Below are 144,179 nucleotides of genomic sequence, written 5' to 3'. Positions count from 1 at the left end.
ATCCTATTAATAATTGGTTGATTGAAAATAAATTATTACATCTTCTAGTGGAATGTAAATTCATTGTATCTTTCTTTTTTTCTAATAAGGCTGCGTCTTCTAGTGAAATGTAATTTTATTGTATGAAAAATGAAACGTATGGGCTTAAGATTCCATCTTTCAATTATAACAACAATCAGTTTTGAGCAAGAAGCAAGTGATTTGGGTAGTAAAAGAGTTGTTATTTCTTAAGGACGTTTGGTTCGCGGAAAATATTATTACCAAGTAATAACTTATTACAACAATAATATTTTTGGGTTAAAATGGTAGAAATGTCATTACCTCCAAATTCTTAGGTAATGAACAATTCTACCACTTAGGATATAAATACCCTTAAAATGATAATTTCTTTTCACATGAATCATTATCAATTCTTATTCTTCGTTCTTTACTCAAAATTATAAACTTAATAATAATAATATAAAAGAGTCCAATTTAATAAAATATTAATAAATTTGAGTAGTTAAAGTTATTTCATATTTTCAATATTTAATATATTAATTATTTTATAATTTTATGAGGTAAAAATATTATTATTGTGAAAATGTAATTATTTAAAATAATATTTAATTTTGAGTATTAAAAAATTAGGTGTTATAAATTAAAAAATAATATATTTGTCCACTCAAGATCACAATATTATTTTTCATATTATATTATATTTTATATAAATAAATATGATACTTATGAAAATTAATTTAAAATTATAAGTTTGATATACTAATTATATTAATTATATGCTAATTTTTTTCCTTTAAACTTAGATAGTGTAATAATTAAAATACTTTTATGAGTTTTCATTCAAATATTTATAATTTAATATTATAGTTTTACTTGTTAAAAAAATATATATGACAACTATAATTTGGTAAAATGTGCATCAAAGTAATATTATATTCCTCCAACCAAAACTATAATCTTACATTCATGTTAAGCATACCAAACAGGGTAATGTTCCATTCCGGTAATCTTATTCTCAAAGGTAATCTTGCATTTCGTGAACCAAACGTACCCTTAATTTCAAATGTTTAAGAGTTATCTTTGTAACACCCTAAACCCGAATAAGACTAAAGTGCCACATTGGATTGTCGAGGCAACTCCCGGTTTTCAAAACATGTTCATTTTCTTTGAAAACATACTCAATGGTATTATACAACATACAAAACAATTATTAAAACATTTTATAAACCAGAGCTCCGTGACACATACTTTAAATAAAATAATACACCTCAAGTTTACAATTCCCAATACACAAGTAAAGGTCCTATGAATACACATGCCCACTACAAGTAACCAACCATTACTATGTGAGGAAACACTGGAAATCCTGTTGCGACGGTACTTCTCGAACATCTCAAGCTAATACCCTACGAATGGAAAACATTTAAATGCTAAACTTACAAAGCCCAGTAGTATAATCGCTAATCTAGAGCAACATTAAAAGTTTCATAAACTTAATCATGCTAAAGACATGGTATGAAGCAGTAGGTACATGCATGATCCTAATCAAGTGCTACCTATTTAAGGTTCGACAGTTTTACCTCTTGAGTGTAAGTCTCATGCTTCCCTTAGTCTCTGTTAAGGGCCTCACCATGAGTAAACGTATACCAGTTCTCTAACCTCAGTATCATCTTACAATGCATCATTATGCAACACACAATGATAGTACTCAATATCACAAAGACGCGAAGTATCATTACACAACAATAAGTAAGCATCATGGTGTAGCTCGGGGTCACAAAGCATCATGGAACTCATCACACAACATCAGTATATCTCAAGTACCTCATATGAGATCTGAGTCACACAACATCAACACCTCCAAAATACCTTAGACTAGGTCTGGGTTACACATCATCGAAATTTTCCTTGGCTAGTCTACTCCTCTTGAGTACATGGGACAATATGGGTCACATAATATCATATCAACATCCAACTAGCAATTAAAGTGCTTTCACACTGACTTAGATATATTCGGATATTCTATGCACACAGAGAGATCATTTTAGTGCTAAAGTAATTCGGGTGTCCTCATCGTTTCCTGAGCAGCACACAAAGACATAAATCTTATGGAATCTTACCTCATAAGGCTTTTATGGTTTCCATACAATTAATATTATTATCTCATTATTATTATTATTATTATTATTATTATTATTATTATTATATTATTATTATTATTATTATTATTATTATTATTATTAAACTCTCCTATAGGGCTAGAGTCTCAATACCCACGTCAACCAAGAACATACAAGGGTAATCGAAGTAGCTTGGTTACTCACTATTGAACTTATCAAAGTTGATGGGGTTATTCTCTCAATAGTTTCGTTCTCTCATCTAGAGCAAGGGTTCGTTATTGTTGTCAATTATTAAGCTATTATATTATGGTCATTCGTTATTTAAGGGTGTTTTAGTTATTCTCTGCATCTAGAGAAGTTTTTACATGTTTCGTGATTCTACGATGATTATTGTATTTGATGTTCGTTGTTTGTAGCACTAGCTAGCTCGATACCTGTCTTGGGTTCACTACTGGTAGTGACTCTTTGATCTCTCTTATCATACTTTCTTTCAATACAACTTGAATTGAAGGTATGACTTATTCATCCTTGGTTCACTAACATTCTCAAAGACCACGCTTTCTATTGTTACTGAATCTAACTTACTTATCGTGTTGCTTGTCGGTACATCCCCTACAATGTTCTTTGTACTTAACCATTTGAATACATGTTCGAATAAAGATATTTCAATGTATTACGCTTAGAATGGTTACATCGATTGTAACTGACCCCTACAAGTGTTCCTAGGTACGTTTAGTTATTTATATCCCACACGGACAAAGTTCTACCATTAAGGATCATCCTTGGCACTTATGAGCCTTAAATCGATCAAATCTAACCATCTAAAGTGAGTAGTATCGATATTCTACTTAAAATATTAATACTCTAGAGTCAATTATTGATACCCCTATGAATATCTGTACCAAAAATGCATTTTGTTTATGAAAATTTGGCCTAATATCGATACTGCCACCCTGAGTATCGATACTATAGGGAAAATATTGATACTCTCCCTAGAAGTATCGATACTCCCAATTGGAAACCCTTAATTTATGTCCTAATTCATATAGTATCGATATTTTTTATCCATTATCGATACTCAAACCCAAAAATGTCATGTTTAGGTTCGAGAAACAACCAAAATTCATCCGAAATAACTTGGTTTGGCTCTTAATCATGTGCTAAAGCTTTAAAAAGTTATATAGGGTTTTGAGGTAGCATAAAAACACCTTATCCACAACTAAAATGTTAGTTAATCAAGAAATTATGCACAAACCTTAAAATGCTCAACTACACAAATCTTAGCAATTTATTCATACTTATAAAAGCCTTAATACTCCAAAGGATTAGAAATACACTAACTTGGTGATGGAAACCTGAAATGAAGCTCACTGCTTAGCCAAACTCTTTTTCCCTTAAGATTTGGATAAAATCCCCCACCTTTTTCTTTAGTTGGAAAGAACCCAAGACTTGAATCACTAAAACGATGTTGTTGGGGGAAATATGAACAAAATTAAAGTATGAAAGAGGCTCAAGAACTTACCTTTGTGATAAGAAACTTAGAGAGGAAAATAGAGATAAAAAGACAGGGAAAATAAGAATAAAAAATGAAGAGAAGAAGATGAAAATGGGTTATAAAAAGGTAAAATTACACAATTGGTCATTTCTTATATTCTCACTATTTAATAATCTTCTTTGTATGGTTAATTGATCCCTTCTCTAACCCAATTAAGTCCAACTCGACCCAACGACTTAAATTATAAAATCCACGAGGTTTGTATGCCATTCGGGTAAGGCCAAAACTACTAGCCAATAATTTGGGGTGTTACAACTCTCCCTCATTATAAGAAATTTCATCCTTAAAATTTAATTGGATCGATTAACGAAATACACTTGGTCACACACTTAGAAACCTTGAATCACCCAAACTCATATTAACTTGATCCTTATAGAATAAGTCTCTGCTACATAACTTGCAACTCGAAAACTTACAAACTAATCTATAACCTCTTTTTCTCATAGGGTGCTACTTGTATTGGTCCTTACGAGAAAACCATCGAGAAGCACAAAACCATCGAGTCTTACTCTGGTTGTCCTAACACTGAATACTTAGAATGTTTCGCAAGAAGAACACTACTCCATGGTTCAACTGTTACCGCTAAACCCTTCACTAACTAATTTTACTCAATCGAGTTAACTTACTGTATAATTCGATAATCTCTTTTACTTGTTAAACATAGGTAACTCGTCATGCTTCATACCGAGGTCTTACGACACTTATCAATACGATCTTGATACTGACTACTGAAGATATGATAATAAGTCCTGGATTTTTACATATCGATTATGCTTCTATTGCGCAACTCTGATTTAATACTCATCCACGCTACCTAACTATTTCTCATTTACCTTATAGTACACATATGCCTACTCATCGGATTGTGCATCTAAGGTACTCACAACTGAAAATCAGTCATCTACTTAATGGAACAAACAATATCTAGCTCTCTTTGAGATCATGTCTTTCAAAATAAAGGTCTTTCAAAATCGTATTCCGATGTAAGGGTTCTGAGACTCTAAGTATTATACTAACCATCACTTACCACCATTGAGCTATCTGATAACGACTAATGCTAGTCAAACAATGCTTAAGTACTTGATCTCTTTTAGTCCTAAGTACTAAAATCCATTGTGTTACATAAAGATGCATTCTGGAATGTGTTGTATATAGCTCACACTTATATACCAATATAAAGACATCACTGATGAGGCTTAGCTGATCACTTGTGAATGTATATGCAAAGGCAAGCTAATATGTGCAAATATACACAATCGATGCAAGTAAATAGTAGTGAGTGAGTATCATATCCACATGGTTAGATTAGAAATATCTTTTCACCACAACTAGAACTAATGCCACAAATTAATCCTACTAAGTATTAAAGCTAAGAGCTAATATTAAGGAGCTAAGAATAATGATTCAATGATTTCAGACAAGTGTGGTCGAGACAAATAAAATATGCAGATAGATAAAACAAAACAAAACAAGTATTGGATTAAATATAATGCAAACAACCTCACATATTCAGACTTGTCACAGAGCACTGATGCTAAACCATTATCTCCGCAATAATTATTTTAACCCCATAATGAATTATTATGACTCGCTAAACTGCCTGACAGGATTACTAGGTATTCTTAGACGGTTTCTATGGCAATACCTCTCGGCGTTAACTATAGACGTTGTCTTAACCTATTCTAGCCTTTATCCCTTTTAGTCGTTTGAAACTCACTCCTTATCTCTAAGGTAGACAAGTTAGAACTTCACCATCCCGGATTCATTCCTTTTCTCACGTTGATCTCTCTTAATTCTCTCGAATTCAAGAATCACTTTCTAGACAAAAGACTATCTCTCGATGCTCTTACAATGCCCAGACATGTTTTACCGAAACCCCAAACGATCTCTCAATACTCTTACAGTGTTAAGGAAAAATATTTAAACTATGAGCAAAACAGTCATAAGCAAACATAATTCATCATTCATAAATATAAAATATTGTTCAGGTAAAATAAAGTTTAACACCAAGTAAAGAATTCATGGTGTTATCACAGATCATCCAAGATTAAACTGTTTAATACAACCCAAATAAAATAAGAGTTTAAGAACAAAGGAAGAACAACTCCCAAAACCAGGGGCTCTGTCGCGACAATCCTGATCAGCACCATGCCTGCCTTGGTGATCACCCTCTCTCAATACCTGATCACCTCTCTTCTATCATCTGGCTATAGATGACACCATGGAAGACTGGGGGGTAGACGGAGGGAAAGCACTGCAGCTTCTTGCTCACGTCTAAGGTAAAGCTCTTCTTTCTTATTCCTTGCCCCTTTCTTTTTGTTCCTACGGCTGGTAATTATAAAGAGAACCTCCTAGGGCTTTGCATGCTTTTGGAGTTTCCTTAATTAGGCGTTATAAATTTCCCAGACTTAAAAAGGGAAGGTAGCTGGTGGTTTTCAGGATATTCAAGGATTGATTGCACGTGAAGCAGGTCATCCAGCTGGCATGTGACATATGCGGTTTCGCCATATTTGCTTCAGACTTCTTCAGATAAATCTTGCCTCGGTGAGATAAATCTTCTCCTCACGCTCTCATCTGCTCCGTTGGCCTTTGCAACTTTTCATTGTCACGACTGAAATGTTCTTCCTCTGTATAATTCCTACACAAACATAACTCAAACAACCCCTTCTTCTCAGCAGCATCAGTTAAGCCAAATAAATCTTGCCTAGACAAAACTTATCTACCACAACCTATATGTAACTAATTGCAACTAAAAATGCAGTGCATACTTTGTTTAGACGAGCAATAACTTAATTGAAAATACTAGAATTTAAGTCTTTTTATGGAGTTATCACACCCCCAAACTTAAGCTATTACTTGTCATCAAGCAATGTATAATAGCTAGAAAAAAATCAAAATTGTAATGGAAAAGCAGTATCAAGAACATCATCAGGTTTGAGATTTCAGCCCTCAGCAAAAATATGTGGCCTCAACATGTTCGACAGTCATATTAGTCAAGTCCCTTTCTAGTCAGGATCCTTTGTTATTGTGTGTGCGTGATTGTAACCAATCTATGCATAGAGGTAATTAGAAAACTTAAAGTAAGCACTTCTAGGTTGTCAAGGCAACAAATTATTCATCAGGCTTAGTTTATACTCCTAGTTATTTATCAACTTTTATTCTCTTTATTCATACTTTTTTATATAGGGGAGTCAGGTCATCACAACTACCGTTCCACACTCTAGGTGAAAGAGAGCATACCTTCCACCCCCAAGCTAATCGGGCAGAGTCATCCTGTGACTACTTTCATTCACTCATATGCCTTGGCTACTCTTAATTTCTTTTGGAGTTTTTATTATTCATGCCTTTAAACAAAAGAGTGTCCCTTTGTATTTTTTCAAGTTTTCAAAATTTTAAAAACTAGAGAGTTTTTACCTTACCCTTAGAATATTTTTGAAGTCTCGGCAATTTAAAAGTTCTTTCCTAAAAATTTTACAGATTACCTAGAGCAAAGACAACCTACAATCGTGTTTATAAGTTTCAAATGATCAAGCCTAGGGTTGGTTCTCTTCTTTAGACAGTCTTTACAATAATTCTGGCCTAGGCAATAAAATTTTGCATTCATCATTGGGCATCCCTAATTCATTCCTAACAATAATCCTAACCTGTTTATGTCATGACAACCAAAATTTTCAACCAATTAACATCAATTACTATTTAACAAAGTATGGCAGAATGGACAATACCTCCCCCAAACTTGAGGGATGCATTATCCTCAATGCATGAAAACTACACTAAATGATGTTATATCTAAATGAGAAAAAACAAAAACTATAAAAACTTACTGTGGTGGTGTGGCTTGACTGGACGCCCTCGTGCGGCGGCGTTTGGGAGGGGAAGGGCTCTCGAATCCCGAGTCTACTACTTCTGGCTGAGAAGGAGACGGTTGAAGTATACGCCTCGTCGTTCTCTTGTATCACTTCTTACTGGTCGAAGCTCGGGCTAGAGTGGATGGCTCGGTCGCTAGAGCCGGTTGTGCTGGAACTGGTGGTGGACTAGGAGTTGCTGTTGGGGCTGGTAGTGTTGATCGAACTGGGGATGGAATAGGATCCTGCTCAGGCTACTTCGGTGCTGGCGTGAAATCTTTATCAGTGAAGAAGTGGGGTGGAGTATCACTGCTGGTTTCGCTGGTGGAGAAGGATGAGGAACTAAGGAACTCCTCGGTGTCGTCGTGGCTTTCTTCTGGTACGGGTGGGACATGGGTTGCCAATGGTGGCACATAAGATGTCGAGGTATGGAATGTGCTGCCCCCACATGTAGTTGAGGATGACACTGGGGAAGGTTGACAGTCTGATCATTTTGGTCGGGAGCAACTCCTTGATGAAGGCGTTGAGTTGCATTTCCCTTACCTTGGTATATTCAAAGTAAATTTTCATGTGGTCCTCCAGGCGCCCGATCTTTTCACACGTCTCACGCGTATGTGTGACCACAGCGGCCATTCTAGCCGTGGCAACCGATTTTGCTCCTCACTCCATACCCTCCTTTGGGTTGTCATCATTGAAACTCATCAACTCGGGGACCTTTTTCTTGTAATACTCTCATTGGGTTTGATGAAATCTTCGAATGGTTCCTCAGGAACCTTTTTCTTTCTGCACAACGTGGTTATAAGGTTTGGGAACAGTAGGTTACCACGGTTCTTCTTGGCACAGTCATGGATATGCTCAAAGATGATTTCAACCACATCAATCGTCCTACCGTATATGATCGAGTGCAACAGCATCAGGCTCTTAACGAGGACAGTGGTGTTGTGGGACATTGGCATCAGCTTGCCTTTAAGAAAATGGTTCCACAGTTTCACGTGTGGTTTGAGGGCTCGGCGATCTACTCACTTTCTTGTGGGGGTATTCCCTTCGAACTTGGCCCACCCAAAACATAAATCCTGTAGAACTCCACTGTACATTTCTTGATTTGCCTCGGCCATAAATCTCTTATGCTGGTCATCCACTTTCCCCAACTTAAAGTATTTGTTATGTGTAGAAGGGAAAAGCGAATGAGTTTTCCTCGAACATATACAGTGTGGTTGGAGGTGTCCGCGAGGTGGGTATAGAACTCCCTCACCATTGCTGGTGCTACGACGTTAGAATTACGAGTAAACTTCTCCCCAGCTATGCTTCTTTATGACGTCCATCACCTTAGGGCCAAACTGCTATTCTCCATCGGCTGGAAAAATGAATCCATCTTCCAAATAGACTTGGCGTTGCTGAATAGTTTTGAAGCATGCCTCTGCTTCGGCTGTTTGGAAACGTTCGAAACTCTGTCTAGGGGCTAGGGCCGGTCTCAATCTCACCATTTTTCTTGGCTGATTTTAGTGGTTGCGATTGAGAGGTATTTTGAGAGAAAGAAAAGAAATTTTTTTGTTTGTAAAGAAAGAAGGAAACATGATGAAGAAGAATAAGAGTAGGTAGTTTTTCTTGGAAAGTGATGGGTGGTTTCGGGGTATTTTGGTTTTTTCACGGTAGGGAAAATATTTTTCATTAAATGAGAAATATTTGATAAGACATAAAGGGGAAGAAAATATTTCTTTCCCTCTTTATTCTGCCGCCAAAAACACGTACCATAGGGCTTTTTTTTCTTTATGCTTGCTTCAACTGCCCATGCTGCCACGTGTTCCTTGCTCGACTACAATATGAAAGAAGAAAATAATAAATTAAAACAGATTAAAGCATAAAATAACTTAACCTATTTATGTAGAGAATTCAGATTTTCGTTGCCTAGGCAACTAATATTTGCTCAATTAAGAAAAACAAACTCTTCGGCATCATGTGGCAACGATGTCGGTTTGTCGCGCATGACTGGGGCTCCTTTGTACTCATTGAGTCTCTACCCATTCACTTTGAAGATGTAACCATCGTTTTAGTTCTGAATTTCAATTACTCCATTGTCATGGACTTGGTATACGATGAATGGTCCTGACCATCATGATTTTAGCTTCCCTGGGAATAACTTAATGCGTGAATTGTAGAGCAGTACTTGTTGTCCAAAATAAAATTGCCTCGACAATATTTTCTATCATGCCATCGTTTTGTTTTCTCCTTGTAAATGAAAGCATTCTCGTATGCATGTGCTCTAAATTCATCAATCTTGTTCAGTTCCAATAGTCTTTTTTCTCTAGCAAGCTGAACATCCATGTTTATCTTTTTGATGGCCCAATAAGCTTTGTGTTCGAGTTCAACCGGTAGATGACATTCTTTTCATAGACTAGCTTGAACGGGGACATTCCTAGCGGTGTCTTGAATGCTGTACGATAAGCCCATAGTGCTTCATCTAGCTTCGGCGACCAATCTTTTTGACTTGGGTTGACCACTTTTTCAAGGATATGTTGGATTTCTCGGTTAGATAATTCAGCTTTTCCATTCGTCTAAGGGTGATATGCCATAGCAATTCTATGTCATACTCCATATCTTTTCAGTGCCTTGGCAATCAATTTATTATCAAAATATGTCCCTTCATCGCTAATGAGAGCTCGTGGTGTTCCAAAGCGGGTGAATATATTTTTGTGCAAAAACTTCAACACCGTCTTGGAATCATTCTTAGGTGTTGCAATGGCTTCAACACATTTTGATACATAATCCACTGCCAAGAGAATGTACATATCTCTGAATGATGTTGAAAAAGGTCTCATGAAATCTATTCCTCATACGTCAAAAAGTTCGATCTCCAAAATGTTTTTTCATGGCATTTCATGCCGTTTCGAGATGTTTCATGTACGTTGATATCTATCACATGACTTATAGAATTCATGCGTGTCTTTGAACAGGGTTGGCCAATAAAATCCCGACTGAAGCATTTTGCTGCTGTTCTCATCCCACCAAAATGCCCTCAATATGGTGACGAGTGGCATTGGAGTAGGATATCTTGCTGCTCTTCTTCTGGAAAGCACCTTCGGATTATTTGGTCTCCTTACTGCTTGAATAAAAATGGTTCGTCCCAGTAGTAATGTCGCACATCATGTCAAAATTTCCGTTTGCCCTGGCTAGATAAATCAAGAGGAAAAATGCCACTAACAAGAAAATTAACGATGTCAGAATACCACAGTGCAGCCATGAAAAAATAATATTTTTTCATCAGGGAAATCCTGTTTAATATCTGTGATGTCAGGACAATCAGGTTTGTTATCTAGCCTAGACAAATGGTCCGCCACTTGATTTTCTATACCTTTTCTATCATTGATCTCTAAATCAAATTCTTGCAGTAATAATATCCACCGAATTAGTCTAGGCTTTGCATCTTTTTTATTAATTAGTTATTTAATAGCTGAGTGATCTGTGTGCACAATTACCTTAGTGCCTATTAGATATGGCCTAAACTTATCGAATGCAAATACTACTGCTAAGAGTTCCTTTTCAGTGGTGGTATAGTTCACTTGAGCATCATTAAGTGTTCGGCTTGCATAGTAGATAACATGAAAAATTTTACTTTTTCGTTGCCCTAGCACTGCTTCGACTGTATAGTCACTAGCGTCGCACATAAGCTCAAATGGTTCGTTCCAGTCTGGTGGGATAACTATTGGCGCTGCTAAAAGCTTTTTCTTTAAATCTGTGAAGGCATTCAAATAATCATTAGTAAACTCAAATGGATGATTTTGTTGAAGCAAAAGATATAAGGGTTTAGAGATTTGGGAAAAGTCTTTTATGAATCGCCTATAGAATTCTGCATGTCCAAGGAAACTGCGTACACCTCACACATTAGTAGGTGGGGGAAGATTTGAAATTGCATCCACCTTGGCTTTATCGACTTCGATGCCATGGCATGAAATTTTGTGTCTCATCACTATTCCTTCAGTTACCATAAAATGGCATTTTCCCCAATTCAGTACTAGGTTGGCTTCTTCACAACGTTTCAACACCTTGGATAAATTACCGAGGCATCGGTCAAAGTCATCACCCAAAACGGAGAATTCACCCATAAATAATTCCATGCACTCTTTCACCATATCTGAAAAGATTGCCATCATGCATCGTTGGAATGTAGCTGGAGCGTTACACAGTCCAAACGACATTCGCCTAAATGCATAGGTACCATACGGGCATGTGAACTTTGTTTTCTCTTGGTCTTCGGGTGCTATGGCAATTTGGTTATACCCCAAGTATCTATCGAGGAAGCAATAAAATGCCTTTCCCGCTAATCTATCCAACATTTGATCGGTGAAAGGGAGGGGAAATGATCCTTCTTTGTGGCTTTGTTGAGCTTCCTATAATCCATGCATATGCGCCAGCCCGTGACTGTTCTCGTGGTGAGTAACTCATCATGCTCGCTTTTAACAACGGTTACACCACCTTTCTTTGGCACGCATTGGACTGGGCTAACCCATGAACTATCGGATATAGGATAAATCACTCCCGCATCTAGCCATTTTATTATTTCCTTCATGACTACCTTCTTTATGATCGGGTTGAGCCGTCTTTGGGGTTCCACCGAGGTATTGTGGCTATCTTCAAGATTGATTTTTTGTATGCATATGGTTGGACTGATTCCTTTCAAGTCTGCCATCGTCCATCCTATAGCTTTTCTGTGCTATGACAAATTATTCAACAAACTCTTCTCCTGTTCGGAGGTTAGGTTGGCAGAGATTATCACTAGTAAAGTTTTATTAACTCCTAGATAAGCATATTTCAAATGTGATGGTAAAGTCTTAAGCTCCAATTTATGTGCATGTTGTGAAGATGACTCTTGAGATTTAACTTCATCATAATCTAAAGGTTCGAATTCCATACCTGACCTATGAAGAAATCTCAATTGGTCCTTTGTCTTTCCTTCGCATCGTGCCTTGGTATCGCTTTCAAGGTATTCAGTGTGCAGATTTTTGTTGTCGTTGCCATGATTGTCAGGACCGTCTTTTGAAATAATTTCATCAGGGCCAAAGTTTTCTGTTTCATGTATTTCGGTTGTAGGTTCATGGTACAAATTGATGTACTCATCGAGCCTTAGAGATTCACCTCATCCCAGGATTGCCTTTTCTTCAATCTTATTAATGCATTGGCATTCCTCTGGATCATCTGCGTATGTCATAGAGTTGAATACATTGATCGTGACACTTTCCTCGCCAACTCTCATGGTGAATTCTCCCTTTTCACAATCTATTAGGATTCTGTCTGTTGCTAAGAATGGACGTCCCAGAATGATTGGTGCATTTTCATCAGCTTCACAATCCAGAATTTAAAAATCCACTGGAAATACGAATTTACCTACCTTTACTATGATGTCTTCAATTCTGCCCTCGGGTCGCACATAAGACCGATCAGCCAACTGTAGAATGACTGAGGTAGGATGGGCGTGATACCCATCTAGTTTCATGAATATCGATTTTGGTATCAAGTTTACACTTGATCCCAAGTCAATGAGAGCTCTTCCGATGAAATCATTACCAATGGAACATGGTATAACAAAGTTGCCAGGGTCTTTTTGCTTTGGTAAGAGTTTGTTCATTTCTGAACAGATTTCTGTTACCGTGCTGACATGTTCTACCTTCCTTTTCTTTGTTACATTTTCCTTCAGATACTTGGCATAGGAAGGCAATTGCTCAATAGCTTCGAGTAGGGGAACATTGATACACAACTGGTACACAGCTGGTCCAGAACATCAACGAATTTCTTGAACTGGATGTCATCATCATGTTTCTTCAACCATTGAGGGAACAGTGGTGCAGGGAAATCGCTGGCCTTGACCATGAATTTTTTGTTATCCGGTTGATTCTTTTCTGAGCCTTCACTTCTTTCCTTCTCTCTTGTTCAGCATTCTCAGATTCCTCATCCGTTTGTGTTACGCCATGGTGAGAATTGTTCAGCTGTTCTCCCCCAAACTTATCATCTTGATCAACTTATTTTCCACTCCTTAGCGTAAGTACATTGCATTGCTCCTTCCCATGATGCTTAGTGACTTCAGTATCACTAGGGAGATTTCCGTGTGGGCGAGAATGTAATGTCATGGCAATCTATCCCACTTGATTCTCCAATGCTCTGAGAGATGAACTATGGCTTTGCAAAAGTGTTGCTTGGCTTTGTAACAAATTTCCTTGATTTTTGATTGTTGCAGAATATTCGTACATCAAGGTTTTTGTAGACGCCATGAAATCTTTTGTCGAGGCCATGAATTCCTGCAAGGATAATTCCAAGAAGTTAGTATTGGAATGAGTGGAGGAAGAAGTTATACCTTTATTGTTCTGCTAGGGCTGCTGATGCTGATTCTGAATATGCTGATGGTCAGAATTATTTTGTTGTGGCCTGTAATTTGTGGCTTGATTGTTGCTATTCCCTTGATTATTCCATGAAAAATTTGGGTGTTGTCTCCAACCAGGGTTGTACGTGTTCGAATAGGGATTATTGTTGTTCCGATTGTAGTTTCCCACAAAATTAGTTGACTCATGGTTTTCAGGATATTCACTCTCATGATGGTTGCCTTGATAGAATAGGCACACATTATTAGTCCCCTTAACTTCTCTTACCTCATTAGGATGTTGCAAATTTTTCAACATATTGGTTATGGTATAAAGTTGGGTTGTTACCAAATCTTTTCTTTCTAATTCATATGCTCCAGAGATTTTTCTACCGGTTCCCAATCTTGCACTTGTAAATTGATAGTCATTATTTGTTATCCTATCGAGGATGTCAAAAGCTTCCTCTGGTTATTTGTCTAGTAGGGTGCCATTTGCTGAGGCATCTAACATCATTCGAGTTGGTGCGTTGACTCCATTGTAAAACATCATCACTTGCGTCCAATCATGAAAGCCATGATTAACACATTTGCGAAGTAAACTTTTATACCTATCCCAACATTCGTACATTGATTCATCATCGCCTTGGTGAAAACTTACAATGTCGTTCTGAAGCTGTGTATTCATATTGGTCGGATTATATCGAAGTAGGAAACTCTTGCATAAATCTGCCTATGACTCCATTAATCCGGAAGGAACTCCATTGAGCCAAGCTCTTGCTCTATCATGTAAGGAGTAAGGAAAAAGCTTCAGTTTGAGAACATCTTCATGTACTCCTTGTTGTCTAAATGAATCACATACTTCAAGGAAAGCACGTACATGTTGTCTAGCGTCTTCATTGGGTGTACCACCAAATTGGCCGATAGAGTTCAGCATATTAAACATCACCGGTTTGAGTTCAAAATGAGTGGCTTGTATCTCAGGTGCCACTATGCCAGGATTGAGATCATTGAGAATTGAGTTAAATGATCTCGTATCGCTCTTTGTCTTGCAACTTGATCTCCTAAATCTCCCATGTCGTTTTACATTTTATTCAATTGTTCTCTGGTTCTTTGGACAACCAATCTTTGTCTGAACAATTGCTCAACTTCAAGGTCGAATGGTTCCAAAGGCTTAGCAACAGATCTCAAGGTCATGCAATAATAAAAACCTATAAAAGAAAATAATAAACTACGTTAAACTAAATAATTATAAGTGACACAAAGAACTTGTTATGGACGGAAATTTTGTCAGTTGTCAATCCCCGACAACGGCGCCAAAAATTTGATCACTTGTGAATGTATATGCTAAGGCAAGCTAATCTGTGCAAGTATACACAATCGATGCAAGTAATATAGTAGTGAGTGAGTATCATCTCCACAGGGATTGTATTAGAAATATCTTTTCACCACAACTAGAACTAATGCTACAAATTAATCCTACTAATTATTAAAGCTAAGAACTAATATTAAGGAGCTAAGAATAATGATTCAATGATTTCATACAAGTGTGGTCGAGACAAAGAAAATATGCAGATAGATAAAACAAAACAAAACAAGTGTTGGATTAAATATAATGCAAACAACCTCACATATTCAGACGTGTCACAGAGTACTGATGCTATACCATTGTCTCAGCAACAATTATTTTAAGCCCAGAATAAATTATTATGACTCACTAAACTGCCCGACAGGATTACTAGGTATTCTTAGACAGTTGCTATGGCAATACCTCTCGGCGTTAACTATAGACGTTGTCTTAACCTACTCTAGCCTTTATCTCTTTTAGTCATTTAAAACTCACTCCTTATCTCTAGGGTAGACAAGTTAGAACTTCACCATCCCATATTCATTCCTTTGCTCACGTTGATCTCTCTTAATTCTCTCGAATTCAAGAATCACTTTCTAGACAAAAGGCTATCTCTCGATGCTCTTACAATGCCCAGACATGTTTTACCGAAACCCTAGGAGATCTCTCGATGCTCTTATAGTGTTAAGGAAAAATATTTAAACTATGAGCAAAACAGTCATAAGAAAACATAATTCATCATTCATAAACATAAAATATTATTCAGGCAAAACAAAGTTTAACACCAAGTAAAGCATTCATTGTGTTATCATAGATTAAACCATTTAATACAACCCCAAATAAAATAACAGTTTCAAAACAAAGGAATAACGACTCCCAAAACTGGGGGCTCTGTCGTGACAATCCTAATCAGCACCACGCCTGCCTTGGTGATCACCCTCTCTCAAGGCCTGATCACCGCTCTGCTATCATCTGGCTATGGAGGACACCAAGGAAGGTTGGGGGTAGACGTAGGGAAAACACTGCAGTTGCTTGCTCACGTCTAAGGTAAAGCTCTTCTTTTTTCTTTCTTGCCCCTTTCTTTTTACGGCTACGGCTGGTAATTATAAAGAGAATCTCCTAGGGCTTTGCATGCTTTTGGAGTTTCCTTAATTAGGCGTTATTAATTTTCCAAACTTAAAAAGGAAAGGCGACTGGCGGTTGTCAGGAAATTCAAGGCTTGCTTGCACGTGAAACAGGTAATCCAACTGGCATGTGACATAGGCGATTTCATCACATTTACTTCAGACTTCTTCAGATAAATCTTGCCTCGACGAGATAAATCTACTCCTCACGTTCTTATATGCTCCATTGGCCTTTGTAACTTTTCATTGTCACGACTAAAATGTTCTTCCTCTGTAGAATTATTGTACAAACACAACTCAAACAACCCCTTCTCCTTAGCAGCATCAATTAAGCCAAATAAATCTTGCCTACGCAAAACTTATCCACCACAACCTATATGCAACTAAAAATGCAGTGCATTCTTTTTTAGACGAGCAATAGCTTAAGTTAAAAGACTAGAATTTAAGTCTTTTTACAGAGTTATCATTAGCTCATATAGCTAAATTACTTATTGTTCATACACGAAATGATGGATGTTTGTTCCTCGAGACTCATAACTCACTACCTTATCTATAGTATCCTTAGAACTCGGTGTGAGACCCAATACTATGACATCATAACATACACCCCGTTAACTTACTCCTCGCAAGTTCTTGGGGCATCTGCTCCTAGTTTGCAACTGAAGTGCCTTTGCACTAGTTGAGATATATCCTGATATTTCTAGCAAATAATGTATATACTGGCTAGAGTGACATGGGTATTCTTAACACACTCGTAGAGATTCTCACTTCTAAGGCCGAACTTGGGATTTCAAAATCTCTACGAGTCACATGACCATCTACTGGTAAGAAAAAACATTCTTATAGTCTCATATCTACTTGACAACCCACATGAATAATTCCCTAAGAAACCTTCAAAGCTGGGGGATTTTATGACTCAACAATTTCTTTAAGTTTACCTTAAACTCAATAAAGAATAACCCCATAATCTCATATCTCTAGACCCACAATCTTGAGGTCAAAGCAACACTTGCGCTAATGACTTCACTTAGGTCAACTATTGGGTCTGACCAAAACCCTCAAAGAATAGCTAAGATAACCTTGTCTAATCCATTAAGGTCTACCAACTAGTCACTTGAATCATTGTTCTCGGGTTCTCTACACGAATATGTTTCCAACATAGTTCATTTGTCACCACGAAAGAATGAATGCACTTATGCCTACTGGAGCAACATGAAAGTATAGGATAGTTAAAAACATACCTGATATTTCATCCACAACATCAACGTCCTGACCTTGCCTCACTATGTTCCAACTAATTAGATCACGTAGAGTCAAATCAGGAGCAGGTCGATCTACTTTTTTACTCTCCGACACAAGCATTGAACAAGCACCTCTCTGAGTAGGTTCTCTACCACGTTGAGCTACTGAGATCGTTTCCCTTGATCAAACTAAAACATCGACATCTAAACTAGAGTAATCTCTTACTAAATACGCCAAAAATCCATATCTATAGTACTTCCTAAATATCTAAAACACTTTCCTCGATGATTTTTGTCACAATGCTCGCACTTTAAATAATCAAAGACTCTAATGGAGTTTTCAATACCCGACATGAACTACGAATATGATAGTCTCCTATTAGACCTTATACCTAAACTCTAAATTGATTAGAATGACCAAGCTGGCGCCACTCCACTATGTTAATATGAATCTTTTTCCCTCTTGGTCATCGACTGAAGCAAATCTCTGATACACAAGTCCTTAATTTTGGGGTACCTAACTCACCCATCAAGTCTTTCCTCATACTTTGCACCCTTTCCAGTACCTTAGTTCATCGTGTCAACTCAAAAAATACCTTAGGCGGGTCTACTACCAACTGCGTATGGATATCAATATGAAGTCTCTTGAAAAACCTCTTACACCTCAAGGACTCAATCGCAACCAACTCTGGAGTGTAATGACTCAACCAAGGAAAACGTCTCTCATACTCGCATATTGAGTGGTCTCTGACTATCTGAGAGAAATGTATCCTTAAACCACTTATATATGCCTCGATGGTATACTTGCCTCTAAACTCATTTAGGAACTAATCCCACGCATGCAGCCCTGGTTGTAAAGCAATCTCTACTGTCTCCCACCAATCGATAGCATTATCCTTGAGCAAAGCGGTGAAGCATTCTAACATACCATCTAGAGTAAGGTGAAGCTACCTCATCATCTTCATGGTATCCCTCAACCACTAATCGATAGAAATTAAATTATCATTATTTGATCCATAAAAGTCAACTGTATTGTACCTCTTCAGTCTCTCTATTAGGAACTTTATCGGCACTAACATACTATGAGTGATTGACTGTATAATTTGCACTCTAGGAATAACGTCCAATATATCCCTAGGAAATAAGGTTAAAACCTCTAAAGAATGTCATCTTAATGATTATCAGATTTATCAGAACCTTGCGATCCTTTATCCTAGGTAGGAACTCATTACTAAAATTTTAGGATGATAGACTCGACCCTCCATCCTACCAATGAACTTACGCTCAAAACTCAAAATCATTACTACTTTCGCAAACACGATTACAAAGAGGAGACATAACCAGGATTCCAGTCTTATAATAGTATCTTCAATACCTAGGGGCATGTATTCATTGACACCTTACTATAATTAACAACTAAGTCCTCGATTAACTCAATGAGATGCTCTGATATCACTAAATGTAACACCCTAAACCTGAATGGGACTAAAGTGCCACATTGGGTTGTCGATACAACCCCTAATTTTTAAAACTTATTCATTTTCTTTTAAAATATACTCAATGGTATTGTACAACATACAAAAAAGTTATTAAAACATTTTATAAATCAGATCTCTGTGATAGATAATTTAAATCAAATAATACAACTAAAGTTTACAATTCCCAATACACAAGTAAAGGTCATATGAATATATATGCCCACTATAAGTAACCAACCAGTACTCTATGAGGAAACATTGGAAATCTTGCTGCGACGGTACTCCTCAAACAGCTCAAGCTAACAACCTACGAACGAAAAACATCTGAATGCTAAGCTTACAAAGACCAGTAGCATAATTACTAATCTAGAATAACATTAAGAATTAAGTGCTACATACTTAAGGTTCGATAGTTTTACCTCTTAGTGTAAGTATCATGCTTCCCTTAGTCTCTATTAAGGGCCTCGCCATGAGAAAACGTATATTACGTCTCTAACCTCGGTATCATCATACAATGCATCCTCATGCAACATACAATGATAGTACCCGATATCACAAAGACGCCAAGTACCATCACATAACAACAAATAAGCATCATGATGTAGCTCGGGGTCACATAGCATCATAAAACTCACACCCTTATTTTCTTATTAGAGGTACCTTTGGTAAGACCTAGTTTATACAACATTTGTATCTCTCAAGTACCTCAGGTGAGGTCTGGGTCACATAACATTGGTATATTGCTTGGCTAGTTTAATCATCTTGAGTATATGGAATAGGTCTAGATCACACAACATCATATCGACATATAACTAGCTCTTAAAGTACTTTTTCATTGACTTGAATATATTTGGATATTCTATGTACACATGGCGATCATCCTACTACCAAAGTAACTCGGGTGTCCTTATCGTTTCCCGAGCGAGACACAAAGGCATAATTCTTATAGAATCTTACCTCATAAGGTTTTTATGGTTATCACACAATTAATACTATTATCTCATTATTATTATTATTAAACTCCCCTCTAGGGCTAGCGTCTCAACACCCATGTCAATCAAGACCACACAGGGGCAATCGAAGTAGCTTGGTTACTCACTATTGAACTTATGAAAGTTCGATGGGATTATCTTCTTACTAGATGTTATTTGTTTCGTTCGCTCATCTAAAACATTAGACAAGGGTTTATTAGTATATAATTTTTTTTCAATTATTAAGCTAATATATTCTGGTCGATCATTTCTTAGAGGCATTTTAGTTATTCTATGCCTTTAGAGAAGTCTATGTGTTTTGTGATTCTACAACGATTACTATATTTATTGTTCGTTGTCTGTAGTACTAGCTAGTACGATACCTGTCTTAGGTTCGTCACTTGGTAGTGACTTTGATCACTTCTATCGTACTTCCTTTTAATACCCCTTGAATTGAAGGTATGACTTACACTTCTTCGATTCAATAATGTTCTCGAAAACCACAATTTTTATCATTTTTGAATCTAACTTACTCATCGTACCATTTGTCGTTACATCCTTTGCAACGATATTCATACTTAACCATTTAAATAAGTGCTCGAATAAAGATACTTTCACGTATTACACTTAGTATGGTTACATCGGTTGTAACCTAATCGCATGTAAATATAGTAGTGAGAGAGTATAGTCTCCACAAGGATTGGAGGGGCTTTTAAAAGGTTGCTACAGCTAGGAATTGGTGTCAATAACTAATCATAAGTATCTAAGTCTAATGTTATAATAAACGAAAATATACAATGGCAAATGATATGAACAGATGGAAAAAGTTTGTCGAGGCAAGAAAAATGTGAAGTAAAGTAAACAGATAAATTTTTCATAACAAGAAAAATATTTAATAGTAAACAAACAAAAGTTGTTAAGGATAAATTGTCAAAGCTCTGGAAATAGACTAGCAACCTCACATAATCATACTTCTAATAGAGCACTTGGGTTAGATTTGCTACGGCGGGAAATTATTCTATGGCTAGGATGATCTGAGTATACTATGCCTATGTTACCCGACAGGATTTACTAAAGTGTTCCAAGAGTATCTCTAGCACAGAACCTGATAAACTACTACTACGATAATACTATTTAGCGTGAACTGTAACTATTGGTTTGTCAAACTGTTGTTGCAGTAATTTCCCTCAACGTAAACTGTAGTGCTAGCCTATCAACTCAAGCATTTATCCTTCTCAGTCGAATAAAAACATTTCCTTATCTCTAAGGCAGATTAGAACCTCATCATCCCAGATTAGTTCCATTATTCACGTAGCTCTAATAGATCTCTCTCGATATTAAGTATCAAGTCCTAGAAAAATGGATATCTTTCGAAAGCTCTTACAAAGACTAGGAATATTTTTCAAAGGCACCAGATAATCTTTCAAAGCTCTTACAGTGTCAGGGTAAAAAATTAAAATAGCAAACAAAACAAAACTTAAAAAAAACACATTTAATCATTCATTAACCATAAATAAAATATCATCCAAGCATTTACAACACCAAATAAAAAAGTTTATTGTGTCCCTAACATCATCCCAAAAATACTCATTAAGTACAAGCCCTTAAAATATAAGAAATGAAGAGCAAGTGGAAGAAAACTCCCAGAACATAGCTCTACCATGACATCAGACCACCACCAAGACTGCTCTAGCACGCTAGCCTCTCTCGAGGGCCTAGCCGCTACTCCGGTGAAGCTTGGCTATAAAGGTCACCAAGGACAAACGAGAGGGGGAACGGTGGAAAAGATGACGTCACGACCACCATTATCTAAGCTTTTTGGGTAGTTGGTAGAGAGTGTCTCAAATGGTGGGCATCATGTCCTATTTATAGTGGGGAATTTTTGGGGTTTAGTTCCCTTAAAATTCCCCAAATTGCCCTTGAATTCATGTTCAATTCGTGAAAACAAGACAACTAGCAGTGGTAACAAATTAGCAGCAAGGGCAGCGGTTCATGTGAGGTGCAATGGACAACTGGCTATGCAACGTCAATAATTTTGTCTCGTAATATGTCAGACTTGCAAGATAAAAATTGTTGCGACAAAAGTTATTCCTCACGATCATCGTCTTCAGTTTCTTTTACCTTGAAACATAGTTTGTCTCGGTAAATAAATTATTCCTCAGTCGTTTCTTGTCACTTAAATCATCACAGCCAACACACAACCCATCTTGTCGACACTCGTTTTCGTCCCGATGTTAATATTATTATTATTTTGGCCAAACCCAATTTGGACCCCAATTATAAAGGGTCATCCGACCCAAAATTTGAGCCCAACAGGACTCATTACACCAAAGTCATCTAGACCGAGCCCAGCTACCAAACCCAAAACCAAGGCCTGAGCAAAAGAAAACCCTAAGCTCTATTCTCTTCTTCTGGCACCGCATGATCACAGGCGTTGGATTTAGGAGAGATCCAAATACCTATATTAATCACCAGTTAGGGTTTTCTCTTTATGCCTCCAGCCGCCAGATGATATCTGTCAAATCAAAGGCATATCTAACGGTCCAGATCACACCAAGGGTCCCCTGCCACTATCTTGTTGCACCAATCATCTGCCACCGCCATTTTCACCAACCATACGCTAGTAGCTCCAACACGCCACTCAATTACCAGTCGTGTAAGGCAACTCTGTAACAAGCAACCATAACACACAAAACAATTTGTAAACATTTCATTTTATTAAAAAGATAGAAGAAAAAGTTGTAAAAGAACAGTTATAAGAACCAAAATGTGTTACTATAAAAAGGGTTCTCCTATTCATTTTCAGAAAGAAAAAAAGCAATAAAAGAACATAAATTTAAAGGTATATTTTGCTTGTGTGTTTTTTTTCTAGTTTCGAAACATACTAATAAAAAACAAAGCCTAAGTTTACAAAGCAGAAACAAACAAGCATAATTATGAAGCAAGATAGAGGGAAGAGGGTAGATCTGTGATTACCATAGGTAGGAGAGTAAAATCAAAGGGTCGTTTCGTCTTCACGGTGGCCGGAGTGTACGAAACTGAAAGGTCAAAGGACTTTTCAGGGCGTTTACGAAGCTTTTTAGAGTGTTTTAGCCCTACATCTATGTCTAGGAGGAGGGTATATCAGAGTGAAAGAAACATTTTTGGGTTGATTTAGGAGTTTTAACCGATGTATATGGCGGTCAGACAGCGACAAGATGGTGTTTGAGGGAGGCCGACAATGGGCCGACCGAGGGAAGATGAAAGAAATAAGAGAGATATTTTGAGTTTTTTTAAGAATCGATTTCAAATGGAAAAAAACAAAAAAAATAGTATTTAAAGGGTAAGTTTATGGTCAAATTTTGCGAAGCGTAGTTTTGCATGTTAGTCACCTGTAAGGATCGAATCTTCTATTTACCCATTTTTATGCATGTTGTACATTTTAAGGTTATTTGCTTTTTAGTCCCTCTATGTTTAGCGTGTTTTTACATTTTTGTCATGTATAATGACTGCTTAATTTTATTTTAAATGTTTCTGGACTAATTAGGTAATTTACCTATTTTTCTTTAAAAGAATGTTTAGGCAAAAAAAAGGAATAATTATGAAATAGTCCCTGTAATTTCAACATGTTTATATTTCGAATTGTAATCTATATTTTATTTAACTTAATTTGGCCATGCAATTTTATTTTATTTTAATTTAGTCCCCATGTTTTATTTATTTTTATCTTTGTAATTTTAGCACTTAATATTTAAAATGTTCATTTTAGTCACTTTTGCACTTTATTTTGTTTTAATGTTTGACATGATGATTTGATTGTTTATATTTTAGTCCTATTTTCATGTTATATTATTTTAATTTTTGCATGTTGCTTGTGGGTTATTTCATTTTATTCATTAATTAGTTTTGCATAATACCCTCATAAGCATTTCTTGACTCGAATCAAAATAATTTGACTAAGGATAATATTCGTTTATTTTAATATTGTCGTAAAGCGAATGTCTTAATGTATAAGAAAATTAATTTCGATAATTTTAAAATGAAAATCTATCTCATTTAGTGACACAAATTAAATAGAATCCATTTTAAAATTTGGGTATTTGCAAAAAGATTATGTTCTTTTAATTAAATTCACCGAGAAATGAATGTTAGATCGAATCAAAGGTTTCGTCTCAATGTATTTAAATAATTGAACATCTTTATTCTCATCAAATATTGGTAAAATAAATAAATAAATAATTATACTTGCTTGATGTATGCTTTTAATTTGTTTTATTTTTGCATGTGTTTTTCAATGGGATTTCAAAATAAATAACACTCAAATTAATATTGAAAATCATAATATCTTTTCATTTCGGTTAAAGTAATAAATGACTGCTTAAAGGTATGAGAGGTCATTTATTCTTGATTGTAAATAATTAGATATTGTGGATTTCTTTCGAATCAATATTGAATTTTAAGATGAAATAGTGATATATCTTCATTTCGATTGGAGTAATAAATGATTGATTTAAGGCATGAGATGTCATTTATTCTCGATTGGAAATAATTAGATATTACAGTTTTTCATTCTTAAAATAATTTTTTTTGTTTTTATTTTGAATTGATAATGAACTTTAGAATGTAATTATAATATTTCCTTATTTTGATTGGAATAATCGACTACTCTAATGTATAGAAGGTTGATTCTTCTCAATAGAAAATAATTGAATATTATTACGTTTCGTCCTGAAATTCATAAGAATATTACTTGTAGGGAATATTAAATTAAATTAAAACTGAATTCATAAATTTCATTGCAAAGACAATTAATTAATTGACTAGGTACCATTTTAGGGCGTTGTGGGGGTGGTAATCCTTCCCCACACGTAAACGACTCCCAAACTCAAAATTTAGTCACGCAGACCGCAAATTTTTTGTTTTAATTAAAATGAATGTTTTTTTAAAAAAAATGACAAATACATTTTGGGTCCTCAATCACACCCTAATCAATATTGGTGGCGACTCCTCGAACCATATTTTATTTTTAAAAGGTCACTAAATTATTCGAAGCGAGACTCCTTTTTAAAAACTGTTTTGACAGCTTGGCGACTCCATTGGGGACTTTTTTTAGAGAGTCAGGCCATTAGTTGACTAATTAATTATCTTTGTAATGAGAATTATGACTTTATTTTAATTTAACTTTTGATCCCTTGATTGGTTTAAATAAATTTTTCGCTTGTAATTTGATTAATCACTAAATAGTTGTACTAATTTATTTTTTTGTGTTTTCAGAGAAAATAATTGTTCAAGATTTTCAGTTTTCTGTTTGGTGTTGTTTGTTTTGTTTTCGCTTTTCCTCACACACTGCATATTTGCATTTGTATAACATGAGCTAAAACCCCGCTATGTCCTATTTAAGTAGGAGTGTGAAACTACTCCTTGTGATGGTTTTTACCTATATATGGACATAAGGAGGTGTGTCCCCTCGAATTCAACTCGATCCGAAAACTTGTAAAAGGCCAGGATTGAGGGTTCAGCATCCCAAGGGGGTACCGACAAGGAAAAATCTTATCCATTTCTTAAGAATCTCTTGAGGAGAGTACACAAGGAGAAGCCTTTTTGAGCCTTTTAATTTTTGTAGTGTAATTTTAATTCCCGAATAAATGTATGTGGACTAGATATCGTGCGGTTAGGTTTATTTTTTTCGAATAAGCATGCGAACTAGATGGCACGAGGTTAGGATTTTATATAAACAAAGCATGTGGGTAGAAATCATGTTTGGGTAGGATATGCTAAAGCATGATTGGGTAGCCAAAATGTAGGGTACGTTTTTATCAACAAATTATATTATGTCCAATTGATTCCTTTATGATTACTGAATAATTTTCTCTTGTCCTTTTATTTTATTTTTTTCTCATTTTTGCATTGCACTATTCATTATATGGTGTTGATCCGTGACCGATGCCCATATTGAAGACTAGTAATATGGAACGAAGGATTCAAAAAGAGGTAGAAGACAATGCAAATATTTTGAGATGGTCCGAGCAGTCCCAACTAATGAATAGAGACAGTTTACAACCTGGGTACATGTCAGATCTGATTGGGTACACACATCAATGTCCGTCAAAACGACTTGAGCGAGCTAAAAGAAATATGGGGAAAGTGGGAAGCATTCGATAAGTAGTTGTTTTATCAACTCTATGGTGACATCTTATATCTCTTAGATGTTCCGATCGATCAAAATTTGTTTAGGGATCTTGCACAATTCTGGATTCCCGCTTACAGTTGCTTTACTTTTGGCCAATGGGCATGAAACCTACCATAGAGGAGTACCATGCCTTGATTCATTTTTCGAAATTCCAATCAGACAAGGTGTACACCATGCTGCCAAATATTCTTTCCTTTAAGAAGAAACTGCTTTTAATGACCGGAATGAGTGAAGATTGGGTTGTAAGAGGCATCAAGAAGAAGTGTGGTAGTGAGTGCATTACCTGAACAGTTATAAGAGAAGTAATTGACAGTCATCCCTACAGGAGAAAGAAGATTGACCTGTTTGCTCTGGGTATTTATGGGCTAGTCATATTCTCGAAGGTTCTGGGGCACATTGATGTATCAGTGGTTGACTTGTTCGAGAGACTGGATAGACATGTGGATCCCATTCCAGCTATTTTGGCATAAACATTCTGTTCCTTGAATTCTTGTAGATGGGAAGGAGAAGAACGCTTCATAGGGTGCGCACTACTATTGCTAGTATGGATCCTTAATCACTTCAAGTATGTCGACATGGTACCGATCGAGTCTTCTTAGAAGGTTTTCACCATTGAAGGATTTCCTTTCTCGAGAGTGGCCTAGGGGTTTCACTGAAGATAAGTGGATGGTTATTTTCAAAGATATCTGAGACAGTGATATATTATGGCACGCTTCATGGAACGTTTCCTTAGACATACTGTATAGGTGTGGAGAAAGAGATTGGGTTGCATTTCCAGGCATATGGTGTTGTGTGGGGTATGTTCCACTACAAGTTTTCAGGCAATATGGGTCGTGACAGTTCATTCCGGCAACTTGGGTTTTTTCTGGGTTTGCGCATTCAAATAAGAGAATTACAAAATTAAAGTCAAAGGGGTTGTTGATGCGTGAAAGGATACTCGTACAGTAAACCTCTTCACCTTTGAGTTGAAGCTGTCACAGGAGTACGAGGAGTGGAGAAGCAATAGAGTGAATGATAATATCCCGATGGTCAATCCTAAAATACTCAACCCATGGAAGAACATCTTAGGTTGAGCATGATTTTGAGGCTGAAATACTCAACCCAGCATGATTTTGAGGCTTAAAGGAAACAGTGGAAAGAGACGTTACAGAGAGTGAAGGATGATGTGTACCCGAAAAGTTTAGAAATCGATATCCAAAATGGTCGAGCTGACCGGATTGAAAAGGTGGAAAAGTAACTCATATTGGATTTCGATGATATCTAGTTATCATACCAATGAATGGTCAAACCTAAAATGGCCACCAGCTCAAGTAGGTCTCCTGCTGAATAGAGACAGGAAGTGGAAAATGTAAAGAGATAACTTGGGGAAAACAGTAAAGAGCTTAAGCAGATTAGACATCAGGAGAATCTACTTCCAAGGGAAAAAGATGCGTTAAAACAACAACTGCAAGATAGTCGGGCCCAGAACGAGAAATTAAATGGTATAATCTTTAGTTTAGAGACAACCTTGAGGTGGTATCGAAGTCGAGAAGGCATTTCAAACCGTGCTGAAGTTGAAAACTTGAAGAAGTATGTGAATGAACTGAAGGTTATGGTTCAAGATTTTCAGAGAAGGGAAAATGAAATGTTGATAGTCCCCTATGAAGGAGTTATCCACTAGAACAATCGTTGAAAACAGGCTCAGTGGAGAGTTAAGAAAAGGGATGACCTCATCATCAGCTACCTGCAACATGCTCAAGGACTGGCTCAGTACTTGTTTGACCTATCACATGAAGTTGATGTTGTAAGCGAAGGAATGGAGCCTGAGACTGAAGAAGCTCAGAGGATTTTAGATTTACTGGGGCACATGCAGCAATAGGAGAGATAGCTCATATTTATATGTGATATGTTTAAGCCTTGTAACCAAACTTCGTTTATAATATAAAAAGTTATTCTAAGGAATCGTTCCAGAATCAACACCGTGCATTTTTGCATCTACATTACATTTACTTTTCGCATTACATTTTATTCATTAATAGTCATGTTTTTATATTCATTAATAAAATATAAATATTAATAAAAGGGTTGTATGGTAGAATACTGGAAACTTCTGAGTATCCATACCATACATGAAAAAGGCAATGGATGAGAGAATTGCCTAAATCGAGAAGACTCAGCTCGAAATACAGGAGAATTTTAGAAAAGCTCAAGAGGATATGTGTGGACAAATGTTGAAAGCTCCTAATGATATGATGAAAAAACTAGCAAGTACGTTGCAAGGAAAGAATGCAAGTAGTGAAGAGACTCTGATTGTCGGTGCTACTACCGAAGAACATGTATATCCCCTGGGATTCGAACCACAGGCTGATCGTGGAAAGGCTCCCACTGTTGGTTCTTCCAAAGAACCCTTATATCCTCCTAGCTTTACACCACCACATGTTAGAGCACAGCAGGCGAAAACAACTCAACGAGGAGGAATACACATAAACTTACCTGGTACCTCTGTAAAACCGTACCCTGTTGAAGATGTCACAGATTCTGATGAGGAGGGCAAGAAAGAGAAGACAAAGCAACTAGTGGAGAAATGGAAGCAACTGGAAAATAAAATCAGGGCAATGAAATAATACACTAGTATGTATGGGATCGATGCCAAAGCATTAAGTCTGGTTCCTAATTTAGTGTTGTTATCCAAGTTCAAAGTTTTGATTTTTGAAAAAATTGATGGCACGATATGTCCCTCTGCACAAATCACTATGTTCTGCAGAAAAATAACCGACTATGTGGGGGATGATCAACTGTTGATCCTCTTCTTTCAGGAGAGCCTGGCAGGTTCAGTCATTCGTTAGTACAATCAATTAAGGCAGACTCAGATTAAATCCTGGAATGATTTGGCTAAACCTTTCCTATAGTAGTATAAACACGTGAAGGATGTAAGGCCTAATTGGATCATGTTCCAGAGCATAAAGAAGAAATCTAATGAAAGCTTCAGACAATATACTCAGAGGTGGTGAGATGTGGCAGTGCAAGTTCCTCCTCCACTCGAAGAAGATGAAACCAACATGCTCTTTGTAAACACTAAGAGTTTCGTTCATTTTCTACCTCAAAGGAAGCCCATCCACGAGTTTTGCTGATTTGGTCACAATAGGAGAAATAATCGAAATGGAGAACAAGAGTGGGAGGCTTTACGTAGGATAATCTAGCAGGAAACCGTCAGTGAAAAGGAAGGATAATGAAGTTAGTAATGTAAGGAAGTATGACTCCAACAATATTATTGTGTCTCGACCTCAAGCCATAGGGTCATCCACACAGAACTCTGTCAGACAAGGGGCAAGAGAACTAAGACAAGAGAGGGTAATGCTTCAATTTGACCCGATCCCCATGACCTACAACGAATTATTTTAGATCTTATATGACAAGCATGTGGTGTCACCTTACCATACGTCACCGATGTAACCTTCCTACCCTAAATGGTAGAATGCTAATGCCCAATGCGAATATCACTCAGGGACATCATGACATTTAATAGATAATTGCATTTCCTTTAAAACGATTGTCCAAAGATTAAGGCAGAGGAACATCATCAACTTTGGTGACAGTGAGCAACCAAACATGGCTTAGAACCCACTGTCAAACCATGCAGGTGCAGGGGCCAATGCAATTGTCGAGGAAAGAGGAAAGATTATTATAACCAAGGTGAATGAGGTGAAGTCACCCATGCATTGGGTATGGGGGCGAATGATCAAGGCATACTTGTTGGCCTCTAACGTCAATAAGAGTAAGCGTGCATGCTAATATCAAAACTGTGAGGATCATAGCATAAAAAATTATTTTGAGTTTCGGGCTGGGGTACAAAGAATGATGAATGACATGGAGATATAATTTTACGAAGAAGATGTTAAAGAGGAAGAAGCAGAGATTTGTACCTCTGAGGGTTCTTCCAAGGGAGTTTACAACATCATCTATCCTCTAGTCATCACACCAAAAGCTCGTGTGGTAGAGAGAGTAACTCCTAATGTGGTTATCACCCCCTGTCCTCATTCCCTTTTAAGGACAATAAACAAGTCCCTTGGAGATACGAGTGACAGATGGATAACCTGGGTGTTTCAGAGGTCACCAAAGGAGAAGTGGATGAGGTAGGCCATTTCACCAGAAGTTTGAGATATTATTCTTCCAATCATATCAAAGAACCCAAGAAAAGAACTGACGCCGATAAATTGAAGAAGGTTGAATTGCTACTAAAGGATGATGAGACATTCATTAATGAGCTTGTGATGGAGAATGAGGCTGTGGAGTTTTTAAAATTTTTGAAACATAACGAGTATAACATTCATCGAATAACTACACAAGCAACCCACTCATATCTCAATCCTTACTCTAAAACATAACGAGCATAGCATTCATCCAACTGCACCAGAATGGAACTAAAGATGACTCTGGGAATGAGAGCCAAGGTTGGAAAAAAGATAAGGAGTCACCTACAGGGATTTTTTAATACATTTTTTCCCGCCATTAAAAGAGACCGTTTTGGCATAGGATATCACTCGACCTTGAAGGTGAAGGTGAAAAATATTCAGAAGAGCCAGGAAAGGATGAGAGCAATGCTAGTCAGGGAGGATATTAAGTAGGAGCCTATGATTTTTTTGTCATTGTGTGACATATTCATAACTGGATGCCATAAGTTTTGGGGAGGCCAGTCAGCTAAAGAGCCAGTTGTAAAGAGTTCCTTGAGAGAATTGGGCATCAATATATTATCGGATAATGAGGCTGAAGAAGGAAGCATTGTAGGCATCTATCCCGCGTTGCTAGGCTTCATGCAAAACAATTGGATTGTAGAGGAATTACCTGTAGTTTACGATACTTTTCAGAGTAATTCACGAAAAAACTTTCCCTATTGTCTAAAACCCGAGGTAATAGGTATCTTTTTTAAAGGGTTAATCTACTTGTTTTTAAATATTCGATGAAAGATGCATTCATGTTAATTTACAAAGTGGTAAATATTCTCCCATGCATATTTTTGCATTCTTAATTTATTATGTATATATTATTTCATTCTATTTTGATATGGGATGGATTCTCCTGTATGTGTATAAGTATATATATCCTCTCGTTCGTTATTCTTTCGGTACCTCTGGTATTAATAGTATGAATGTTGATAACTCTGACCCGGAGATAGATTTCTAGTTGCCCATATGCCATGGGAAATCGAGGGTTGTGATAATTATGAGGAATGTGACTTACCTTCTGAACGGAAATTGTAGAGATGAAAGATATACAAATTCTACCTCATTAAGAATCCATTGAAATTTTGAATATGGGATTAGATGAAGATACGAAAGAAGTAAATATTGGAACCACCCTATCTGTTGAGGGACGATTGAGGTTGATTGAACTGTTTCAAGAGTACAAAGACATGTTTACTTGGTCAATGAGGACATGTCAGTTTTAGATACTGAGTTGTAGGTACAAAAATTACCGATAAAGCCGGAATATAAACCAGTACAACAAAAGCTCAGAAGGATGAGACCCGAGATGCTACTGAAAATTAAAGAATAAGTAAAAAAGGAATTTGATGTTGGATTCCTTAAAGTAGCCAAGTATCCTGAGAGGGTGGAAAATATCATCCCAGTACCAAAGAAGGACAAGAAAGTTCATATGTACGTCGAATACAGAGATCTTAATAGGGTGAGCCCGAAAGATAATTTTTCTTTGCCACACATAGACACCCTAGTAGACAATATTACTGGAAACTCCCTATTTTCATTCATGGATGGGTTTTCAAGTTACAATCAAATAAAGATGTATATATAATATATGGAAAAGGCTACGTTTGTCACCATGTGGGGCACCTTTTCCTACAAGGTGATGTCGTTTGGGCTAAAAAAATGCAGGGGCAACCTACTAGAGAGCCATAGTAACACTGTTTCACGATATGATGCATAAAGAAATAGAAGTTTATGTTGACGATATGATTTTTAAGGACAAAAAGAAGGAGGAACACGTAGCGAATATGATGAAACTCTTCCAAAGATTGAGAAAATGCCAACTAAAACTCAATCCAAACAAGTGTACCTTCAGGGTAACTTCTGGGAAACCTTTGGGTTTGTAGTGAGCAAAAAAGGGATTGAAGTAAATCTGAACAAAGTCAAAGCTATTCAGGATTTACCACCCCCACAAACACAAAAAGAAGTTCGAGGATTCCTGGGGAGATTAAACTGCATTGCCCGGTTTATTTCACAATTAACTGAAAAGTGTGATCTCATTTTTCGCCTTCTCTGTAAGAATAACCCAGGGATCTAGAGTGATGATTGCCAAGAAGCTTTTGAAGCAATAAAGTGATATTTGTCAAATGCTCCAGTCTTAATACCACTAATCTCAGGCAAACCATTAATTATTTACTTGTTAATATTCGAGAATTCAATGGGGTGTGTATTAGGGTAGCATGACAAAACCGATAAAAAAAGAAATTTACTACCTTAGCAAAAAGTTCACTGATTGTGAGGCAAGATACTCACCGATTGAAAAGTTGTGATGTGTTTTAGTTTGGATCACTTGAAGGCTCATACATTATATGTTGTATCACACTACTTGGTTGATATCTAGACTTGACCCTCTTAAATATCTAATGGGTGTACCTAGTTTATCTTGAAGATTGGATCATTGGAAGATTTTATTGTCTAAGTTTGACATCTTGTATGTGAGCCAAAAGATAGTTAAAGGGAGTGCTATAGCAGATTTCATTGTAAGCAGGGCTTCTGAAGAGTATGAACCACTGAACTTTGATTTCCCAAATGAAGACTTAATGGCCATTTTAGCTGAAGAGGCAATTACTTCTACTGATGAACATTGGAGGATGAATTTTGATGGTGCTTCAAATGCCTTGGGACATGGGATTGGGGAAATTTTGGTCTCACCTAGTGGAGAATGCTATCCTTTCACCAGTCAGTTAAATTTTGATTGAATAAACAACATGGCTGAGGATGAAGCTTGTATTTTGGGCCTTAGAGCTTTCATTGAGCGTAAAGTAAAAACACTTAAAGTGTATGGAGATTCGACTATGGTAATTTATCAACTTAGAGGTGAATGGGAAACAAAAGATCCAAGTTCGTGGAATATTGTAAGTTGGTCATGGAGCTCATCAAAGAGTTTTAAGAAATGACATTCCATTACCTCCCCAGAGAAAAGACTCAAATGGAAGATGCTCTAGCCACTTTTGCAGCAACCTTTAAAGTAAATGAACATTCAAATATGATGTCCACTGAGATGCAAACTTATGAGTATCCAGTCGATTGCTATAACATAGAAGAGGAAGAGGATAGAAATCTATGGTATTATGATATCCTGTAATACATCAGATATCAAAGTTATCCTGAATGGAAAACTGAGAATAAAAAAGAAATATTCTAAGAATGGTTGTAGGGTTTGTGCTTAATGGCAAGATCTTGTACAAGAAAAGTCATTATCAGGTTTTGTTGAGGTGTGTAGATGCCCAAGAAGCCAAAACAATCATTGAAGAAGTGCATAAGGGAGTATGTGGTACTCATGATAATGAACATGTAATGGCTAGACAAATAATGGGATTTGGGTACTATTGGTCATCCTTGGAAACTGATTGTATCAATTATGCCAAAAAATGTCACAAGGGCCATATTTATGGAGACAACCTCCATACTCATCCTCATTCATTGCACATGATGACTGCTCCGTGGCCATTCTCTATGTGGGGAATGGATGTCATTGGGAAAATTTTTCCCAAAGCTTCAAATGGTCACCATTTCATCTTGGTGGCAATAGACAGTTTGCAATATAAGTGGTTTCCAATGCAAATGTCACTCCATCAATAGTTTGCAAGTTTTTAAAGAAAGAGATTATGTCAATATGGGTTACCCAAAAAAAACCATCACAACAATGGCTTGAATTTAAACAATAATATGATTGAATCAGTATGTAAGCGGTTCAATATAAAACATCATAATTCCACCACTTATCACCTAAAGATGAATAGGGCAGTAGAGGCTGCCAATAATAACATCAAGAGTCTCATAAAGAAAATGACTCAGACTTATAAAGATTGGCATGAGAAGTTACCATTTGCTCTGTTTGACTATCGAACTTCAGTAAGGATATCAACTGGGGCAACTACTTTTTCTTTAGCCTATGGGATAGAAGTTGTGTTACCCATCGAGGTAGAAATTTCATCACTTTGAGTGTTATCAGAGGTTAAATTAGATGAAGCAGAATGGGTACAAGCTAAGTATAACCAATGAATCTGATTGAGGATAAGAGATTTAAATCTATTTGTCATGGGCCAATGTACCATAAATGTATGATGAGGGCACATGATAAAAAGGTCTGCCCAAGATAGTTTCAGGAAGAAGATCTGGTGCTTAAAAAGATTCTCCCAATTCAGAAAGACTTCAGAGGTAATAGGATGCCAAATTGGGAGGGAACCTATGTTATGAAGAAGGCATATTCCGGAAGAGCTTTGATCTTCACCAAGATGGATGGACTAGAGTTACCTAACCTTGTGAATTCTAACGTTGTCAATAAATACTTCGCCTGAAAGAAGAAAAACAATTGAAAAACAATTGAAAAAATTAAAAAAAAACAGTAAAGAAAAAGAAAAAGAAAAGAGAATAAATAAAGGGGTTCAATATGAAAACCTGTAAATGGCGTCTTGAAGCCAAATGAGGTATCAAGCTAAAAACCCACAAAGGACGGCTTGAGAATTATTCAAATTCAGAATTCATGCATGGTGGAGGTTCTAAATTAGTTTTGAAGACTTGAACAGTGATATTAGATGGTGGTCATAGTTAGGACTAGAGGTTAAAAGGGCTTGGGAAACCATAAAAAAATGAAGAATACATGAGATTCAAATATTGGTTGACGGTATCCAACATTCGAGGAATTTGGTAGTACAGGGGGAATTTCACACCCTTGAGCATTATAACAATTCTCAAGATCCCTTTAACAGAAGCTAACTCGAGTCATTCTACGATGTGCATGTTCAAAAGCATTCGCACTATTGATATATGAGGATGCCTACTTTATTTTTCTTTCGATTTTCCAATTAAAAGTTTGCCATGTATTTACCCAAAAACTCTTTATTTATATAAATAAAAGAGGTTTTTTCTTGTTAAAACCTTGTTGCAAGCATCCTAATTTGAAAATAAAAACATGTAGATTAACTTGGGAAATATGATATCATTGTGTATTATCGTACAAAAAGTTTTGGAAAATGTAGGTATTTCTGAAGCTAAAGATGGCTTTAACATAAGGCTTACTTGATGATGGGCTACAAAAAATTAAAACCTTGGGCTGCACGTAAAGTCAACAGGCAGGGGTAATCCAAGATGTTTGTCACTAACCAAATAGTTGGTCATAGTCATGATCGACCAAAGAGTGTCTAATTAAAATTGTCAGCTGGGAGGAGTTGCTGTTGATTTTCAAGCCCAAGATTTGATTGAATTACAAGGCGGTTAACAAAAAAATAGTTCTCATTGGAAAAAATACCCTAAAATTGCATTATTGCACACAATTTAGGAATAAATAAGATCATGATATTCATAAAACGTATGTGATGACAAATACAATTGAGTACTTACAGGTCTTCCAAAAGGAAAAGTTAGATATATCAAGACCCAATATAAAAGTAATCAATCAGATTCCCATGTTTGGTGACAGCGAGAAAGCTCCTACAAGAGAAATCACTTTCTAAAGCTTCCCAAGACTTTATGGTATGATGTTTTCAAATTCTCAAACATATACTACCATATGGTAATGTTTAATTTCCAGATTTCATATTCTTGGAAAAAGATAAGTAAATCGAAATCGATTCAATCTTCCCTAAAGAATAGTGGAATGAATCAATGCTTCCATATCTTATTTTCCCTGAAGAAGCAACAGAATAGATCCCCTCTTTCCAGATTTGATCTTCCCTGAGCAGTAGTGGAACAAGTCTACCCGGTTCAATCTTCCCTGAAGAACAGTGGAATTAATCAACATCTCCATATCTGATTTTCCCTAAAGAAATAGTGGAACTGATCCCCTCTTTCCATATTTGATCTTCCCTGAGCAACAGTGGAACAAGACTGCCACGATTCAATCTTCCCTGAAGAATATTGAAATGAATCAACATTTCAAGATCTGATCTACCCTGAAGAAACAGCAGAGCATATCTCTTTTAGATTCCGTATTCAAAAATATCTTTTGAGATGTTCATTTCCATTATTGTTTAAAACAATATCATATCGCCAAGTACAGATTTGATCGGGCTAAATCTTATTGTCTCTTCGTGTTTGCCTTATGCTTGTTAACACAAGAATGGGCAAAGAGGGGCAGCTGTCGACACTCATTTTCATCCCGATATTATTATTATTATTATTATTATTATTATTATTTTGTGGGCCAAACCCAATTCGAGCCCTAATTACAAAGGGTAATCCGACCCAAACCCGAAGCCCAACAAGACTCGTTACACCCAAGTCATCCAGACCGGGCCCAGCTACCAGATCCAAAACCTAGGCCCGAGCAAAAGAAAACCCTAAGCTCTCTTCACTTCTCCTGGCACCGCATGATCACAACTGTTGGATCTGTGAGAGATCCAAAGACCCAGATTAATCACCAGTTAGGTTTTCTTCTTTGTGCCTCCATTCTCCACATGATATTCGTTAGATCAAGGGCAGATCTGATGGTCTAGATCACACCAAGGGTCCACTACCATCGCCTTGTTGCACCAATCATCTGGCGTCGCCATTTCCACCAACCACATGCCAGTAGCTCCAATACGTCACTCCATTGCCATTCGTACAAGACAACTATGTAACGAGCAACCACGACACACAAAACAAGTTGTAAACATTTCATTTTATTAAAAATAGAAAAGAAAAAACTATAAAAGAATGGTTATAAAAACCAAAATGTATTGTTGTAAAAATGGTTATCCTCTTCATTTTCATAAAGCAAAAAAGCAATAAAAGAATAGAAATTTAAAGGTATATTTTTCTTATTGTTTTATTTTTTAGTTTCAAAACACAGTAATAAAAAATGAAGTCTCAGTTTGCAAAGCAGAAACAAACAAGCATAGTTACGAAGCAAGACATAGGGAATAGAGTAGATCCATGATTACCTTAGGTAGGAAAGTCAAACTGGAGGGTCGTTTCGTATTCGCGGCAGCCGAAGTGTGCGAAACTGAAAGGTCAAGGGACTTTTCGGGGCGTTTAGGAAGCTTTTTAGGTGATTATAGCTAGATCAATGTCTATGAGGGTAGATCAGAGTGAGAGGAGCATTTTTGGGTCAGTTTAGGAGTTTCGACTACCGTATGTGGCGGTCAAAATGGCGGTCAGACGGTGTTGTAGGGCGGCCGACAATGTGTCGACCGAGAGAATATAAGAGAAACGAGAGAGATATTTTGGGTTATTTTAAGAATCATTATCAAATGAAAAAAAAATTAAAAAGTGGTATTTATAGGGTAAGTTTAGGGTCAAATCGCGCGTAGTTCCTCTCACCTTTAGCATGCTTTTTGCATGTTAGTCACCTGTAGGATTGAATCTACTATTTAACCATTTTTGTGCATGTAATACATTTTTAAGGTTATTAGCTTTTTAGTCCCTCTATGTTTAGCATGTTTTTACATGTTGGTCAAGTGTAGTGACTGTTTAATTTAATTTTAAATATTTCTGGACTGATTAGGTAATTTACCCAATTTTCTTTAAAAGCATGTTTTAGGCTAAAAAATGAATAATTATGAAATAGTCCATGTAATTTAGCATGTTTATATTTATAATTGTAATATGTTTTTTATTTAACTTAATTTTACCATGCAATTTTATTTTATTTTATTTTAGTTTGGTCCCATTTTTTATTTATATTTTATCTTTGTAATTTTAGCACTTAATATTAAATGTTCATTTCAGCACTTTTGCACTTTATTTTGTTTTAATTTTTAACATGATGATTTTATTGTTTATATTTTAGTCTTATTTTCATTTTATTTTAATTTTTGCATGTTGCACTTAATATTATAGTTTTGGTTCTTAAAATTTTTTGTGTTGTTATTTTGAATTAATAATGAACTTTAGAATGTAATTATAATATTTTCTTATTTCGATTGGAGTATGAATCGGTTGCTCTAAGGTATAGAAGGTCGATTTTTCTCAATAGGAAATAATTAAATATTATTGTGTTTCATCCTGAAATTCATAATAATATTACTTGTAGGGGATCTTAAATTAAATTAAACTTGAATTCGTAAATCTCATTGCAAAGACAACTAATTAATCGACTAGGTACCGATTTAGGGCGCTCTGGGCGTGTTAATCTTTCTCCACACATAACCGAACTCTCGAACTCAAATTTTGTTAACGCATACCGCAAATTTATTTTTTTAATTAAAATGAATGTTTTTTATTTTAAAAATGACAAATAGTTTTTGGGTGCCCGATCACACCCAAATCAAATATTTATGGTGACTCCTCGAACCACATTTTATTATTAAAAGGTCACTAAATTATTCGAAGTGAGACTCTTTTTCAAAAACTTTTTGGACATTCTCATCAGTATCATCAATTTAATTAAATAAACTTTGTCAAGGTAAAAGTTATCCATCATATGCAGAAATGTCCTAAATGCAACTATATGCAACTAAAATGCTATGTCAATGACCTAAATGGAGTTATCATACCCCAAACTTAAGTTATTGCTTGTCCGTAAGTAATGGATAATGAGCAATAGAAAAATGAAATGTTATGGCAAAGTCTAAATTAGGACAGTCAAGTGGTTTAAAATTTTAGCCCTCAGCAACAAGTTTGGCCTCAACATGATAGACTAACTGAGAAGTCAAGTACCTTTCCCTAGGCCAGGATCTTTTGTCAGTGTGTGTGTATGATTGCATCTAGTCCATGCTTAATGAATTTAGAAAGCTCCTAAGTAAGTTCTTTTGTTTTGCCAAGGCATAAAATTATTCATTAAGCATAATGTCACTCCTATTTATTCAACACTTAATTTCAGGGAATTTTTTTTTAACACTGCTACGAGGGGAGTCAGCCTATCACAGCTACAATCCCACACTCTAGGTGAAAGGGAGCATACCTTCTACCCCTGAGCTAGTCAGGTAGAGTCATCATGTGACTACTTTCATTCACTCATGTGCTAAGGCTACCATTTATTTAAGGGGTTTCTAGGTAATGTGGTCCCACAGAAGAGGGTCTCTCTACAGTTATGTCGAGGCATTTATTCAAACTCCCCACAATTAAAAACATTAACGAGTTTAACTTAGCATTTTCTAAATTCCTTAAGCATAGAAAACATACAATCATGTTCAAAGAGTCACAAAGAATCAAGTCCTAGGGTTGGTTCTATCCTCCTCAACAGTCATGTATAATAATTTCTAGCCATAACACTTTTTTTATCATTACCGAGAATCATCAACTTATTTCAAGTAACTAACCTGATCCTAACTAATGCCATAACAAAAAAAATCTACTAAAAATTATCAATGCAAATAAATAAGTATGAACAATACCTCCCCCAAACTTGAGGGATGTATTATCCTAAATGCATGAAGACTAAACTAAAGATGAATTCCAATGTAATGTACCTTGACTAACATCCATTTTGATGTTAGTGGGGTTGTTTTGCTCAGATTCCTCAGGTGGAAAAGTCCAAACGTGATTAGTTGTCCTCTTCAGGCGATGTTTGGCCAGAAGTATTACAATTTTTCGTGGCATTTGTGTAGATGGGTGGACATCATCAGCAATGTCATCATTTGTGCCAACACCAATTGAGTCTTCTTTCTAAGTGGGTGCAGCTACCATACCCTTGTCCACATGTTTGGAAGTCTATTCTTCTAAAAAACTAATATTAAAGGTAAATAAAGAAAAAATACACACAACAACAGAATAATAATAATAATTTTTGCCACGATAAAAAAATTAATGAGGGTTGAAGGGATGAAAACTCCAAAATATCCTGAATTAAAATGACAGTTCTGTCACGTTCGATTAAAGCACCAGTATAGACTGAAATGCCCAACATATATAACAGTTCCACCTTCAAAATATTTTTCCATGGCATTTTATGTCTTGCACATCTAAATTGTAGGACCTTTGTAGTAGTCATCTCTCCTTTAAAGTATTGTCCGCTTGAAGCTGAATCGGAGTGGAATAGGATCTCTTAGTTATACTTCTTTAACCTTTGAGGGAAAGGTGGTGGGGATCTGACTTTATCTGCTGCAAGTGGGGGTGAAACTTTTGTTGTGACAAAAACTTTTCCTCCATCAATAGAGAGACTGGTTGAACCCTCATATAACAAGTTCAGCTTGACTTTCGGATTCTTCTAGTATAATGCCGTAACGAAAAATAACTTGTTTCTTGATTGAGATGGGAACCACTCTGTGAGGCTTAGTGACCTTAGTATCACTAGGGAGGCTTCCTTGTGGGTGAGCATGTAATGTTGTGGCGATTTGGCCCACTTGATTCTCAAACGCTCTCAAAGATTAGTTGTGACTTTGCAATAAGTTTGCCTAACTTTACAATAGTGTGCTTTGGCTTTTAATTGTTGAAGAATGTCCGTGCAGCAAGGCCTTAGTTGAAGTCATGAAATCTTTTATCGAGGCCATAAATTCTTGCAGAGAAGCTTCAAGGGAGTTAGCATTTGAATAAGATGCTAAACCTTTGTAAATATTTTGCCATAATATTTTTTTCTAAAACCTGGGGGTTCAACCAAAATTTGTTACGATTGGAGCTATTGCCATTGTTGGCTCCTTGATTCACTGAATAAAAATTTGGATGTTGAAACTATACTTGATTGTAAGTGTTCGAATGGGTATTATTGTTGCATCTGTTGAAGTTGCCCATGTGGTTGGAAGACTCGTGGTTGTCAGTGCATTCGTTCATATTATGATTGCCATAGCATAAAATACATGCAGAACTTGTCACCTTGACTTCCTTCACTTTGTTATAACATTGAAGATTTTTCAACATATTAGTAATGTTTGATAGTTGGGCAGCCACTGAATCCTTTGTATCAAGTTCAAACACCCAGACAATTTACTTCTGATTCCAAGCCTGTATATGGGAATTGATAATCATTATTGGCTATCCTATCAAGGATATCAAAGGCTTCTTCGAGTGATTTTTCAAGTAGAGTACCATTCGTCGAGGCATCCATCATCATGCGAGTGGGTGCGTTGACAACATTGTAGAACATCACAACTTGAGCCCAGTCATGGAATCCATGATTGGTGCACTTGCGAAGCAAAATTTTGTATCAGTCCCAACACTCATACATAGACTCTTCATTGTCTAGGCGAAAAAATGATATGGCATTCCTAAGATGGTTGTTCATATTGGGTGGATAATGCCATAGCAAAAACTTTGGTACAAGTATACCCAGGACCTTATTGAGTCGAAATGTACTCCTTTAAGCCATACCCTGGCATGATCTTTCAAAGAATATGGAAAAAACTTTAATTTCAGCACATCTTCATGAACACCTTGTTATCGAAAGGAGTCACAGACCTCTAAAAATGCTCGAACATGTTGCCTTGAATTCTCATTAGGAGAACCACCAAACTATTCAATCAAGTCCAACATGTCGAAAATAATCGGTTTGACCCCGAAGTGGGCTGCATGAATCTCGGGAGCTACAATAGCAGGTTTTAGGTCGTCCAAGGTGGGAGCTAAGTGATCTCTAATAGTTCATGGTCTTGCAACATTCTTTGTATATTTATTTGTCGCTACACTTAATTCTTCAGGTTCTTTCATTTCATTTTGAACTTCATATATAGTTCTTTGAGCTCATTGAACACATCTTATATGACAGAAATTTTTTTCGATCTCAGGTTCAAAATGAGATAATGGTTCCTTGGACTTCTACAAGTTATGCAACAACACAACACCTGAAAATGGTAAACAAAAATAGCAAATAAATCTATAAATAAAAATAATAAAGAAACAAGATAATATTATAACATAACTTTTAAAAATACCAATTGTCAATCCCTGACAACGACGCCAAAAACTTGATCGTATAAATATTGTTGGCACCGTCGTGAACCCCACGGCACAGCGGAAACAAAACTCGACAGTCTCACCTGCGATCCAAGTATGTAAAACCGAAATCAAGATGAAGGATGCAAATACTTACAATGGGTTCCTTGAAAAACAGCAATGAGAAGTGGTGATCATGAACTGTTCGAATCGAGAGCCTCCACGAAAACACGTCTCGGCCTTTACTTAGTTCAACCGATTGAGAGCAAAGTTTTCTTTTTTCCCCAAAAATTATTTTTTTTGAGAAAACGGTTGAAGTATATTTATGTGTGTTAAAAAACGGCTGCTCGACCTAACTCAACCTTTTATATCCATTACCCTAACATCTTAGGGTTTTTAAAGTTATTTCGAATTAATAAATAAAATATTATTTAATTAATTCAATTAAATATACATTAAAGACTTATAATCTGAATTACAATCTTTAATGTTTATTTAAAACTTATTTAATTATTCCGAATTATATATATATACCAAATAAAAGAGTTGTAATCTAAATTACATTCTTTTAATGCTTACTAACTATATTTGGGATAATTAAAATCATATGTATATCAAATATACATATCTTAACTCTAGATATATTTTAGTAATATACAACAAATTGTACATTTTTGCTCATTTCAATCCTAGGGTGTGACCCTATAGGTTCTTGTAACGTTAGTAGTAATTATTAGAACAATTCTAATATTACATACAATGAGTGACATCTAGCAATATATCATTGTCACCTAAGTTACAAGAAATTATGATTCGACATATCATCTTCGTGATTAACTCTTTTATGTATTACATCCTTTTGTCATTTATATCTAGAATAGGCACAAGTCTTAGAATAGTCACACTTGTATAGCCCATCTATTGTTTCTTGATATCTAGAGTAGACTATAATTAACGAATAATTTATGATATCACATATCAACTTATTCGAGTATGGCCATGCATTTCTAGTCTCACTCAATCAAGTGGACTGTGATATATTTCCTATTATGTAGGAAGGACAAATCATATTTTAACCACATACACCCCACTACATATATCGAGATATATTCAATAACAGTTTTTATATTGCAACCATTTACGGAGCATGTTTAATTGTATCAAAACATACAACAATATATGTTGGGATGACATTGATCTCAAGTCTGAGGATCATACATATAGTCATTACCATGAGCAATGTTATGACCGTTACATAATAATCCAAGACATATGCTCATGATAGGTCAATCCAATACATTGTTCTCTAACAATATAATCATGTATCAATTTTGACATCTCTATGTCAATGACAACTCCTTGTCATCAATCAATAACACGTTAGTATTAAGCGTATTATTATTGTCCATGCTCATAATAATACTTGACTATGGATCTTTTAATAATGTTATTATATGGACTTTATTATCTTTTAGTTTATGTTAAACATAGACATATAACTAAAAATAATAGTGGCAATGCCTTTATTCAATAAAATCGGTAAATAAATGTATTATTACAATCATCATATTATTGGTCTTTGGGCATACTCTAACAATCTCCCACTAGCACTAAGACCAATCAATCACATATCTACTACCGAGTGACTCAGTGTGATGATCATGCCTCAATTGTGTAAGAGGCTTCGTCAAGGAATCAGCAATGTTGTCATCCGTGTGTATTCTGCATATTTCCACATCTCCTCGATCTATGATCTCTCGAATGAGATGAAAGCGCCTAAGAATATGTTTGGATCATTGATCCTTTGCTTGTGCAATGGCTCCATTATTGTCACAAAAGAGTTCTACAACATCTGATATGCTAGGAACAACCCCTAATTCCAATATAACTTCTTGATCCAAACAACCACTTTTACTGCTTCACTGGCTGCAATGTATTCAGCCTCTATTGTAAATTAGCTACTATGTCTTGCTTCAAACTTTTCCAGCTCACAGCATCTCCATTAATACAAAACACAAAACCCGATTGTGATCGTGAGTCATCCTTGTTAGTTTGGAAACTGGCATCAGTATAACCTTTTGTACTAAACTCTTCCTCCCCTCCATAGATAAGAAATTTATCCTTAGTTCTTCTCAAGTACTTAAGGATATTTTTAACCGTAACCCAATGATTTTCACCAGGGTTCACTTGATACCGACTCGTCATGCTTAAAGCATACGATACATATAGTTGAGTACATATCATGGCATACATGATAGAACAAATAGTCGAAGCATATGGAATCTTATTCATCCGTTCTCTTTCTTGTGAAGTTGAAGGATAACAATCCTCTAAATTTAAATCAAGTCCACTAGGCAAAGATAAAACATATTTCCCTATAGCTAATGCAGTAACTCTTGCTCCATTTCCCACTCGTAGGTCTACGTCTCCTTTAGCCAGATTCATTCTCTTTTGCAGTCCCTGTACAGAAGTACAAATATAAGAACCACAACCGGTATCTAATACCCAAGAAGTAGATGTTGACAAATTAAAATAAATAACATAAATACCTGAAACAAACATTCCATTTGCTTTTGCCTTCTTAACCTCTTTAAGGTAAACATGGCAGTTTCACTTCCAGTGGCCGGTCTTATCGCAATGGAAACATTTTCCTTCCTTGCTAACTCCCCCTTTGGGTTTCAATTCATTTTCCCTTTTGGTTTGACCTTAACATTGCCCTTATACTTTGCCACTACCTTTTTCTTTCCCTTTCCTTTGTCCTTGAGGACCATCAGAATGGGCTTAGGTCCAACCTTTTTCATGTTACTTTCAGCAGTTCGTAACATGCCAAGTAACTGTGGCAAAGTCTTGTTAATTTCATTCATGTTGCAATTAAGGACAAATTGGCTAAAACTATTTGGCAACGATTGCAGGATAACATCAGTAGCCAATTCATCTTTGAGAGGAAATCCCAGATTTTCCAGCATTTGGATGTAGCCCATCATCTTGATGACATGAGCTCCTACAGGAGTTCCCTCTGCCATTTTGCATTGAAATAGAGCTTTAGAGGTCTCATATCTCTCTTGATGTGCTTATTCTTCATATATTTCTTTGAGACTTTGAATCATCTCATATGCAACCATGTCCTCATGTTGCTTTGAAGTTCAAGAGTCATGGTGGCAAGCACTAGACATCCAACATCTAACATATCATCCATATGTTTCTTCAATTTGTCTTTGTCAGCTCTAGAAGCATTAGCTACCGGTTCATCATGAACAAGTTCCTCAATGCCATATTCCTTCTTTTCTGTTTGAGAACAATTCTCAAATTACAAAACCAGTCAAGGAAGTTTATGTCATTAAGTTTATCATTCTCAAGGAGTGATCGCAGTGATAAAGTGTTGTTTGCCATTAAATCTACAACAATGGAAATACTAAAGTAAGTAAATTTACCGAATTAAAATTTATAAATAGGATTTTATTTACAAATTACTCCCACTATTTTATTTAAAATTAAAAACCCTCTCTGTTTTAATTTTGAAAAAATTCAACGAAATTTTTCCAATTTTCTAAATCAGCTTTGGCTTTTCTTTTAGGATAGTGATTATTTAGGTAAGTAACATTTGACTAGTTACATCTCATCTAACTCCTCATTTTGGTGAACAACTTTTGTTCAAGGCATCTAATGACTTATCAAAATATTTAACCTCTAGGTTTCTAATCCTATTAGAATAACCTAGCTAAGTTATTACCAATATCTCAACCGGTGAATATCACTTGCTTATTCTTCACGTTTAACCAAGATAGATTTACGAGCCAATGCTTTGGGAAGGCCCACACAAAATCGATTGAAGCCTTAACGAGGGTAAATATTGGACGGTTAAGTTAACTTATTATAAAGAGGGATTTGTGTAATTATCTCATCATTGTTCATTTTAATATTAGGGCCCTTATTGATCTCATCAATATTTATTCTTATTTTATCATTTGATGCATTGTATACATAACAAATATAGCAATAAATAAGATGCAATGGTTATAGCCCAAAAACAATTACTAAGGTGGCCCATCACAAGCTAATGGGAGAACCAAAAAACCCTAAAGCCTAAGACTGTTCTCTATGTATCTTCTTGTTATTCTTCTGCTACTTGTGAATCTTCATAGGATTACAATTTTAAAAGAAACTCGTTTCACATACGAGGGAGTAAGATGAGAAGAGAAATACAACTGAGATATAAAAAAGCAAGGCTCGCAGACCGTATTTCAAATAAAACCTTTGTAAATTGACAAGGGGCTATAACTATGCATGTTAAACACCGTGCAGACCGTACCGCGACGGCCGGTGGGATTTTTTGAAAAACAGTACTTCTGTTTCTATAGAAAAACCTCACGATTTGATAACACTTATAAAAAAATTGGGATTTTGGGATTTTCAACCCGAAGGTTTTTCTGCATCGGAACAACCTTTGTTCCACTGCCAAACACAATCTGCTATCGCACTCACACGGATCATCATGTCAACAATTGATATATGGATTTCGTAAAATCCTTGCAGTAACAAATAGATTGAAAAACAGATTAATACAATTAACATATTAATCATCATGATTATCGATTCAACAATGATATCATGCATATTTGCTGAAAACGATAAACTAGAACATACATCTCATACATATCGCTTCAACCAAGAATTTAACCCGAATTCGGATCATACAAGTGGCTCTGATACCACTGTTGGGACTGTCGGCACACCCCACGACGCAGCGGAAACAAAACTCGACGGTCTCACCAGCGATCCAAGTACGTAAAACTAAAATCGGGAGGAAGGGATGCGCATACTTATAGTGGGTTCCTTGAAAAACAGTAAGGACATCAATGAGAAGTGGTAATCACTAACTGTTCGAATCGAAAACCTCCACGAAAACACGTCTCGGCCTCTACTTAGTTCACCCGATTGAGAGCAAATTTTTCTTTTTCCCCTAAAAACTATTTTTTGAGAAAACGGTTGAAGTATATTTGTGTGTGTTAAAAAACGACTACTAGCCCTAACACACCCTTTTATATCCATTACCCTAACATCTTAGGGTTTTTAAAGTTATTTCAAATTAATAAATAAAATATTATTTAATTAATTTAATTAAATATACATTAAAGACTTATAATCTGAATTACAATCTTTAATGTTTATTTAAAACTTATTTAATTATTCTGAATTATATATATACCAAATAAAAAAGTTGTAATCTAAATTACATTCTTTTAATGCTTACAAACTATATTCGGGATAATTAAAATCATATGTATATCAAATATACATATCTTAACTCTAGATATATTTTAGTAACATACAACAAATTGTACATTTTTGCTCATTTCAATACTAAGGTATGACCCTGTAGGTTCTTGTAACGTTAGTAGTAATTATTAGAACAATTCTAATATTACATACACTGAGTGACATCTAGCAATATATCATTGTCACCTAAGTTACAAGAAATTATGATTCAACATATCTTCTTCGTGATTAACTCTTTTATGTATTACATCCTTTTATCCTTTATATCTAGAATAGACACAAGTCTTAGAATATTCACACTTGTATAGCCCATCTATTGTTTCTTGATATCTAGAGTAGACTATAATTAAAGAATAATTTATGATATCACATATCAACTTATTCGAGCATGTCCATGCATTTCTAGTCTCACTCAATCAAGTGTCCTGTGATATATTTCCTATTATGTAGGAAGGACAAATACTGTTTTAACCATATATACCCCACTACATATATCGAGATATATTTAATAACAGTTTTTATATTGCAACCAGTTACGGAGCATGTTTAACTGTATCAAAACATACAACAATATATGTTGGGATAACATTGATCTCAAGTCTGAGAATCATACATATAGTTATCACCATGAGCAATGTTATGACCGTTACATAATAATCCAAGACATATGCTCATAATGGGTCAATCCAATACATTGTTCTCTAACAATATAATCATGTATCAATTCTGAGATCTCTATGTCAATGACAACTCCTTGTCATCAATCAATAACATGTTAGTTTAAGCGTATTATTATTGTCCATGCCCATAATAGTACTTTACTATGGATCTTTTAATAATGTTATTATATGGACTTTATTATCTTTCAATTTATATTAAACACAGACATATAACTAAAAATAATAGTGGCAATTCCTTTCAATAAAATCGGTAAATAAATATATTATTACAATCATCATATGATTGGTCCTTGGGCATACTCTAACAAATATATAGGGATACACAATCGATGCAATATAATAGTGAGTAAGTATCGTCTCCACAGGATTGGAGGGGCTTTTAAAACGTTTGTCGAGGCAAAAAAAGTGTGAAGTGGAGTAAGCTGATAAATTTGTCATGGATAGAAAAATATGCAATAGTAAACAAACAAAAGTTGTAAGGCTAAAATTGCCAAAACTGTGAAATAGACCAGCAACCTCACACAATCAGACTTTTAATAGAGCACATAGGTTGGATTTGCTATGGCGAGAAATTATTCTATGGCTAGGATGATCTAAGTACGCTATGATTATGTTGTCCGACATGATTTACTAAAGTATTCCAAGAGTATCTCTAGCATGGAACCTGATAAACTATTGCTATGACAATACTACTCAGCGTGAACTGCAGCCCTTGGTTTGTAAAACTATTGTTGTGGCAATGCCCCTCAGCGTAAACTGTAGTTCTAGCATCTCTACTCAAGAATTTATCCTTCTTAGTTGAATGAAACACTCTCCTTATCTCTAAGGTGGATTAAAACATCATCATCCCAGATTAGTTCCCTTGTTCACGTAAATCTAACCTAACTCTCTCGATATTAGGTATCAACTCCTAGAAAAACAACTATCTTTTGAAAGATCTTACAAAGATTGTGAATATTTTGCCAAGGTATCAGGCAATCTTTCAAAAGATCTTACAGTGTCAATGCAAAAGATTAAAACAGTGAACAAAACAACACTTAACAAAAACATATGTAATTATTCATTAACCATAAAATAAAATATCATCCAAGCATTTCCAACACCAAATAAAACATTTTATGTTGTGGCTAACATCATTCCAAAAATATTCATTAGATACAAGCCCTTAAAATATAAGAAATGAAGAGAAAGAGGAAGAAAAACTTCCAGAACATACCTATGTCGTGATATCAAACCACTACCAAGACTGCTCTAGCACGTTAGCCTCTCTAGAGGGCCTAGCCACTGCTCCGACAAAGCCTGGATATAGAGGGCACCAAAGACGAACGAGAGGGGGAAAGGTGGAAAAGAGGATGATACGACCGCCTTTATCCAACCATTTTGGGTAGGTGGTAAAGAGTGTCTCAAATGGTGGGCATCATGTCCTATTTATAGTGAAGAATTTTTAGGGTTTAGTGCTCTTGAAATTCCCCAAATTTCCCTTGAATTCATGTCCAATTCATGAAAATAAGACATCTAGTAGTGACCCCAAATTAACAACAGGGGGAGGGATTCATGTGAGGTGCATTGGACAATTGGCTATCGACATTAGCAATTTTGTCTCGTACTACGTCAGGCTTTCAAAATAAAAATTGTCGCGACAAAAGTTATTCCTCATGGTCATCATCTTCAGTTCCTTTGGCCCTAGTACAAATTTTCTCGGCAAATAAATTCTTCCTCAGTCATTTCCTATCACCTGCATCATCACAGCCAACACACAACCCTTCTCAGCAACAACATTAGTTTAATTAAATAAACTTTTTTAAGGCAAAAATTATCCACCACATGCAGAAATGTTCTAAATACGACTATAAGCAACTAAAATGCTATGTTAATAGCTTTTAGACAATCAACAACTTAAGTAAAAATATCTAAAATATAGTTTTTTTACGGAGTTATTATAACCTATCCCTTATAAGTGTTCCTAGGTATGTTTGATCATTTATGTCCCCTACAGACTAAGTTCTACCATTAAGATCATCCTTAGCTCTTACGAGCCTTAAATCGGTAAAATCTATCCATATAAAGTGAGTAGTATCAATACTCTACTTGTAGTATCGATACCCCTATGAGTATCGATACCAAAAATACATTTTGTTTCTGACTATTTGGCCAGTAACAATAATGCCACCTTGAGTATCGATACTGTGTGGATAGTATCGATACTCTCCCTAGAAGTATAGATACTCCTAGCTGGAAACCCCCAATTAATCCCCTATGGATATTATTTATCCAGTATCGATACTCAAACCTAGAAATGAATTGTTTAGGATCGAAAAACACCAAAAATTCATCCCAAATGACTTGGTTTGGTTCCTAATTACGTGTTAAAGCTTTAGAAAGTTATTTAGGGTCTTAAAGTAGTATAAAAACACATTTTTACAACTAAAACCTTATTTAATGAAGAAATCATGCACACACCCTAAAATGTTCAACTACACAAATCTTAGCAATTTCTCAATAGAGTCAATTTATTATGGTTGTTGCAACGAAAGGTAGATGTCGTTTTAGTAATCTCAATAGAGTCAATTTGAAGGGGGTTTAAGGTTTAGGTAGGAAAAGTTTGTTAAAATAATTTAGAGTTTAAGTAGAAGAATTTGGATTTAATGTGAAAAATAAAGAAATGGAAATCGAGTATTTACATCATAAATAGTGGGGTAGTTACATCTAGAGGCGATGTAAGCATCAACTATTCAATATGATTAATTGGATTGTTTTAAAATAAATGTCATATATTTTTACTTTAATTCTAATATTTATGAATGTCATGATCACATAAATAAAAAATAGGGTAAAGTATACAAATGGTCTCCCAACTATAGGATAATGCTATATTAAGTCTCTCAACTATTAAAAGTTACAAAATGGTCCTCTGACTATAGAGTATTGCTTTGTTTAATCTCTCAACTATTAAAAGTTATAAAATGGTCACCCGACTATTTATTATATTCATAACTCATCATTTCTGTTAAAAATGATGGTATTTTGAGCTGAACAGTAACATGCTAATTGTAATTTAATAAAATTTAATCCCAGAATCTCAAAAGACTATCATATCTCAGTCATCATGTTAGTGTAGAAAATTGTCAACTTTTTAACGAAAAAGGACGAGTTTGAAATATAATGAATAGTCGGGTGACCATTTTGTAACTTTTAATAGTCGATTGACTTAACAAAGTAACATTCTATAGTTGGAGGACCATTTTGTAACTTTTAATAGTTGGGAGACATAATAAAGCACTACCTTGTAATAGAGGGACTATTGTATACTTTATCCTAAACAATATAATATTCAAAAATTAATTTTTTAAGAAATAAAAAGGATTAATACAAAAATAAGTATTTAACTATACCCAAATTTGACTTTTGGTGCCTAAAGAAGTTTTTGTTAAAAAATGTGTCTAATATTTTTCCATTGCACTTTTATGTGTTTATCGTTAAAAAAATCATTAAGTGACACATGTCACGTTTATATTTTTTTGACTTTTTAATAATAAAATATTATTTAAAAAATATATATTTTTTAAAATATGAACGTGAAACGTGTCACTTAATGAGTTTTTTTAAAGGTAGACACCTAAAAGTATAACCTAAAAAATTTAGGCATCTATTTGAATAAAAATTTCCTTAGACACCAAAACAACAACAACAACAAAAACAAAACCCTATTCTCATATGCAATGGGATAAGGGAGAGATAGGGTAGTAGGCTGCTCCCAACATCAGGTTTAGAGCAACTTCCGTAAAAGACCTCCGGGTCCTTAGATATTATTGAACCACTTATTTTTATATTAAGCCAAATAAAAACAATAATAAATGGGGGAAAAGCATGCATTTGCATCTCCTAAAACAGCCCGGAAATCAAGATGTGAGCTGTCCATAAAGTTAACTATAATAACCGAAATACCAATCGGACACATCGCTTTATTCGATGTCATGTTCGTATGTAATTACGTAAATACGTGTACTTTGAAGGTATTATTTAATGCTTATTCTATTCATTTGCTTTAAAATAATCTTCAATTAATTAAAGCTTAATCTCAATTAATTAATTAGGAAGAGGATTGATAAACTATGGCATGAAGATTTTAACTCTCCTTGATCATTATCTTTTCTTTTAGGGAAAAATACATATTTAGTACTTAAATGATCAGTTTTGATATGTTTTAATATTTAAACTTTTATTTTTTTCAAAGTCATATATAAAATTTAGTTTTTGTTTTATTTCAGTACCTTTTTAAAATTTAACATTAAGCTTTTTAAAAATTGAAAGTTTAGGTAAAAATAGATCAAAACTTATAGTTTAGATACTAAACGTGTTAAGATTTTTATGGTGGGTACTAAAATGAAACAAAAACTAAATTTTAGGTATAATTTGAAAAAAATTAAAAATTTATATATAACATATCAAAACTGATAATTTAGATACTAAATACGTAATTTATTTTTCTTTTATTTGAATACTCATTCCGCTTGTTTACCACCTTCATGATTATGCAATCATGTAGGTTTGCCTATTGCCAAATAATAATAATCCATATTTATCTCTTTCGCACCCTCTTCGTTATCATATCTTCATCTATCAAAATTTAAAACCTTGGAAGCTCATCGAAGTCTTTATAATTTCATATCTTTCAATCATCTATAATGTTTTGATATAATGATTTATAGATCATCGTAATCTATCAATTAAATTTAATATTTGACAGTTAAATCTATTTAAAATGTTAATGAATTGATAATATATATTTAAGGGTGAGTTATTTATTTGGTCAATATATTATTTAGTTTTTATTTTGAACAACTATTATTTTTTTCAAAATTATACGTAATGTTATGTTTTGGTTTCGTTTGTTTTCACCCGTTAGCATTACCGTTAATTTAGAAAAAGTTAATTACGACATTGATGTGTCACCATAAGGTGATGCCACATCGATATTGAAAATGATAAAAAAAATGACACATCGACATCGTCATTAAATTTTTAACAACGGGTGATTAAAACAGAACCAAAACGTAATGTCATATATGATTTTGAAGAAAATAATAGTTGAGTGACCAAAACATAAACTAAGCAATAGGTGAATAACTAAATAAATAGCTTATCTCTATGCAGTATTGCACGAACCAAGTGACTTTGATGGTAAAGAAATCACTATTATATTTTGAGGTCATGAATTTGAGCATCAAAAATATCAAAAGTACATACATTTAATACCAAATAATTAAGAATTTTATTTAAAATATGTTACCTGTATTTACCCTAAATTAATAAATAAAAAAGAACTCATTACCAATAATAACTTTTTCCTCCAATAGTGGAAAATTTCACTCCGTATTTTTTTATATTACACAATTCATGTCAATTTAGGTTAAAATATCCTTAAAATAATATTTTCTATTCTTATAAACCCTTCTTTGTTTTTATTTCCATCATTCCCCATATTATCATTAAAAAGTCATAAAACTAAATTGCTTCGTAATAAAATATCTAAACTACACCCATCATTCAAAAAGATACGCAAACAAATAATAAATAATACAGATAATTTTTAATATTGTTTTTTATTTAAATGAAAAAAAGTTTGTTTCATTCAATTCTAAAAAAGATTTTAGAAGTTTTGTTATTTTGATGATATTTCTCGCTTTGGACTCTCATATTGATTTGGATATGTGTTTTGCATTCGTGGATAGTTTTCTAACGTCGTTTGACTCTGATTTGCGATTTGTCGGTTGTCTTCAGTAGCTTTATCCCTTTTGTGGTTCGTTTGTCGATGCAGTCAGATTTGTTCATATCTTTATTTTGTTCGAGCATTGGTTAGATTTTTTTAATCTTTTCCTTTTTTTGGTCATTGTGTGATCTATGTGGCTATTTTATGTGTCAATGGTTGCAGTAAAATGTCATAATTATAATTTAATTTATGTTTACGGTTATGCTTGTAAATCTTCATTGTAATTCTGGATATTTTATATTGTTAATAAAACTAGCTTTTTTATATAAAAAAGATTTTAGAAGTAAAAAATAATTCTAAAATATTTTAAGGAAAATATTAAAATTTGTATATTTAAAGTATGAACTTAGATTTTCTTATAAATTGAGTAATAAAATATATAAGTACAAGATTTATAATTATTTATTAGCATATTTGATTTAATAGTGAATATGATAATTAAGAAGTTTATAAATTTGAAATTCATTTTTATATTTTCAAATAAAAAATAATTATATATTTTTTTGGTTACTCTTCTAGTTCCAAGACTTTGCTTGATTAATTTGAATTGACCCGCATCACACACCTAGCTTTGATGGGTGAGTTTCTCAGCAGGGATTTTCTGCATACACAAGGACTCGAACTAGAGATATGCTTAAGTGATATCAAGTTTCATGAATATATTTAAATATATTATATTGTACAATGACATTAACAAATATTAAATTATTTATGTAAAATTTTAAAGAAAAATATATAAATTATAAAGAATAGAAAAATATGTTTTCTATGAATTTTATATAAATATTTTTATATTAATATTAAAAATTTTATTTGTTAAAAAATATAATAAAATTAATTTAATAAAATATATATTATGAAAATTTTATATTTCTAAGTAAATATTATAATTTTATATTCTGTCAAATAAACTAAATAAAATAAAATAATATTATTAAAAGTGTATTAAATAATATCATACTTTAAAAACTATACTATTAAAAATAATATTATATGTTGTTATTCTTTGAGGTCGGGTTTGTGCACCGCATATATAAGAGTATGAGTGTTCATTGTCAAATAATTAAGAATCTTTGAACAAATGCTATCTTGAATTCACCCAGATTTATTAAAAAGATTAGATTAAACTATGTATTTAGTACCTAAAGTATCGATTTTGGTCCGATTTAGTACATAAACTTTCAATTTTTCAAAATCATATATAATGTTTAGTTTTTATTTAATTTTAATACTCTATCATTAAAAACTAACGCATTTAGTACTTAAACTATCAGTTTTGATCCGTTTTAGTATCTAAACTTTTAATTTTTTTAAACTTCACTTTAAATTTTGAACAAGATACTAAAATAAAACAAAATTAAACGTTAAATATAGTTTTAAAAAAATTAAAAATTTAGATACTAAAATAGATTAAAATTAATAGACTAAATACTAAATGCGTGATTTATCCAATTAATAAAGAATAGTGCAAAGGACAAAATAATAGTAAAACATGAGAAGAAGGTTGAAATTAAAATAATGTAAAATGAAAGTGAAACAAAATCCAGTTGGATAGCTTAATGAAGTAATAACCAGATAAAAAAAAGGAAATGAAAAAAAGTGATAAATTATGCATTTGATATCTAAATTATCAGTTTTAATTCATTTTAGTTCTAAAATTTAATTGTTGTTTTATTTTAGTATCGATCATTTAAAACTTTAGTTTTTATTTTATTTTAGTATCAATTTAAAATTTAACGTTAAGTTTTGAAAATGTTAAAAGTTTAGGTATTAAAATGGACTAAAACGATAATTTAGATACTAAACACATTAAATTTTTAACAGTAAAATACTAAAATAAACTGAAAACTGGACATTAATATAATTTTAAAAAATTAATAATTTAAATACTACATACAAAGGCTGATAATTTAAATACAAATTGCGTAATTTATAAAAAAAAGGCATTGGCGTGAAAGCCAAGTCTTCATTTTTTTTATTATGAAAAGAGCGATAGTAAATGCATTTTGTTGGTTTTCTCATCAATCAAGAAAAAAAAAACAATAAAGAAAACAAAAAAAGTTGAAGGGGGAAAAAGATGAAGTAAATGCAGAATGGATGATTGGCACCCACTGATTTCCCCAAAGATATTTATTCCCTTTTGTTGTAAAAATTAGGGTTCTCCCTTTTCTGCGTATGACTTAAAAACACTTGTTTCTCTGGGGCAATTTGAGGAAGAAGATGATTATGAGTTGGAGGAGAGTTTTGAAGTCAGCTCAGGCTTTGGCAGCGCATACCCTGCTTTTCTGCTTCACGCTCCTCCTCCTCCTTAAGCTGGATCATGTCGTTTCTTACTCTTGGTGGTCAGTTCATCTCTCTCTCTCTCTTTACATTTTTGGGTTTCAGTTCGTTTTTGGTTGAATTCGCTTCTCAATTTCAACCTTTTTCTTTCTTTCCATTTTTAAATTTGAAAGAAATCAAGGTCCTCCCTACAAGTTACTACAGAAATTGTTTCATTGTTATTGTTTGTGAATTTTTGGGTCTATGTGGACTAATTGAAGTTTAAATGATTTTTTTACCAACGCTTTCTGTTGCTGAAGAAAAGCTCATCTCTTTTTCTGTTTTAATTTTCTGTTTTTTTTGGGGAGAAAGTGTTTTGGCTTGTAAAGTTTGTTAGAAAAGGGAAAGAAATTGTCGTCAAAGATGTTTCTTTTTCTTTTTTGGTGATTTAAAATTGATAGGTTTGTGCTACAGTTTTGATAAATTTATGATTTTGCAGTCAACATAAAACGTGAAACATATAAAGTTTTCTTTTTCAATCTGTAACTGGGTACGTTTGGATGAGTGCAATTATTTGAGATAATACTTATGCCAAATCTTTTACATCAACTCGAAGATGCAAAGGGATTGATGGTTCATGTAAAAAACCAAAGCCGTAAGACTTGGTGATTAATACTACAAAGTAACTTGGAACCAATGGAGGTTACACGATGGGTATCTTCTCAATTCACAGTTAGCATTGTTCTTATAGAGTGAGGAGCGGATTTTTTCATGAGTGAAACATATTCATTTTCTTCAAGAGTGGTTGTTTTGAAGTGAGGGGAACACAAGTTGCTTGAATATGCAGTTCTATAGGCTGCGTTTTCAATTTAAATGCCCATAGATATCTCTCTGACCCCGGGATTATGAGATTTTAGCTTTTAGCATTCTAATTCTTTCAATGATTTTAGGTTTTAATCGCATTGTTTAATGGTTTTTGATTGCAGGACAATATTTTTCCCACTTTGGATGTTTCATGGAGTTGTTGCACGAGGAAGGTTTTCCTTACCTGCCCCGTCAGTTCCACATAATCGTCAAGTATGTTTATCTGTTACCATGGCCATCATTTTACTTGAATTAAGTATTGACTAACTGAAGCATAAATTCTCTATTTGGGGCCTTCTGGTTGTGGATGTTTCAGATTCATAATAAAGTTTTATAACCATTATTATTTTATTTTTTCTTGGACAGTGGGCACCATGTCATGCCATTGTTGCGACACCACTACTAATTGCTTTTGAGCTGCTTCTCTGTATATATCTTGAGAGTGTAGATGGTATAGAATCAACTTTCTTTTCCTTGTTTTCATGTTACGGGGTTTGAATTCTTTCATCTCTTAGTTGGGCCACTCCTATGATCAATGCTTCAAATTTTTAGTTGTAGTTGAAGTAAAAACAGTAAACCTATGTTGCTCTAGTTCTTTACTTCAAGTACTAATGTACTTCTGACCGTGTCCGACACATATACAAGTATTGTGATATTGCCCTTTAAGGACCCACCTAATACATGAGAAAAATTTGGAAAGAAAAATTGAACACACATGTTCCATACACATACTTGCACTGATACCCTAGTCTCAGTAACATAGCGGTGAACTATTTTAGTGTTCACATTATTTTTTATGGGCATGTTGGTGAATTTTATTTATTCTTTTGTCACAGTTTATGGTTTTGCTGCTGTAAACTTGAAGGTCGTCTTCCTTCCACTATTGGCGTTTGAAATAATTATTCTAGTTGACAATTTCAGGTAATTTAAATCTAAAAACTAATGTTAAACTTTCCATTCATCATCTGTTAAGATAATATAAATTGCTTACTCAATAGAACAATATTCTAATACTTTCTTTGCATTTTCTCACTGATGGGAATATAGGCTCTGATAAATTGTTTGCGAACGGGGGTTGTTTCAGATGGTGTTCTCTATATGTTTATTTGTAGCAAATTGGGCACACCAATTTGTAATTTTCGATTGTTTTCTCCTTAAGACTTTATTTGGGCATTTAGGATTTGTCCGATATGTGGCTTCACTCATTTTTCCAGCAACAATGCTTAAGGACATGTTCCATGTTATTAGACTTGCTTATTTTAAAACTTGAATGCATGTTAGGAAATGAAGACATCCGAGGTTTTCTTGTAATATTATACTATTTGGTTTTATTTAGGGATAAATGATAGGAGTAGAAGGACAGTGTTATCATCTTATAAGTCATGGACGAATATCCACATTCACCTTTACCTTTCTGGGTATTGTAATCATGGGAATGAGTGGGCTGTTAGAATGCTCTGTTTCATTCCTTCCTCTTACTTGCAGTAACTAAATACCTTAGGCAGGATGATGGCTTCTAATGAAGACTTTTCAAAAGTAAAGAAAGAATATTGTGTTAGCTCAACTGCTAAACTAAGCTATAGGGCGAGAAAGTAAACTTCATGTTATGGATCAATATATAAATTTGGGTTAGACTACCCTCCCAAAAAAATTGCTTCATCCATAAGTAATGTCTGATGAACTTTGTCTTGTTAGTCAGGTAGAGATTATGATAGCCAATCCAGAAACTATCTTGTAATATTGACAAATGGTTGATAATTTCCCCAGAGTTATACAAGGAAGAAGATTAACCAATCCATTAACGGTTTATTGTGGGCATCTCTGCTTTCATCATTTTGATATGTTATCTAAGGACCAAAAAGTTTAATATGTTATGATGAGTAGGGATGAAGCCTGCCGAACTGAATTGTTTGTTCCATCCCTGCTAGAATGAGTGCATTATATTTCAAAGAAAACATAAAAGCAAGACAAGCATAAGTTTCTGGTGGCTTTGTGACTTCTGAATGATTGGATTTAGCTTGTTACTTCGCTTTTATTTTTTCCTTTCTGGTAACAAGTTCAATGTAGGATGTGATTTCTTAGGTAGGTGTCTTGGAAATATATCAGATTTGATTTTCTCCTTCTCTTTGTTATGCTTCTTACTTTACTGTTGCATGGTAGAAATTTGGATTAGGATAAATAAGCTTCAGCTAAATTATTGAAATTCTGAGATGTTTTTTCCCTATCTTTTCCTTCTTTCCTAGTAATTCAATTTTCTTGTAGGTTCTAAGCAGCTATTATAGTTATTGATTTCATTTTCTTCTTCAGAATGTGTAGAGCTCTAATGCCCGGAGATGATGAAAGCATTAGTGATGAAGCAGTATGGGAGACTCTACCTGTAAGTTCTACTGAACCTATCAATTTGATGGTCCTAACTTTTAGGTGTTGTTTTACGGAAATACATATTAATCTAAGAGAACTTAGATTCAAAATTTGATGATTTTCTTCAAATATTTTAGTATGTGTTTGATTTGAACCTTGAGCACTTTCAAGTTTCAACTTAACCATGAAATTTAGAAACTTGGTTCTTGTAATGAAATTTTTATTGTTATTTGGGATGTAAACCTCTCAAGTACATATACAATTTGACTTTAAATCAACGCTTATTTCAATTTGTAGCACTTCTGGGTTGCAATTTCAATGGTCTTTTTTGTTGCTGCTACTGTATTCACCCTTCTGAAGTTATGCGGTAATTTCTTTACTCAACTAAGTATAATATAATATGGAGTTACAAAGTAGGGATATTATTTTTTTCTACATAGGCTTTTTATTGTAGTTCCTATCCAGTTATCTATGTCATTCCACAAAGACATATCAATCTTGTATGGGCACATTGATACATTACTTGGTAATTGGTACCGTTTTCTGATACTTTGAAGGTCTCTGGATTTGTGAAATTCAAGTGGCTCATGACTGCTACCAGTTAAACCAGGGTGCTCTGTGGTTTCAGTTTCTTATAAAAGAAAAAGAATACAAAACATTTCGTCCTGGAGTTTTCAGAAGCTTGAATTTTTTCTCCCTTTGTAGATTGGATAGAGTATTCTTGCTTGAAACCAAATGAAATTCCCAATCCTGTAAGGCATTTTGCTGCAGACATCAGTAGTGTGTTTTTCAGTTCCTGAAGCTGTTAATTTTGATGCTTTCATGAAGAGCTAGTTTACTGTGTTGTCAGTTGTCACCTTAGGAGTCATTTAGTCCATTATTATCCTTATTATTTAAGTTTTAGATGTCCCTCTCCCTGGGTTGGTGTTATTTGGCACTTCAAATGATTATCAGTGATTTATGGAATCTTTTTAGTGTTTATGGGAAAGTTCTTAAGGTGTTCATTCCTCTTATTAATAACAGACCGAAGTATAAGGTTAGTACGTTTGCTTTTGTCCACTTCGTTTGTAAGGAGGATCTGTGTAATGCAGTGGAAAATATGAACAATGTCCTGTTTGATGGAAGGAGAATCTCAGTGTCTGTAGCTAAGTATCAGAAAGCCTCTCCGTTGAGGAGGCAGGTAGATGAGAGGTTGGAGGGTTCATCTAGTGGTGCTTCAATAAGGAAAAATGTGGGAAGAGTGTTATCTAATACTGAAAGGGCTAGGAAGATGGAGTTGATGAGTAGGTTTTATGATGGTAGGACCTTTAAGGATATGGTTGTTGGGGTGAACAAGGTTCCAGAGGTTGTCAAGAAGGGCAATTTTTTACCTGTGGAGGAGAGGAGAAAACCTATGGATGTTTTTATTCCGGTGGATGATAGGGTCTGGTTGAGATCGTCTCTTACCGGGATTTGCAAAGCAATATTTGAAGTAGATTTGTGCAGAAAGCGTTAAGAAATGAGGGCTTCAATGCTAAGGTTGTTAGATGGGGCTTTGCAAAAAATGCTTGCCTGGTTGTTTTCCAGTCGGCGGAGGAAAAAAAGAGGGTGACGGAAGAAAACTGGGAAGCTCTATCTTTCTGGTTTGAGACTTTGGAACCTGTTTTGGATGAGGGTGGCATTCCCCTACCTTTTTGTATGGTTTCTATTATTGGAGTTCCATTAAATTGCTGGTCCGTTCCTTTCTTTACTAGTTTGGCCTCTAGGTGGGGGGAGTTAGTGAAGATCAAAGACGAAACTGCCCAAAGAGTGGACTGCAGGTGGCGCAATTGCTGCTTAGGGTCGTCAGTCCTTTTGACATCCCTGAGCATATGAGCGTGAATACTTATGGGAGGAAATTCCTGATCAAAATTAAGGTGGAATGTGCTGATGAATTTTTTCCTGAGTTATCAGGATTGGTGGAAGAGGATGTTCCAGGGGCGGGGAGTTCCTCTAAGCACAGTCAAGAGGATGTTCAGGTGCAGAATGATCGGCACATGGGTTGTCAGGACAAGTCAGGAGCTCATTCTAGGCTTTTGGAATGGGTCCAAGGCTCCCACCATGACAATGTCTCGGGGAATGAAAAAGGATTCAATTGGTGTTCAAATTCAATAATTAATTATTCGGTGGACAAGTGTAGAGGAGTGGAAGATGCAGGAGTTGTCTCCACCCAGCATGGAAAGTCGGAAGGCTTTATTGGAGGAATAGAAAGTGGAATGAGTATGGGGGTGATTCTTTTGAGCATGATAAAGTTGACTGGGAGAATGGGCTTCGGATAGGTACATCAAGTCCAGTGTTGAGTGGTCTGGACCCAGATTTTGGTCAAAAATTCTTTTCTGCTGCAGATAATATTAACGATTCAGCTGGGCTTGAAGATGGTATGGGGTCTGTTAAAGTGGTTAAGGTGGTTAGTTCAATAGTTGGTTCACAGCCTCGGTCTGCAAGTTCTGTGAAGTCCGGCCCGGTTCGCAGGAAGTTAGTTAGAAGTTTCAAGAGGTTTTACTGCTGGTCTAAGAGAAGAAAGTTGTGATTAAAGACGTGCAGGCTTGTAAGAAGGGTTCTCGAGGGGAGTCCAGCAAGAAGTTAAGTAGGGCTGCAAGTTCTAAGGGTGGTAATTCTGAAATTCCAGTAGCTGCTGGTTTTTCGGAAAGGGTCAATGGTGGTCCAAGGATGAGGAGTCTTAATAGGAGATTTAGAAGATCACTCTTTAGGGAAGCTGTTGAACATGCCAGTGTGTCCACATTATCCTCATCAGCTTTTCCTGTGCTGTTGGTCGAAGCTGTTGCTACATGGGAAATCAGTAAGATTTTGGGTGTATCTTTCAAGGAAGGGAAGGATGCTTTTTTACAAAAGATTATGGACTTGGAAAAAGGCTCGAGTGCGGTCAGCTGAGGTCGGGGGCAATTCATAGGATTTTCTGGGTTTGTCATATAAGTTTAGAATGCAAAGGCTTATTATTTTGTCTTGGAACGTTAGGGGGTTGGGTAAAAAAGAAAAGCAGAGAGTTGTTCAGAAATTAGTCTCTGAGAAAAAACAATCTTTTCTTTTTCTTCAAGAAACAAAACTTGAGAATTTACCATTCGCTTTTTTAAGGAGTGAATTGAATATGTTGCAAGGCTTTGTTGTGTCTCCAGCAGAAGGTTCTTCAGGAGGTATTTTTAGTTGTTGGGATGAGACTATTTTTGTGTTAGAAGAACATCATATTCATAAGAGGTTTATAGCAGTGTTCGGGAAATTTAAGTCCAGCCAACTTAAATGTGGGTTTATAAACGTCTATGGTCCTTCTGTGGAAGAAGAGAAGGCACGATTTTTTGAAGAACTGGGACTGTTCATTAATGGGTCCAATGTCCCTTTGTGTGGGAGGAGATTTCAATGCCTACTTAATAGAGGATGAGAAGGATGGTATGGCTCAAAACAGGATTTCGATGGAAATTTTTAGGCTCTTTATTCAGCAAACAGGACTTATTGATTTGCCTTTAATCGGGGGAAAATTTACATGGAGCAGCAATCAAGATGTTCCAACTGTTGTTAAACTAGATAGGTTCCTGGTTAATGTCAGTTTCTCAGAAGAATTTTAATGTATCAACCAATTTTTACTGCCAAAGTCTATCTCGAATCATAATGCTATTGTTCTTGAGAGTGGGGAAGATAATTGGGGGAAGAGGCCTTTTAGATTGTTCAATTATTTAATGTTTGAGGATGGTTTTGAAGAGAAGGTTGTTGAGTCTATTAAGGAGTTCAAGGAGGAGAAGAAAAAAGTTGGAATTTTGAGCATTCTAAGGAATACAAAGTCAGCCATTAAGAGCTGGTCTGGGAATAAGAAACAGTTTCCACGGATGGATATTGCTGCTCTGGAAGATAAAATTGAACAGTTTGAATTGAGGTTGCAGCAAAATCAGAGTGCCAATGTAGATGACAATGCGTCAGAGTTGAGGAAAATGAGAAATGAACTGTGGAGACTTTACAGAGTTGAGGAGCAAATTTGGTTTCAAAATTCAAGAGAAAAGTGGTGAAAGAAGGAGACCGGAATTCTAAATTTTTTCACACAAGTGCTTCCATTAGGAGGAGGATGAATTCTATGAATGCAATTCACGTTGATGGTAAAATTATCAAAGATCCGGTTATTATAAAGGCTACTGTCAGAGAGCATTTTTTTAAAGCTTTTAATCATCGTTCTACCTTGGAAGTGGAGGATATTAATTTGAACTTTTCAAGAATTTCTCTGGAGCAGAGTCTGTTGTTAGAGGAGTTTACGGAAGAAGAGATTTGGGATACCATAAACTCGTGTGATAGTAACAAAGCTCCTGGGCCAGATGGGTTGAATATGGGTTTTTTCAAAAAATTCTGGCCTTACTTGAAAAGTGATATTCTGAAGTTTTTTCATAATTTTTTTTGGGAAAGGAGTGGGAGAATGGCATTAATCATTCTTTCATTTCCTTAATCCCGAAGGGTTCTAATATTGGGGGTTTGGATGATTTCAGACCTATTTCTCTAGTAGAAGGGATGTACAAGATTCTTTCCAAGTGTCTATCGAGAAGATTGAGAGGTTGCATCAAGATATTATCAGTGACTCACAATTTGCTTTTATTCCGGGTCGACAAATTTTGGATTGTTCTTTTATTGCTAATGAAGGTATCGACTTTTGGAGGAAGAAAGGTTTGAAGGGTTGTGTCTTTAAGGTGGATTTTAAGAAGGCTTATGATACGGTAGATTGGGACATTCTCTTTAAAGTTTTGGATAAAATGGGTTTCGGATCAAAATGGTGTAGCTGGATTCGGACTTGTGTCACTACAGCTTCGATGTCAGTGCTGGTTAATGGTGTTCCTACGGATGAATTTTCGTTGTCTAGAGGTCTTAGACAGGGTTGTTCCCTCTCCCCATTGTTGTTCAATCTTGTTGGCGAATTGCTTAATCTTCTGATTATCCAAGCAGTCCAGTCAGGCCTGTTTTGTGGCCTGACAGTTGGCAAAGACGAGAATGTTGTGAATTTGTCTCATCTGCAATTTGCAGAAGATCTCATCATCTTCTGCAATGCATCGAAGACTCAGATTCTTAATGTTAAGAGGGTTCTTCGAGTTTTTGAAGTTATGTCAGGCCTTAAATTGAATCTCACTAAGAGTAAATTATTTGGGATTAACATTACTGAGGAAGTGGTTACTCAGTGGGCTAATGCTATAGTTGTTTAATAGGTCATTTCCTGTCGGAATATTTGGGGCTTCCTCTTGGCGCTAAGCGAAATTCGCAGCAGATGTGGGATCCGGTAGTGTAGAAGTTTTACAACAAATAAACAGGCTGGAAGGCTAAGACACTGTCTATGGCAGGCAGATTGGTTTTATTGAAGGCAGTTTTGTGTTCTTTACCAACCTACTATATGTCCTTGTTCAAGATTCCTGTTTCGGTTTATGATAAACTCACTATCATGGCTAGATTTTTATGGGGAGGGGTTGAGGTCAAAAAAATTCATTGGTTAATTGGTCAACAGTTTGCTCGGATAAACGGGTGGGTGGTCTTGGTGTTGTGGATCTTAATTATATGAATAGAGCTCTACTTGGGAAATGGAGTTGGAGGTTTGCTAATGACTGCGATTCAGTGTGGAAAAAGGTAATCTGCAGTAAATATAATTTGGACTCTAGTTTTTTGTCGTTCAATGAAAAACTACCTGCTAATGCTTCTTGGATCTGGAAATCGATGGTCATAACCATTTCAATGAGGATCAATTTGGAACTAAGTTTCGAAGTTTGTTTAATGTTAGGGTGGGGAATGGTGGGAGTATCAGATTTTGGTTTGATAGTTGGGCGCTTGATTCCCCTCTTAAAGTGGTTTTCCAAAGATTATTTGCTCTTTCGATAAACAAAAATGGGAAGCTTAATGAGTTTGGGGAGTTTCGATCTTCAGATTGGGTTTGGCATATTCAATTGAGAAGGAATTTAAGTGAATGGGAATTGGATCAGTTTGTTGAGTTAATGGCTGTAATCCACAATTTCACACTTAATAGTGAGATGTCAGATGGTCTGGTATGGAGAGGGAATGGGGAAGGAATTTTTTCTGTTAATTTGTGTTTGAAGTCTTGCTGCCCTTTTTTACAGTAGATTCTTTTTGGATGAAGCACATTTGGAGGGGTTTGGTGCCTCCTAGAGTGGAGATCTTCATGTGGCAGGTGGTGTATCAAAGGTTGCCAGTAAAACTTGAATTACAGAAGAGAGGAGTTTCAGCAATTGTTGATGTTGCTTGTCCATTATGTAAGAAGGTGGATGAATCCTCTTCTCATTTATTTTTTACTTGCTCGGTCGCGTGGTCTGTATGGAATAATTTTTTGAGATTTTGGGGAGTTTGTTCAGCTTTTCAAGCTGATGCTAAAAGTTTTTTGTTAGCTTGGGGAGATTTGGTGCCTAATTCTATAATTTGGACCTTCATTCCGGGAGTGGTGTTTTGGACAATCTGGAAATGTAGGAATGCGATTGTGTTTGATAAGGGGAGTTTAGATCAGATTGATATTTTCTTTATGGCAAGATGTAGGCTGGCTGCATGGTTCTTAGCTGTCTATTCTAAAGGACTGTCTTATATGTGATCCATCACTTGGGGATTGTTGCGCTATTTATAGATCTTCAATCATTAAATTAAGGCCTGGACTCTTCCTCCAAAGGGCTATATAAAATTGAATGTGGATGCAGCTGTTACTGCAGATTGGAGGAAAAGTGGAGTTGGGGGAATTCTTAGAGTGGAGAATGGCTCGGTGGTGGGTTCTTTTCAAGAGGCTTCTGGTCCGGGTCCTCCCATTTTGATAGAGCTAACGGCAATTAAGAAGGGCTTGATTTTCTTTGCTTCAATCCAGCGGCGGTTTGAGGATCGCTTGATTGTTGAATCCGATAGTAAAATTGCGGTGGACTGGATCAAGAACTATGATAGATGTCCCAATGTATATGTAGACCTTGTGAAAGAAATAATTACTAAGTTAAGAGGTTTGGAGGGCATTATTAGATGGGTTGCTAGGTCAGCTAATGTTGAGGCTGATGCTTTAGCAAAGGCTGGTATTGGATAGCTTTAAAGTCTTTTGGTTCTGTTCGTTCTGTTATTTTTTATGCTATTGGTTGGTGTGTATAGGGAGTCTATATGATTGTTCCCTAAGTATTATGTAATTTATGTGTTTTAATGAATTATATGGCACTCTTTTCCTCCTTCCGCTGATTAAGGAGCACTTTATGATCCATTAATCATGAAGGGGGGTTTTTAACGAGGCCTGCCATTCCTATCAAAAAAAAAATCCTAATTGTAATTTACTTGTACTTTATGATTGAATTTTATCTTCTTAGAAGATAAGATTTTAGGAGATAAAGGTTTGGAGAAAGATACATAGTTGAACTTTACTTTTTGTAATTCTCAGCCTATAAAACCAGGCTGTTTTTTTTTTCAGCAAGCAAGCAATTGAAGCAGAACTTAGGTGCTTCAGTTTCTATCTTTTTCTTTTAAAAATATTTTTGTTAATGACCATTGGAAGATTGCTTGCTAACGTGCATTTTGATTTTTCTGCACTTCTTTAGGCAGTAAATTGATTCATCTAACTTTAGTTATGGTTAAAATTTCCATGTTTACGATTATTGTTTTCCTGTACGTGTATTTCAGGTGATGTAGGTTCTCTTGGCTGGTGGGACTTGTTCATAAATTTTTGGTAAAACTTTGCTGCTTTACTTTTGTTGATTTTTATTTTTTTAGGTTTCCTGGAAATAGCACCATAATAATCTATCTGGGTTGAGTGGCTAGAAAAATCTGATAACTGCTAATACATTTTTTCATGCAGTATTGCTGAGTGCTTTTCTTTTCTTGTGTGTACAAAGTGGTCTAATCCCGAAATTCATAGAAATTCCCCAGCAATAGAAGCTGGTCCATCTACTGCAACTATCAGATATCTTGACTGGAACAGTGGCTTTGTAGTTGCTCCTGAGGAAGACCAGCAGCAGGATACTCTGTGTGGCCTGCAAGAGTTTGGTGGTCACCTCATGAAAATTCCAATAATTGGTTTCCAAGTTCTTCTCTGCATGCATTTAGAGGTATGCATATTATTGGTGTATTGAGTGTCATTGTGGTATGTTGTCATCGATTCTATGATTGTTGCAAATTTCAGGGAACACCTTCTGGTGCTAGAGATATACCACTTCCAGTTTTGTTCTCTCCTCTTTTCCTATTGCAAGGGCTTGGTGTGCTCTTTAGCGCTTCAATGTTAATAGAGAAAATTGTCCTTTTACTACGGAGTGGGGCTGGCACAGGATTGTACTTCAGATTTTCATCCAGAGCCCATGATTGCATGGGATTCTTTCACCATGGTTCTAGGTACTGGCAAATTAGTTTGTAGCTAGGCTGAAAATTTTGTTAGGCTAGATTGTGTGGTTCATGAATTGAGACAACTGATTCTCTATCTATCTCTAAAATCAGGTTATTAGGTTGGTGGTCAATTGATGAAGGAAGTAGAGAGGAACAAGCTCGACTTTATCATGATGGGCCGTCTGGGTTAGTATAGTTTTAGCATCTTTCAACCTTTTATAGATGCACTGCTTTTATAGTTTTTCTTTCGACTTGCTTTTGGTTCACTCCACATCTTCCAGTGGTGCATGCCTGGATGTGTGGAAAAAATGTGAATCATGTTTCATAATATCGAAGAAGGTAAAATTGATAAGAAAAACATTGATAGACTATACTAATAATTAATAAATGTGAATATGTTCTGTGCTACTTATTTATGCCTTGTAATGAAGTTTGATTGTATTGATGTGAACTGTTTCTAATGCCTAAAGAAAATATAAAATATCACAGAAAAAATATGGAGCACTGAAGATGTAAGATTTTAGGTGTTCAAAATGAGAAAGATGATTCAAGTTTTTAGACATCTCTTAAAGGAAAGGTGATGATCAAAATTTGATAGGAGCAACTGCTTAGTGGATGTCGGTGGATCACTTATGAATATTTTATTCTGCTCTATTCAACTTAAAATCTCACTACCCAAATGATTTATGAAGAAGACATCACAAGGTAATACATGCCTAGTAATGGGGCTTTAGTCAGGTGGATTTTTTTATCAATTCATATCCACACTGTTTATGTCTACTTAAAAGTGTTCATCCATTTATCAGCTAATGTTAACAAAGGTGAAATAATAGATGGGTTGGATTTAGTGTGTTATTTGGTTAAGTTTGAGATTTTGAACATATTGAAAAACTGAACCATATAGAAAAGAGTAACATATTTGGTTATTTTGTGATGCAGGTTTGAGTGTGTTTTGCACCTTGATTGGGAAGCAAATGTGATACAAGAAACTGTTCATTTTGTTAAAAAAAATTAATATTTTGCTTTTGGGTTGTGGAGGTTGCAAAACTCACTTATGGTTTCGAAAAACTAAAACTCTAGAATATACTGTGCAAGAGAACGGTATGGGTGATTTAATTGCATGATGTCGCAAAATTTTCAGTTACTGGTGTTCACGGATGTTATTTCTTTTTTTTCCATTTTCAACTGAACATGTAATTTGGTTGCTTCCTTGAGTTTACTCAGATAATCAAGCTGTTGAATTATTCTTTACACTCTCACTAACCTTTATTCCTAACTTTTTAATTCGACTTCTCCATGTAGGTATAACACCTTCTCTGGTTATCCACCTGAGATAGTTAAGAAAATGCCTAAAAAGGATCTAGCTGAGGAGGTGATTATGGTTCTTCTAACATTCCTTTCTGTTTTTTGATTTGATTACTGCATCTCTTTTCTTGTACCTTGTACTTTGTACCACATTTTGTTTTATGGTTTCACTTTTCGCATCATCTCAGTGCAATATATTTGCAGTTACAAGAATTTTAATGATCCTGTTCTTGCATTTACATATAATTTATATGGTTTCTTTCATCTCAGGTTTGGAGACTTCAGGCAGCTCTCGGCGAGCAATCAGAAATCACCAAATACAGTCAGCAAGAGTTTGAGAGACTTCAAAATGTAATTTTTCAACTTTACCAATGTGGCTTTGTGGTGTGAAATAATTAATTTTCATACTCTTGGTTAAGATCCTAATGAAGCTGGATTGAGATATGTTATTTGTTCTCTGTTGACAATCATGTGCATTCAATGTACTGTACAGGAGAAAGTGTTATGTAGGGTTTGCTTCGAGAGAGAGATCAGCGTGGTTTTGCTCCCTTGTAGGCATCGTATTCTTTGCAGGTATAATCATTCTTTTGATGCAATTGCATTTTCAGACGTATCCCAATGCCAGTTCAATCCTCTCTGCTGTTATGCTCACGAGTTCCTTTCAATTGCAGTACCTGCTGCGAGAAGTGTAGAAAATGCCCTATCTGTCGTGTCACCATCGAGGAACGCTTACCTGTATATGATGTTTAATTTCTAACTTGGCAAGTTCTCCGTAGAAATGAGGTGCAAAGCAAACCTCAAGTAACTTGACAGGTCGGATGTTTTTTATGAAGTTTTCACATTAGAGAGTGCTGCTGCTTTGAATCGACATTAGCTAGTACAACGATATAGAATACACATGTATAACTACAAAAAAAGAAAAGAAAAAGAACTCCTATATGTTATAATTATCATAGGAAATGTAAAATATAGTTTCTTGATAGGAATGGTTTTCTGAAATGGGATTGTAAGGTTTTGATAGCTTGTTAACTCATAAAGTAGTGCAGAATGATACGTTTCGGTCCTTTTCCTCTGCTATATTGTACAATGAGTAATAATTAATACCACTCTCTAGTGTATTTCATTTACTCCTTTTGTTAGTTTTTGCACAATTTTCTGAAGTAAACATATCAAATTAACCTTTTTGTCTTATTATGGTTGAATATGTAATTTTGTGAAATTGCATGTCAAAATTTAGAAGCCTCAAATATGGAATATAATTTTGTCCCATTGGAGTATAATGTAAGCTCCATTAGTATCAACAGTTTTTAAGTGTGTATTAGGCTCACAACACACAGAGACAATTGTTGACTTAAGATTCTGCAAAATTCTTTCCACCCAGATGTTGTCCATGGTTTCACCAAATGCATCTCTGGTCATAAGGATTTCCTTTTCATGTTGAGCAAATAGGTTTATTCCAGAACTAGGGGTGCTTGTCGAGCCACTCGATCACGAGTTGAGTAGTGGTCATGTTCGTTAAAAGAAATTGTTGTTCAATTCGATTTGACTCGTTGTTCGTTCGACTTGACTCATTGTTCGTTGAACTGAAAACTTCTACTTTTTTTAATTATATTTAAAATCTAGTAAATTAATAATTATTGATAATATAATGTAAGCTCCATTGACGATTGTGATATGGTAATCTTTGAAAAGTCAACTTCTTTTCTAAATTGAGTGAAAATGAGTTGGGTTGATTTAAAAGTATTAATTTATTACTTAAATTTTATTCATTTTTTAAAGTAAAGTTGATTTAATTTTTTTATTAAAATTTAAATGTTATGATATTGATTGGTTTAAATTTAAAACATTGTTTTTAATGAATGAACTAAAGTGGTTTTTGTGGTAAAAGAATTTTTATTATTCCTTGGGAACCCGAGTTCGAGCACTATAGATGTCAGGGGTTTGAGCGGATGTCGAAAGGTTGAGAGTTATCATTGAACATATACTGTCATGTATTTACCCTAGATTATTCAAAAAAAATTCTTTCTAATCATATTGATATATATTTACGTCTGTAAGGATAATTTGTAATATTATTTAATAAATTAAATATCATAAATTATATAATATATTTATAATATTAATATTTTAAAAAAACTTGAGGATAAAATATCGAAGAAAGTAAAATATATTGATGGTAGAAATTTTTAAGGAGTTGTAATCGAACTATTATATTAAATAAAATAAAATTAGAAGACTAAATTATGAGATGGAATTAAAGTTATTATTTTATATAGATTTAAATTTAATTGGAAATAAACTTGAAATAAAAGATAAGTTGAAGAAACAATGATTAAACAAAAAGTAATCAAATTACTTAGCTTAAAATCAGAATAATATTATTAAAAAAACCTTATGGGCCAAAACCAGTAAAAAAAACTCAACAGTCCCAATGGAGACAACAAGAACATAGTATTGCACCACCAACATCAACATTATGGAAATGTGTAGGATTTGATGTTAGGAGACGAATTTGAATTTATAAAATTTTAGAGAGATAAAAACATGTTTTAAGTAGAAAATATATAAAAAAATCTAAAATATTCGATAATTTTAAATTTTTAAGAGATGACAGTTGCCCCTACTTACCCCCTCGAACCATCCCTGGCCAAGACCAAGCCTCAACTTACATGATTCAAAGCCAATGCTATATCATCAGAGATAATCATGTCACACCCAAAAGCTCAACCCATTTATACAATTCTACACTCTTTTTTTCGCTTCTCCATGTGAAAAACAGATTACATTAAATCCAATTTTTTTATTAATATATTCATATGTAGTGATAAAAAAATCATGAAATTTGAGGTTTAAAATGATATTAATAAACATTGATTTGGAGTAGACAAAGCTCCATCAATTTTAAGTCATAGTAGGGAATCCCATACACCGTTATTGTTGTAATACAAGGCTAAATTCTTTGAAAACGTATTTGAGAAAAGATAACAAACTTTAGATGTCAAGATGCATACAAACTTATCTGCTGCACCCAAATATACCAAAATTTTGTCAAATATTTGAGACAAAGCTCGGCTAACGTAATATATATGCAGTTTTCACTGGTCCATTTCTTCACTCAAGAACTCTTCATGATCATGTCGTCCACACGTGCTTCCATGTTCTTTCCAATCTGGTTTCTGAAGATTTTGTTGACGAGACGTTGAAATATGGCTTCAACAGTCTTCAACTCGATAGGCACGACTTTGTAGCAAAACAAGACTATCGGAAATTTTCTCCTATTCTCGAGGATCCATTTGAATCTGGTTGTAGCCGGAGAAAGCGTCCATGAAGCTCGTATATTTGTGACCTGCTGCGGAATCCACTAGCCTGTCAGTGGAGGGGGAGTTTGAGACACATTTTGTAGAGGTTTGTGGAGTTGATGCACATCCTCCAACTACCATTCGCTTTCTTGACCATAACAACGTGAGATCCAGTCCGGATATAACACTTGTTTGATGAAGTCCACCGTATAGCACGTTGGATCTTCTCCATGGCCAATCTTGAGAGAAGGACGACTGTTGGCCGACATTTTTCTGGTGAGAGAGGAGGTAGTGTCAAGAGAAAGGAACGGGATGCGTATGAAGTCTGAAGGAGAGGAGAGAGATCCCATCTTACAAATACTCTAGTTACAGGACTATTGATGCCAGACCTCCATGGTATGTTTATAGTAATTTATTCGAGAGTTTATCAGAGATCATCATCTACCGAGTACAAGACAGTAAATAAACAATAAATAGAAATGCAGTTTTCGAGAAATTTTAAGATACATCTTCGGAGATGTTCAAGTATTCTATTATAATTAATTGAGCATGATCATAAAATCTTACCTCTTTCGTAATATTTATCTCGAGAAAAAATTTATCAAGTCAGTTATAAAATCCATTTTGACTTGCCCGTAATAGCACCTCACAAGGAAAAGTTTTATTTCAAATTTTATGCATTTAAAAATTTTATATTCCGAACATGATTAAGATTTACCTCATCTTAGAACATATGTTTTAGAGAAAAAATAAGAAAAAAAACCCAATTTCGTTATAAAGTTCATTTTGACCAGATTTAAAAAAAAGTACTTAATATACTCTTAGGTGTCTAAATTATACCTTAAATTGTTTTTTAGTGTCTAAAGAATTTTTTATTAAAAGTAGATGCATAATATTTTTCCGTTACATTTTCAGGTACCTACCGTCAAAAGAAATCGTTAAGTGACATGTTTCATGTCCAAAATTTTTAAAATAATATTTTATTTTAAAAAATAAAAAAATATAAATATGACAAGTGTCGGTTAATAGTTTTTTAATGGTATGATCCTAAAAATGTAACAGAGAAAACATTGGACACCTATTTTATTGAAAAATTCTTTAGGCATTAAAAGTCAATTTAAAATATATTTGAGTACGATCTTTTTTTAATATACTTCTAAACTATTATCTCATTCTACAACATGTATAATTCTAGGATGCAACAACCTAATATAAGGCTAAGAAAAAACGCGACCTAAAATATTATAAATATCATAACATTTTCGATTTAACCGAAAATATTATGAAATAGATAATATTTTCGGTTGCAACCTAAAATGTTATGAAGAATGTTTGCAACAAAAAAAATTAAGAAAACCATAACATTTTAGGTTACGCGTAATCTAAAATAATACATTTATTTATAACATTTTAGGTCGCATATTTTCTCAACCTTATAATAGGTTGTTGCACCCTAGAATTTCCCCTACAACATATAATTTAGAAAGTACAAAATTTAACGGATCCATTGTGAAGCTCATTTTAAAATGCCTATATTTAAGGGTGAACGTTCGATCGAGTCGGGTCAAAAAATTTTGAGTTATTCGATTTAACGAGTCATATTTTACAACTCGGACTTGATTTGAAATTCTTTCGAGTCGAGTTAATTTTTTGAGTTTATGTTTAAATTTAATTATAAATATTTATAATATTATAATATTATTTGATTCCAATTTAAATGATTTTTTATAACCATATATATAATACAAATATTATTTTAATACATTTTTAATTGAATTATGTTTAGGTACATTTTACACAACTAGTATGGGGACGATTATATCAAAGTTTTACTCCTATCTTTTGGAAAGTTAGGATGGGACATCATCAACAGTGCAAAACAATATTCTCTTTGGTTTTATTTCCTCTAATAATATTAAAATAATGTAAAAATTAAAAATTTTACATTTGACGTAATTGAATACTAACTTATTTATGATTAAGATCAAATTACATAATGTAAAAGTTTATACTTGTTTAAGATCATTTAATAAGTTTATACTTGTTTAAGATCATTTAATGAGAGAAAATCAAAGGTTGAGATTAACAATAGGAAATAAGAAGATATTTATTGGGGGAAAAAAAAGAATTAATCTCGTCTTTTGATTTTCATTCATCCAACGACTCTAAAAGAATATAAAACTAAAAATTTTATACTATGTGTAACTTGTAAGTGAATCCTAACCCGTTTAAGGTTAGGATTCAATTACATAGCGTAAAACTAAAAACTTTTACACATTTTTAGGATCTTTCGATGAAGAGAAAATCAAATGCTGAGATTAACAGTAGGAAATGAGATAATCATTGAAAAAAATAAAGATTTAATCTTATCATTTGATTTTTCTTCGTCTAACGATACTAGAATGATGTAAAAGTAAACATTTTACACGTAAGTGGATTCTAACCCTAAGTTTATAATTAATAATTTTTATTACTAATTTTTAATTATTCACATAATTTTGTTCGAAAACAAATACTTTTTAATTTTAAATATATATTAATTCTTACTTTAACTTTTATTCATCGTTTAAATTCTAAAATTTAATTTTATATTAATTTTTTAATATTATACTACAATTCTTCATTTTAATAAAAAAATGAATTATTTATAATCGTCATGATTCTATAAACAATCTAAATTAAAATTTTATTTTTGTTGATATCTATATAATAAAATGTATCATACAGATAAATGCTGTATATACGTTATAATATTTCTATATTTAAAATTGTTAAAGTTAATTTACATTAGATTTTTAATTATGTAAGTTATAAAATTATAGATCCTAATCTATTAGAAAAATAAGAGGTGGATATTAGCTCGGAACAAGAAATGTAGAATTGGCCACGTTTTGGAGAGATAATAAGAGAATGGCAACTTTGGTCCGTTTCTCTGCCGCCCCCACGCTCTTTCCTAGGCTTTGTGCCTAACTACCCTAAAAATAATTTGATGTTAAGAATAAATTTATAAAATTTTAAAATGAGAGAAATTTATAAAATTATCAATAATAAATAAATAAAATATTTAAAATATGTGATTAATAATTAATTGATTTAGTGAGATTAGATACTAGATCTCTTAAATAAAATTAAATATTCAAATTATGATGGTTTCGAATGAAGTAAACTAAATTAGGAGCCTTAACCTCTATAATACTATTTTAAATTAGTCAAATAATAAATCAAATATTAATGATTAAATTAAAAAAAATCTAAAATATATGATAATTAAAAAATTTTAAAAGTACAACTATCTCCGCGTTCACCCCTATCTCCTATAAGACATTAATTAAATATTACATCAATTCAATAGATGAGCAGATTCATATTTTAAAAATTTTAAATTAATTTTTAATTCCAATAATTTTAAACTTAAAATTTAAATTGTATCATTTTTATATTTAAATTTTTAAATTCTAATATACATATATATATATATATATATATATATATATATATATATATATATATATGTTTAGAGAGAGATTGAATTTAATTTAATATACATTATTTTAAATCGGATAATTTTATATTCAACTTTTTTATTTATATATTTTAAGCATTAAATTTGATAAAGTATATTTTTTAATTTTAAAATAAGATTATATAATTTGTGCAATGCATAAATTTACTTTATATTTTAAAATTATATTATTTTATATTATTTTAAATAAAGATTTCTATTTTATTAAAATATTATAATTTTTAACGATTGTAACTAAATTTTATTAATAAAATAATGAAAAGAATCATAATTATAACATACTAAGCATAGAGAGAAAAATAAAGATAATAGTCACAGAAAAAGAACTCATATAAGAACAAAAATATTAAATCCAAAGATAAAAAAATAAAACATTTCCTAAGAATGACCAACAAAAAAAAACTCAGTAACCTTCATAAAAATTTCTTATCTATGTCTAACGAAATGCTTTACGAAATAATAAATGAGTGATGAACGAACCAAATTATTGAACAGACTGCTTCGCTATGTAATTATGATTATATTGACAAACAATCTTTTACCAAAAAGGAGATTTGATTATATGACCACTAACAAATCAATTAGAAAATAAATGTTGTAAGAGTTCTTGTGCTAGCACCAAAATGATTGCAAAGATATACGAAAAATGTACCAAGATCCATAAGGATTGTGCTATAAAAATAGTGAAAAACGTGTTACAAGGACAAAGATCTTATTCAAAATTGAAAAAAATCATGTAAAAAAGAATACAAAAAACATAATATGAAAAAAAGTAAGAAAACTAATAATCACGAGCGGTCGACAACTAACATTAAAATTAATACCATCATCGATCAAACAAAAATCAAAGAGAAAGAGAGAAAAAGACAACACAAATATATAAAGAGGCCACTAAAATATCATAAATTTTAAAATTATTCATAAGAAAAAAATATTTAACTTATTTGATTAGTAAGTGTCGATAATGTAAAGGGGTGTAATATTTATTGAGAAAAGATTATTAAGACTGTTTATATATATTTTAGCAATAAGAAAACGGTTTCTAGTGAGAGAAATTCCTCTCCATTCTCTCTAGGTTTTCAGCTATGGTTTATAAAAGGAAAATGTTTCTTTAGGAATAATTCTAAATCCGATATAGGTCTAATTGTTGAAGAATGTCCAAATCTCGTTGGTGTTTCTATGTATCATCATCCTCACCATCCTTTAATCAAACCACGGTGCCTTCATCGGAATGAAACAATGTTAGGTATGGCTTATAAATATACCAGTAAACAGAGAAAGTCTCATAGTGGGGGTTATGATTATGTGGGTTGGGGTGCCCCGCGGTACAGTGCAGGATTATTTTTGTAAATATATACCAGGGTTTATTTATTATAAAAGGAGATGTAACCTAAACCTATGAGACATTAAATAAAATTTTCTAGCGCCGCCTAGGGCATCGAGGACGTAAGTACATTATTGAACCTCGTTAAAATTCTTGTGTTCTTTCCGTTTTCTTTACTCGATTATTCAACAATTGGTATCAGATGTTCGAAGTTGCAAAATTCGAAGTTGCAAAATTCAATGGTCAGGGTAACTTCGGATTATAGCAAACAAGGGTGAAGGATCTGTTGGCGCAGCAAGAGATCCTGAAGGCTTTGTGACCTACAAAGCCGGCGTCGATGGAGGAGGAAGATTGGGAAGAATTGCAACAGGGAGCGGCATGAACCATATGATTATGTTTGGCAGACGAGGTCATGTATCACGTCATGCATCTGTCGTCTCCAGATGAAATTTGGAAGAAGTTGGAAAGTCAGTTTATGTCCAAATCCTTATCGACTAAACTGTATCTAAAGCAGTGGTTGTATAGGCTGAAGATGCAGGATGATCATGATTTTGCGCAACACCTGAATGTCTTCAATCAAATCATTTCTAATTTGGATCGGCTTGATGTGAAAATTGAGGATGAAGACAAAGCGATGATTCTGTTGTGTTCGTTTCTTTCCTCTTACGAACACATGGTGACTACTCTTACATATGGGAAAGAGACTATCAAAGTTGAGGAGATTACTACAGCCTTGTTGGCTCACAATCAACAGAAGCAGAATGCAGGGGAAAGCTCTGAAGTTGATAGCTTATATGTCAAGGGTAATCGAGACCGTGGACGGAAGCCAAAGAAGATAGGGTCTGGGAATCAAAATTTCAGATCCAAATCTAGGGATAAGAAGACAATTCACTGTTACAAGTGCAAGGAGGCGGGACATATGAAGCGAGACTGTCCGAAGTTGAAAAAATAGACTGATGAGAACCGTGATGACTCATCCAAGTCTGTGAATGTGGTCGAGGATGACAATTCTTATTGCAGTGATGGTGATATGCTCTCTATTTCAACGACTCAACTGACGGATGTCTGGATTCTTGATTCTGGATGTTCTTATCACATCACGCCAAATAGGGACACTACAACAAATATGTCAATTTATGACGAAATTTCTATATGACATTGCATATAACGTCACAAAATATACTATAATGTGATGTTTTTTCTTTTCATCGTATTTATTGATTAATGATATTTTTTTGTTATGACAATTTAAAATATATGATCATTGATTTTCGTCACTATATGCTTGGAACCAAAATCTTCCCACCAATATTTTTAGTGGGAAACCTTTTAATGACATTTAGATAAAATAATGACATTGTAAAATCGTCTCCAATGAAAAAAAACGTATTAGTGACAATTTATTATAATGACGATTCGATTTCAATTAGTGACGTTGCACATTTGTCACAAATAAGTTTTATTCGTGACAAATTAATTTGTCATATTTTATAAGACATTAAAATGACGTTTTATTATTGTCACAAAAAATAGTTTTAGCATGACGAAATCAATATTTGTCACTTATTGCTATCTTTTTTTATATGACGATTTTAAAAGACATCATGAAGTTACATCACTTAATGTTAGAAAAAGATAATCTAAAAACATTTTTAAACAATGCAATTTACAGAGATTTTTTGTGTTTTAATTTTATTGACATTATTCTGTATTAGATTATCTCACATTCAAATATTTCTTTAGAGAAAAACTTAAAATAATAAATCGTAAAAAAGAAATGACCAAATGATTTTTTATTATTATTATACTTCTATGATTTCCATGATGTTACATCAAAGTGTTAGGAAAATTGATATTTATACTTGATCATAGAAATACCCATAAAACTCCAATATATTTAGATACATATAACATCAACAATCTTAAAATATAAAATATTACTCATGTAATAAAAATAAAATAGAAGAAAAAAATTGTGTGTTACTTATAAGCTTACTCGTAATGGCACAATCGAAGCTTGTTAAATTCCCCTTTTATCCCCCTTTTATTACTCACCTTTTAAATTCCCCTCTTCTCCCCCTTTTATCATATCTAGGGTTTTAGATTCCCCTTTTCTTTCTAAAATCAAGCTTGTTTCTTTCTCCTTGAAACAATTCCTTCCCAATGAGCAATAACGAAAGGATTAACTTCAACATGTCCGACCTCGGCGATGGTAGTGATCCCTTACCGTTCTTAATCTTTCATTTCCACCGCTTCACTGTTATCGCTTTCCTCACTGTTTTTTTTCTATTTTTGGTTACAGCTCTTAACTAGGAAGCTCTAGCTGGTCTCGTTAACGCTCTCAAAGTCGGTGGCTTCCAGAATTGTTTTTTTATTTCTTTGTTTAGTTTTCAACCTGTTTTTCTTTTCCATTTCAGTTATTGATGTTTTGGCTTTGCAAAATAAGCTTCAAAATCTTACTGGGATTACGTTGAGACTGAATTATCAAGGAGAGGTTTTGAGAGCTGCGTTTTGATGATAGTTGATTCGAGTTTGTTGTGGTGAAAAAGAAGAAAACAAAAGGGAGAAAGAAGAAAAAGGAGGAAAAACAAGAGTGTATGACATATTTAGTTTGGACTTTATTGTGTTGGAGGAATCGATGAGATTATGGACATGTGATTCGGAGTCGGGGGAGATGGGGCAAATGTGGTTGATTTCTTAGATTTCTTCATTCAACCGCTTCATTTGTTTGTTCATTGGTTTTTGTTTTTTGTGTTTCACTATCTGTATCTTCGTGATCTTCCTTAGGATTCAATTTCGATTATTTTTTCACAAATGCAACAAGATCACCAGAAGAAGGTGATAATTCATTTATTTTTTCACCTTTTCTTTTTGTGTGTTAGGAGTTTATTTGTCTTATTATTAAAAAGAATTGTAATTATTGACAAATTGTTGTGCGCAATTTGAGCTTTTATGTTGGGTAGTTATGTGAGACATGAAAATATGGGGTTGTGCTTTGGAGTGTTTTGTGCTGTGTTTGATGTGGGAGATATTCTTGTCACCGAAATCAATGATTTTATCTTGAGATATTTTCCTCTTTCATTGAATAAAGTTAGTGAAATGAGTTTCGAATACAAGGAGGGAGAGATAAAACAGCATGAATTTAATGCATATTTTGATCTGGAATAAGTGAGTTTCATTCATTTTTGGAATGCTATATATTGAAATAATGGCTTTATACTCCTCTTTGATCCAATTTAAGTCTATTTTTCTTTAGTTTTCTGAAATATATTATATAGTTTTAGTTTCCCTGCATCTTCCCTCTGCTACCAAGCTTTGACTAACTGGATGCTGCCGATATATATGTAGAAAGTAGAGAATTGGATTCCTTTATTGTTAATTTAGTACAATAAAATTGTCTTCTTTTACAACCTTTTGCTATGCTGCCAGTCTGAAACTTATTATATATACATAAAGAATTGTGTTTACAATTTTAATTTGTCTTTTCTTTTTTTTAATATTGGTTTCCTCTGTTGAAAGTAATTATTTATTGCGTAGGTGATGAGTTTAATGTCTGTATGACCATATTGTAATTGAAAAGAAGGAAATTGTAGGTTACCTAGTATTTCATTTTATTTCAGGTAGATATAGTCACATACTAATGAATTGAAGGTAGATTACTAATGACATTATTGTATTATTTACTTTTCTTGTTATTGTTCTTTATGTCCAATATTTGTATGCTGATCTTTTTTTTCAGTAATTGGTCTTTGTTTTCTTTTATGGCAGGGATTACAACAATTTTGCACAGAGCATAAAATTAAGTTATCGAAGGTACAATTCTATTTTTCTTTCATGAACATTTTTGTCAGTTTCTTCACTTTCAGTTTAGAAAGATAATCTGATTTATCAGCTTCGAATAAAACTAATATTTATGTAGCTTTCAAGGTGCGCATCGTTATTTATCAGCTTTGAATTCCCCTTTCAAGGTGCGTATCTTTATTTATCAGCTTTGAATTCCCCTTTCAAGGTGCCCTAAGTTTGGTTGATGAACAAAATCATGAACATATATGTTTCTGAATTTGTAATGTGTAATGTGTCATCTCTTAGAGTTCTACATTCAGCGATCTTGTCCTTGTTGAGAAAGGATTAAGTTTTTTAGCTATGTATCATTTAAAACCATATTGGTTAAATTTATAGCGAACTTTTTATTCATTATTGCTATTCTTGTGCAGCTGCTATACAGTGCCTGAAGAGGAAGATATTATATGAACAACAAATAGAGCAGCTTGGGAACTTCCAGCTTCGTATTCATGATCAAGTGAGTTTGATTTTTTTCTTCTTTTTCAATGTTTTAACTATTCCCTTGGAGGGCTTATTATTACTATAACTTTAGCATTACTTAATTGTATATATTTTGCATTTTTTTTATTTTGCACCAGATTATAGTACTAGAAGCGGTTCATCAATTTCAATATCCATGAAATTGGTATTTTTTAATATTTTTTTATTGTTAAATATAATTGATTTTTTTGTATAATTTAGATGATTTCATCATTTTTATTTTAATTTTTACTTTAGCATTTTTACATAGTTGTATTTGCTATTGTTTTAGTTTTAGGGTCCTTTTGTTCTTACCCAAAGTAGTTGAATTTTTACAAAATTGAATATTTTATATAGTTGAGATGGTTTCGTCAAACTCAAATGGAGATTATGAGATCTGCTTTGTTAGTTGTCAGAATTCTTGTGACCTCACTTTAATTTTTAGGTAAACAATATTTTAAATAAATAAAATAATTATATAATTTTAATTATGACAATTAAAGTGCTAATTATTTTTGTAGCTTCAAATGATACCACAAACTCATCATCAACAGACTCGTAGTCGACACAAGGTTTGGATTGAGATTTTCGCAAAAAGTTATTCCACAAGTCATAATATGGTCATATTTTTTTTTTATTTTCTTTGAACATTTAAGTGTTTTAATATTTATAAAAATGACATTATTATGTTTTCTAGTGAAATATTCGTATAAATTTTATTATTTTACAATAAGTAAACTATGTTATTTTTTCTTTAAATCAATATAAGTATTTTCATTTAAATATATATTATCATATTATGGTGACAATCTTTATTTTGTCACTATATTAGAGAAAATTGAATATGGTGACGTTATGCATTATCATCATTCAAAATACTATTACATAAAATTATATAATGTCCCTATAAATTTGACAATATCTCTTTCGTAACATATAGGTTGATTTTATTGTAGTATTCATGATGATATAAATTATTAATAAAAATATTATATAATTTAGTGATGTAACTAACTGTAATGCAATATAAGTTATAAAATGACGTTATGCATAAGTGTCATTCTTAATGCTATTAGGTAACATTATATTACGACACTGAATATGTGACAATATTTCTTTCGTCACATATAGATTGATTTTAATGTATTATTCTTGACAATGTGAATTATTAATAACAAAATTTCATATAATTTAATGACGTAACTAGTTGTCATTGAGTATTAATTATAAAGTGATGTTATTTATAAACATCATTTATACTGCTAATAGGTGACCATGTATTGTGTCACTAATATTGTGATAATTTTTTTCTTTCGTCACGTATACAAAGAAATTATTGAGTTATTAGTGACGATATGGTTTATCAATGACGAAAATGTACTTTATTTTGTGACATAATTAATTGTCATTGAATGCAAATTATAATGTGACATTATCCATTAACGTCATTATATGTTTAATAATACATGATGAAATCTTATACATCATCACATTTGACATTTAGTGACACATCTAGGGCGACGTTCGTTGTGACGTCAATTTTTATGTCACAAAATACAAATAGTGACATAAATGTATGTTTCTGTGACAATATTTCAGATGCCACAAATAATCAAATTTGTTGTAGTGGGAATAGTTTTCGATATACAGGTCGGTTAATTCTGGTTCTGTTTATTTGGTTGATGATCAACGTTGCAATATTGTTGGTATTGGTGATTTCAGAATTAAGATGTATGATGGTTTTGTTCGGACGTTGTATGGTGTTTGACATATCCCAGATTTGAAGAAGAATTTGATTTCTTTGGGAACTTTGCACAATATGGTTTTATCCCTAAGGCTGATGAGAATAGGGAAACCATTCGGATTGTTAAAGCAGATTTGACTGTGATGAAAGGAAACATGACTGCATGGAATATTTATAGATTGTTAGGGAGTACCGCTGTAGGTGGAGTTCATTCTGTTGAGTCCTGTGATGATACTACCAAACTGTGGCATATACGTCTTGCTCATCTTAGTGAACGTGGTATGGTTGAATTATATAAAAGAAATATGTTGCATGGTGTTAAAAGATGTAAGCTCGATTTTTGCAAGTATTGTGTTCTTGGTAAACAGACTAAAGTTTGTTTCAAGAATGGGAAACACACAACTGAAAGGATTCTTGATTATGCGCATTCTGATGCATGAGGGCCTTCCACGACATCGTATTTGGTGGATCTAGATATTATGTTACTTTTATCGACGATTTTTCATGGAAAGTTTGGGTGTATTTTTGAAACAGAAGTCTGACGTTTTTTAGAAGTTCAAGCTGTGGAAAGCTGAGGTAGTAAACCAAACAGGATAAAAAAATCAAGTGTTTGTAGTCTGACAATGGTACAGAGTATATAGATTCACAGTTTCTAAACTTCTGTAAGGAGCATGGGATTAAGAGGCATTTTATAGTGCGCAAGACACCATAATAGAATGTTGTTGCGGAACGAATAAATAGGTCGTTGAATGAAAGAGCCAGATGTTTGATGTTGAATGCAGGGCTTCCCAAACACTTTTGGGCTGAGGCTGTTAACATGGCGTGTTATCTTATCAATAGATCGCTAAGGGCATCATTGGCTGGGAAAGTTACAGAAGAGGTATGGACTGGTCATGATGTTACTTTTGATCATTTTACGAATTTTTTGTTGTCATGCTTATTTGCATGTACCTGCTGATGAGATATCCAAACTTGATGCAAAATCGAAGGAGTGCATTTTTCTGGGTTACAAGAAAGGTGTCAAAGGATTCAAGTTCTGGGATCTAGTTGCGAAGAAAATTGTGATCAGTAGAGATGTTTTTGATGAACAACCTATGTTGCAGCAGAAGAAAGACATGACAGTGGTGAATTTCGAGTAATTTCCAGTTGAGAAAACATAAACTTCTCAACCGACTTCTGGTGGTTCCGCTATGGATGATTTGCAGGATTATAGTCTTGCCAGAGACAGGGTGAGACGGACGAATATAAAGTCTCCGAACATATTAGGTTTTGAAGACTTGGTCTCTTTTGCACTTACTGTTAGCAGTGATGATCTGATTACTTTTCATGATGTTGTTACTAATCAGGAAAAAAAGACAAGTGGATGTCTGCCATGGTTAAAGAGATGGAGTCTTTGAATCACAATCGCACATGGGAGTTAGTTCACCTTCCTGAGGGTAAGAAGCCTATTGGTTGCAAATAGGTGTATAAGAAGAAACCAACAGTAACATAAAAAGAGAGGGAGAAGTTCAAGGCTCGTTTGGTAGCAAAGGGTTTTTCACAAAAGAAAGGAGTTGATTATGATGATTTTTTTTCTCCTGTGGTTAGGCACACTTTAATCTGAGCAGTATTTGCATTGGTGGCTAGAGCAGATGGATGTTAAAACTGCTTTTTTTGCATGGTGATTTAGAGTAGCAGTTCTACATGCAGCAGCCTGAAGGTTTCACTCAACCTGGAAACGAGCATTTAGTTTGCAGATTGAAGAAATCTTTGTACGGGTTGAAACAGTCTCCAAGACAATGGTACAAACGGTTTGACTCTTATATGATCAAGATTGACTACAAGTGATGCGAGTATGATTGTTGTGTCTATATTTAGAGCCTTGATGATGGTTTTTTTATTTTTCTAATATTGTATGTTGATGATATGTTAATTGTTGCGAAAAACATGGATGATGCTATCGGTTTAAAAACTTTATTGAGTTAGGAATTTGATATGAAAGATTTAGGTACTGCAAAGAAAATTCTTGGAATGAAAATTTGCAGGGACAGAGAATCAAGGAAACTGTGGCTATCTCAACGGGGTTATGTTGAGAAAATGCTAGAAAGGTTTACGATGAGCAGATTAAAACCACTCAGCACTCCATTGGTGAATCACTTTAAGATCTCATCAGAACAATGCCCTAAGTACATGTATGAAATGGTATGTACTCGTCCTGATTTAGCTCATGCTGTTAGTTAAGTTTGTAAGTACATGTCTAAATCTGGTAAGCAACATTGGGAAGCAGTCAAGTGGATTTTTAGGTACTTAAAGGGTACTGTGGGTCATGGAATTGTTTTTGGTAGTCAGCGGGATAATCCTTTGGTTGTAAGATATGTGGATTCAGACTATGCAGATGACTTGGATAATAGAAGATCTACGATAGGGTATGTCTTTACTCTTAGTGGAGGGCCTATTTGTTGGAAGTCTACTGTTCAATCTGTTGTGGCATTATCTATGACTAAAGCTAAATACATGACAGCAGCTGAAGTTGCAAAAAAGCTTTATGGCTTACTGGTTTAGTGAAGGAGTTGGGTGTTCAGCAAGGTGGAGTTCAGTTGCTTTGTGACAATCATACTATTCACTTGGCTAAGAATCATGTATATCATGTTAGAACTAAGCATATTTATGTAAGGTTTCACAAGATCAGAGAATTGGTTGCATCTGGAGAGATTTTGTTTCAGAAGGTACATACTGATGAGAACGCCACTGATATGTTCATCAAGCCAGTTACGACAGACAAGTTCATGCATTGCTTGAACTTGTTGAATGTTTTGAGTTGTTAAAGAAGTAAGGTAACCCAATCAACATTGAATGTTTCCTAAAGGGCAGGATATTCGCCAAGGTGGAGATTTATTAGGTATGGCTCATAAATATATCAGTAAATAGAGAAAGTCTCGTAGTGGGGGTTACGATTATATGGGTTGGGGGTGCGGGGGCGCAGCCTGCGGTACGGTACAGGGTTATTTTTGTAAATATGTACCAGGGTTTATTTATTATAAAAGGAGATGTAACCTAAACCTATGAGACATTGAATAAAAATTTCTAGCGTTGCCTAGGGCACCGAGGATGTAAGCACATTGCTCAACCTCGTTAAAATTCTTGTGTTCTTTCCGTTTTCTTTACCTGATTATTTAACAACCAACACAAGGTAAGGTGATCTTTATATTCAAAACATCTACCTTAATGTCTTTACAGGATTATATAAGGATCTCCGCCCAAATAAGAGGGAAAGAGAGAGGGGAAGATTCTAAATGGAAGTTATAGACACATTTTCGTCCGACATTATTTTAATTTTTTATATCATATAATATATAGTTTTTTCAAAAAAAAAATAATATATGGTTTTTGAAAATATATAATATAATTTTTAAAATCATATGGCATAGTTTTTGAAAACATATTATATAGTTTTAAAACAAACATATAATATATAGTTTTTGAAAATATATAGTATAGTTTTAAAAACATATGGTTTTGAAAATATATAGCATAATTTAAAAAAACATATTATTATATTTTAAAAACATATAATTTTTGAAAAAATACGTAATATATATACTTGAAAACATATTATATGATTTTAAAAATATAATATATTATATAATTTTTAGAATATATATATATATATTAAGCTTATTATTATTATTTATTTATTTTCTTCTTATCTTTCTTCATTTTTAGGTTAAAATGGTTCAATAAAAGTCCAAATCTGGGTCCAAAGAGTCCAAAAAGAAAAGCCAAAGGTAAGATCCAAATTCGGTCCAACCGAATCAGTAGGCCAACCCGGTGGGAAGTCCAAATCTGGTTTCAACCCTAGACCAACGCCACAAAGGAGTGACAGCTGTTGGATCTGGTCAAAGTGATCCAATGGCGGATAGAGAAAACTGAAAGGCACCCACGTACTGAACAACAACCACACACTGACGAAGCATCCAAAGCCGAGAAAAGCGCCGAAAAATTGGCCATAACCGAGTTTCTCGACAAAATCAAGACTGCTCCTTCCTGTTTTAATCGGTAACAACCACAACTGGCAGGGTTATAAAAACCCCGAGAATCATTGAAACAAAATAGGAAGAAATCGAAGACCATAACAACGAACAACAACAAAAAAGGTGATATCTACCAGAGAAAACAAAGCTAGCACAAAAATAACCAAGCAGGGCAAGTAAAAATCCATCGAAGCAACCTAAATTACACATTCAAAATACCCTTCGAGAATCAAGAAAAAGCATCGGTCGAGTTACGCAAGAGCCTTGTCGGGAAAAGAAAGGTCGATGGAACTCAAGAGATGCCAATTTTAAAGGTAAATATCAAAACCTAAAAGTGTAGATCTATGCCGTTTAGGGGTGATGTTGAGCGATTGGGGTTTGGGTTCAGCTTTATCTTTGGGGTGTTGAGGATTTTCCAGCCACCGAAGGCGGTGCCCATAGTGGCGGGGTAGCGACAGTTGTCTATGCGGGAGCGGTGGCTGGCCATTGGTTGGTTGGGGTGAGTTGAGAGCATTTTTGAGAGAGAGGGGGGGAGATTATTTTTAGAAATGGGATGGAATGAATTATTTTTAGAGAGAGGGATGGCCTTTATGAAATACTAAAATTTTAAATTATTTCTGTTGTCCCTGATATTTTGATGCGTAATTCATTTCGGTCACCTGTTATAAATTGGTCATTAAATTTTAAATTAATTCAATTTAATCATTGTTATATTTTTGTATCTTTGCAATTTAACCTCTTAATTTTTGTTTTCTTTCCTTGCAACATTCAATTACTACTAGTTTAATCCTTGGTTTTAATTTTTTTGTAATTTAATCTTTTAAATTTAAATTTTCCTTTTATTCTTTCATTTATTTATTTATTTATATATATTTTTATTTTATTATTTAACATTCATTTGGCTTTGTTTTTTAGGACCATCTTTATTGATCAAAGGTAAGTAATTCAGATAAAATTTTAAATTTTAATTTAACTTGTAATTTTTTCAATTAAGACAACCGAAAAATTAAATTGGTACTGAAAGGGCAGTACAAGGGTGCTAATCTGTCCTTGACTGTAATTGACTCCCGAATCTGATTAATTTATGGAAAAGCACAAATCAGACAAATGGGTAAGTCAAGGTATCTGGTCAACCTAATTTTAAATGATCAGTGGTGGCTCCAACACATCAAAATTTAGTTGAAACTCGATTCCGATACCACCCGAAGGACGGTTACGACAGCTTGGCGACTTCTCTGGGGATGGTAAGTAAGTCAGGAAAAATTAATTTTTGGTTGTCTTCTTAAGAGAAAATTATAAGTTTAAATTCTAATTTATCCTTTCGACCCTTGTTATTTACTTTTGATTTTGATTTTTCGAATAAATAGTTGCAATGATGTTTTTTCAATGATTTCAACTTTTTTTCAAAATTCAATCTCAGGCTATATTCCCGAGCTCCAAACCCTTTTTAAGTGGAGTTGAAAACGACTTCTTCGTGGGAATTTATTCTCTGTATAAGCCTAGCAAGTAACCTTCGAGATTTATATACCTTATGTCTTCGTGTGAATTTATTCTCCGTACAGACATTAGGGAATGTATCCTCTCGAGTTTAACTTGGTTCACATGAGCTTGTAATAGGCTTAGGACTGACGGTCTGGCAGTCCCAAGGGGGCACTAGCAAGGAGAACTCAGATACTTTTTTAGAACCAAACTGTGACGCTGCAAGGAATTAGAGCCCACCCCAAAACTCCATTTCGAAACATAGGATGCTTGATTTATTTCCTGCTTTATTTTCTATTCAAAGCATGTGAATTATAAGTTTATACGGTTAGGATTTGTTCAAGAAAATAACATGCGAGGTAGAGATCATGGCGGGGTAAAAATAAAAACATGTTGAGTAGGGATTTTTATTTTATTTTCATTATTATTTTGATTTCTTTTTTTATTTTACTAACTTATTTCCTTTTATTTTTGTTTTATTTCCATCTTTTATCATTTGCATCATTTAAAGAGGTGTTGATCTACAAAAGCGTTTGTTTAAAACCGAATAGTTAGTATTAATGGACAAAGGGGTTATAATGCAAGAGGTAAAGAATGCAGAAGTACGACTATGGTCAGAAAGGACTCAGAAGGAAAAAAGGAGACAATATGCTAGATAACTATGTGTCAGACCTTGCTGGCTACACTTCCATCAGCCTCAAACAAAATGATACCCAAGAATTGCAGAATATTTGGGACAGTTGGAAAGCTGACAGGAAATAGAGGTTTTGCCAGCGATGGTGAAACTATTTGAATAACTTCCTAAAAGAGTAAATTCTGTTCCAATAATTTTAGCTGAGACCTTCCGTTCACTGAGTCATTGCAGAAAGACTGGTAGAGGGCGTTTTATAGGGTACACACAATTACTTCAGGTTTAGATCCACAGTTATTTCTGGAAAACATATGAGATTTCTTACAACCGATTTAGTACCACTTCCTCTTCTTTGGAGGAATTCCTTACACAAAAATGGCGAGAAGGTATTCCAAAGGAGAAATAGGTAAAGGTAATCACTCACATCTAGGATAAGGACATCGTATGGAGAGCCCATTTGTTAACTCATAGTGACATTCTTTACCGGTGTGGAGACTCAAGAATAGTAATGTTGCATGGGCTATGGGGAGGAGTTGGCTATTCTCCACTTTTAATGCTTCCACAGTTTGGGGCACATCAGTTTGTTCCAATCACACATGAGATATTCAGATCTGAGTTTTCATACCATGAGGACAACTACAAGAAGAAGGTCAAAGATGTAGCTGAGTCATGGAAGAAGATATTCTGTACGAAGGTTGTGGATGCAAAAGATATGATCACTCCAGACTATGTAGAATGGTGGAAGTTGAGGAAGAATGATACCATTCCCACACTAGAGCATGAGGACTCTCGGACCATTGAAAAACACCGTAAGCCAGTCCTCTCTATACTAGAGATAGCAAATAAGGAATTTGAAACTGAAAAAGAACTGGAACAAAGATTGAGAGAGTTAGAAGATGAAAAATTCCAATCAAAGCTAGATGATGATACTTAAAAGAATCGAGCAGACATACTGGAAAAGAAACAGAAGAAAGTCTGATTTGAATTGGAGGATTTAAGAAAAGGATATTGTATTGCCCCAAATATTTAATTAAGGAATTTATTGAAAGGATTTAAAATTTGAGAATCTATTTGATTAATTGATAAAAGATGAGAATGATTTGGAATAGTAGTTTAGACTAAATTTTAGTAATGAAGGGTTAAAAGGGCATTTTGGTCATTTGGAATAAAATGAATTTAAAATTCATTCTTTATAGTATATTAAAGTAAAGAAATAAGGGGAAAATGGATTAGCAAGGTTAACTCTTTTGTTCTTCTTCTTTCCCCGTGGATAGCTCTCATCCATAGCTCAAAGGTGAGTTTTTAAAATTACTAGTTTAACTTTTCGTTTTTGGTTGGTTATTGAAGCCTTGTATATGATAGAAACTTAATAAAGGATTAGATGGGATTAAAACGATGAGATAAGGGAAATAATGGAGATTATAGAAAATGAGTTTTGAAATGATATGTTAATATATGAGTGTTTATTGATGTTTATTGGTAGAATTGACTTGTTAAAGAGGTAAATAAGAGATTATAAGCATTGGATGGGAATAAGAACATGTTAAAAAAAGGGGTGTGATTTTTAGATTTACATGTTCTTGGAAGAAGTTAGATATTATAAGTAGGTAATTGAAGAAAAATTAGTGGGATTAAGTAAAGAAGAGTTTGGTAGTATTGTGGGAGGTAAATATAACGAAATTTGACCCCATTTGTATAATAATCGGGTTGAAAACTAAAAAATCTGGGCACGGGTATCGGTACTGATAGAACAATACCGATACTATAGGTTAAAATGGGATAAATCAGCTGAGTAGTATCGATACTAATTCAATCAGTATCGATATCGAAGGGGGGAGTATCGATACCAAAGGGAAGGTATCGATACCATTCAAAACAGAATGTAAAAATGGTATCGATACCATAATTGGGTATCAGTACCATAGTATGGTAGTATCGATACCATGGTAGGGGTATCGATACTGAGCAGCCAGAAATTGTAAGATAGATTGTTATTGTTATAGAAAAGTTAATAATAGGCACTTTTGAGTAATGTTTAAGTATAATTGTTAGGAAATATACTAACAATTTATATTATACAAGTATTTAATGGATATGGAATAGATCGAAATCAAGCTCCTGAGTCAAGCGAAGCAAAAGGCCAAGGCCAAGTTCCGGAGTAATCAGCTTTACATTTTGGATGCCAAAGCGAGGCAAGCCAGGTGAGTGCATTTAATTATGTACGTATATGTTATGGTAGTCATAGTTGTATGATTTATAGATGTATGTATGGTGATTACCAAATGACACTAAGTGTGTAAAAACTTAAGAAATTCATACTAAGTGGATGAATTTCCGTATGGGCATTATATATGTAAACTTAAGAAATTCATACTAAGTGGATGAATTTCCGTATAGGCACTATATGTGTAAACTTAAGAAATTCATACTAAGTGGATGGATTTCTGTATGGGCATTTTATGTGTAAAATTAAGAAATTCATACTAAGTGGATAATTTCCGTATGGGCACTATATGTGTAAAAATTAAGAAATTCATACTAAGTGGATGAATTTCCGTATGGGCACTTTATGTGTAAAATTAAGAAATTCATACTAAGTGGATGAATTTCTGTATGAGCACTATATGTGTAAACCTAAGGAATTCATACTAAGTGGTTGAATTTCCGTATGGGCACTTTATGTGTAAATTTAAGAAATTCATACTAAGTGGATGAATTTCTATATGGGCACTATATGGGTAAAAAACTACGAAATTCATACTAAGTATATAAATTTCCATATTGGTAGTGGGTGTAAAATCCATGACATTAGAGTAATGGTCAATAAATGATTGTATTAGTTACAGAAGTAAATTATCGAATGTTTGATGAATTGAAAGAAGTAATGGATATTGGAATTTTCATAATATACTTGTACATTGAATTTTGCTTATGATTATTATGCCTCACTAGGAAATTTCTTAGCGTGTGTTAATTTCACGCGTAGGTTTTTCTTCCAGTGGAGTACGAAGAATATCGACCAACGAATCAAGGGTCACCTCTTCAGTAATAGTATGACACATGTCTACTTTTTGATGTAATTAGTTGGCATGTAATTGACTTAGTCAAAACACTCTGAAAAGTATTTGGTTTACCTAGATGTAAAATGATGAAATGTTTGGATATTACTTTTTATTTATTTATTTAAGTTTAATGAATATTTTATTATTGCTAAATTTGAAATTATTTTATAAAAAGAAACAAAATTTTCTGTGTTTTCAAATGGGAAAATGTTTAAAAAGAGATGTGACATTTGTATCTCATATGCGGTAAGGTATACGAGAGATAGGTGTTACATTTATTGGTATCAGAGCTATATGTTTAGTCGATTCTCGACCGAAATTGAGTGTATTTGATGTAAAAAAAAGGGTACATGCCACTATTATATCAAGTTACTGATAAGGTATAGAAAGAATATGATAGATGTCTCTCCTTACTAACTTAAGTACTATCCTTATGTATGTTATACCAGATGTCAGATTCCATGAATTCAAGAAGAGCGACTGGATGAGAAAGTAGAGATGAAATGGATAGTGAAAGTTATTAAGAAAATAGAGAACACCCAATTTCTTCTGAGAACACCAGCGCACCGGCACCTCATGGTATGCCAGTACCGGAGTTTAGAGCTTTCATGCAAGCTCTTGATGCTATTTTGATAAGATTTCAACCTCCTCCGCCTCCCCCTATTCCCCCAGTACTGCGAATGTTAATTCCTAATGAGTTAAGAAGTTTGGGAGCTCATGAGTTTAGGGGAGATGAATATGAAGGTCCTATGGATGTGGATTTATGGTTGAATGATGTTATGATGATGTTGAAAAGTTTACAGTGCTCTGATAATGAAAAATTAGGCAGAGCTGTATCGTTACTCCAAGGATCAGCTCGGGTTTGGTGGACGAATACGACGATGTATGCATCGCCTGATAAAGTGAGCTGGCAATTTTTCCAAGATGAGTTCAAGAACAAGTATATCAGGGAGCAGTTTATGAGATCAATGCTGTTGAAGTTTCTTAACTTAAAACAAGGTGTTCGAGTGGTTTATGAGTATGAGGCCGAGTACAACAAGCTTAGTCGTTATGCTATTGTGGTGGTTACTAATGACAAATCTCGACGAGATTGGTTTATTGAGGGTCTGAGGCCAAAGTTGAAAGAGATGATGTTGGCCTTAAATTTTCGTAGCTTGCAAGAAGTGATTAACAGAGCGAAGGCTATTGAAAGAGCTCAAGAGGAGACTTTAACAGTGGAACAGAGTATTCAGATGGAAAAAAGGATTGGGATGTCTTCATCTACACATTATGCTAAGAGGGGCAAGGGCTCAAGTTCTTGATACACTGACAGACCTGATTCTGCTGTAACTTCACGGAAAACTAAGCAGTCATATTCATTTGCTTCTAGTTTGGGTAAAGCTTTTAGAGAGAGACCTCTATGTCAGACATGTGGCAGGTTACACGGGGGAGTATGTAGATTGCTCTCTGGCGTTTGTTTTCATTATGGTGAATCTGGTCACTTTGCTCGGAATTGCCTAAATAAGTCGGGAGATAGATCAACACAAACTGAGAGATCAGTGGCCGCACCAAGTAGAAGTAGAGGAAAATCAAGTGAGCAATATGAGACTAGCCAAAGACAAGAGACTCGAGGAGTGGCCCGAGTTTATAATATAAAGATTAGTGAAGATAGGGATGATTCATAGATCATAACAGGTACATTTAACCTTTTTTATGAACATGTTTTGTTCTAGTTGACCCTGGTTCAACACATTCATATATTAGTACAAAGCTGGTTATAACTAGAAGAATTTCTTTAGAATCAATTTATACTGAAATGATAGCAGTGAACCTTATGGGTCATAGTGCAAGGGTAACATGGGTGTGTAGAAAATGTCCAATTAAGATTCAAGGGGTTTTATTTTTGGAAAATTTGATGGAGTTTCCCTTTGATGAGTTTGAAATCATTTTGGGCATGGATTGGTTGTCTTTACATCATGGATGAGTAGACTGTCGTCGGAAGCGGTTATTCTTAAAGCATACGGAAGGCTCTGAAATTATAGTGATAGGTGAGAAAGCGAAATCCCTGTCCAATGTGATATCTGCCATGGCCGCCAAGAAAATGATGTTAAAAGGATGCATAACTTTTCTAGCTAATGTGATAGACACTCGAGTGCCGGAAGTAAGATTGCATGGTATCCCCATAGTTAGGGAATTTCTAGAGGTTTTTTCGGAAGAGTTACCGAGTTTACCTCCAGATCGTGAAGTAGAATTCAGAATTGAGTTTTATTCGTGTACCAAACTTGTTTCTATGGCTCCGTATCAGATGGCTCCAATGGAGTTAAGGGAATTAAATGCACAATTACAAGGACTACTCGATAAAGGATTTATCAGACTCAATGTTTCTCATTGGGGAGCACATGTTCTATTTGTGAAAAAGAAGGACGGGTCTATGTGGTTATGTATTGACTATCGTCAATTAAATAAAGTAATGATAAAGAACAAGTATCATGTTCTGAGGATTGATTACATGTTTGATCAATTGAAAGGCGTAGTAGTGTTCTCTAAGATAGATCTAAGATCGAGGTACCATCAGTTAAAGATCGAAAATGAGGATATCTCCAAGATGGCTTTTCAGACTCAGTACGGACACTATGAATTTGTAGTTATGCCGTTTGGATTAACAAATGCTCCTGCATCATTTATGATTTAATGTACAGAGTATTCCAACCGTACTTGGATCAGTTCATGGTAGTGTTTATATATGATATCTTGGTATATTCCAGGTCAAAGAAGGAACATGATGGTCATCTTCATGTGGTTCTTCATATAGTTTGTGATAAGAAGTTGTACGAAATTATCTAAATGAAAATTTTGGTTAGCTGAGATTGCTTTCCTTGGTCATATAGTATCTGTAGAAGGCATAAGAGTAGATCCCAAAAAATTTCAAGCTATAGTGGATTGGAAACCCCCAAAGAAATATTTTTGGAGTTTAGAGTTTCTTGGGGCTCGCTGGTTATTATAGGCGATTTGTGAAGAATTTCTCAATGTTAGCTCTACCGCTAACTAAGTTGTTACGGAAGGATATGTCTTTTGTTTGGACGGAAAGATGCCATGAAAGTTTTGATTTGCTTAATAGAATAGTAACTGAGGCTCTAGTGCTCGTGCAACCTGAGTCGAGTAAAGATTATGTTATTTACAGTGATGCATCCCACAATGGGTTGGGATGTTTGCTGATGCAAGTAGTGTTTGCTTTAAAAATCTGGCGCCATTATCTGTACGGTGAGCCTTGTCATGTTTATACGGATCATAAAAGTCTAAAGTATTTGCCGACTCAGAAAGAGTTGAATTTGAGGCAGAGAAGATGGATTGAGCTCTTAAAAGATTATGATTTGGTTATTGACTATCATCTAGGAAAGGCTAATGTGGTAACCAATGCGCTCAGTCGAAAGATTTTTGTAGCTTTAAGAGCTTTAGATGCACATATGTCTTTAAAGAATGATGGTTCTTTGATTGCTGAATTAAAGTTAAAGCCGATGTTCTTGGATCACGTAAAAGAGTTATAAGATTGAGATAAGAAATGCTTGATATGATTGGCACAAGTTGAAAAAGAAGAGACCAAAGATTTCGAAATAAGGGATAATAGATGCTTATATTACCGAGAAAGACTTTACATTCCCGATGATGATGATTTGAGGAAGGATATTCTTTGTGAGGCTCATTATAGCCCTTTGACTATGCACCAATGCGGGAATAAGATGTATCAGGATTTGAAGAGTCGTTATTGGTGGCCTGACATGAAAATAGTTATACCAGAGTTTATAGCCAAATATTTGACATGTAAGCAAGTGAAAACTGACATCAAGTGCAATCTGGATTACTGCAGCCAATAACCATTCCTGAGTGGAAGTGAGAGCGAGTTACAATGGATTTTGTTTCAGGGCTATATTTGTCACCGGGTAAAAAGGACTCGATATAGGTAATAGTAGACAAATTGAAAAAGACAACTCATTTTATCCCTGTTCGAGTGGATTACTCTATGGATAAGTTTGCGGAGTTATATATAAAAGAGATAGTTAGACTGCATGGAGTGCTGATATCAATAGTGTCCGATCGAGAACCAAGGTTTACTTTAAGATTCTGGAAGTCTTTACATGAGTCATTGGGTACTCGATTGAACTTCAAATATAACTTTTCATCCGCAGACAGATGGGTAGTCCGAGCGAGTTATTCAAATACTAGAGGATATGTTAAGGGCATGTGTGATTGAGTTTATGGGATCATGGGAAAAGTATTTTCCTTTAACAAAATTTACGTATAACAATAATTATCAATCAAGTATTAAGATAGCCCCATTTGAAGCTTTGTATGGGAGGAAATGTAGAACACCATTAAATTGATTTGAACTGAAAGATCGAGACCTGATCGGCTCGTGAAATTATCCAGAGCAATCTAAAGATAGCCTCAGATCGTCAGAAGTCCTATACAGATTTGAAAATAAAAGAATTAGAATATCAAGAGGGAGATAAAATATTTTTGAAAGTATCGACTTGGAAGAAGGTATTACATTTTGGGCAAAAAAGAAAACTGAGCCCGAGATTCATTGGACCATTTGAGATATTAAAAAGGGTTGGACCGCAGCTTATCAATTAGTTTTGCCTCCAGATATGGACAAGATACACAATGTTTTTCATGCATCGATGTTGAGGAGGTACAAATCAAATTTATCTCATGTTATCACGCCTAAAGAAGTAGAGATTCAACTGGGTTTAACTTATGAGGATGAACCTGTGTGGATATTGGCTAAGGAAACCAATGAATTGCGTAACAAAGGGATTCTTTTGGTTAAAGTGCTTTGGCAGAATCATAAGGTAGAAGAGGATACCTGGGAAAGAGAGGAGGATAAGAAAAAGCAGTTTCCACATTTTTTTCGTTTCATGTACTTCTTTAAATTCGAGGACGAATTTTCTTAAGAGGAGAATTGTTATACCCCAAATATTTAATTAAGGACTTTATTGAAAGGATTTAAAATTTGAGAATCTATTTGATTAATTGATAAAAGATGAGAATGATTTGGGCATAGTAGTTTAGACTAAATTGTTGTAATGGAGGATTCAAAGGGCATTTTGGTCATTTAGAATAAAATAAAATTAAAATCCATTCTTTATAGTATATTAAAGTAAATTAATAAGGGGATAAGGGATTAGCAAGGTCAACTCTTTTGTTCTTCTTATTGAAGCCTTGTATATGATAGAAGCTTAAGAAAGGATTAGATGGGATTAAAACAATGAGATAAGGCAAAAAAAATGGAGATTATAGAAAATGGGTTTTGAAATGATATGTTAATATATAAGTGTTTATTAATGTTTATTGGTAGAATTGACTTGTTAAAGAGGTAAATAAGAGATTAGAAGCATTGGATTGGAATAAGAACATATTAGAAAAAGAGATGTGATTATTAGATTTACATGTTCTTGGAAGAGGTTAGATATTATAAGTAGCTAATTGAAGGAAATTAGTGGGATTAAGTAAAGAAGAGTTTAGTAGTATTGTGGGAGGTAGACATAACGAAATTTGACCCCATTTGTATAATAATCGGGTTGAAAACTGAAAAATCTGGGCACGGGTATCGATATTGATAGAATAGTATCGATACTATAGGCTAAAATGGGATAAATCAGCTGAGTAGTATCGATACTGATTCAATTAGTATCGATACCATTCAAAACAAAATGAAAAAATGGTATCGATACCATAGTTGGGTATCGGTACCATAGTATGGTAGTATCGATACCATGGTAGGGGTATCAATACTGAGGAGCAAATAATTGTAAGATAGGCTGATATTGTTGTAGAGAAGTTAATAATAGGTACTTTTGAGTAATGTTTAAGTATAATTGTTAGGAAATATACTAACAATTGATATTATATACGTATTTAATGGATATGAAATAGATCGAAATCAAGCTCCCGAGTCAAGTAAAGAAAAAGGCAAAGGCCAAGTTCCGGAGTAATCAACTTTACATTTTGGATGCAAAAGCGAGGCAAGCCAGTTGAGTACATTTAATTATGTATGTATACGTTATGGTAGTCATAGTTGTATGGTTTATTGATGTATGTATGGTGATTACCAAATGGCACTAAGTGTGCAAAAACTTAAGAAATTCATACCAAGTGGATGAATTTCCGTATGGGCACTATATGTGTAAACTTAAGAAATTCCTACTAAGTGGATGAATTTCCGTATGGGCATTATATGTGTAAACTTAAGAAATTCATACTAAGTGGATGAATTTTCGTATGGGCACTTTAGGTGTAAAATTAAGAAATTCATACTAAGTGGATGAATTTCCGTATGGGCACTATATGTGTAAAAATTAAGAAATTCATACTAAGTGGATGAATTTACGTATGGGCACTTTCTGTGTAAACTTAAGAAATTCATACTAAGTGGATGAATTTTCGTATGGGCGTTATATGTGTAAACTTAAGGAATTCAGACTAAGTGGATGAATTTCCGTATGGGCACTTTATGTGTAAATTTAAGAAATTCATACTAAGTGGATGAATTTTTGTATGGGCATTATATGTGCAAAAACTAGGAAATTCATACCAAGTGTATAAATTTCCATATTGGTAGTGGGTGTAAAATCCACGTACATTAGAGTAATGGTCAAGATATAATTGTATTAGTATTACAGAAGTAAACTATCGAATGTTTGATGAATTGAAAGAAGTAATGGATATTAGAATTCTAATAATATACTTGTACGTTGAATTTTGCTTTTGATTATTATGTTTCACTAAGAAATTTCTTAGCTTGTGTTATTTTCACGCGTATGTTTTTCTTTCACTGGAGTAAGGAGATTACCGGACATCAAAGCAAGGGTCACCTCTTGAGTAACAGTATGATAAGTTAACCCAATCCACATTGAATGTTTCCTAAAGGGCAGGATATTCGCCAAGGTGGAGATTTATTAGGTATGGCTCATAAATATATCAGTAATAGAGAAAGTCTCGTAGTGGGGGTTACGATTATATGGGTTGGGGGTGCGGGGCGCAGCCCGCGGTACGGTACAGGGTTATTTTTTGTAAATATGTACCCAGGTTTATTTATTATAAAAGGAGATGTAACCTAAACCTATGAGACATTGAATAAAATTTCTAGCGTTGCCTAGGGCACCGAGATGTAAGCACATTACTGAACCTCGTTAAAATTCTTGTGTTCTTTCCATTTTCTTTACCCGATTATTTAACAACCAACACAAGGTAAGGTGATCTTTATATTCAAAACATCTACCTTAATGTCTTTACAGGATTATATAGGATCTCCGCCCAAATAAGAGGGAAAGAGAGAGGGGAAGATTCTAAATGGAAGCTATAGACACATTTTCGTCTGACATTATTTAATTTTTTATCATATAATATAGTTTTTTCAAAAAAAAAATAATATATGGTTTTTGAAAATATATAATATAATTTTTAAAATCATATGGCATAGTTTTGAAAACATATTATATAGTTTTAAAACAACACTAATATATAGTTTTTGAAAATATAGTATATTTCAAAAACATATGGTTTTGAAAATATATAGCATAATTTAAAAAAAACATATTATTATATTTTAAAAACATATAATTATTGAAAAAATACGTAATATATACTTGAAAACATATTATATGATTTTAAAAATATATATTATATTTTTTAGAAAATATATATATATATATAATATATATATTAGCTTATTATTATTATTATTTATTTTTTTCTCTTATCTTTCTTCATTTTTAGGTTAAATGGTTCAATAAAAGTCCAAATCTGGGTCCAAAGAGTCCAAAAGAAAAGCCAAAGGTAAGATCCAAATTCGGCCCAACCGAATCAGTAGGCCAACCCGGTGGGAAGTCCAAACTCTGGTTTCAACCCTAGACCAACGCCACAAAGGAGTGACAACTGTTGGATCTGGTCAAAGTGATCCAATGGCAGATTGAGAAAACTGAAAGGCACCCACGTACTGAACAACAACCACGCACTGACGAAGCATCCAAAGCTGAGAAAAACGCCGAAAAATTGGCCATAACCGAGTTTCTCGACAAAATCAAGACTGCTCCTTCCTGTTTTAATCGGTAACAACCACACTGGCAGGGTTATAAAAACCCCGAATCATTGAAACAAAATAGGAAAAATCGAAGAGCATAACAACGAACAACACCAAAAGGTGATATCTACCAGAGAAAACAAAGCTAGCACAAAAATAACCAAGCAAGGCAAGTAAAAATCCATCGAGGCAACCTAAATTACACATTCAAATACCCTTCGAGAATCAAGAAAAAGCATCGGTCGAGTTACGCAAGAGCCTTGTCGGAAAGAAAGGTCGATGGAACTCAAGAGATGCCAATTTTAAGGTAAATATCACCTAAAAGTGTAGATCTATGCCGTTTAGGGGCGATGTTTGAGCGATTGGGGTTTGGGTTCAGCTTCAACTTTGGGGTGTTTGAGGATTTTCCAGCCACCGAAGGCGGTGCCCATAGTGGCGGGGTTAGCGACAGTTGTCTATGCGGGAGCGGTGGCTGGCCATTGGTTGGTTGGGGTGAGTTGAGAGCATTTTTGAGAGAGAGGGGGGGGGAGATTTTTAGAAATGGGATGAATGAATTATTTTTAGAGAGAGGGATGGCCTTTATGAAATACTAAAATTTTAAATTATTTCTGTTGTCCCTGATATTTTGATGCGTAATTCATTCGGTCACCTGTTGTAAATTGGTCATTAAATTTTAAATTAATTCAATTTAATCATTGTTATATTTTTGTATCTTTGCAATTTAACCTCTTAATTTTGTTTTCTTTCCTTGCAACATTCAATTACTACTAGTTTAATCCTTGGTTTTAAATTTTTTGTAATTTAACCTTTTAATACCAACAAAAGTGTTATGATATCCAAGTTAAAACCAACTACAACTATACCGTTAGGTACTTCTAGGAAGATGTGAGGGAACTAAGGAGGGAACTAAGGAGGGAAAAGAAGCATTTCGGTTGATTACCATGACATGTAAGGAACTTTACCAACAACTTTTTTATACATATATGGTGTCACCATACCGAGTATAACCATTAAAGCCCCCAACCCCAAGTGCTATGTTGAAAACACACATTGTAAGTATCATGATGGTGTCCCAGGGCATACTATTGAAAACTACCTCGCCTTTAAGAAGATTGTTTAAAGGATGTGCAACAGGAACTGGATTCATTTCAATAACTTAGAAACACCTAACGTTGCGCATAACCCTCTTCCTAACCAAAAAAAAAGTAGGGTTAATGCAATCACCAAGGAAATGGGAAAGAGAGTTAAAACAAGTGTATTTGAAGTAAAGTCTCCTCTGGTTTGGGTATAGAGGCAAATGGTAAAGGCAAAATTTCTTATACCATATTCTAATACATCGAAATACAAAGGTGTAACCATTGTTGTTATCACAATGAAGAGGGACAAGAAGGAGCTGGAATTCTATGAGGAAAGCAAGGACACTCTGTAACCCGATGTTTGTGCGAATGGAGATTTATTTGATAAGGGGTATGACACATGCCACCCTTTGATAATCACCTCTAAGGTGAATATGACGAATAAGGCACCAACAAAGGTGATAGTGACACCAAGACCTTTTCCTACAAGAAACAAACAATTGCATTCGAAGTATTAATGCCAAGTCTAGTTTACCCCAGAGAATATGACGAAGCAGGGCATTCAGTTAGAAAATACTATTATCAAAAGTCTAGTTTACCCCAGAGAATGTTTGAACCATTCAAGAATATGAACCAATGATGAACGACCAATAAGAGAGGAGAAAGCTATGGATTTTTTGAAGTTCTTGAAACATAGTGAATACAACATTGTGGAACAGCTACATAGCCTACCAACATGTATTTCAATGTTGACATTATTGTTGAGTTCGGAGGAACACAAGAAAGAACTATTAAAGGTCTTGAATCAGACATTTGTGCCAAAAGACATACTAGTCAATAAGTTGGATCGACTAGTTAACAATATCCAGACTGATAATCTAATCTCATTCTCTGATGATGAGGTTTCATCCGATGGAAGGGGTCAGACTAAAGTGTTACATATTACCACTCATTGCAAGGGGAATGCTTTGCCAATTGTATTAATCGAAAATGGATTTGCCTTTAATGTAATGCCTTTGGTCACTCTTAATAGGTTACTAGTGGATACTTCCCACCATGAGAACATGCCAGAGTATGGTCTGAGAATTTGACGGGACAAAGAGGGAGGTTCTCGACAAAATTGAAGTACTTTTGACCATTAGGACTGCCACATTCAATATAGATTTCCTGGTGATGGACATTGTGCCTTCTTACAACTACCTTTTAGGAAGGCTATGAATTCATCAAGCTAGGGCATAACCATTAACACTGTACCAGAAAGTCAAATTTGTTATTGAGGGGATCTTATAATCATCAATGCTGAAGAAGACATAGTGACGAGCGTGACCACCGAGGCCCTTTACATAGATGTGAATGAGGAAACTCTAGAATGTTTATTCTTATCATTGGAGTTTGTCAATGCCACATTTATCGCCAAAGGGGGTAAGATTCCCAAACCTAGATTCTCATATTGTACCAGGATGGAAATCAAGTAAACTTTGGGGAAATGTGCAAAGACATGAAAAGGATTCAGAGGTTCTTTATAGGGAAGAATCAACCCCATTTTTCATGTAGTCAAGCTAGACCAATTTGGGCTTGGATATCAGCCCAATCATCAATAAAGAATGACATAGATTCAAATGTGCCAAGAAAGAAGGAAGATAAAATTAACTGGAGAAGAAGTTAAGTGGGAACCAATGTCTTTTCCTCCCCTCCACAACACATTCAGATTTGGTGGTTATGTTTTTGAAGATGAGAAAAGGATGGATTTGCCTGATCTGGAAGAAGCATTAAAGGACTTAAGCATTAATGCTATAAAAATGGATGACACTGAGGATGTTGATAGATATGGAATCCGTCTATTACCACAGGGTTCATGCTTAACAACTGGATTGTTGAAGAACTACATGTGGTTTTCAAATCTCTTTTAGAGTAATACTCAAACTTTCCCTCTTTGCCTATACCTGAGGCAATATGTGATCTTTTCTAAGGGTTAATGAATGATTTCTATTTATATTTAAAAAAAAGATGCAATTTTCCTTTCTGGAAAACATTTCTTTCTTTCACTTTTATTTCTATCCATAATACATTTATTCCTCCATTTTATGTGGGATGTTTTCCTCTCGCATATATACATTTTCCTTTCTTTTCCTTTAGTTCTTTGGATGTTAATGATGTGGATGATGATGATTCTAACCCGGAGGTTAACTTTAAGAAGTTCAAGTGTCTCGGGGAAATGTTGAATATGACAATGAAGAAGAGTGCAACTTACCTCCTGAGCTATTAAGAATGGTGGAAAGAGAAGACAAACAAATATTCCCCATTAAGAGAAAATTGAAATTTTAAAACTGAGCACTGAGGAAGAAAAGAAAAATTAAAATTGGCACGATACTTTCGTCTGAGGCGAGGCAAAGTTTGATAGACTTACTTCAAGAGTTCAATGACATGTTTGCATGGTCATATCAAGACATGCCTAGGCTAGACACGTATATGGTAGTCCATAAACTACCAATCAAGCCAGAATGCAAACCTATACAAAAAAAGCTAAGGAGGATGAGACCTGAAATGCTCCTTAAGATAAAAGAAAAAGTCAAGAAACGATTTGATGTTGGTTTTCTTAAAGTTGCCAAGTATCTGGAATGGGGTGGCTAACATATTACCAATACCAAAGAAGGATAGAAAAGTGTGCATGTTTGTTGACTATCGAGACCTCAACAAAGCAAGTCCTAAAGACAACTTCCCATTGCCGCACATAGATACTATGGTGGATAATACAACAGAAAATTCCTTATTCTCTTTCATGGATGGTTACTCAGGATACAACCAGATCAAGATGCATTCAGATGACATGGAGAAGACTACATTGTCACAATGTGGGGAACATTCTATTACAAGTTGATGCCCTTCGGGTTAAAGAATGTTGGGGTAATGTACCAAAGAGCTATGGTGATTTGTTTCATGACATGTGGATAAGAAGAATGAAGTTTATGTTGATGACATGATTGTCAAAGCACAAACTGAAGATGAACATATCGAGAACCTGAGGAAACTCTTCCAATGATTGAGAAAGTTTCAATTGAAGTTGAACCAAACAACTGTACATTCGGAGTAACATCTGGAAAACTGTTGGGCTTCGTTGTTAGTAGGAAAGACATTGAAGTTCATCTAGATAAAGTTAAAGCCATCTAGAATTTACCTCATCCACGAACATAAAAAGACGTTTAAGGTTTTCTAGGCAGACTAAACTACATTGCTCGATTCATATCTCAATTGACGGATAAATGTGATCCACTTTTTTGTCTCATTTGAAAGATTAACTCTGGGACATGGGATGAGGATTGCCAGATAAAAGAGTATTTGTCTCACACTCCTATTCTAATGTCTCCCATCCCAGGAAAACATTTGTTTTTATATTTGTCCATCTTTGAGAACTCGATGGGATGTGTCCTGGGGTAACATGATGAGACATAAAGGAAATAAAGAGCCATTTACTACCTTAGCAAGAAGTTCACTAATTGCGAGGCCAGATATCCAGCCATTGAAAAAGTTTATTGCGCTATAGTCTGGGCTACACGAAGACTCAAGCAATACATGATATACCATACCACTTGGTTAATTTCCAAGTTGGATCCGCTAAAATTCAAGATGGGCGTACCCGCTCTCTCCGGAAGGTTAGCCCTGAATTACCCATTTCCTGTATACATTTCCATACACAAATCACAGATGTCACATGACTTTTAGAAACATTTACTTATTTGTAAAACTCATAAAATTTTGTTTCAAAAAGAAAACAAAACATTAAATATAAAAGTAAAACATTCTTTGTAACATATTACCAAAAATTATTACTTTAATTACATTCCAGAGCATTTTTCTTGAATTCAATTACATGCCAGTTACTTTTCAAAATAAACATGATTGTCCTACTGTTACTGACGAGTTAACCTTAGATTGATGATAGCTGCTTTTGCACTCCTTAGTCGGCTAGTCTTTACTTTTACCTACGCGTGAAATCAACACACGTTAAGTATTTACTTAGTGAGGCATAATATTGTAAATGAACTACAATTCATACATTACCATATCATGACTATCATTTAAAACATTTTCAATTAAACCAGGAGTGGCACATTTCTTCCAAAATGCACCGTTATGCATTTAATTTTCATTAGTGGCACCTTTATGCCAATAATGCACCGTTATGCATTTTCATTTATGGCACATTTCTGCAATTAATGCATCGTTATGCATTTTCATTTATGACACCTTTCTGCCAATAATGCACCGTTATGCATTTTCATTTATGACACCTTTCTGCCAATAATGCACCGTTATGCATTTTCATTTATGACTCATTTCTGTCAATAATGCACTGTTATGCAATTTCATTTATGACACCTTTCGTCCAACAATGCACCATTATGCATTTTCATTTATGACACTTTTCTTCCAATAAAGCAATGTTATGTATTTTCATTTATTTTTTTTATTTTAGATCAGTTCATACTCTAAAACATATTCATAATATCATTTTCATACACAAAATGAAAGTATATTAAATACCATAAAGCATACATTAAATCAAAACATTCTAAGTTGACTCATTACGAGTATTCCTCATCTCATATAAATACAATAAATGCACTCACCTAATATACCTCCCTAGTAGGCTGTAATGATGTCTAACTACTCGACAACTTTATCCTTGCCTTTTTTCTTGCTTGACTCGGGAGCTTGGTTATGATCTACACAAGTATCCATTAAGTGCACATACAATGTTAGTATACTCCCTAACATTTATACTTTAATAATACTCAAATGTACTATTATTTTTAATTTCTATTACAATTTCAGCATATGTTACAATTCCAGGCTCAATAGTATCGATAAACCTACCAAGGTATCAATACTTCTATATTATGGTACCGATACTCCCTTTCAGTATCGATACCATTTCTACATTCTGGAATCCACGGTATCAATACCTTTCTCTTAGTATCGATACTACATCAGTATCGATACTAACTGCATCAGTATCGATATTTTTATCGTAATTCTTCAAATTTAATCCTTTAGTATCGGTATTGTTCTTCCAGTACCGATACCCCTATCCAAATTTTCCATTTTTCAACTCGATTTTCACCAAATTTATTTTAATTCTTATTTTTACCTCAAACAAACCTTAAACTTAAAATTACTTAACCCAACTAACTTTTCTCCATTTAGCTTCTTATAACATCTAAATTCTCTAAAGAACATTCAAACCAAGAATCATACTACTTTTTCTAACATGTCTTTAATCACATCCAAGGCTTCTAATCTTATTTACTTCTTTGACAAGTTAAATATACTAGTAAACCTCAATAAAAACTCATATTTGAACATATCATTCTAAAACCCATTTTCTTTAATCTCAAATAAATCATCCATCCCTTAGTTTTATTCCTCTCTGACCCTTCCTTAAGCTTCCACATCACTTAAGGTTTCAAAACCAAACCAAAAACTAAAGGAAAAACTAGCCAAATGAAGTATTACCTTTGGATATGGGAGAGCACAATCACGAGAATGAAGGAGAGAAGATAACTTAGTGTATTTTTCAACTTTCCCTTTTCCCCTTTTCTTTAATACCCTAATTAAAATGAATTTTAAATTTATTTCCCTTTAAAGGAAAAAATACCCCTTTTATTCTTCCATTCTTATTAACTGGTCTTAAACACATTTCTAAATCATTTTCTTATACTTTACCATTTATTCAATTTAATCCTCCAAATTTTTAAATCCTTTTAATATAGTCACTGACCTGATATTTGGGGTATTACAACTCTCCCCCTTAAGGAAATTTATTTTCGAATTTTAAGAAATACCTGATATGAAAAGGTATGGAAACTGTTTCCTCATGTCCTCATCTTTTTCCTAAGTAGCTTCTTCTACCTTATGGTTTTGCCAAAGTACTTTAACTAGAGGACTTTTCTTGTTACACAGTTCTTTGCTTTCTCGAGCAAGATCCACACTAGTTCTTCCTCGAAAGTTAAATCTGGCCAGATCTCTATTCCTCCGGTGTGATAATATGGGATGGAACTGATCAGTACCTTATGAGCATCTACATATGAAAGACATTGTGGATCTTATCCATATTCGAAGGCAAAACTAACTGATAAGCTATTTTATGTTCAAAATCTCATAAGGTCCAATGAATCTCGGACTCATATTTCTTTTATGTTCAAACCGTAATACTTTCTTCCGAGGCAACACTTTCAGAAATACCTTGTCTCCCACTTGAAATCAAGTCCTTTTTTACCTGGTGACAAAGGTAGCCCCGAAACAAAATCCATTGTAACTCGTTCCCACTTCCACTCAAGACTGGATATCAGTTGTAGCAATCTAGAAGACACTTGATGTTCAATTCTCACTTGCTGACATGTCAAATATCTCGCAACGAACTCTGATATAACCCTTTTCATGCCAGGCCACCGATAATGACTTTAAATCCTAATACATCTTATCCCCGCCTGAGTGCATCGTCAAAGGACTATAATGTGCCTCAGAAAGAATATATTTCTTTAATTCCTCATTATCAGGAATGCAAAGTCTTCCACTATAATATAAACATCCATCAACCCTCATTTCGAAGTCTTTAACCTCTTTTTTTCTACTTGTGCCCTTCTCGCCAAGCATTTCTCATCTTGACCTTGCAGCTCTTTTGCCCGATCTAAAAGGATTGAATTTAAATTAAGTTCAGCAATAAAGGTGCCATCTTCCATTAAAGACATACGCACATCCAAAGTCCGTAGAGAGGCAAAAGTCTTTCCGCTAAAGGCATCTGCTACTACATTAGCTTTTCTGAGATGATAATCAATGGTCAAATCATAATCTTTTAAGAGCTCGATCTATCTCCTTTGTCTTAAGTTCATTTCTTTTTAAGTCAGCAAGTACTTTAAAATCTTGTGATCTGTATAAACATGTTAACACTCACCGTACAAATAATGACGCCAAATTTTCAAAGCAAACACAACCGCTGCCAATTTCAAGTCGTTCGTCGGGTAATTTCTCTCGTGATTTTTCAACTATCTTGAGGCATAAGCCATAAATTTTCCATCTTGCATGAGCACACATCCCAAACCATTATGAGATACATCATTAAAGGCTACATAGTCTTTATCTGACTCAGATTGTACGAGCATTGGCGCCTCTCTATTCTTTTTAACATTTTAAAAATCTCTTATCATTTCTCCATCCAATCAAAAGGCACATCTTGCTGTAACAAATTAGTTAGCGGCAAAGCTAACATTGAGAAGTTCTTCTCAAACTGTCTATAATAACCAATAAACCTCAAGAAACTTTGAACATCAGAAATATTCTTTGGGGTTACCAATCCAATATTGCTTGAATCTTTTTAGGATATACTCTTATGCCTTTTGCGGAGACTATATGACCAAGGAAAACAATCTCAGTTAACCAAAAATCAAACTTGGACAATTTGACATACAACTTCTTTTCTCGAAGTGTCTGATGAACCACTCGAAGATAGGCATCATGTTCCTCTCTTGACTTGGAATACACCAAAATATCATCTATAAATACCACCACGAATTGATCCAAATAAGGTTGAAATACTCGGTTCATCAAGTCCATAAATACTTCTGGAGAATTAGTCAATCCAAATGGAATCACCACAAACTCATATTGTCCATATCGAATATGAAAAGTTATCTTTGAAATATCATCCTCTTTTATCTTTAGTTGGTGGTATTCCGATCTCAGGTCTATCTTAAAGAACACTACTGCGCCTTTCAATTGATTGAACAGATCATCAATCCTCGAAAGAGGATAGTTATTCTTTATTGTTACTTTATTTAACTGATGATAGTCGATGCATAATCGCATAGACCCGTCATTATTTTTCACAAAGAACAAAGGTGCTCCCCAAGGAGAAACATTGGGTCTTCCAAATCCCTTATCGAGTAAATCTTCCAATTGGTCTTTTAATTCTCTTAACTCTATTAGAGCCATTCAATATGCATCCACAGAAATAGGTTTGGTACCTGGGTAAACCTTAATCTTGAATTATACTTCCCGGTCTGAAGATAAACCCTATAATTCTTCCAGAAAAACCTATGGAAATTCCTTAACTATTGGGATATCATTTAATCTCGCTTCTGGTACTCGAGTGTCTATCACATTATCTAGGAAAGCTGTAAACCCTTTTGACACCATTTTCCTTGTAGTCATGGTTGATATTACATTGGATGGTGATTTTGCTTTTTCACCGATCATTACTAATTCGGAGCCTTCTGCGTCATTTAAAAAAATCACTTCTTGCGATAATCAACCCACCCATGATGTGGATACAACCAATCCATGCCCAAAATGATTTCAAACTCATCGAAAGGAAACTCCATTAAGTTTACTGGAAACACAATCCCTTGAATCTTTATCTGGCATTTTCTATATACCCGAGTTACTCTCACATTGTGACCCATAGGGTTTACCGCTATCATCTCACTAACAATTGGTTCTAAAGGAATTCCTATAGCTTTAACCAACTTTTTACTAATGTATGAGTGTGTAGAACAATGGTAAACTAAAAAATATATAGGTTCATCAAAAAGATGGAATGTACCTGTTATGATCTTTGGGTCATCCTAATCCTCATTGGTCTTAATATTGTAAATTATGGCAACTCCTGAGTCTCTTGTTGCTGCATTGATTCAGATTGTCCCCCGGATCTACCCTTTCCTTTGATTCTATTAGAGGCTGCCACAGATCTTTCAGATTGCGTCGAATTATCTCCAGATTTCTTAGGATGGTTTCGGGCAAAGTGACCAGTCTCGTCACATTGTAAACAAGCTCCACTGAGAAGTCTACATACTCCACGATGCAATTTACCATATGTTGACATGGATTTCTTTCTCCAAATACTCCACCCGAGCTTGTAATACCCCAAAAATTTAGATAATGACCAAAATGAAAATTTTGAAAGTTTAATGGTCAAAGTAGAAAATTGAGAAAACGTTTAGGGAATTAAGTGATAAATTTCCTAAAAAGGATTCTATTCCATAAAGAGAGAGTTTACTCTTTAGAGTGCGGTTTTATAGAAATCAAATTTTTGGATTTGAAATTTTAGTAAAGAAAAATTAGAAAGAGTTAAAGCCGGTAAGGAATCGGTAAATTCATATCGAATTGGAATTTTACGAAAATTTGAAGGATATTATAAAATGGTTTGAAATATTATTTTAATATTTTATATTAGAGAAATTTGGTTTGGAATTATGCAATTTTTTAGATTTAACCGAAATAGTGGAATTTAGTGACTAAAACACAATTTTTGAAAATTCATGGGAAATTTCAGAAATCAAAGTCAAATTAATTCATATTTGACTTTGAAAGATGATAAGGATGAGGTGTCTTGGTTTTATGGTGAATAGGAAGATTCATTAAGGGTGATTTGGTATAATCTCAATTAAATGAATTTTTTATTCATTTATAGTGGAATTTATTGTAAACTAAGATGAAATGCACCCAACATTTCATCCAAATAACTCATCTTCTTCTCCAAGCTGCGTGGGTTTTCTCCAAAGGTGAGAGAAAGCTTCAATTCAATTTTTAAGCAAATTCCTTAAGATTTGAGTATGCCTTAAAATAGAATATTGTTATATGTGAAAAACGTTATCATTTGGTACCAATATTGCATGATAATCTTGTTGGTGTTCAAAGATCTCAAATTCTATAGTTTGTGTTCATATAAGGGATCATGAAATTGATGATGGATCTTGATGTTTGTGATGTAGTAGATTTATATTCAAGCATGTATGATGATCAGAACATGTTTAATCTTTCTAAAAACTTGTTCTTAAAATTTCAGCCATGGATTGTTTGAGTGAAAAAATTATGGTAAAATTATATATGGGTTGGAAATGATGAAGGAAGTATTCTACAAGCCTTAGAAAATTTGAGGACCATTTTGTAATTTTTGAAAAGTTAGGGATCAATTCATAAATTTTGGAAAATTGATGGGGTTATTGTGTAAGTATTATATAATTGATGTATTGTGTTGGAAAATGTTGTTTTGGAATTGAAATGAGTGTTAGATGTGAAATATGACTATTAATGGAAATTTGAAAAGATTTGTGATTTAAGTACAACGTTGCATAGTTGGGGTACTTAATTGTAATTATGGTTTTGTAAAAGCATTTGAATGGAAATAATTTCAATGCTGGAATTATTGGTATTAAGAATCTAAGTGGTAAAATGGTGAAGGACCATTTTATATAAATTGGAAAAGTTGGTTCCAATGTTAAAAAGGAATTTTTTAGGATTTAGTATTTTGATAGATAATGAGTTTTAAATATATTGTGGAGTTATTTTGGGATATGTTTATGTTAGTACAATACTAACATATATATCATTATGAATTTTTTATTTATACAGATCATGATTGATTTGCGATTGAAGAAAATCAAGTATAAAAAGGATTTATTGTGGACAATAGTGAGGCACATATTTTGAAAGATATAAAATGTCAAGGTGAGTGCAATACATGCATGTTTTATACATCATTAGGAAGACTTGTGATAAGTCGACCTTGCTTATATCATCATGATATTATGTCATATTTTTATAAATTGACATGACATTGATATGCCAAAGTATGAAATTATAATGCATTGATTATAGAAAATGTGATAATTTACCATGAATATTATTTCGGGTATAAACTGCCCAATGTTAAATGATATTGATATACTTTGCCATGGATGGATCAAATAAAAAAATAAACTACATAACCAAGTAGGTTATTGAGGATCAGTGGTATTAATGGCATATTTGGTAGCACTAGAGTGTCTAAAGAAGGCACATAGTGCATTGCCTCAAAGTGTCTAGCGAAGACACGATACAAAACACTACGGTGTACCAGGTGGGTAAGGTAAAGCCCGACCTTAACACTATGGTGCATTATTAGGTGAGCAAAGCTCGACCTCAACACTTCGGTGCAATATTTGACTTCTATACCGGGTTCCTCATACAATTATACTTTGGATTATGGTTTATTGGTTAATAAATGGTAAACATGAAACTAAGCTTACAAGCTTAAGGAGTAAATGGTAAGTATATTGGTAAAATAAGCTTACGAGCTTATGGAATAAATGGAAAGTATATTGGTAGAATAAGCTTACGAGCTTCTAGGATAAATGATAAGAAATTTTATATCATTTTTTATCAGTGTAAAATATTGGATATGTTGGTAACATGATTTTATGGCATTTTGAAATTGACATTGAAATTCATGCATGAATTGTATTGCACTATTTATTGTGTTTTAATTACCTCACTAAGTATATACATAGCGTGTGATGATTTTCACGCGTAGGTAAAAAGCCAGTAGTGGAATAAAGAGTTCAAAGTGACATCAAGCATTGAGGAGTATATTATAATATCGGTAAGACATCCTATGATGGAATTTGACTTAGATAGTGGCATGTACTTATTAATGTTTTATTTGTTTTGTTGAACAAATTTAGAAACAAAATGAAAGTTTTATAGTGAAGAAAGTTTAAGTTTTTATGAGTTATATATATATATTGTTGAAATTACTGTAGCAGTTACTGTAGCAACTATTATAGCAGTGAACAGTACCAACGTTAAAATTTTTCCAAAATGCTACAGAGGTATCAATACCCTGCTACGGTGTACCGATACCCTCACTATTCACTATTCATGGTTGTTGAAAACATTTTGATATTTCGATATAACAAATTAAGTTAAATGAATTTTAAGATTTTCCAAATGATTTTCTAAGTATATTGATAGAATTATTCGAATATCAAAACATTACTCCAAATCTTTCAAAGATCATTTTTAATCCTTACTCAAAGTGTAAAATTAAGTTTTAATCTTAAAACAATTTCAAAATAATTTTACAAAGTATTTCGAACCATTTCAAAGCCAAAAATTCCAGATTGCTCAGAGGGAACCGATTCCCCCCTAAGGGGGTACCGATTCCCCCCTGAATGGTTTGGCTCCGAGAATTCCATTATGCTCATAGGGAACCGATTCCCCCCCAGCGGGTACCGATTCCCCCCTTGTATAACGGTCAAAATATTTGAATTTTACACTTAGGGAACCGATTCCCCATAGGGGGTACCGATTCCCCCCACGCTCCAAGCTGTTTTATTAATTGTTTTCACACTAAAACGGCTATATGATCTTCACTAATCATCCCCAATGTTCAGAAGTGATTCAAGGTGTATTTAAACAAGTTCTGAAGCCCTTGATCAACATGAAATTATAGAGAAACAAGAGAGAAAGAATCAAACACCAAGTTTGTGCAAATAAAGCCAATTTTCCTTTCAATATTCATTTTGCTTTCAAAGAACACCATTTGTGCTCATTTGTAATTATTTGTGAGTGTTTTCTTCTTGTTCTAGAATTGTGAAAACATCTTACCTTGTGAGGTTTTCCTTGTAAGTTTGCAAATTTGTAATCTTCTCTTTGGGAAAGAGTGTTCTCAAGAATTGGGGTATATTCTTGAGGGTGTTGTAAGGTTATCTCTTTGGCTTCAAAAGAAAGAACAAATTAGTGAATTTGTTGGAAAATCCTTAGTGTAGATACCTAAGGTAGTGGACGTAGACTTTGATTGAGAAAGTCAAACCACTCTAAATCGCTGTGCAATTACTTTCAATTTTCTGCAAAAGCTTCCACCAAATTTTTAATTGCCAATTCACCCCCCTCTTGGCCAATTCCGTCAATCGATTAACTCAACAATTGGTATCAGAGCCTCACTCATTTGAAGGTTTAATCACCTTTTGAGTCAATCCGGGAAGAGTTAAATCGATAAAGATGGCGTCTACTTCCGGTTCTTTCTCAATGGAAGAATCCAGACCTATTGACGTGCCTCCACACTTCAATGGAACAAATTATCATCATTTGAAGAGGTGTATGATGATATTCATCAAAGCATTTTATATGGAAGCTTTGATGATAATCAAGAAAGGATATTCCTCTCCTACTAAGAAGGAAAATAAGTGGAGTGTTCAAGAACGGAAGGAAGCTCAACAAAACTCAAAGGCTATGCACATGTTGTGTTGTGCAATTGATCCTAATGTATATAAAGGAGTTTCTTCTTGTTCAAGTTCCAAGGAAATGTGGGATAAGCTTGAGGAGATCTATAGAGACAAGGAAGAAGAAGAACCAATAAAAGTGATGTCTCTATTAGCTCTCACAGAGCCAAAGGTATCTTCTAACTCAAATATATCAAATTCAAAATCTTTTAATGAGTTACAAGATGCTTATGATAAATTATTTTCGGAGTTTGAGACCATGAACTCCAAATACAATAAATTGATTTCTAAATTTATTGCTAAAAATGATCTTCTTTTGAAAGCTAAAACAGACTTGGAAAATCAAAATGAAATGTTGAGAAAGAAGTTAGAGCTTTCAAAAATAAAATCTGAAAACTTTGAAAAAGAAATTTTCAAATTAAACAAACTTCTTCTAGAAATGAAAATCAAAATGAAATCTTGAAGAAGGATTTAGAACTCTCAAAAATGAAATTTGAAAGTATTGAAAAAGAAAATTTCAATTTGAAAGATAAGCTTGAATGTTTAACAAGAGAAAAAGAGATCATTCTAAATAATTCATCTAGTTCAATAATGACAATATGTTCACATTGTCATTATCATGGTCATAAGGAACTTACTTGTCCTTTAAAGAAAGGAAAACGATTTAAAATTAGACAAGTATGGGTTCCAAAAGGAACAAGAGGCATTGAAACTAATGTTCAAGGATCCAAAGCAATTTGGATACCAAAATCTACTTAAATGTCTCTTGTAGGTGTGTGAGAGCAATTGTGATAAAGATGATGATATTCAAGATGCTCTAAGCCACACATAAAAAGGGAATGGGTAACCTCTAAACTTAATGTTTTTATTATTTGGTTGCTCATTTAGTTTATGCATGCATGAGGTTTAAAAAAGTTGAATTATGTTTTATCTCTGTATGTTGAAAAATATTGTATGATGAACACGGTAAATTTTGGTAATGTTTTATAAACTCTAGTTCATCATATTAATTTTTGGTCAAAATTGTTTTTAAAAAATAATTGATATCTCTTTAACAATTGATATCGATTTTTCAAGAACTTTGGTTTTGCAAAATTTTGACCTAAATTTTTTTTCTTAATGTTTATGCATAGATTTTTTGTTTAAATATTATAAAGTTTTAATGCATAACATTTTCAAAAACTTTATGCATGTTCTCTTAATCTCTATAATCAACATTGCATAATGTTTTATATGTGAATAGGTTAAAAGCATAATCTTTTGAAAAAATAAATTTGATAAAAGATACAATGTTTTATTTTAAATGATTACAAAATTGATTGACATTGCATCTACTTTCGATTATTCTTATTGGTCATAAAATAGGGATATCTACATGGTGCATTTAGATTCTATTGATATGACTAATTTGTGCCTAGTTGCTAAGGATGAACATGATAGTTGGTTATGGCATAGGAGACTAGGACATGCTAGTATGAGTGTTTTACAACGGCTAATTCAAGGTGATTTAGTTCGAGGGTTGCCTAAGCTTAAATTTGATAATGATAAAATCTATGATGCTTGTGCTAAAGGAAAACAAAAGCGAGTTTCTTTTAAATCCATTAATGATGTATCAACTAGTAGAGTTTTACAATTGATCCATTTAGATATTTTTGGTCCAACTAGAACTACTAGCTTGGGTGGAAAACAATATGCATTTGTCTTGGTAGATGACTATTCTAGATATACTTGGGTTCTATTTTTAAATACTAAAGATGAAGCATTAGAACAATTCATCATGTTTTCAAAAGTAATCCAAAATGAAAAAGGTTACTCTATAACTAGTGTTAGGAGTGATCATGGAACCGAATTTGAAAATCTTGGATTTACTGAATTTTGTAACTCTAATGTATTAGCCATAATTTTTCAGCACCTAGAACCCCTCAACAAAATGGAGTTGTTGAGAGGAAAATTAGAACTTTAGAAGAAATGGCTAGAACCATGCTTTGTGAAAATAATTTGCCAAAATATTTTTAGGCGGAAGCCACAAATACTGCTTGTTATGTTGTAAATCGAGTAATGATTAGGCAAATTTTAAAGAAAACTCCATATGAAATTTTCAAAAATAAAAAGCCTAACATTAGTTATTTTCATCCTTTTGGATGTTAATGTTTTGTTTTAAACAACGGTAAAGAAAACCTTGGCAAATTTGATGCTAAAAGTGATGAAGGAATTTTTCTGGGTTATTCCTTAAATTCTAAAGCCTATCGTGTATTTAATAAAAGAACTTTAGTTGTAGAAGAGTCTATACATGTTGTTTTCGATGATAATCCCCTTCCGAGGAAGGATTCTTGTGTGAATGATGATGTAGGTGTTATAAATACAAATGACGTTAGACATGACGTTGGAGAACCATCATCAAAGGAAGAAACGAAATATGAGGAAACTCATGATCCTCTTGAGAATCTAACCATTGAAGAAAGGGAAGTATCTTATCCAAGAGAGTACAACTATGTCATGGATGGTGAAATTATAAGTGATCCATCCAAAGGGGTAACAACTCGATCTTCTCTTAGAAATATTTGTAATTATGTTGCATTTATCTCATGCATAGAGCCTAAGAATATTAAAGAAGCATTAAATGATGAACATTGGATTATGACTTTGCAAGAAGAGTTAAATCAATTTGAGAGAAGTAAAGTATGGACATTAGTTGAAAGGCCTAGTAATAAATCTACTGTAGGTACTAGATGGGTATTTAGGAATAAGCTTGATGAGAGTGGTAATATAGTGAGAAACAAGGCTAGACTTGTTGCTCAAGGGTATACTCAAAAAGAGGGCATAGACTATGATGAAACATACGCTCCCGTAGCTAGGATGGAAGCAATTAGAATGTTATTAGCATTTTCATGTTTCAATGAATTTAAATTATATCAAATGGATGTTAAAAGTGCATTTTTAAATGGTTTTATAAAAGAAGAAGTGTATGTGGAACAACCTCCAGGTTTTGAAAATTCAAATTTTCCAGATCATGTTTTAAAATTGACAAAAGCTTTTTATGGTTTAAAGTAAGCTCCTAGAGCTTGGTATGAAAGATTGTCAAATTTTTTTAATTGAAAAAGGTTTTTCAAAAGGGAAGGTTGACACTACATTGTTTTTGAAGCATAAAGGTAAAGATTTATTAGTAGTTCAAATTTATGTTGATGATATAATATTTGGTTCTACTAGTAGTAATGTTCTTTGCCAAGAATTTTCTAAGCTAATGCAAAGTGAGTTTGAGATGAGCATGATGGGGGAGCTCTCATTTTTCTTGGGAAAAAGATGGCATCTTCATCAATCAAGCTAAGTACGTCAAAGATATGCTCAAGAAGTTTGGACTGGAAAATGGGAAACCTCATAACACTCCAATGAGCTCTTCAACAAAGCTTGACTTAGATGAAGGAGGTAAATGTGTAGATGTCAAATTATATAGGTCAATGATTGGATCTCTACTTTATCTAACTGCAAGTAGACCGGATATTATGTTTAGTGTTTGCTTATGTGCTAGATTTCAATCATGTCCTAAGAAATCACATTTACTAGATGTTTAGAGAATCTTTAGATACCTTAAAGACACTCCTAGTCTAGGAATTTGGTATCCTAGAGACTCTAGCTTTAGCTTGCATGCTTTTTCTGATGCGGATTATGGAGGATGCAAATTAGATAGGAAAAGCACCTCCGGTACTTGCCAATTCCTTGGAAATATGCTGATTTCTTGGTTTTCAAAGAAACAAAATTGTGTTGCATTATCTACCACTGAAGCCGAATACATTTCAGCTGGTAGTTACTGTGCACAAGTTTTATGGATGAAACAACAACTTTTTGATTATGGAATTGAAGTTGGTACCATTCCTATCAAGTGTGACAATACTAGTGCTATTTGTCTCACTAAAAATCCCATCCAACACTCTAGAACTAAGCACATTGAAATAAGACATCACTTCATTAGAGACCATGTCACTAAGGAAGATGTAGTTCTAGAATTTGTTGATACTTTGCACCAATTAGCGGATATCTTTACAAAACCTTTAGACAAGGAACGATTTTGGACACTTAGGATAGAATTAGGTTTGACCAATCTATCTTCACTGAGTGTTTAAAATAATTTTAGCACTTTTAATAATAAATGAAAAATGCTTATAATAGCAATTTTTGATTGCATTCATTGCTATTAGTTAGGGGAAGTTTATGATTCGTGATGAAAAATTAATTTTATGTTCAAATATCGTTTAAAGATTAATTGAATTGTTTGAACATGATTAATTTTCAATATATGAGTTGCCAATACCACTAGAGGAAATTAATTTAGCATTTTAGTGCAGAGGGAATCGATCCCCCCTTGAGGGAACCGATTCCCCCTTTGAAGGGGAACCGATTCCCCCCACAGGGGAATCGATACCCCCCTGGGGTTCTGGTTTTAGCACGGGCAGAACCCAATATTTGCTTAAACCCTCTCTTATTCCTTCACGTCGTTTCTTCCCTCTACTTTCTCAAATCTCCATTCTTGTCTCGAATCAACATTTTTAATCAGAATTCACTTCATATATCATCCTCTAAACCTGTTGGAATCATCAAAAACGTGCAAACTTCATCTAATCTCACTCAAATCCGAAATCATTCAAGGTATTTTTCCAAAACTTCTTTTTATCAATTTATGAACATAGAACTAGTTTTAATTAGTTCATTAGTTCTAGGTTGAATTTTTGATCGGGCATTGATTATTTAGTGATTAGAAACTAGATATTACAACTAATTTCATCAAAAACACAAGATTTTTCCAAAATTTTCTAAAGTTTCGAAATAAAAAAAATTAATTTTCAAATTATTGTGTTTTGATTAAATTATGTTGTTATTATGAAAACTATACATATATTGTTTCTCAAAACCATATTTTTCAAAAGTTTTTCAAAAACATTGCCCATTAGGATTGATTTAGAGAACCTTGAAATATGAGTACTCAATTGAGTTTTGGGATTGATTAAATTGCATACATGTGTTTTCTAAATTGCAGGTTATCAATTCTATTCCGATTTCCTAAAACATGTCCAATCCTAAACGTGCTAGGTCATCATCTAGTCGTTCACACCGTCAACCAAATCCACCTCCAAATCCTCCTCCTATTCCAATTTCTAATCCTAATCCCATTGATCCTAACTTGACTATCCAAAATTCGTGTTTCAATCATCCTGGTCCTAGAAATCATCGTTTTTAGTATTATCAATATTTTGACTCTTACAAAATCCGGGAAGAACGTATTCCTTCTCGTCAAGCTATGTTAGTTATCAATTTTAAATATCTTTCTCTTTTACAAGAGTGGAAATTTGATAAACTCTTTGACCTTGAACCCATCGTTTACCATCAACTTGTTCGTATTTTCTATTCTAATGTCGTTTGTGTTAAAAACCAAACTGAAACCGAAACCATAGGAATTCGTTCCTACCTTCTAGGACAATTCTTATATATTGACTCGGCTTACATAGCCAATACATTCGGATTAGATAATGATGGTATTTCAAATGAAAAACAGGTTTTATGATCTCGTTATAAAAGAAGGGATAGTGCAAGTGTCCTAGACCTTCATGAACGTTTTCTTCATCTAATGATTTCTTGGTGGTTTCGACCATCCGGAGGTTGTTATTCTACTCTTAGAGCCTTAGATCTTTGGTGGTTACATTGTTTCGAAAAACAATATTAAAATCAGCCTACCTCATATTATTTTTGCTGAAATTATTGAAACCGTAAATCTTGTTCCTAACAAAAAACTATGTTCATCTCTTGTTTACGGTTGCATCTTGAGTAATCTGTTTTCCAAAGCTGGTCTTAGAGTCGGTCTAGATGCCGTTTTTCCCCTTAAGAAACAAATTAACCTTCTTTCCTTAACGAGAGCGGGATGGATTAAGGATAAGGAAATCGGTGAATGGGTTCGATCTTCTGCAAATACTCCGGGAGCTAGTTCTTTACAAGCTCCACCCGAAGCTGACGAAGATCTCGAGCTTGAGCAATTAATGTGAGACATCGATGAATTCAAAGATGAGCCTGAGCAGCCCGAGGAGCAGCCCGAAGAGCAAGCACAACAAACGCATTCAATGCCTCCATATTTCCAATCCTTTATGGAGACATTCGATTTTCGATACGCTACTATGGATTCGCGCTTTACTTCTATAGAGTCCCATTTATCCACAATGGGAGCTCTACAATTAGAAATTCTTCGGGAAATGCATGCAAATAATGAAGCAACTAACGCATGTATTAATGACCTCACTAACGAAATGGCCGCTATGCGAGCTCGTTTTCCTCCTCATGATCCGGATATGTGATTCAATGTTTTGCTTTGAACTCTAAACTTATTGTTTTAACATTTTAAATATTTTGGAATGTTTGAATTTGTGGATTGATTGACTTTGAATTTGTTTGAATTTATGAATTGTTAGAAATTATCTATTTGGTGTGATTAAATTTATTCATTATTGAATCATTTACTTCATGATTAGATATATGACCAATTTTGCCATTTCACATTAATTATGAATATTGATTATGAAACTAATGGCTAACGTTTCTCTTGCTTGTGATCTTAGCAGCTTATATTATATATAATCAATTGGCTAAATGATTTCAAAACCTTATTTAAATTCTTTAAAATGTCTTTTTGATTTAACAGAAAGGGGGAGAAGTGTTAAAGTGTTTTTAAATGATAAATGGGAGAAATGTTAAAGTAAGGGGGAGTAATTTCAAAACTTGATTTCAAAATCTTAAAATTACTAAAATGTTTTGTTATATCAAAAAGGGAGAGATTGTTGAAAACATTTTGATATTTTGATATAACAAATTAAGTTAAATGAATTTTAAGATTTTCCAAATGATTTTCTAAGTATATTCGATAGAATTATTCGAATATCAAAACATTACTCCAAATGTTTCAAAGATCATTTTTAATCCTTACTCAAAGTGTAAAATTAAGTTTTAATCTTAAAACAATTTCAAAATAATTTTACAAAGTATTTCGAACCATTTCAAAGCCAAAAATTCCAGATTGCTCAGAGGGAACCGATTCCCCCCTAAGGGGGTACCGATTCCCCCTGAATGGTTTGGCTCCGAGAATTCCTGTATGCTCGGAGGGAACCGATTCCCCCCAGGGGGTACCAATTCCCCCCTTGTATAACGGTCGAAATATTTGAATTTTACACTTCGGGAATCGATTCTCCATAGGGGGTACCGATTCCCCCACGCTCCAAGCTGTTTTATTAATTATTTTCACACTAAAACGGCTATATGATCTTCACTAATCATCCCCAACGTTCAGAAGTGATTCAAGGTGTATTTAAACAAGTTCTGAAGCCCTTGATCAACATGAAATTATAGAGAAACCAGAGAGAAAGCATCAAACACCAAGTTTGTGCAAATCAAGCCAATTTTCCTTTCAATATTCATTTTGCTTTCAAAGAACACCATTTGTGCTCATTTGTAATTATTTGTGAGTGTTCTCTTCTTATTCTAGAATTGTGCAAACATCTTACCTTGTGAGGTTTTCCTTGTAAGTTTGCAAATTTGTAATCTTCTCTTTGGGAAAGAGTGTTCTCAAGAATTGGGGTATATTTTTGAGGGTGTTGTAAGGTTATCTCTTTGGCCTCAAAAGAAAGAACAAATTACTGAATTTGTTGGAAAATCCTTAGTGTGGATAGCTAAGGTAGTGGACGTAGACTTTGATTGAGAAAGTCGAACCACTCTAAATCGCTGTGCAATTACTTTCAATTTTCTGCAAAAGCTTCCACCAAATTTTTAATTGCCAATTCACCCCCCTCTTGGCCAATTCCGTCAATCGATTAACTCAACAATGGTACTATTCATAAAAAAAATCTTTTGAATTAAATTTGTTATAACGAAACATAATTTATATGATATGATATTTTTATAATATCAGTTACCATTTTAAGAAAATAAATTTTTAAATTACTTTTGAATTGGAAAATGGTTTTAGAAATTCATGTGACATCTATAATCTGTATAGGTATAATTGAACGAATTATGGGTCTTACAGAGCTAGCAACAAAAGACTGGGATTGTTTAGTTTTCTGCGAAGCTGTAACAGAACCATCTCTATCAGTATATCTGAAACTTGAGCCCTTGCCTCTCTTAGCATAATGGGGAGTGAAAGGCATTTCAACTTTTTTCCCCATCTGCATACTCTGCTTCACTGGCAAGGTCTCCTCTTAAGCTCTTTCAATAGCCTTGGCTCGGTTTATAACTTCTTTCAAACTAGGAAAGTTCAAAGGCCAACATCATCTCTTTTAACTTTGGTCTCAAACCTTCTATGAATCAATTACGTCGAGCCTTGTCATTGAGAACTACTTCAGTAGTAAAATGGCTTAGCTTATTGTACACAGCCTCGAACTCATGTACGACTCCATCACCTTATTTCAAATTAAGGAAATTTAGAAGCATCACCCATCTAAACTGCTCACCCACATACTTGTTCTTGAATTCCTCCAAGAAGAACGTCGGTATCTTGTTCTGGTGGTGCATACATCGTAGTATTTGACCACCATACTTGAACTGATCACCTAATTAAATATACAACTCCACCCAGCTTTTCTAAATCCAAACAGTGAAGACTTTCAAGAATTACTATAACATCATTTAGCCATAAGCCAGCCTCTATAGGACCTTCATCCTCTTCTCCCCGGAACTCTAGAGCTCCCAAACTCTTCAGTTATTTTGGGATCAACATCCTCGGTGCTGGAGGAGGAGGGGGAGGTGAAGGAGGTTGAAATCGGGTCAATATGGCGTCGAGAGCTTGCATAAAAGCTCCAAACTCAGGCATTGGCATCCCCTGATATGCAGGCGCACTAGCATTTTCAGATGGAATCGGCTGCTCACTATTAGCCTCGTAACTTTCGCTACCAGTTCCTTCTCTAATTTCTTGTTCCCCCGCTCTTCGCTAGTTCGAAGATTCCGACATCTAATACGACAAACATAATAATAACACTAAAGTTAGTAAGGAGTTCATCAATCACACCTAATGACACCATATCAGTAACCTTGACAATCTTAATAATATGTAATCCTTTTTCTAAATTAAAATAAAACCAGTTTCGACCGAGAATCGGATAAACCTATAGCTCTGATGACAATAAATGTAACACCCATTTCATGTATATGTTTCCGGACACAAGTCACAGATGTCACATAACTTAGAAACATTTACTTATTTGTAAAACTCATAAAATTTTGTTTTGAAAAGAAAATAAAACATTCTTTGTAACATATTACCAAAAATTATCACTTTAATTACATTCCAGAGCATTTTTCTTGAATTCTATTACATGCCAGTTACTTTTCAAAATAAACATGATTGCCCTACTGTTACTTACGAGTCAACCTTATATTGATGATAGATGTTGTTGCACTCCTGACTATACTAGTCTTTGCTTTTACCTAGGCGTGAAATCAACACACGTTAAGTATTTACTTAGTGAGGCATAATACGGTAAATGAACTACAATTCATACATAAGCATATCATGACTATCAAAATCCGAAATAATTCGTATACTTCATGAGAATCATTTAAAACATTTTCAGTTAAACCAGGAGTGGCACATTTCTTCCAAAATGCATCGTTATGCATTTAATTGTCATTAGTGGCACCTTTATGCCAATAATGCACCGTTATGCATTTTCATTTATGGCACCTTTCTGCAATTAATGCACAATTATGCATTTTCATTTATGACACCTTTCTGCCAATAATGCATCGTTATGCATTTTCATTTATGACACCTTTCTGCCAATAATGCACTGTTATGCATTTTCATTTATGAAACCTTTTTGCCAATGTTGTAACATTATGCATTTTCATTTATGACATCTTTCTTCCAATAATGCATCGTTATGAATTTTCATTTTTGGCCCTTTTCTGCCAATAATGCACCGTTATGCATTTTCATTTATGGCACCTTTTCTGCCAATAATGCAATGTTATGCCTTTTTATTTATTCATTCATTTTAGAGTAGTTCATACTCTAAAACTTATTCATAATATCATTTCTATACACATAATGAAAGTATAATAAATATTGTAAAGCATACATTAAATCAAAGCGTTCTAAGTTTACTCATTACGAGTCTTCCTCATCTTATATAAATACAATAAATGCACTCACCTAATATACCTCCCTAGTAGGCTGTAATGACGTCCAACTACTCAAACAACTTTATCCTTTCCCTTTTTCTTTCTTGACTCAGGAGCTTGGTTATGATCTACACAAGTATCCATTAAGTACACATACCATACCAATGTTAGTATAATCTCTAACATTTATACTTTCATAATACTCAAAAGTACTATTATTTTCAATTTCTATTACAATTTCAGCCTATCTTACAATTCCAGGCTTAATAGTATCGGTACCCCTACCAGGGTATCGATACTTCTATATTATGGTACTGATACTCCCTTTCAGTATCGATACCATTTCTACATTCTAGAATCCATGGTATCGATATCTTTCTCTTAGTATCGATACCTACATCAGTATCGATACTGTTCATCATAGTTCTTCAAATTTAAACCTATAGTATCGGTACTGTTCTTCCAATACTGATACCCCTACCTAGATTTCCCATTTTTCAGCTCGATTTTCATCAAATTTTCGTTTAATTCTCTTACTTTTACCTCAAAAAATACCCTTAAACTTAACATTACTTAACCTAACTAACTTTCCTCCATTTAGCTTCTTATAACATCCAAATTCTCTTAAGAACATCTCAAACCAAGAATCATAATACTTTTTTTTAACATGTTTTTAATCACATCCAAGGCTTCTAATCTCTTATTTACTTCTTTGACAAGTCAAATATACTAGTAAACCTCAATAAAAACTCATATTTCAACATATCATTCAAAAATTCATTTTCTTAAATCTCAAATAAATCATTAATCTCTTAGTTTTGATCCTCTCTAACCCTTCCTTAAGCTTCCACATCACTTAAGGTTTTAAAACCAAACCAAAAACTAAAGGAAAATCTAGCTAAATGAAGTATTACCTTTGGCTATGGGGAGAGCACGACCACGGGAAAGAAGGAGAGAAGATAGCTTAGTGTATTTTTCAACTTTCCTCTTTTCCCCTTTTCTTTAATACCCGAATTAAAATGAATTTTAAATCCATTTCCCTTTAAAGGACCAAAAACCCCTTTCATTCTTCCACTCTTACTAATTGGTCTTAAACACAATTTCTAAAACATTTTCTTATACTTTACCATTTATTCAATTTAATCCTCCAAATTTTTAAATCCTTTCAATATAGTCACTGACCTGATATTTGGTGTATTACAAGCCCGATGGAAGATGTTGTTATATGAATTTGACATTGAGTTTGTTAGTCAAAAAACTATCAAGGGCAGTGCCATATCAGACTTCTTAGTGAGCAGAACTTCTGAAAACTATGAACCATTAGACTTAGATTTTCCAGATGAAGACTTGATGGCCATATCTTTAGAAGAAGCAAGTAATTCTGCATGTGACTTCTAGAAAATGCACTTCGAGGGTGCATCAAATGCTATAGAACATGGAATTGGAGCTATCTTAATTTCTCCCAAAAGGAAACCATTATCTATTCACTAGCAGATTGAACTTTGACTGCACTAACAACATGGTAGAATATGAGGCCTATGTTTTGGGGATTTGAGATACTATTGGGAAGAACATAAAGACTTTGCGTGTATATGAAGATTCTGATTTATTGATCTATAAACTCCAAGGAGAATGGGAAACAAAGGATATCAAATTGATGGAATATAGAAATATCATTTTGGGTCTACTTAAAGAGTTCGACAAAGTTGCCTTCCATTAGGTGCATAGGAGAACTAGGTGGCAGATGCCTTAACTACCTTGGCAGCAACATTCAAAGCTAGTAGGGAATTGGACATGATGTCAATCGACATGTAGTTATACGAGTATCCGACTCATTGTTATCAAATCGAAGAAGTAAAAGATAAAAACCCATTGTACCATGACATTCTGTAGTACATTAAAAGTCAAAGCTATCCAGGAGAAGCTACTAAAAATAAAAAAAGAACAATAAGAAGAATGACAGCAGGATATGTTTTTGATGGAGAAATCTTGTACAAGAAAAGTAATGATCAAGTCTTGTTAATATGGGTAGATGTAGGAGAGAAAAATATGATTTTGGAGGAGGTACATGACGGAGTGTGTGGAACTCATGAAAATGAGCATATGATGGCAAGGCAAGTCATGAGATGTGGATACTTTTGGTCCACATTGGAGAGTGATTGAATCAATTATGTCAGAAAATATCATAAATGCCTAGTATATGGGGATAAAATAAATGTCCCACCTCGTCCTCTTCATGTGATAACAACTTCATGGCCTTTTTCTATGTGGGACATGGATATTATCGAACAAATACATCTAAAAGCTTCAAATCACCATTGATTTATCCTTTTAGCAATTGACTATTTTACCAAATGGGTGGAGGCTGCATCATATGCTAGTGTCACTCAATCCAAAAAGATATCATATCTCAGTATGGTTTACCAGAAAAGATCATTATCGATAATGCAACCAATTTAAACAACAAGATTATGGATGATGCATGTAAATAATTCAACATAAAGCATTACAACTCTACTTCTTATCGACCAAACATGAATAGAGCGGTAGAGGCAGCAAACAAAAATATCAAGAAAATAGTAGAGAAAATGATTGAGACATACAAAGACTGGCACGAAAAGTTACCTTTCACCTTGTTTGCTTACCGAACTTCGGTACGAACTTCGATTGGGCCTACTCCTTTTTCATTAGATTATGGAATGGAGGCTATGTTTCCCATAGAGGTAGAAATCTCGTTACTCCAGATTCTATCAAAAGTAAAGTTAGATGATGCAGAATGGACACAAACTCGATATGATCAACTGAACTTAATAGAAGAAAATAGGTTGAAAGCCTTTTACCATGGTCAACTCTACCAAGAACGAATGATCTGAGGAGCCTTTTACTATGGTTGACTCTACCATGGAGGAGATCTCGTACTGAAAAAGATATGGACAATCTAAGAAGACTTCATACGAAAGTGGATATCGAATTGGGAAGGGCCTTATGTCGTGATAAAGGCATTCTTCGGAGGAGAACTAATCTTGACTGAAATGGACGGACCATAACTTCCCAATCACGTTTAGAGTGAAAACCCAAAGGGCACCCTAAGTTGAAGCAAAAAAAATGTTTAGAGTGAAAACCTGAAAGGGCACTCTAAATTGAAAAAGAAAATTTGAAATAAGATAAATAAAAGGTGGCTCCGTGATGAAAACCTGCAAAGGGCATCTTGAAACCGAGGGAGGATCCAAGTTAAAAACCTGAAAGGGCAGCTTGGATAATGATCCGGGATGTGCGCACGGGAGGTCTCGGATCAAGGCAAATGTCATCCAAGTCTTCAGAGACTAAATAATTTGGGAGAACTTCACACTCTTCCAAACCTTGTCACAATCTTTGAAGTCCCCTAGACAAAGGCTTCACTCATAGTCATCTAACGGCATGCCAGTTCAGAGGCGTCCACATTATCGAAGTTTAGGGCACCTGTTTTTATTTTCAAATATTTTTTCGCTTTTCGTAATGTTTTCCATGTATTTTTTTATCCACATAAATAAATATGACTATTTATCTGAGAAAAAGTCAATTCCTTAGCATCTTGCATTGAATTTAAATAAAAATGATTTCTTTGCTTTGGAAAAGATCATTACGTATTACTGCACAAAGATTTCATAAAAAAACAGATATTTGGAGGCTGATAGAGGTTCTCGCACACTAAGAACCGGAAAAGCATTGATTAAAAGAAAGTCGAAAATAATGAAAGACTTCTTTCTGAAACAAAATCCCAAAGAAGGTACCAAATCAAAACTCGTTAAGGGCCAGAGAATCAAGAATAAAAAAAATCAAGACTGACAACAAGAGATTGAGATTTCTCTCTAAGTCCTAAAATAAGATATTTTGCATATGCATTTTAGGCATACATAAGAGCAGTGCATTCATAGTATCGCACACATGCATAATTTTGCAGATTTTTGTCAAAGTCAATTTCAACTTCACAATGAAGAATATTGAACTTGAAGAACGCTCAAAATTTGGAACTATTCAACTTATTCAAGTTGGATTTTAACTTCAGAACGAAGGATATCCGGTTCTAGACTCAACTTCACGACGAATGAGTCACACACGATTTCAACTTCATGACGAAGGATATCATGCCTAAGACACTTGAGATCGACTCAACTTCACAGCAAAGAAGTTATCTACAATGAAGTTCAAAAGAATTATTTCTCAACTAAGGTCGTCTAGTCAAATTTCAACTTCACGATGAAGGACTTTTGGACTGGAAAAGGACCCAAGATTAACCACAATTTATCTTAACCTAATGGCGAGGGATTACCGTCTCACCCAGGCATCGAGCTAGATTTCAACTTCACATCGAAGGATATCATTCTCGAAAAATTCAAGATTGACTAGACTTCGCGACGAAGAGGTCAACTACGATTTCCACTTCATGATGAAGGATATCGTGCTCAAATACATTTCAAAATTGACTCAACTTCACGAAGAAAGAGTCATTTATAATTCAATAATATGGAGCTATTTCTAACTGAAAGATTCGAGTCAAATTTCAACTCCACAATGGAGGATATTAGACTCAAAGACCCCTTCGTACCGAACGAAAAATTATGTCCTTTTACCTTTGTCCTATTTTCGTTACACGATAAATGGGCAAAGAGGGGCAGCTGTAGACACTCATTTTCGTCCAAGACTTTATTTTATTTTTTTATATCATATAATATATAGTTTTATCAAAAAAATAATATATGGTTTTTAAAATATATAGTATAGTATTTAAAAACATATGATATAGTTTTTGAAAACATATTATATAGTTTTAAAAAACATAATATATAGTTTTTGAAAATATATAGTATAGTTTTAAAAACATATGATATAGTTTTTGAAAACATATATAATATATTGTTTTTGAAAATATATAGCATAGTTTAAAAAAAAGTATTTTATTTTGAAAACATATAATTTTTGAAAAACATATGTAATATATATATATATATATATATATGAAAATATTATATGATTTTAAAAATATAATACATTATATAGTTTTAGAATATATATATATATATATATTAAGCTTATTATTATTATTATTTATTTTCTTTTTATCTTTATCATTTTTAGGTTCAAATGGTTCAATAAAAGTCCAAATTCGGGTCCAAAGAGTCCAAAAAAAAAGCCAAAGGTAAGATCCAAATTCGGCCCAACCGAATCAATAGGCCAACCCGGTGGGAAGCCCAAACCCGTTCGCCTGACCTAATAGAGGATTAGGGTTTTGAGTTTAACCAGGCCTGTCGCATGGTTTACGATTATTAGATCGAAGATAGATCAATGGCCTAGATAAAAACGGCTAGGGTTTCAACCCTAGCACTAAGGCCACAAAGGAGTGACAGCCGTTGGATCTGGTTAAAATGATCCAACTGTGGATTGAGAAAACCAAAAGGCACTTGACAAAATGGGAGTGCACCATCCTATTTTAATCTGTAACAACCACCATCGGCGGGGTTATAGAAACCCCGAGAATCATCGAAACAAAACAAGAAGAAATCGAATAGCACAACAACGAACAACAACAAAAAAGGCGAGTCTACTAGAGAAAACAAAGCTAGCACAAAAATAACCAAGCAAGGTAAGTAAAAATCCATCGAAGCAACCCAAAATGCACATATTCGAAATGCCCATCGAGAATCAAGAAAAAGCATCGATCGAGATACGCAAGAGCCTCGTCAGGGGAAAAAAGGTCGCTGGAATTTAACCCCTTAATTTACTTGTTATATTTTTTGTATCTTTGCAATTTAACCCCTTAATTTTTATTTTCTTTCCTTGTAGCATTCAATTAATATCAGTTTGATCCTTGATTTTAAATTTTTTGTAATTTAATCCTTTAAATTTAAATTTTCCTTTTATTCTTTTATTTATTTAATTAATTTTATTATTCTACATTCATTTGGCTTTGTTTTTTAGGATCATTTTTATTGATCAAAGGCAAGTAATTCGGATCGAATTTAAAATTTTAATTTAACTTGTAATTTTTGCAATTAAGATAACCAAAATTTAAATTGGTACCAAAAGGTAGTAAAAGGGTGCTAATCCTACCTTACTGTAATCGACTCCCGGATCTGATTAATTTCTGAAAAGTACAAATCAGACAAATGATAAGTCAAAGTATCCGGTCAACCTGATTTTAAATGACCAGTGGCGACTCCAACACATCAAAATTTAGTCGAAACCCAATTCTAAGCCTACTCGAAGGACGATTACGATAGAAGTATATGTAGAAGAAACGATAGAAACCAAATATTAGTTTAAGTTCAAGAAGATATCCATGGACGAAGACTACTAGTACTACGAGAACAATGGCTCTAAAACCAACCGGGCGGAGGAAATTACCGTTTCTGATAAATCTGGCGATGTCATCCCTAAGGATAGAAGAGGGTGGTAGAGAGTCAACGTGGCAGGCCCAATAGTACTATTGCGTTTCTCAGACTCCTCGAGGCAAGAGGAAAGGAAAAAACTCAGTCTTCCAAAAGGTCGTGTTACATCGCGTCAAGGAGAGAGGCTAGTCATACCAAAAAAATTTGAAAGAAGTACGATTGGTAAAGAAGATAAGCAACATTCTACCTTTGCTAGTTTTGAAAAATTATGCGAATCAGAGGGTCCGTTTCTGCCACCGAATCCTGGTGCCGAAGTGGAAGATTTGAAACAGTTTCCTAGGTATAAAGGGGTACATACAAGATGGTTGATTGGGATTCAAGTCAAGACAAATCAAAAGGTATTCTTCCCAATATTTTTTATTGGGAAACACGACATAAGCATTGTAAAGTGTTTTCCCATCGTTACGTTACCCGCGTCTGTTATTACCAAAAGAAGAAATAAAGCATAGGACAAAGGGGATTGATTACATCGACTTTGCCTTTTTCGGCTAAGTCCAAGGTTCTTGAAATCAAACGACTACAAGGGAAAGAAGGTGCTATTCTTTATGATAGAAAAGACATCAATTGAAAGCATCAAGACAAAAAGTAAATTATCGTTTCAAGCTTGGTCAAAGAAGATCTTCTAATCTCAAATTTGATAATTGCAAATTCTTCAACCCGTGGTTTGGCTACAGAGGAAATCACCCATCCAAGTCCTTACATAGTCAAAAGGATAAGATTATTCTTCCATGGTCTCTCAAACATCTTTGTACAAGATATGGGACTAGACTTGTCATGCCCAAGACTCGAGGATGGCATGGTATACATGGTTCTAACGTTGCCGGTCTAATGAGAGAAAATGGAGTCAAAGAAACATCCAAATAAAAAAATGGGTGTTTCTACTATAAGCATAATCAATTGGAAATATTTCCTTGTCATCTCATCAAAAAGCATATACACACCAACCTGAGGTTTTGTGTTCATATAAGGGTGCACACCTCGACCCCGGAACAATACAAAATCAGAATCGAATTGGATGAAAGATAAATGACCACCGAGGCAAATGGCCAATTTGTATCGCCTTTTTCAACGGTGGTGGATGCGGAGCAGCCTCCCTAAAACCAGGTTCGTATTATGATGAAATTGTTGAGGGCTTATGAACCCATCGAAAATTCAAGTACTTTGGAGACTTTATCCTCAAAAAGTCCCCAACTTGTGTTTGTTTACAAATCAAGACTTTCAAATAATAAAACAGAGGGGCTTAGAATAAGATTAGGAATGATTGGTTGCCTCTTTGTGCAAAGAACATCACTTGTACTGGATTGTTTTTAATATGGAAACAAGATGTCAAGGTTGATCTTATCGCCTTCTCCAACCTTCACATTGATGTCAAAGCACAGTGGCATATTGAGTTCTTTCGATTCACTGGTTTTTGTGGTTATAGTGATTGGAATAGGAAAAAAGAAAGCTGAAATATGCTTTTAAGCATCCGTGATGCATCATCCCTCCCTTGGCTTGTAGGGGAGACTTCAATAAACTTCTCGTCCTTAATGAGAAACAAGTAGGACGTCAAAGATCTAATGTGGACATTGATAACTTTAGGGAAAAATTAAGGCATAATGATTTATGGGACTTGAAGCCTCACAAGGGATTATTCACTTGTTACCACAACAAAAAATGCTTCCAATCACATTCAAGAAAGACTTGATAGATTTGTGGCACCTTCTCAATGTATTGAGCTCTTCCTGGCTTTCTCGGTGATCTCGGAACAATCACTACACTCTGACCATGTAGTGATAATCATGAACACCTATGGTTTAAGAGAGAAAACCAGCATGCAAGGCAATATTCATTACTTTAAATTTGAGAATTGTTGTGCAAAAGAAGATGGCTATGGAGCCTTGGTAGAGCATGAATGGAGGGGTACGATTGGAACAATTGTGGAGAAAATCCAAGAAGTTGGTAAGAAGTTGAATTTATGGCAAAAGAGAAAGAAGACTATGGTCACAAAACGCGAAAATGAACTTCGAACTAACATTGAGTTGTTATCCCACAAGCATGCCACATATTACAATCTTAAGTTTTTATTTGAGACAAAGACAAAACTAAAAGATATGCAAGGAAAAGAAGAAATATAATGGATGCAAAGGTCTAGAATCGCGTGGCTAAAAGACGGAGATAAAAATATTAAGTTCTTCCATGCTATAACTAATAGTCGAAGGATGAAAAACTGAATTATCTTGATTGAGAATAATGATGAAGTTTAGGATGAGCATAATGAAGACATCTTCAACGTAGCCACTATTTTCTCTCCTCCCTCTTTCAATCCTCCAATGGAGTAACTCAAAGGGTGATCCTTGAGGCGATCAAAACATGCACTACACTAGAAACGAATGTCGAGCTCAGTAAGGAATACACTATCGAGGATGTTTTCTTTGTTTTCTCCCAAATCAACCCTAAAAAAGCATCCAAAATTAATGGGATGCCTGGTAGCTTTTTTCGCTCATTTTGGCACTTTTTCGGTAATTATGTTATTACACTTTGCTTAAACTTGCCTAGTGGGTTAGCTAATTTTGAAAATATGAACAAAATAATTATTGTGTTGATTCCAAAAGTAGCCCGACCTCGTTTTATGAAGGATGTCCGACATAGTAGTCTTTGTATGGTTGTTTATAAGATCGTGTTAAAAGCCATAGTCAATAGACTTAAAAATTTATGTCTATTTGTATTTCTGAGAACCAAAGTGCCCTTGTTCCCAATAGACAGTTCTCAGATAACTTTCTTGTCACCCATGAGTTGCTACATTACTTGAAGGGCTCTAAAAATAGCCTTAACAAAGGGGCGACTATTAAGGTGGACATGGAAAAAGCCTATGATAGGGTCGAGTGGAATTTTCTTGCCGAAGTAAATGGAAAATAGGGTTCGAACAAAACTTTATCCATCTTATCATGCAATGCATCTCATCTGTTTCTTATTGTAATCAGATTAGTGGAAAAATCTTTGAAACCTTTAGACCAGAGCGGGGACTAAGACAAGGAGATCCATTGTCTCTGCACCTTTTTTTTTGTTCTGCCCGTAGGGTCTCTCGACCACTATCCTTGCTGAATAACGAAGAGGCACAATCAAAGGGGTTGGTGCAAGTGTTCGTGGCCTGTGTGTTAACCATCTTTTCTATGTAAACGACAACATGCTCTTCATAAAAAAATCAGTATGCAAAGATTCACGGCTTAAAGAGTTGTTGGATATGTATGAAATCTCTTTCGGGTAGAAAAAGAATTATGACAAGACCATGATCTTTTTTGACGCCAATACCAAACTTGAAGACCGAAGAGCTATCGGAAGGATTTTGGGTGTGCAGGAAGATACTAGTCCCTATAACTACCTGGTGCTTCCACTCATTGTAGGAATGAACAAAAAGGAACCTTCAGATTTCTTAAGACAAAGTGGTAGCAAGTATTCAAGGTTGGTCCAAGAACCTTCTTTCTTATAGAGGGCGAGAAGTCTTTATTAAAGCGGTCTAATCCCAAACAACTTATGCTATGACTTTTTACTTACTCCCAGATGGAGTTCTTGTTTCAATTACTGCTCATTTTAGAGCCTTTTGGTGGTCCAAAAAACACGACAAAGGAGGGTGGGATCACATTGAGTGAAACAAGGTTTGTCGAGCCAAACATGATAAGGGGTTAGGTTTTTGAGACCTCAAGCTTTCCAACATCGCCTTATTTGGGAAACAAGTGTAGCAGTTGATCTCTAGTCAAGGATCCCTTCTCTACAAAGTTTTCAAAGCAAAATATTTTGCTAACTCCTCTTTCCTTGATGCTAAACTTGAGGATAAAGCTTCTTTTGCATGGACTAGAATTTACAAGACCAAAAAGGCAATCAAAGACGGGTTTTTCTGGAGAATCGGACGAACAGTCCAGCACGCTTGCATTTTGACCGCTGGGGAGTGTAATATTCCAAATTTTGGAGAGTGACCAAAATGTATGTTTGAAAGTTTAGTAGCCAATTTATAAATTTGGAAGAGTCTAGGAACCTAAAGTGTAATTTTAAAAAGTTATATATTTTGGTCCCATAAATTGATAGTTTACCTTAAAAGAAGGATTTCGTGTCTGTCAGATTTTTGATATGGGATTTGCAGAAAAAACTATTTATCAGTAAGTTTTGATAAATAATCATATCCGGATCTAATCGAAAATTTATAAAAATTTGAAGGATGGTAGTATGAGGTTATAAATGTTGTGTGGGTAATTTTAATGTGAAGAAATCGAAGTGGATTAGTCAGGTTAAAAGGATTTGCCTTGTTTTAGGGAAACAATGGAACTTAAGGATTAAATTGAATTTTTTGAAATTTAATGCGCAAATTAAAAAAATTCGAAAAGGATTTTTCATGTTATTTAGAATATTAAATTGGAAATAAAAGTATGACATGGATGAAAATCAAAGGATTCATTAAAGGCAATTTGGTCATTTTGAAAGAAATGAAATTTTAATTTCATTTTTAATCTTTTTAGTAAAAGTGTAGAGGTTATTAATGCATAGAAAATTCAAGAATTTCTTCACGCTTCCTTCTTCCGGTCGTGGGTTATGTTCAAGGTGAGAGAAAGTTTCTTTTGATTTTTGATCTATTTATGTTAGGAATTAAAGTTTGTTCATGAAGGATAAAATAATCTACATGAAATCTTCTTTCATTTGATATAAATTTATGTTTAAGTTGATTTTGAGTTGGTGAAGGGGATGTTGATTTCTTGTGTTTTAAAGTTTATTCAAGTTGTGAGAAGTGTTGTGGTGATGAAATTAAGTTTAAAAATTGGTTAAAATCAAGCACAACTACTCTATGCAGGTTCCACCCTAGGGAAATTTTTGGAGAAAAATTATGTTTTGTTTATTAATGGTATAGAATTGTTTTAGATTGATTTAATATGATGTGTAGATAGTGTAATTGGGTTTGAAACAAGATTAAGGATTAAATTGTAGAAGTTGGAGAGATTCGGCCTAAAAGGAGAAATTATAGAAAAAATTCATAAGTTTCCTAAGGGATTAGAAGGATATTAGAAGTGATCTTGAGTGCTTGAAATCAAGTTTTGGACCAAATTGAACATTGGATAAAAGTTAAGGACCAAATCACAAATTAAGGAAAATTAGAGGAGTTTGTGCGCAAATGTTGTGAAATTATGGTCCTATGTTGGAAGTTAATGTTTGGATGCTGAATTTGAATGTTAGAATGATGATTTGGGACCAAATTACAAATTTTGTTAGATTAGGAGTTAATTCGAATAATCTTGAAAATTTGGGGACTTAATTACAAGTCGCTAAATGTAAAGGTACCATTTGAGTAGGATACTACTCTGCTGGAATTTATTATTTAAGTGCTGAAAATTCAAGTATGAGTATTTATTTGGGATCAAATTTGTAAGTTTGTTAAAGTTAAGTATTGAATTCGAAGATGTTAGGAAAATGAAGGATGAAGTTACAAGTTTTCAAATATTTAAGTGTTGGATGAAATTACAAGTTTTCAAATACTTAAGTATTGCGATGAGCCAATGTTGGAGCTAGGTTAAGAAGTGACGCCTAGAGTTATTCCTAGAGTTATGTGAAGTGTGATTAAAGTTTATATGTTTATTTAGTAAGCTAATAGAACTAGTTAATAAGTCAAGGACATAGTTGGTAAAATCTGCCTAGAAATTATGTTTTGAACAGTAAGTTTAGAAAATCATTAGAAATTCTACAAAAATTATTAGAGGATGAATCTTATACCATTAGATATGTCTATCAGTCTAGTTTTTTTTTAGAACATACACCAACTGATTTCAATGAGTATACAAAAGATATAAATTTTTAATCGGTGATAGTCAGAAAATAGGATAGCAGATTCTGTCCAAAACTGCTTCTGTCAGTCAATTTTTAAAATTCGCTATAAATTGTACAAGTAGAACTAGACGAAGTTCCTTATATGGTTAGATTTTTATTTGAGTCTAGTTTTCAGTGGTAAGTTTTCAATATATATATATATATATATATATATATATATATATATATACAGAATAATATTCTTTGAAGGTAGTGCAAACTGCCAGAATATGAAATTTTAATAAATTGTGTAGTGGAAGCAATTTTTTTAGCTTAGTGATGCTTATATTTGATTTATAAGTAAATTGTTCAAATGAGTCTAGTTTCTTTATCTAATTACTCTGATCGAGAATAACTTACGATAAGTCAACTTCATTTTATTTTCCAGTATGATTTATACATTTTCAGTATGAAATATTTCTATAATATTTTTCATCAAGTTTTATGAATGATTTTGGGTATGAACTTTCCAAGGACTATATTTATGATGATGAATTCTAAATGTTTACAGTTAGCAGAAATTTCACAGTTATCATATATTTACAATTATTAGATGATTTTCAGTTATCAGATAATTTATAGTTATCAGACGTAGATTAATAAATGATTCTATGATAATAAATATAAGCCCATTGTATGTTACATTGACAGTTGTAGGTACATTTGGCACACCATTAAGTGAGTGCTTATCAGTTATCAATTATCAGTTCAGCTTTGGTACATTCGCGTACCAATGTTCAACACCGTTGGTTCTCAGGTTATGATTACACTAAAGTGCATCATATCGCATTTTCAATTATCATTCGGCACTGTATTGTGCCTAGTGCGCATCTTATACTCACGTACCTTGTATTCTCTTACATATACATTGAGTTATAATAATAAGTGTGAAAGTTATGACATTATATAAAAGAAAAGAACATAGAATTGAAAACAAAGTTATGAAATACGTTTGAATGAAAAGAACAAAAGTTATTTATGATATTTGATGATGTCTTACATGATTTTTGATAAAAGCGTGAGATGATTTGCAAGTTTTCTGAAGGAAAACGGTTTGACTAGCTCGGTTTGAAGTTTTAATTTTTTTATTTAAATTTTCAGTTTATTGTTTATATTTTATGGATTTTGTGTTTTAGTTATACTTTTGCGTCACTAAGTTTTACTTAGCACATGATGATTTTCATGCGTATGTTCGAATAATGTAGTGGATGTGAAGTGAGGAGCTTGCCAGCATCTAATGGAAAATCAAACCTACCGAAAATATCAGTAAGACATCCTAACTTTGACTTATTAATGTCATGTACACTATATCTGTTGGGTTGCTTTATCATATTTATTTTCAAATGGTTTGTAATAGTAATTAAGGTTATTTTCTTTAGTTTTGTCTAATTTCAGTATCAATTTTATTTATGAGTGAATAGTATAAATGTTATATTTTAAATGGTTTAAAATCAAGCGGTATTAGGCAGTTGTATATGGATATGAAACAACACTGAACTGCCTAATTACTGACTGAAATCAGATTTGTTTTCAATGATCAAACAATATTTTATAAATTTAAATTATTAAGGAAAAAGTTTTTAAAGTTAAAAAGGAAATTATTAAATTTTTAACAAAATTTTTAAGCATTTAAGTTCGGCAAATGTTAGTTGAGTTGATGTGACATCTTTAACTCGTATTACGAGGTATATATGGGCTAAGGGCGTTACATATACGGGTTACGAGTGTTATATATACATGTTATGAGTGTTACATTTATTGGTATAAGAGCTGTAGGTTTAGCCGATTCTCAGGCTAAACTAAGCTTATTTTATGTTGGAAATATGTACATGCCACTAGGATGTCGATATTACTGGAAATATGTACATGCCACTAGGATGTAGATATTACTGATCTGATATGGTAAGGTGATTTTTATTGATGTTGTTGGTCCTTACTAATGAAATTTTGAAATTTATATGTTAGATTTCAGAAGTTAAGAATTTGGGTAAGAAAATTAATGATGCTAAAAGAAGATCGAGATTTAAATCAATTTAAACAAACCCGAGAGGACTGTAGTATCTCGCCCTAAAAGAGTTGCAGCTGTAAGAGACTTTCCTCCATTTTGTGGAAGAAATGCCCCAACGTTTAAATGAGGTTACTGTATTTGAAGAGTCTATCAGAAAGTTTAAAAAGATTACAAGAGAAGTCGAGATCGATGAGGATCCATATTATTGAATTAATTAGTGATTCGGGGATTTCTACATGTAAGTAAATTGTTTGCTAAAAGTTTAAAGAAATCTGAGTGTTTAGTGAATCAGATGATAATTATGTTATCCTTTAAAAGGATTTAAAATGTGTTTGATTGAAATGTAGTTGTTAATCTGAAAGACTTGAAGGGTTTCAAGATTACAATAGCTGGAGTAAGAATACATAAATAAGAAAGTATAAAGGATATCCAAAAATGATAAAGTAGCAATTTATCATTAAAGATAGAAGGTGTGAGTAAGTTGCATTAGTAAATATTGCCCTAAAAAGTTATTTCTTTAGAACCTATTGATAACTAAGAATCTGTTGGGTCATAATACTAAAGTAAAGCGGATAAACAAGAGTTTTTTGATAAAAATTCAAGGGGTTGTGTTCCGACGAATCTTATGAAATTGTTGTTTGAAAGGCTTGAGATCGTATTGGGCGTAGATTGGTTATTTTCGCATTATGGTTGGGTAGACAGTCGCACGAAGCAATTATTTTTTAAAGATGCAAAAGGGTTTTGAAAAAATATTAATTGGATAAAAAATGTAATCATTACTCAATATAATTTCAGCAGTGATTGCTAAGAAATTACGGGCAGGTGATTGTTCAGTTTTTCTAACAAATGTGATAGATACTCAAGTTTCTAAGGTTAAGTTAGAGAATATCTTGATAGTTTGGAAACTTTTAGTTATATTTCTTGATAAATTATCTTTTGGTCGTAAGGTGAATTCGAGATTAGTATTTTTTTGGGTATTACGCCTATCTCAATGGCTTCATATTCAATGACCCTGATTGAACTTAGAAAGCTAAAGACACAATTACATGAGCTACTCGAACGAGATTTTTTTGGATTGAGTATATCTTTTTAAGGTGCATTGATATTATTTGCTAAAAAGAGATGGATTTATGCATATGTGCATATATTACCATCAGCTGAATAAAAGTGACGGTAAAGAATAAATATCCTCTTCCGAGGATTTCTGCTCTGACTAATTAAAGATTAAAGAGGAATATGTTTTGAAGATGACTTTCAGAACCCGATATGGTCACTATAAGTTTGTAATGATATCATTTGGAATGAATAATGCTTTTGCAACATTCATGAATTTATTGAATATGGTGTTTCAGCCATATTAAGATCAATTTGTAGTGATGTTAATCGATGATATTTTGGTTTATTCTAAGACTATGGAAGAACAATGCACATTTCCACATTGTACTTCAGGTATTGAGGGATAAAAAGCTTTATGTCAAGTTACCAAAGTGTGAATTTTGGTGGCAAAAAAATCATTTCTGAGTTACGTGATTTTGACATAAGGAATCAGGGTTAATTCAAAGTAAATACAAGCAATAGTGGAGTAGAATATCTAAAAAATGTATCAAGATTTAAATAGTCGAGAATGATGGGCAGGTATGAAAAGAGCTATAACTGAGTTTATATCTAACTGTTTGACATTTCAGCAAGTAAAAAGTAGAGCATCAGGTACTATCTGATTGGCTACAACCTATTTTCATTCTTAAGTGGAAATGGAAAAGAGTATAATGGATTTTTTAACAAATTTAACTTTGACACCTAGTAAGAAAGGCTCGATCTAGGTGATTGTTGATAGATTGACTAAGACAATAACTTTATTACAATTCAAGTTGATTACTTGATAGATAAGTATGTTGAATTACATATTAGAGAGTTATACGATTACATGAAGTGCTTGTCTCGATAGTTTCTAATGGAGATCTAAAGTTTACTTCGAGATTTTGGAAATCTCTACATGAAGTTTAGCAACTCGACTGAATTTCAGTATTATTTTTATTCATAAACAGATGGAGAATATGAGCGAACCATTCAAAAACTTGAAGATATGCTAAGGCTGTGTGTTTTTTATTTTAAAAGATCATGGAAAAAGTAATTGCCTTTAGCAGAGTTTGTTTATAACAATAGTTATCAGTCGAATATTAAGATAGCTTATTTTGAAACATTATATGGAAGAAAATGTCGAACATCATTGAACTGGTAAAGTTAAAAAGTCGAGATATAATTTGTTCTGATTTGATCAATGAAGTGGAAATTAAAACAAAGATCATATAAGACAATCGCCAGTTAGCTGTTAACCGACAGAAATTGTACTTAGATTGGAAAAAAAGATTTTACGATTTGGGCGCAAAGGAAAGCTAAGTTTGAGGTTCATTGGCTATACAAGATTATAAAAGAATTACTTTAGTAGCTTAACCGTTAGCAATATCTCTGGAAATGGACAAGATTAATAAAATATTTCATGTATCGATGCTTTAGAAATATAAATTGGATTTTTTTACATGTGATTACACAGAGAAAATTTAAGATCCAGTCATATTTTTCATATGAAGAGAAAACAGTAAAGGTTTTTAGCATATCGAGTTAAATAACAGAGGAATAAGACGATTTAGATAGTAAAAGTTTTTTTTTCTAAGAAACCATAAAATTTAGAAAGTGACTTGGGAACAAGAAAAGAAGTGAAAAAGCAGTTTCCTCATCTTTGTACTTCAGATATATAAATATGAAAGAAAAATTTGAGGACAAATTTTCTTTAAGGGGAAGAATTGTAATTCCCCAAATTTTGGAGCGTGACCAAAATGTATGTTTTGAAAGTTTAGTAGCCAAAGTATAAATTTGGAAGAGTTTAGGGACCTAACATTTAATTTTAAAAAGTTATATATTTTGGTCTCATAAATGGATAGTTTACCTTAAAAAGAAGGATTTTTGTGTATGTCAGATTTTGATCCGAGATTTGCAGAAAAAGTTATTTATCAGTAAAGTTCGGTAAATAATCAAATTTCTGGATTGAATCGAAAATTTACAAAAGATTTGAAGGAAGGTAGTATGAGGTTATAAATTTTGTGTGGGTATTTTTAATGTGAAGAAATCAAAGTGGATTAGTCAGGTTAAAAGGATTTGCCTTGTTTTAGGGAAACAATTGAACTTAAGGATTAAATTCAATTTTTAGAAATTTAAAGCGCAAATTCAAAAAATTTCAAAAAAGATTTTCCATGTTTATTTTACAATATTAAATTGGAAATAAAAGTATGGCATGAATGAAAATCAAAGGAATCATTAAAGGTAATTTGGTCATTTTGCAAGAAATAATTTTTAATTCATTTTTAATCTTTTAAGTACAAGTGTAGAGGTTATTAATGCATAGAAAATTCAAGAATTTCTTCGTGCTTTCTTCTTCAAGTCGTAGGTTATGTTCATGGTTAAGAATTAAAGTTTATTCATTAAGGATAAAATCATCTACATGAAATCTTCTTTCATTTGATATAAAAAATTTCTATGGTTTATGTTTAAGTTGATTAAGAGTTGGTGAAGGGGATGTTGATTTCTTGTGTTTTTGAAGTTTATTCATGTTGTGGGAAGTGTTGTGGTGATGAAATTAAGTTTAACAGTTTCTTAAAATCAAGCACAACTACTCTATGTAAGTTCGGCCCTAGGGAAATTTTTGGAGAAAAATTATGTTTTGTTTATGAATTATATGGAATTGTGTTGCATTGATTTAATATGATGTGTAGATAGTGTAATTGAGTATGAAACAAGGTTGAGGATTAAATTGTAGAAGTTGGAGAGATTCGGCCTAAAAGAAGAAATTATAGAAAAATTTTCATAAGTTTCCTAAGGGCTTAAAATGATATTAGAAGTGATCTTGAGTGCTTGAAATCAAGTTTTGGACCAAATTGAACCTTGGATAAAAAGTTAAGGACCAAATCACAAATTAAGAAAAATTAGAGGAGTTTGTGTGCAAATGTTGTGAAATTATGGTCCTATGCTGGAAGTTAATGTTTGGATGCTGAATTTGAATGTTAGAATGATGATTTGGGACCAAATTACAAATTTCGTTAGATTAGGAGTTAATTCGAATAAGCTTGAAAATTTGGGGACTTAATTACAAGTTGCTAATTGTAAAAGTACCATTTGAGTTGGATACTACACTGCTGGAATTTATTATTTAAGTTCTGAAAAATTCAAGTATGAGTATTTATTTGGTATCAAATTTGTAAGTTTGCTAAAGTTAAGGCTTTAATTCGAAAAGGTTAGGAAAATAGAGGATGAAATTACAAGTTTTCAAATATTTAAGTATTGGATTGGGTGTATTAATTATTTGTTGGAAATTTTGGGTAATTAATAAAAAGTGATCATAATGGTGAACGACAATTATGAACAAGATGGAAAGGTTGAAATGAATTCTAAGAAGAATTCATAATTAGTTATTTGAAATGCAAAATTTGAAAAGTTGAAGGGTTGATGGTAGAAATAAATATTTATAGAATCGAATGAGGATTTGGGAAGTTTGAAATTTATGATGGAAATATTATTTAGTATTTATTCCTTTTTATATACTTTTATATTATTAAAGTTAACTTATGTTAGTATGATACTACATATAGTTCGAATATCTTGTGTTATTATGTGATGTTGTCAGACCACGACCAATCTAGCGATCCGAAAGGAAAAGAAAAAGTATGCGAGTAAAGATTATTGTATAATGGTTCGGTAGTGAGGCAAAGGTAAGTGCATTTCATTTGTATATATGTTTCAACCAAACATTAGGTTGCGATGAGCCATTGTCGGAGTTACGTTAAAAAGTGACTCATAGTATTATGTGAAGTGTAATTAAAGTTTATATGTTTATTTAGTAAGCTAAATGAACTAGTGAATAAGTCAATGACACTGATTGGTAAAATCTGCTTAGAAATTATGTTTTGAACAGTAACTTTAGAAAATCATTAGAAATTCTAAAAAAATTATTAGAGGATGAATCTTTTACCATTGGATATGTTTATAAGTCTAGTTTTGTTTAGAGCAAAAATCAACTGATTTCGAGAAGTATACAAAAATGTATGAATTTTTAATCAGTGATAGGTCAGAAAAGAGGATAGCAGATTATGTCCAAAACAACTTATGTCAGTCAATTTTTAAAATTCGCTATAAATTGTAAAAGCGGAACTAGATGGAGTGCCTTA

General features: G+C 33.9%; 1 protein-coding gene and 1 long non-coding RNA gene across 3 annotated transcripts; one reads left to right on the top strand and one right to left on the bottom strand.

Annotated features, from left to right (window-relative positions):
• Positions 1-55,902: 55,902 nt before the first annotated feature.
• Positions 55,903-70,072, top strand: LOC120178750. Of its 2 annotated transcripts, XM_039184550.1 has the most exons (14): positions 55,914-56,228; positions 57,132-57,222; positions 57,376-57,460; positions 57,846-57,930; positions 59,317-59,386; positions 59,668-59,737; positions 67,009-67,054; positions 67,184-67,433; positions 67,508-67,713; positions 67,816-67,890; positions 69,007-69,076; positions 69,280-69,360; positions 69,503-69,582; positions 69,681-70,072. In XM_039184550.1, exons 1-14 carry the CDS (start codon positions 56,107-56,109, stop codon positions 69,757-69,759), a joined length of 1,410 nt encoding a protein of 469 aa, XP_039040481.1. In that variant the 5' UTR covers positions 55,914-56,106; the 3' UTR covers positions 69,760-70,072. The 2 variants fall into 2 exon arrangements, with proteins under 2 accessions (XP_039040482.1, XP_039040481.1); XM_039184551.1 differs by lacking the exons at positions 69,007-69,076; positions 69,280-69,360; positions 69,503-69,582; positions 69,681-70,072 and adding an exon at positions 68,644-68,849 and having other exon boundaries at positions 55,903-56,228.
• Positions 69,922-88,196, bottom strand: LOC120178751. Its single transcript, XR_005521537.1, has 3 exons — positions 88,186-88,196; positions 70,607-70,628; positions 69,922-70,078 (listed from the first exon to the last, which is right to left on the bottom strand). It is a non-coding gene; the product is annotated as an uncharacterized LOC120178751 (long non-coding RNA).
• Between the last annotated feature and the right edge of the window lie 55,983 nt (positions 88,197-144,179).

Source organism: Hibiscus syriacus, unplaced genomic scaffold (genome assembly GCF_006381635.1).
Source record: "Hibiscus syriacus cultivar Baekdansim isolate YM2019G1 unplaced genomic scaffold, ASM638163v2 tig00112380_pilon, whole genome shotgun sequence".
NCBI classification, from domain to species: Eukaryota; Viridiplantae; Streptophyta; class Magnoliopsida; order Malvales; family Malvaceae; genus Hibiscus; species Hibiscus syriacus.
The sequence above is the reverse complement of the archived record's forward strand: the minus strand, read 5'-3'. Positions and strand labels throughout refer to the sequence as shown.

What these genes read in the sequence shown, in the direction of transcription:
- LOC120178750 (XM_039184550.1), top strand. Translation starts at nt 56,107, where the DNA reads ATGATTATGAGTTGGAGGAGAGTTTTGAAGTCAGCTCAGGCTTTGGCA. An exon ending in AAAAGGATCTAGCTGAGGAG is followed by an intron (nt 69,077 to 69,279) that starts GTGATTATGGTT and finishes CTTTCATCTCAG; the next exon opens with GTTTGGAGACTTCAGGCAGC. An exon ending in AGGCATCGTATTCTTTGCAG is followed by an intron (nt 69,583 to 69,680) that starts GTATAATCATTC and finishes TTTCAATTGCAG; the next exon opens with TACCTGCTGCGAGAAGTGTA.